Source organism: Natator depressus, chromosome 1 (genome assembly GCF_965152275.1).
Source record: "Natator depressus isolate rNatDep1 chromosome 1, rNatDep2.hap1, whole genome shotgun sequence".
Lineage (NCBI taxonomy): Eukaryota > Metazoa > Chordata > Testudines > Cheloniidae > Natator > Natator depressus.
In genome coordinates, this window is record NC_134234.1 from 51,874,647 (window position 1) to 51,996,542 (window position 121,896).

The window sequence follows — 121,896 nt, forward strand, 5'->3', positions numbered from 1 at the left end:
TGTAAGCTGAAGAAATGGCAAATTGTTAGGTTTGTGACTTAGTCAAATATGAATTAACAAAGTAAGTGAAATGAACTAATAAGCCTCATCTGTATAATGCAATGTCAAATCTTGTTAGACAGCCTAATCATAAGTGAAAACACGCATCTAAAAATAGAAAACATAATGTAGCAAGATACATGTTTTGTTCAAGATGGTTTCTCACCTATATTCAATTTCCAAAGACTTAGACCCCTTTCCTTGGTTGAAGGACCCACCTTTCTCAGCTTGCAAGAGCTCTGTTCCTTTTTGTCTGTCTAGTGATGGATGCCAACAAGGGCTTCTGTCTTTGCTTATATCTTCCAAAGTTCTATGACTCTGTTTCAAGAGGCAGGATGAACCTTATGCTGTTCTTCCCTTCCTGTGGGCTTCCCATCCCCCTGTATGTAAATGGAGCTTTCATTGTTTTGATTCCACCATGCTTAATTTATACAGGAGACAGGTGAATAGCTGCCCTCTCTCCTGCCTGTGGGGGAACCTGTTTCTCCCTGTTTGGCCACAGACTTTGAAATATAATACGATTAAGCATCCATATTCCCTCATATAGTGTTAATACATTCATTTCACAATGATATTAATCACCAGTGTAGCTTTAGCTTCCAGAAAAGACCTGAATCTATGCTCTTGTATAATACCGCAATATTGTATACAATCAGTTGATGCAATTGCTTATCACTTGAGGTTCAGCCCCCTTGGCTTTATAGACCATTAAACCTTTGAAATAGATGCTTTGAAAAGTAAAAGCAGACCAATCTTCTCTCTTGCTGGGAGTAGACGCCATGCTGCCTGCTCCCCCACTTGTTTTTGTGAGATTTGTTTCCACCCCTTGTTAGCCTGATGGGTCTGTTTATGAGATAGGTAAATACATGCTCACTGTCTCTCAAAGTACTCTGGAAGTAACTCCCTGGTGGGGAAAACAAGTTCCTTTCTCTAGTGCAGGCCTATTTATCAACTCTCCCTGGCAATCCTGGTTTGCACTCACGTCATTCAGAATTCCAGCATATATTCATAACACTTAATACCCACCAAGTGCACACATTGTGCAAGAATACTAATGATCAGCAAGTTATTGGTTTTCAAATGATACCTCACAAGGCATATTTTGTACAAAGATTTTTACAATAGTGTCTAGGTTGTGGGTACAAGGGTGCTCAGGGTCACAGAGAGCTAGCACAAGCAAGCCTGGAATCACAGTCCTAACTCCAAGTGTAGATGTAGCTTTAGCGAGAAGCAGGCTAGTGTGAGGTAGTTTATATCCAAGCTTGCTGCAAACTGTGTTCATTTAGACAAGCCCTAAAATAAGCCATTTTGTCTGAAACCATATATTTTGCTTTCTGTGTATGAAAATAAAACAGCATACATACATCTTGTTTGACTGGATGTCCTCCAAATTCCAACGTGGAATTCATCCATAATGCCTTTGGAGACTGTGGCGGGGGTTCGTTCACTGCTGGGGGACATCTGGGGATTTGCTCCTTTCAGGTCTGATGCCCCTTTCTGATGGTTGCTCACATCACATTCCCCACCCACACTTGCTCTCTAGGGCTCACACTGCTCTTTCTTCATGGCTCAGCCCTCCAGCCAGGTCACCGTATAGTCCTCCCCTTCAGTGTCACTGGGTCAGCTGTCTTCATGCCATTCCAGACAGCATTCCAGACCAGGGCCAGGTCTTGAGCCACTTTCCCAGTGGGTGGTAGGGGAATCCAGGCCTGCCTACTACCCCAGGTTCTAGCCCAGGGACCCTATGTCCAGCAATTACAGTCAGCTCGCTCCCAGACTCTGTCCCTATTTCCTTGGACTACTTCCTACTTTCCTTTTCTCCCTTCTGGGTTTATTGGCCCAAACTCCCTCCTCCCAGAGAGTAAATATAGGCTACTTCCCTGCTCTGACTTCTTGCCAGACTCCATAGCCCCAAACAAACCTCCCTTCTTCCAGGGAGTGACTGCAGACTGCTTCTCCTGCAGCCCCCTTTCTGTTCTCAGCTTCATCCCTTTATTCAGACTGAACTTGCTCCTTCCCAGCTGAACTTCATCTTCCATTAGGCTTTATTGAACCCTGGCTCTCCTCCAGGTGCACCACATAAGGGTGCTGTAAACGACCTAATTTACCCTACTCTGCCCTGTCCTGTCGGGTTCCGGGAAGTAGGCAGGATACTCTGCCTTGTCCTGTTGGGTAGATACCACATCCCAGAGACACAAATTAATGTTCTGTCTTTCAGCCATCTGAGTTTTGTTCAGAGTTGGACATTTTGGAGATTACGTGGACAGTGGAGTAAATATTAAGTTGACTCACTAGGAATCAAAAGCACATGTATAAATCTTTGCAGGATTAAGACCTTAATCTTGCTGGCCATATTGACCTCTCCCAAGAAAGAAATGTCCTTGTATAAGACCAGGTCTACACCGCAGACTATCTGGGTATAACTACATCACTCAAGTGTATGAAAAAGCCACACCTCTGAATGACATAGTTATACTGACCTAACTCCCCGTGCAGACAACACTATGTCAACAGGAGATCTTATCCCATCGACACATATCCCCGAGAGGCAGCAGCTGTGTCATAGATATGCTCTCCTGTCAGCATAGTAGCATCTTCACTAAAGCCCTCCGGTGTTGCAGCTGCATCACTGTACGTGAAGACAAACCCTTAAAATTTGCAAATCAGAATAACAGCAAACAAGACTCCTAAGCATTGTAGAGACATTTCATTGATGAAATATTTTCTGTCACTTTGGCATACAAAAATGAATTCTCAAAAGCAAACTTCTATCAACAGAGTTGTCAGACACAGCGGTGGTGAAACAAGAAAATCAGTTAATCATTGTCAGGCAATGTAGAAGAAAAAAATAAACCGCCCTTATTTTTATTATTACACAAATCTTCCAACTAAGCACATAAGAAAAATTTAACAAGATCATAATAAACCCCCCTGAATAATACTGTTATCATTAGTCATTCTAAATTTTGCTGGGAGCAGAAATGAGATGCAGCAGCCTAATGATAAAAAGTTTACAAAAAGTGCCAATAGCTTATTATTACATGCGTTATTGACTTCACTAATATCTGGGCAAATCAAGCGTCTTCTCTTTTTGTAACAGTGTACTACATTTCACTCTCCAGGCATTAGCTGAGGTCATCAATAACATTTCCAGTCGAAAGTGTGGAACCTGGCACAAAAGCATTTAGTTAAAAGGCCAGTAGGGGAAAAAAATGTGTCCATTGTTGATAGAAATTTGTCAACACCTCCCTTAGGGATGGACTATTGCCAGTGTCTAGTAAGGAAGCTGCTATAATACTGCCTCTCAAAATGCCATCCCTATTTATTCTTCAGTGTCTTTCTAATTTTGGTTAAGATTATTGAGGAGGCTGGGACAAGAAATCTCTTAGATTATTTGATTGCCTCAAATCTTGACCCTTGTTAATCTGGGTATGGGTATCAGGGGCCAGATACAAAGCTGGTGTAAATCAGGATACTCCATTAAAGTCAATGGAATTACCTCAATTGACACCAGCTGAGAATCTGGCCCTGGGTACCCAGGCTGATGCTGTTCAATCTAACAGCTGCCTTGGATTTTCAGGGCACAAATACATGACTCATATTTTTATCCAGACATTTGGGGAGAAGGAAGCACACTAAAGGTGTGTCTACACTGCAATTAATCTCCCACAGCTGGCCCATGTCAGCTGACTCAGACTTGCAGGGTTTGGGCTGTAGGGTGGTTTAATTGCCGTATAGATGATTGGGCTCAGGCTGGAGCCCTCCCCCTTTCCAGGGTCCCAGCAAGCGGACTTCACTGCATCATCATCTACACTGCAATTAAACAGCCCTGTAGTCCCGGCCCCCAAGCCCAAGTCAGCTGACAGAGCCGTGGGCATTTAACTGCAGTATTGACATATCCTAGGGGCTGGTATAGTAGGCAGGATGGTTTACTATTGGGATACGGTTAATGTGATATATGTGGTTTTAGGGTAGATGGGCCTTAGTGGTCCTTAAATCCTTGTCCTCTTAAAAAGCCTTGTTAATCAGTACCAGTGTCTAAGTGAGGAGGTAATGTTGGATTTATCAGAATGTCAATCTGAGGTACTGTACTGAAGATTCTAAGGGATTGGAATGGTTCCTTTGTCAGATAGGCTTTTAAAGTTTCTCTTATACAATTTTCACTTTATTTTAATTTTTCTTTGTACAAAAGGCCTTGATTAGAAGAAAAGTCACATATTGTATATTTTTAAATTCTTTGAGCCAAATTATCTGCCCCTTGCAGATTTCCTGTCATCTCTCAGGGGATGGGAAAGTGTGGAAACAACCTGAGGAAGAATAAAATGTCCTTTGGTGCTAAAATGGGTAATAGGCTGACAATTCCTTTTCCAAGAAACTGATTTTCAGAGAAGGAGAGCTCTATAATTAAAGTTACATTTAAAAGGACTGCTCAAAACAGGCATTTAAGAATTTGCACATCTTTCAGATTGCACAGCAGGCTATCAAACTCTTTGTTTGCCATCCGAATATCCTTAGGATTGTATCAACCAAACTGAAGTCCAAAACCACTTTATTTTCTTGTATCAGAATAAATTAGTATTGTAAACAATTAGTAATTTACACAGGTGATTGCAAGGACATACTGATCAAAGCAACACAGCATATTCAGCCATGGGAATTCACTTACTGAAAGTATCTCTGTTTTTGTTCATTATTAACTTCTTTTTAAAGAATTTTGTTAATTCCCATTTACAGAAGCAACTTCAGAAGCTCTTACTCAGTGTTTACTCAATCATAGAAACTATGAGATTTTTTCCCTGAGTAAAAAAAAAATTAACAAGTGAATAAGGACTTCAAGATTTGGCCTATAAAGTGTATGTGAACAGATACATACCAAAATGCGTTGAGGAATACATACAAATAGGTGACAGGAAAAGGTCTGTATGCATGTATATATGTAGTTCAATGCAGTCAACACGACAGAAACATTACTTAAAACACACCTTGTACTGAAAAAATTAACTCTCACACTAAAAGACAACAGGATACATTATATTTTAAATAGATATCCAAACACAGATGAAAGCCAATTATATACTGTTTATTCCAAAAATGGCTGGGTTGTAAACACAAGGATTCCAACGGTAATCCATGTTCTGAGAATGGAAATACTTAATGACCCTTGTCCCACTCCCCTCAAATCAAAATGCTCTTACTCACAAAAAGAATCCTCTTGAAATGAACTGTATTTCATAATGCAGGCAAAATACACATGTATATTGATTTGAGGGGAGCATTTTTATTTGAGGGGAATGTGACAAGAATCATTAAGCATTTCCATTCTCAGAATGGAGGAGGTCCATCTGGGACCAGTTTTCCATAGGCAGCAATACTTTGATCCTACTCACATGAAGTCAAGTTTTGCCATTGATTTTAAGGGGAGCAGGAGCAGGTAGTAAAAGGCTGCAAATAGTCACATGCCCTTAAACTAGACAAAACACCTGCTACAAGGAAAATGCATTCATAGATTTTAATATTAAATATTACTTTTAATCAATCAACATATAACTAGATGACTCCTATCCTACATTGGGCACATTATGAAAAATACTTCATCTTAAAGATTCACTTATGTCTTATGGCAAACTATCAGTTCTGAAATGTTTAAATGATGGGACATTTTTAGTACAATTTCAATAACACTTTTAGTGTAAGCCTTTCGCACAGCTGAGCTAGCCAAGTGAGTGAGCCTTTCTTGGCACATCCAGAGTCCCCAAAGTGGGGTCCTCCCATACGGGAAGTAACTGTGAGTGGGAATCAGGTATGTGTCTATTTTCCTGCCTCTCTTTCATTAAATGTAACAGCATCACTAGCAGCAGGAAGTGTGATATCAGTGTAAACTCTTCCAGCAATAAATGCATGTGGCTCCTCTGTTTAATTAAATTGTGCCTGCTGTCTTTTTTCCAGTGCTGGTTTATGCAAGCCCATCAATGAACTGATTACAAGGTCACATCACAGTATGCCAGATGTATTGTTAGTCTAAAAGTATAAGCAGGTGACGAGATACTGTCAGTGGTTTGCTTGCAGTCATATGGTTCATTAGGGAGTCATGATTCTGTTAACACTGTCTGCTGGAGTAACTGAAGAATAGTTCTGGTATTAAAGTGACAGCGTCATGTTTATTTCAGCCTCAAAATTGAAGCTTTGTAAAGACAAGGTTTCCAAAAATCTAAGATCAATAGAAATTTTCTCATAATGTCTTTAAAATTCCAGTGGAAACTGTTTTTTAATTGGATTTAAACATCCCCTGCTGTGTTTACCGTGTGCCAGGTGCTAATCACAGTGCTTAATCTATTGTTGAAACCATGAAGGTTTTAGTATCAGGACTTGAATAGAATAAAACCTACATATTCCAGTATGAAAGCCAAAGCCTGAAACTGACTAGTAACAAACATGACACTGACTAGCTAATTTACATTGTCCCGCCCAATGCAGTGCACAGAGAATAGGGGTAGCATTAATCTTAAAAAGGACCTTAGATTTTAAAGCCTTTTGGGTTGACTCTAACTAAAACCCATTTTTGTCAATCTCAGCAGAAAAACTAAGAACTGAGTGAGCATGGAGACTGAACCCTCTTATTATAGCTGGTAATGGTCCTTCCAATTTATAGAAGGGGCATATTGGCAGGATAGCTTAGCTAAGTTTGTCCCGTCCATCCAATAGCTGATTTGTAGGTAGAGTTCCTTGCTCTCCAGTAGAACCAGTCAGGAATTTTTTGATGAAATTTGCGGGAAAGGGGGTGTAAGAAAATGCTGTTACATTTCTGCTAAAAGTTTCAATGAATCAGTTTCTGTATAACATGGGAGAGCCAGGGTTTCAAATCATTGCTCTGAATCAAGGAGCACAGGGACTTGAACCTGAGTTTCCCACATCCCAGATGAGTGCCCTAGCCTATGGGCTATTCTAAGCTGCGTCTTGAGTGTGTTTTTTAATGTGAAAATTTTTGAAAGATCTAGTTTTTCTTTCGTAGTGGAACAAAAAATGTCAAAACCTCAATTTTTCACAAAATGGAATTCTTTTTTTCCATCCAGCCCTATTCTTCAGTGCTTTCAATCTGGCATTAGAACTTGCATTATTAAAACAAAGCTAAATCTTTCCCTTACACAGGGCTAGACTGCATTAGGACCCATGTGAAGCCTCGCTGTCCCAGGTGGAGAACTGGAAGGGACTGTGCCTAGTAGTCATTACTCCTGTGGGTGCAGGGTGTCTGCAACTTGCCTTCTCTGCTAGGCTGCTGCAGGCTATCTACTTTGTAGGCCAATGTGGAGAGTAGGGTAGAGTCATAGCCCCCCTCCTTTCCATCCCACCTGGGGTGGTGTGTGCTTCTAGGGTTGTGACACTACCCAAGGTACAATCTGTACTGTTGAACAGTTGAGTACCCTCAGTTGTCTAACCTGGGGTGCCTTTTACACTGCTTTGCTCCAAGAACAACCGCTCCTGGTCTGTTCACACAGCCTCCAGCAGGTAATTCACTCCCACCTATGTTGAATGAATGCTATGGCTAGCCATTCATGAATTATATTGCAGAGTGAAACCAGCAAATTTGCAGTCCCAGACTTGTCCCCAGAAATGTGCATCTTGTATTGCCCAGCTCTTTCCTTCTGGACAATACAAGCTCATAGAAAGTCCCTAATTTCATTAATAGAAAATGATATGCACAAGACTTGCTATCTCAAATGGAAGTTCCCAAATACACTGGTTTAGATAAAATAATAAAACAAGATTATTAACTACACAAAGAAAGATTTTTAAGTAATTACAAGTAATGAGGCATAAAAGTTAGAATTTGATTCCAAGAAAATAAAAAGTAAAAACGCAACTAATATATAACTTAGCAAGCTAAATGAACTCAAAGCAAAGTTTTTTTCTCATCACATGCTTTTGCAGTCTACTGGCTGGATGCCTTTCAGTCAGGAACCCTTCCCCAGTTCCATGTCTTTTCAGGTGCTGCTTGTACCGAGAGCAGAGAGAAAGGGAGGAGGAGGAGGAGTGACGTGTGTCCACTGTTCTCACCTCTTATAGCCATTCTCCTCCTTGAAGATCATCTCCAACTAGGTTTCAGGAAACAGAAGGTCTCGGGGATGGGAACCCCCATCTGTTTCTTTGAAAATATGTAAAATTCTTGCTCAGACCCTTCTTCCAGCCAAAGAATGGCCAGTTAACCAGGTGAAAGTCCATTTGATTATATTGATACCTGGCTGAGGTGTCAGTTTGCCTTTTGTTTCTGAGGAACTGGTTTGTGCCTGCTTTTTTAAACTTAGTAATGCCATACAGTAGAATCTTATAGCTTTACATACAATGTTGCCACACATATTTTACCAAGACAATAATGTTCAGCAAATTATGATTTTTCAAATGATAGCTCAAAAGTCATACCTTGTACAAAATTTATCTCTTAAATTTAGTCTCTTAAAAAGGGTGACCATAATAGTACAGACTGTCACAAGGATACACTGAGGGACTGAAATCATGTCTAGTCTTTGTGCAGGTCACTCAACAGAGAGAAGAGAGACACCTGGCAACTTCCTCCCTCCATGTGCCTGCACAAGTGTCCCATAATACACAGCTTTATTTCTCAGACAGCTAATTGCCTGGGTTCACACTGAACTAGTGAATAAGTATCACATATGTCACCTTGATAACATTTTAGGTTCTGCTTTAGTTAACTGAACTTTACAATGGTAAAAACAAGAAGGTCTAATTATGTATTCATAAATTCAAAGTATCCTCATTTTTAGGCCATTTTTTATTCCCCACTTTGTTTAATGAAGGAGAAAACTGTCTTTATCAGAAATCTCTCCTACATCAGGAAACTAAGATAGTGATAATCAGCAAAGAATGACATCATGCTGTCTGCAGCATTTGACGGGGTAAAGCCCTTGTAAGCAGAGTGGAGGTGGGCTATGGCCTCCTCCCTGGACATCTTTTATACGTCAGGATGCAATTTGTTCCTCTCAGGGACAGTTCTCTGGTACCCAAATAGTGGGGTGAACAGTATTTGAGGCAGGGGATCCCCGCCCCTTTGCTCTCAGTGAAGATGCAGTAAGCTTTGTTGTTTCTCTTGCTGCATTTGGTCAGACTAGCGCCTTAGCATTATAAGTAAGGATGGATGACCCCAGACAAACAGGGGGTCAGGTCTCCATAGCAGGAGAGGTAAAAGAGCAGCAGCAGCTCTCTCCAGTCTGCTCCTCTGGGCACCATGCAGGTTTCCTAACTAAAATCTGCTTAGGAAGTAATGTTGTTCACAGCAGCATTAACTCCTCCCCTGTCTTGGCTAGCCTCAGGAGGAAACAGCCAATAGCAGTGAGACTTCTTTAGATGCCATGATGCCAGGGGTCTCGAAAGGTTAAGGGTAAATCATAGGGGGGGATGGCTAACTGTATAAATGACCCTGGGTCATCTGAAAAATTTTGTTCATCCCAGTTACCTGGACATATGGTCTTTTCAGTCGACACAGATATCCTTCCAACCCTCTTAAATGAGGGATCCTTTCTTCCAGGAAAAATGCTGTGAGAAAAACTAGGAAGGAATGAGATGTACAGAGAATTGCAAAGTAGTGGGGAAATAAATATCATCGTGTGATTTTCCCCTACCTCCCCCCCTTCTTTCTGATGAGTGTAATATGGAATTAAAAACTTTAGTTTTAGAAATGATTAATGCCGGGTAAGTGAAATGAACCACCATCTCAAGCTGTCTCGATGCTATGTAAATAAAGATCCAGAATGAAACCCATTTGTCATAATGAAACGTGGTTTGGTGACTCACTGTGGAGATTAGAAACAGAAGAGAAGCATCCAGTTTAGGTTCTGAATGAACTTTCTCGCTGATTAATAACTGTTAAATTGTTGTCTGAGGTATTTGTACTGTGCCTTGAATGAAAATAAGATTAGGCTATTGCAGGGTGTGTGCGTGTGTGTGTGTGCGCACAAGCACTGCAACACACTCACAACCTCATTATTTTATTAATGCCTTAACATAAGGCTATGGACATCCAGAGTGAGTCAGACAGCTCGATTCTCCACTGAATGTAGACCAAATGTGACAGATAATTTTGTTGGATCAAACAGCAAGAGCTACATGAATGTCTGATCTTCAGTATCTGACCTTTTCTACCAATTTATAATGTGTGCACTGCTTTCCACACAGAAAATCGCTCAGGAAAAAATACTTGGTATACTTCTGTCTCTCGCAAATACTACAGCATGTGCCCCTGATTTGGAGCTCATCTCAAATTGCTGTGCCGTGTGAACAAACTACCTCAGTGCACAGGGTCTGAAATGTCCACAGTGACAGATGTACAGCAAAACTTTTAAAACATGCTGACTTTTTAAGGCTGTGCATAAAGGGAACTGGAAGGTTTAGGGGACTGGTTATGGGTCATGTTCCTCTGCTGCCTTGTTTAGTTATTGATACTTGTGCAAAGTGGGTGTAGGCCCAGTTCTCATTTCCACTAAGGCCACTTTACATCCCTCTGGCAAGGTAAAGTGGCTTTAGAACATAGGAATGGCCATACTGGGTCAGACCAATGGTCCATCTAGCCCAGTATCCTGTCTTCCGACAGTAGCCAATGCCAGGTGCGTCAGAGGGAATAAACAGAACATGCAATCATCAAGTGATCCATCCCCTGTTGTACACTCCCAACTTCTGGCAGTCAGAGACTAGGCACACCCAAAGCATGGGGTTGCATCCATCACTATCTTGGCTAAAAGCCATTGATGGACCTATTCTCCAGCAATTTACCTAATTCTGTTTTGAACCCAGTTATACTTTTGGCCTTCACAATATCCCCTGGCAACAAGTTCTATAGGTTGACTGTGTGTTGTGTGCAGAAGTACTTCCTTTTGTTTGTTTTAAACCTGCTGCCTATTAATTTCATTGGGTGACCCCTGGTTCTTATGTTATGGGAAGGGGGAAAATAACACTTCCTTATTCACTTTCTCCACACCATTCATGGTTATGTAGGCATCTATCATATCTTCTCTTTCCAAGCTGAAAAGTCCCAGTCTTATTAATCTCTCCTCATGGAAGCTGTTCCATATTCTTAATCATTTTTGTGGCCCTTCCCTGTAGCTTTTCCAACTCTAATGTATCTTTTTTGAGATGTAGTGAACAGAACTACATATAGTATTCAAGGTGTGGGTGTATCACAGATTTAGATAGTGGCATTATGATAGTTTCTGTTTTATTATCTATCCCTTTCCTAATGGTTGCTAACATTCTGTTTGCTTTTTTTGACTGCTGCTGCACATTGAGCTGATGTTTTCAGAGAAGTATCCACAATAACGCTAAGATCTTTTTCTTGAGAGGTAACAGCTAATTTGACCCCATCGTTTTATATGTATAGCTGGGATTATGTTTTCCAACGTACATTACGTTGCATTTATAAACATTGAATTTCATCTGCCATTTTGTTGACCAGTCACCAGTTTTGTTCGATCCCTTTGTAACTCTTCGCGGTCTGCTTTGGACTTAACTATCTTGACAAATTTTGTAATCTGCAAATTTTGTCACCTCTCTGCTTACCCCTTTTTCCAAGATCATTTATGAATATGTTGAACAGCACTGGACCCAGAACAGATACCTGAGGGACACCACTATTTACCCCTCTCTATTCTGAAAACTGACCATTTATTCCTATCCTTTGTTTCCTGTCTTTTAACCAGTTACTGCTCCATGAGAGGACCTTCCCTCCTTTCCCATGACTAAGGCTACGATTTAATCACATTTTTAGTAAAAGTCATGGGCAGGTCAAGGGCAAGAAACAAAAAATCATGGCCCATGTCCTGCCCATGACTTATATCATAAATAGCCCTGATTGAATCCTGGGGGGGTGTTGCAGGGGTAGGAGCTCTGGGGGGCCTGCGGTACCAGCTGCTGGGGATGGGGAGAGTCCCGGGGGCCCGCTGCCAGGAGGTAGCCCCAGGGGACCTGCTGCTGCGGGGGGAAAGCCCTGGGGGGCCAGCAGCTACTCCGGCTGCCACCATGGGAGGAGCCTTGCGGGGGCCAGAGGTGGCTCCAGCCACCCAGGGACCACTGCCGGGAGCCACCAAACTGCAGCAGCTCCTGCTGCCACTGGACCGCTGCTCGGGTGGTCCCCAGGGCCAGCCACAGCGGCCGCTGCTCGGGCAGTCCCCGGGGCCAGCCGCAGCAGCTGCTGCTCAGGCGGTCCCCAAGCCAGCTGCCCGGGGCCACCAGAGGAGCGGCTGCTGTGGCTGGTCCTGGATCCAAGGCCGCTCCAGCAGCAGCTGGTGTGGCTGGCTGCGGGGCCGCTCCAGCAGTGGCTGGTGTGGCTATCACCAGAGCCAGCTGGTCAGGTGGCCCTGGGGTCAGCCACACCGGCAGCTGCAGAAGTCACGGAGGTCACAGAAGTCATGCAATCCGGGACTTCCACACTCTCCGTGACAAACATGGAGCCCTACCCATGACTGCTTACTTTGCTTTACAGTTCCAATAAGTGGATTTATAAATCCTGGGACAAAGTCAAGTTGGTGATGCCTGCATCTGAGACCCAGCTAACTTCAAGGTTCAGATGAAGACATGCAGCATAGCAACACACCAGCCAGCTCTCTTACTTTTCATTTTCTGTAGCTAATACTGTAAATATATTGTCTAGTTTTCGCTTGTCTACTTTTGAATATGAAATAGCCTTATTTAGAGCAAATCTCTGACAGGAGTTCTTTCATTACTAAGCTGATTAGAAATCCAGGAGCAACACAGCTGAGCTCTATTATAAGCTATCAGTAACAACCACTACTGGGAATTACTGTATACTCCTGAAAGAGCAAACCCCATTTGAAGTCAGAATGAGAGATGTGGGAGAGTCAAAGAAGCTAGGGAGATGACTGTGTAACGTTATCGGTTAATAGATTTTAAAAACATCGATTTCTCAAAGCTGTACTTACTAATGTACTGTAAAACCAGGCCCTCTGGAACTCTCCATCTCTTCAGGGCCAACCTGGGTAGCAAAGGAAGAAAATTATGATGTAAATCGGTTCCAGTTCGTGTCCTGATTGACTTGACTTTTTGAAATTCCATAACCATCAAATATACCTGAACTTTTCAGAGCACTTAATCACACAACAGACATCCCCAAAAAGAGTTCTTGTAAGACGGCATGGACGTGCATTAGAGTTCATCATGAAAAACTGCTGAACTACAAAACCCTCAACGTGAATGAAAGCCTCAGAGGCTGCATTCAGTTGACAAAGATGTCACTGAAGTTGAAGGATAGCTTGCTCTCTCTTCCCACTAATGTCTGACATCACCATTGCAATTCATGTCCGATGCAGGCTAATTATGCACCACTGCATCAGCATGCAAGCTAACAGCATGCATGCTACTGTCACACACCGCAGTGTAGGCAGTGTGGCCTAGTGGTTGGAGCAGAATCAGCGAGCAGAGCCTGAGGTATGGTCAGGAGGTAAGCCAGTGGTTGGAGCCAGGACCCAGAATAGAGCCAAAGGGCAGAGCAGGAGTCATGGTTAGGAGACAAGCCAGTGGGCAGAGCCAGGAATCAGGGGGGTTCAAAGGAAGCCAGGGACTAGGGCTGGAGCAGAGCAGGGGCTGGACAGGAAGTAGGTTTGGCATAGCTGCAGGCATAAAACACATTGAGCAGACTCTGTGCTGCTCTTGCTATCAGGTTTAAACAGGGATCTGTTGGCCCTTCTGTCCAATCAGGGAGCAAAGTCACTTAGTGAGGGTTTATTGGGCCCAGCCAAGCTTATTGGGTTGCTAGGCGACCGTGCCCAGAGCCATCTTTGAGTTCCTGACAGCTGCCAGTCTCAGTACAGAAGAAATCACAAGAGTCTTGGCTGATTTCTGTCTTTTCCGGATATGACATGGTTATGCACAACAGTACACCAGAACACTGTGACGCAATGGCCCATGTGATGATGTAAGCCTTACACAGCGTTTGCAGTGATTTCACAACACAGTCATATTGATGTATAGAAGACTACGCAGAAATAACAAAAATACCAATCTGTAATAGCCTCTGCGGGTAAACAGGGTGGGTTTGAGCAGGATAAGGATATTCCTTGTATATAAGAACAGCAATAAGGGAATGCAATGCTCCTGAAAGCAGGCAGCAGAATGACTGGCCTGCAATGACACAAGCAGAGGCAGTGCAAGCTTGTCCAAGTTCCCCCTCTGATGTACTTCACCATGAACTTGGAGAGGTCACTTATATTAGCAGGTCTATATCCACAGTCAGTTCTCAGTATTTCTGTTGACATGGCCAATAAGCTTGACAATTAGAATAGAGCAGCGTTTCTTCAACACGGACCCCTGGGGGTCCACGAGGATACTCCAGGGGGTCCACAAGTCATATCTGGGGCCGCCGGCCCCACTGATCAACTCCTCCCCCTCCCTCCCAGTGCCTCCTGTATGCCACAGAACAGCTGTTCAGTGGCATGCAGGAGGCTCTGGGAGGGAGGAGGAGGAGTGGGGATGGGACATGCTTAGGGGAGGGGCAGAAAGAGGCTGGGAAGAAGAGGGGAAGGGGTGGAGTGGGGTGAGGGTGGGGCCTTGGATGGAGTGGGGGCGGGCCCTGGGGCTGAGCGGGGAATTTGGGGTCCACGAAAAATTTTAAATCAAAATGGGGGTCCTTGGGTTGCTAAAGTTTGAGAACCGCTGGAATAGAGGGTATTGCGCTCAGAATATTTATATAGTAGGAACAGGGCTGAGACAATTCACTCATTTCACATAGACCATCAAAGAGCCTTCACACTGTAACAACTTTTAGTTACTCACAACCTGGGCTAGATTTAACCTGGTGACCAAGTGTGTGATTTTCAAAAGTATCTAAGTGACTTAGGAACAACAATCCCATTGGCTAACACTAGGTCAGCTATATAGGAAAGTACTCGCATACACAGCCCTCTGGCTGCATGGTGTGGATGAGATCTGCTCACCTGAACCAGTGTGGGCAATGGTAGAAAATCTTTCGAAAATGTCCCTTACAGTAGATGATTCATGTCAGATTCTGCATAAAACTTCCCAGCCTTAAATTACCCCACCCTCAACTTGTGGCTTTTTTGTTGTTATTATTCCAAATATTGAGTATGCTTTGGTCTGTTAAATTGGATTGTCCACCTTTTTTTTGACTGCACTGAGAGTCATAAAAACCTCCCTTTCAAACGGTGTTTACACTAGGGATAGTTAGAAAGAAATTTGTACCAGTGTTACTACTTGTGCAGTTGAACCACTGTTAAGAGTGGGGGGATGTCTTCCCTCCCCTCCCCGCAAAAAAGTCCCTAATGGAGACATGGCATTCAACATAAGGGTACAAATGTTGGCTGCTAACTGCCCACCTTCTACTGTTCTTATTTAAGGCCTTTCAAGCACTGGAGTGTTAACCTGTCAGTGAGCTAATGTATCTGCAGTGGCTCTTTGCAAAAAGAGACAGGCAAAGTATGAGAGTGTTGAAATGCAGTGAGTATGTATCCAGTGCAACTGTATGACCTTTATCAGCTAGTGGTTACCAATCAGTCTTCTGTGCATTAATATACTAGCCCCCACAACTAGATATTTATTACATGGACAAAACAATAGCAAGGGAGACAAAAGGATGACCCAACAGACTACACAAATACAGTACTGTTATTTGCATTCATCTCATGTTGGTTTTCACTAAACCATTCCGACTCAATCCTTCAGAGAGAGGACCAAATTCTCTGATTTCTGTGGAGTTATGCCAGCAGCAAATTTGGCCCAGAGATTTATTTTCGTGTTGTCAGTCGTCAGCCTTATATTTGGAACCAAAAGGAGCAGATGGAAGCAATTCTAGTAACAACTGGGTCCTTGTAGTGTGCTTCAATGGAACAAAAAATTACAAATAAGTCTTTTCCATCTGTAATTGTATGTCAGCTATGATCTTCAGAAGAGCAGTAGTGCTGGTTGGCAATAAGCCAGTTGATTTTTAATTCTCATTCATTTAGGGCTCTGGAAGCAACCGCAATACAATTTTACAGTACCAGTTTCAGGATGATTAGAGCATAAACTATTTATTCCTCCAGCTTCTGAGGTGTAGATATGTAGCCTCAGATATCCCATGATTTTTGGTGGCAACTTCAATGAAATATTGCTATTATAACTGTTAGGACCAATAATTATTTTAATATTTATGCAGAATCATTGGTGTGATTGAGATATTTGCCTCAGAGACCTCACCTGCACTACGAAAATTACCTCCTGCTGACATTGGGTCTCCCTGAACTAGTGCTGGAAGAGTTTAACCACAAGTGAGAATGGAACATGATCATTTTCAGTGCTGTTACAGGTACTGTTCTTGAGACTTAGTTGGGGCAGCTCAAAGGGACATATGCTGACAACAACTGTCAGCAATGGGTCAATTTCCTAATATTGATGAAGTCTCTGAGGCAAAGCAAGTCTTATGACATTAATATCAGTAAAGAGCCAGTCACACCAATGGTGCTATATAAATAACAACATAATCATTAGCAGTAATAATTAATGCTAATATTTCACTGAAATAACAAGAAGAGATCATGGACTATCCCATGGCACCAGTTGTGCATGAACAGAAGTGTATTCTACTCAATCTTCATACACAGCACAGTAGCAACAAAGCAGTTAAATGTGTAAGGATAAGGCAGTCACCCACTGCACTTTTATAGTTCAGATTGCAAGAACCATGGAAAGGTAATTTCCTCCTAGTAAACTCTAAGGAATTGGGTTTTTAAACAAAAGTGATCATGCTTTTATTAACCTTGGTTTTTTTTCTTCTTATATGTAGGCAGTGCTCAGTGCTCTGAAAAAGCTTTGCAACATTTCAAAGGTCATGATTTGAAGGGCATTTCATAATTTACTGAGCCAGAAGGAGAGCAAGATCCAGACTTTATGGTTCTCAGCTTGGGACAGCTTTCTAAGGCGCTTTAATTACCTGGCACAAAAGCTGGGCCATGTGTTGGGACCACATTCTGCCATTGTTAGTCAGAGGAATGCTCCTCCAGCAATTACAATTTTTCATCTGTGAGAAAGTACTTTGATGAATCAGTCAGGTGGTAGTTTAATTACAGAGATCAAGCATGATCTTATTTTGATTCAGGAAAAGGCTTTTGAATACTAAAATCATTCCATTAGCTCAATGTTTTCCATATGGATTTGGTGGGAGTCAATAAAGACACATGGTACTATTAGGCAGGATGAGAGGCAATGAGAAGGGAGACTTTTTTTGTGAGATTCCTCAGATTGGGTGTGTGATTAGGCTTTGTGTTTTGAGTCCTGACCAGCAGAATTTTAATCAGGAAAAACAAGAGAATGCAAGTGTCTTAGGAAAATCACAGGGAAATATATTAATATCAAATGAATCAGATGGCAAAAATAGGACTGCACTATTAGTGTTCTACACTTATTTGAGGGGACATAGGCGGCGACTCTGTGGGTGCTCCGGGGCTGGAGCTATCAATATACATAGCTCATGGAGCTCATCACCTTAGTAGATGGCTTCATGCTGTACTGGTGGATGATCCTCAGTGGGTAGACAATCACAGGGAACTACTCTGGGGTCTTGTACATCACCACAGACTAGTGAGGCAAAGTTGTACTCATGACATGGAATAAGCAGCAATAGCTGCAAAACTTTAGAATGGGGAAGCAGACTTTCCTGAGTGTCGTGGGGTGAGCCAGCCCCAACATTAAAGTACCAGACCACAAGGATGAGAACTCCCTTCCTCATGAGACAGAGTGGTGTGAACACCCCGTGGATAATCACTGGTCAGTTGGCACCAGTTTGGAGGTGGGAGCTGGGGTGCTGGAACAATTTTTATAGTGAGGGTTCTGAGAGCCATTGAACCAAACTGTAAATCCAGTATATAATGGAACCACTTCAAGCCAAGGAGTGCAGCAGCACCCTGAACAGCCCTAGTTCCAGCACCTATGGTGGGTGGTGTATGATGGGGGAGGCTTCTGTGGGGGAGGTTTTCAGGGCAATCCATAGTGTGCTGCAGGGGAGGAGATCTAGGTGGCCAACATTCCAGAGATGACTGAGAGAATTAAGAAGTTGGGGTACTTGAACTGTGCAGATTTCACTGAGATAACCCATGTGCCACAAAATCCCAGGAGTACAGTAACAGAAAGACGCACTGTCAACAGTGATTCAGGCTTTGAGGTTCATTGTGGAAGATTCATGGATGTGTCAATAGGATGCCAGGCAGACTGCAATTTTCACAAATCTAGACTTTTGAAGATTGGACAAAGAGGAACTCTACACCTGCTGAACAACACTGACATTAATGGTGTTTCTGTCCCAACTGTGATTCTGGGTGACCTGCTTACTCACTTTCACCATAGCTCATTTCCTGACTCCACAAACTCTGCAGGAGCAGGATAGAATCATAGAATCATAGAATATCAGGGTTGGAAGGGACCCCAGAAGGTCATCTAGTCCAACCCCCTGCTCGAAGCAGGACCAATTCCCAGTTAAATCATCCCAGCCAGGGCTTTGTCAAGCCTGACCTTAAAAACCTCTAAGGAAGGAGATTCTACCACCTCCCTAGGTAACGCATTCCAGTGTTTCATCACCCTCTTAGTGAAAAAGTTTTTCCTAATATCCAATCTAAACCTCCCCCATTGCAACTTGAGACCATTACTCCTCGTTCTGTCATCTGCTACCATTGAGAACAGTCTAGAGCCATCCTCTTTGGAACCCCCTTTCAGGTAGTTGAAAGCAGCTATCAAATCCCCCCTCATTCTTCTCTTCTGCAGACTAAACAATCCCAGTTCCCTCAGCCTCTCTTCATAAGTCATGTGCTCTAGACCCCTAATCATTTTTGTTGCCCTTCGCTGGACTCTCTCCAATTTATCCACATCCTTCTTGTAGTGTGGGGCCCAAAACTGGACACAGTACTCCAGATGAGGCCTCACCAGTGTCGAATAGAGGGGAACGATCACATCCCTCGATCTGCTCGCTATGCCTCTACTTATACATCCCAAAATGCCATTGGCCTTCTTGGCAACAAGGGCACACTGTTGACTCATATCCAGCTTCTCGTCCACTGTCACCCCTAGGTCCTTTTCCGCAGAACTGCTGCCTAGCCATTCGGTCCCTAGTCTGTAGCGGTGCATTGGATTCTTCCATCCTAAGTGCAGGACCCTGCACTTATCCTTCTTGAACCTCATCAGATTTCTTTTGGCCCAATCCTCCAATTTGTCTAGGTCCTTCTGTATCCTATCCCTCCCCTCCAGCGTATCTACCACTCCTCCCAGTTTAGTATCATCTGCAAATTTGCTGAGAGTGCAATCCACACCATCCTCCAGATCATTTATGAAGATATTGAACAAAACCAGCCCCAGGACCGACCCCTGGGGCACTCCACTTGACACCGGCTGCCAACTAGACATGGAGCCATTGATCACTACCCGTTGAGCCCGACAATCTAGCCAGCTTTCTACCCACCTTATAGTGCATTCATCTAGCCCATACTTCCTTAACTTGCTGACAAGAATACTGTGGGAGACCGTGTCAAAAGCTTTGCTAAAGTCAAGAAACAATACATCCACTGCTTTCCCTTCATCCACAGAACCAGTAATCTCATCATAAAAGGCGATTAGATTAGTCAGGCATGACCTTCCCTTGGTGAATCCATGCTGACTGTTCCTGATCACTTTCCTCTCATGTAAGTGCTTCAGGATTGATTCTCTGAGTACCTGCTCCATGATTTTTCCAGGGACTGAGGTGAGGCTGACTGGCCTGTAGTTCCCAGGATCCTCCTTCTTCCCTTTTTTAAAGATTGGCACTACATTAGCCTTTTTCCAGTCATCCGGGACTTCCCCCGTTCGCCACGAGTTTTCAAAGATAATGGCCAAGGGCTCTGCAATCACAGCTGCCAATTCCTTCAGCACTCTCGGATGTAACTCGTCCGGCCCCATGGACTTGTGCACGTCCAGCTTTTCTAAATAGTCCCTAACCACCTCTATCTCCACAGAGGGCTGGCCATCTCTTCCCCATTCTGTGATGCCCAGCGCAGCAGTCTGGGAGCTGACCTTGTTAGTGAAAACAGAGGCAAAAAAAGCATTGAGTACATTAGCTTTTTCCACATCCTCTGTCACTAGGTTGCCTCCCTCATTCAGTAAGGGGCCCACACTTTCCTTGGCTTTCTTCTTGTTGCCAACATACCTGAAGAAACCCTTCTTGTTACTCTTGACATCTCTTGCTAGCTGCAGCTCCAGGTGCGATTTGGCCCTCCTGATATCTTTCCTACATGCCCGAGCAATATTTTTATACTCTTCCCTGGTCATATGTCCAACCTTCCACTTCTTGTAAGCTTCTTTTTTATGTTTAAGATCCGCTAGGATTTCACCATTAAGCCAAGCTGGTCGCTTGCCATGTTTACTATTCTTTCGACTCATCGGGATGGTTTGTCCCTGTAACCTCAACAGGGATTCCTTGAAATACAGCCAGCTCTCCTGGACTCCCTTCCCCTTCATGTTAGTCCCCCAGGGGATCCTGGCCATCTGTTCCCTGAGGGAGTCGAATATGTCATGGTCCCTTCATATTCTCCATTTTATTTTTTAGTGATTCTTTTATTCTGTCTTCTCCAATGTTGGTCTTCCCTCAGAAGCATTTAAAGAAACATTTCGTAACACCTTTAAAATATTTTGGCTTATTTTTCTTATCATGATGGCACCTAGGAATGCCAGTCCAAGATCAGGGCCTCTTTTTTGCAAGGTGCTATGCAGACAAATAACAAAGAAAACAGACCCTGCACCAGAGGGATTACAGTCTAGGTGTCAAATAGGATGCTACAGGTGGACAAAACACACAGAAGGTATATGGGAAGACCAGGCAGCAAAGATAACAGAGTTTAGCAAAAACCCTAAAACCTTTTCTCAAGATATTTTTTTCTAATTTTTTTCCTTTCTCCTCTTCTCTGTCTAACTTCAGGGTATTTTCTTTTCTTCCACTCTCTTCTCCCATTCTCTCCCTCCATTCTTTCCCCATAACTACTCTATCCACTCTTGGTCCTCTCACTCTGTTACTCTCTCCTCACTCTTCTCCTTGAGCCTCTTATTATGGAGGGTATAGAGTATGTCTTGCTCATATTTCAGATATGGCTGGATAAGCATTTTGAGGATGAGTGGGCAAGAGGAATTTGCAGGCATTTCCCTCAAGCAGCCTTATCCAGAGATTCCCAATTGACATCAGTGGACTTTGGATCAGGCCCCAAATATAGGTGAGTTGATAGGTTTGCTCTGCAGTCTCCTGTCCAGTCTTCCTCAGCTAGAATATTGGGGGCTGCAACACAGGGCATCAAGAGTAAAAGTGAAGTGCAAAATAAAGAAAAATGGGGAAGGTTTAGAGTTCTGATGGGGACGTGGAAAAACTCTCCAGAAACAAACACAGTGAACATTAGGCCAAGTGATTCAAGGCCTAAACGATTTTACAGTGGTATTGCTCTTTATTAAGCCCTAACATTGTTACAGGAAAAAGCCTATAGCCTTCCAGGCTGCACTTAGGTTTAATCGCCAGTATAGCACATTAGCTGGAATTACATTTACTCCATGTGCTAGCTAGACTCAAAGTTAAATTAACCCTTGGGAAATATATAAAACCATTTGAAGGGTGGTTGGCAAGGTAGGAGTTTTTATTGCTATTCTAGAGGCTGGATTATGCAGTGACACTCCCATGCTGCTTCAATAAATATATATTAAATTGAAAAATGCCCCTTTAAAAATTCTCTTTTGGAAATTTGAAGGCTAGCTGTATAATATGTTCTGAACTTCTGCAAAAGGACACATTACATTCCTCTTGTAGTAGATAAGAGCTTTGGCCCAAGGAGAGGCTAATTCCTAAAGACTCTTTTTTTGATGCTGTCACATATGACATTCTCAAAAGTGAACTTGGGAAATACAGTCTGATGAAATTACGAGTGACCAACTAGTTGAAAAAACCATTCTGAAAGAGCAATTATCAATGGTTCACTGTCAAACTGGAAGGATGTATGTAGTGTGAGGTGGGGTCTGTCCTGGGGTCAGGTGCTATTTAATATTTTAATTAATGACTTGGATAATGCAGTGGAGAGTGTGCTTATAAAATTTGTAGATGACACCAAACTGGGAAGGTTTGCAAGCACTTTGGAGGATAAGTTTAGAATTCAAAACAACCTTGACAAATTGGAGAACTGGTCTGAAATCAACAAGATGAAATTTATTAAAGACAAGTACAAATATTATATTTAGGAAGGAAAAATCAAATGCAGAACTACAAAATGGGGGATAACTGGCTAGGTGGTAGTACCACTGAAAAGCATCGGGAGGTTAGAATGGATCACAAATTGAATATGAGCCAACAATGTGATGCAGTTTCAAAAAAAGCGAATGTCATTCTGGGATATATTAACAGGTATATTATGTAAGACACGGGAGGTAACTGTCCTGTTCTATTGGTACTAATAAGACCTCAGTTGAAATACTATGTCCAGCTTTGGGTACCACACTTTAAGAAAGATGTGGACAAATTGGAGAGAATCCATAAGAGAGCAACAAAAATGATAAAAGGTTTAGAAAATCTGACCTATGAGAAAAGGTTAAAAAAAACCCTGAGCATGTTTAGTCTTGAGAAAAGGGAGGACCTGATAACAGTCTTCAAACATGTTAAGGGCTGCAGACATTATTTTATCATCCAACTTCAACCCAGAAGACACCTGGCAGATGCAATGGGCAGGCTCTGATGTAAACAACAAGCACCTCATAGATGATTCCCACCATCTGGTCTCTTGCTCTGCTGAAGACAGTGGCCGACCATCAACGATATTAGGATGTTGCACACACCTGATGCACAAATGGGGGATCAAGGATTTGCCACAGTGTTAATGTGGAGATCTCCAAACCATCAAACACATTGTGAACAAGTGCTCCTATCTTTTCATTTCCAGGAGGTATACCAAAGGTGCACTTGGCATCTCCTGAAGCCTCAAATGGATTACAACCTTTCTGTTAACTGTAAATGTTGCTATTTCCATACAAAAGAAGAGCTGTGATAAAGAGGACAGTGATCAATTGTTCTCCATGTCCACTGAAGGTAAGGCAAGAAGTAATCTGTAGGTTAGATATTTGGAAACACGTTCTAACTATAAAGATAGCTAAGCACTGGAATAGGTTATCTAGGGAGGCTGTGGAATTCCCATCATTGTAGGTTTTTAAGAACAGGTTAGACAAACACTTGTCAGGGATAGTCTCGATATACTTGGTCCTGCCTCAGTGGAGGGATGGACTAGATGACCTCTTGGGGTCCCTTCCAGCCCTACGTTTATTTGATTCTATGATTCTGTATAATCTGCTGGTGACACAAACTACAGCATTTGAAAGTAGCCTCAGCTGGTTTTATTTTAATAGGTGAGAGCTCTTGGAAGACTACTCTATGACAAATTATGAGGAATTTACAAATAAAGATGTATGAGCAAGTCAAATCAGTGGGAATTTTTAAAATGATGATGATGATTGCATAGCACCAAGAATGTACATGGAGCCATACAGTGGAAAATCTGTGTCAAACAGGTCGCTACTCCCTTAGCCCAGAACGACTTTGATCTAATGGCCCCAGCAAAGACAAACCTTGCAAACAAGACAGAAAGAGTGGGATTACAAGCAGACTTTAAACTGAGAGGTGCAGCGCCTAACTTTTAAGCACCCTGCCACCAAGTGCAATTCACAGCCCCAAGTTGGGTGGCTAGGCTCCCTGTACAATTCCTGGTACTAGACACATTCTTGGTTTTCATCTAAAGACTCAATGGATTTAAACATGACTGTTGAAACACAAATTAACAGTATGCTTTATCACTGCAGAATTAAAACATACACCCTCAGAAAGAGCTAGTCTCTTTAGCTGGGAGCTATGCACTAGAAAATTAAGAGCAAGAGGTAAAAGGGATGGAGCAAAGAGAGAACTGGGAGTTATAAAGCAAAACGTACATATTTTCTTATAGCATGGAATACTGACATTACAAGTGAGATTAATGCATGCAGCAGCTTACGAGCATTTCACAGAGTCTAAACACTAAATACATTCTTATCAGACTAACAGCTATTTTGAGCAAAACTAACATACAGATGAATTGGTCTGGACTCCTTTAGTAAGTCTTTTGATACTGCCTCACATGACCGTCTCATAAACAAACTAGGGAACTACAGCCTAGATGGAGCTACTATAAGGTGGGTGCAAAACTGTTTGGAAAATCATTCCCAGAGAGTAGTTATCAGTGGTTCAGAGTCATGCTGGAAGGGCATAATGAGTGGGGTCCAGCAGGGATCGATTCTGGGTCTGGTTCTGTTCAATATCTTCATCAATGATTTAGATAATGGCATACAGAGTACACTTATAAAGTTTGCGGATGATACCAAGCTGGGAGGGGTTGCAAGTGCTTTGGAGGATAGGATTAAAATTCAAAATGATCTGGACAAACTGGAGAAATGATCTGAAGTAAATAGGATGAAATTCAATAAAGACAAATGCAAAGTACTCCACTTAGGAAGGAACAGTCAGTTGCACACATACAAAATGGGAAATGACTAGGAAATGTCTAGGAAGGAGTACTGCGGAAAGGGATCTGGAGGTCATAGTGGATCATAAGCTAAATATGAGTCAACAGTGTAACGCTGTTGCAAAAAATGCAAACATCATTCTGGGATGTATTAGTAGGAGTACTGTAAGCAAACATGAGAAGTAATTCTTCTGCTCTACTCCGCACTGATTAGGCCTCAACTGGAGTATTGTGTCCAGTTCTGGGTGCCACATTTCAGGAAAGATGTGGACAAATTGGAGAAAGTCCAGAGAAAAGCAACAAAAATGATTAAAGATCTAGAAAACATGACCTATAAAGGAAGATAGAAAAAATTTGTTTGTTTAGTCTGGAGAAGAGAAGACTGAGAGGGGACATGATAACAGTTTTCAAGTACATAAAAGGTTGTTACAAGGAGGAGGGAGAAAAATTGTTCTTCTTAACCCCTGAGGATAGGACAAGAAGCAATGGACTTAAATTGCAGCAAGGGTGGTTTAGGTTGGACATTAGGAAAAACTTCCTAACTGTCAGGGTGGTTAAGCACTGCAATAAATTGCCTAGGGAGGCTGTGGAATCTCCATCACTGGGGATTTTTAAGAGCAGGTTGGACAAACACCTGTCAGGGATGGTCTAGGTAATACTTAGTCCTGCCTTGAGTGCAGGGGACTGGACTAGATGACCTTCTGAGGTCCCCTCCAGTTCTATGATTCTATGATTTACGAACAAGGAAAAGAGCATAGGGTTTAGATAGCAATAAGAGCAAGGAGCCTGGGGGGGTCAGGGAGCAAGGGGGCTCCTGGATATGGACAGCCAAGTAGGGAACGTGAGGTTCAGATTATCTTTGTCTCTTCTGTGGGAGCACAGCTGCCTTTTCCACAAGCATCTGACACATTCACAGCCAGAACTGTAGCAGTCATCACTCTAGAAATTTATACAGCTAATTTTTAATTTCTTAGATTAATTTATCATATGAAACCTTATCAGTGGGACAAATGCAATACTGGTGACAGAGTAGACTAGAAAGGAATTTGCATTTATATAACACCTTTAATAGACAAGTTAACACAAAGTGTTTTTTGAAGTGATGACTCCAATCCTTCTGTTGCCTTCCGTTGGCACAGAGGGGAGGAGAAAGATCTCAAAGTCATAGAAGATTGCCGTCAGGGACTGAGAAATGTGTTGTGCTCCTCTCACATTACTTAGCTGGTGGCAGTCCTTCTGTGAACTACCCAGAACCCTTTTTGGGTTAGGACCCCTACAGTTACAATACCGTGAAATTTCAGATTTAACTAGCTGAAATCATGAAATTTACAATTTTTTAAATCCTATGACCATGAAATTTACCAAAATGGATGCGAATTTGGTAGGGCCCTAATTATAAACCTTCATGGATATGAAAGGGGTAAAAAGTAGCTTAGCCTTTCTGCTGCTGGGCTTTTTCCAAAAGCAAGATGGATCAGCCAGTTACTGTAGGGATAACTAAAGGTATCATGATCTTCTTGATGTAAGGGCTTGATTTATAAAATGAAACATTGCCCCTTTCCCCCAATTCATCAAGTAAATGATGCTTAGTGTCAAATTCTGCCCTGACATAATGTAATTGTACAGGATGTAAGTCAGGGCAGAATTTGTCCCTTAGCATTTTTATATATATATGTATATAATAGAAAACAGGCATATTTGTACATAATATCACTATCTGAGATATTTATATACATTGTTTTCAAAAGTGAAAACAGAAAACAGCACAGGAAAACTTTGTAACAACACACAAGCAGATTAATATGGCTTAAGACTGGCATTTATGAAAATAATGTCTGCCCACAGTAGATGAGGTAGCTGATCGGAACTCCTAGGTACTTTCCTCCAAAAGACCTTTTGTGACAAAAGCTGAAGCATACTGAGCTAAACTTCATCCTGTCATTATTTTTACTTTCCAGAGCTCAGCCTTTGCACTACTCCTTCCCCACCAATAGAATCACAAATCCACACCATCTCCGCTTCCTACATTCACCCAGTTCAGATCCCATTGACCAGCGCACCAGCAGTGGCTTTATCCTCTGAGCACTGCACTGTTGTTTTCAACCCTTAACTATGCGTACACTAAATGTCTTTTACCAAATGTTTACAGCCAGATGCTACCTCCCTTACAGAGGAAGTTATTACACAGAGTGAGTAATGGCAGCAGAATTTGGCCCACAATAAGTGACAGTGACAGAAGAAGCAAAAGACTAACATTGCTTGAATCATGTGCTTTCAGATTTTTAGAAAATACCCCGCTACCTTATAATAACTGCAGAAAAGCAGAATGAGATTAAAGCTTATGATCTGACTATTAATTAGATCTTTAGTCAAATTTGTAATATTACTTAGTGTACAATATGCTTGGTTTCAGCTCATGTAACAGAAATGACTTATAAATGGGAAAAGAATCAATGCTGCAGTAACTAAGTTCTTTTTTGTACAGTTGTACAATTGTAATGTGACAAGGCACTTTGAAGCTGGTGATGCCTTCAAGGGGAGAGGAAGTATGCTACCATCCCCACCTTACTGTCATTTCTGTGAGGAGAAAAGCAGACTTTTTGATGTTCTGAGCATTTCCAAGATGCGTTTTTAAAGTATTCCCAACTCCATGATTTTAGTGTGTAACAATTTAGAGCCAAATGCTTCCCTCTATTGGGCACTTGCAGAAAACTGGTTTGAAAATTGAGGTTGGAGGGGAAAGCAGCCTAAGCAGTGTGTTTTCCCCTCCCTCCCAGTTGCCTCTCTACACAAACACAGCACATTTGAAGATCAACAGGGTCTGATGAGATATGATTGCCAAGATAGAAGGCACAGTCAGAGAGCAGCTGCAGGGGCATAACACATACATATATTAGTCTGTTTCTCCTTCCATCAGCCATTTCTGCATGTTTTGACAGAAAACTCATCGTGTAGCATCAACCAGAGACAAAACCAGGGGAGAAGCACACAGCTGCTTCAGCACTGATGTGTTACATTCTCAGGATCATTCAGTGATTCAGTCCTTTGAATAGTGTGAACCTTTCTCTCCCCTGGGGGAGCTCTTTCCTTCTGAGATGCTCTGAATCTGATCACACTGAAGTCAATAGAAGCTTTTGCTATTCATGACAGCAGGCTCTTGACCAGCTAATGCAAAGAGAGTTAAAGCCCTGAGAGCAGCTGGCAGGCAAACACATTAATGAAGAACTTATAAATCTTAATTAGTGAGAGGAATATGGTCTTAATCAGTGACTGCATAAGCCAACAACTCTCAATCTTTTCCATACCAGGACCACCCTTCCTCCCTATACCCCCTTTCATCTACTTGGTGTCTAGCTGAGACAATCTCCATCCCGACTAGCAGTCTGTGATCCCCTGATACCCATCATGACAATCAATTTAATAATAATAAAAAAGCAGTTTCCTAAGGACAAACAAGTAACTGAAACATCTGTACCTGCAGATAAGAATTTGCAGAATTGTTATTTCACAGCTTGAATGAGGCAGTAGGAAGAGGTGAAGAAATATAATTGCAGTCCAAGAAAAGAACTTTCTGTACATAACATGAAACAATTCTCACTCATGGAGGTGACTCATGAGTGCTACCAAAAAAAAATCATGAAAATCAGAAAAATTGGATGATTTTTAAAACACCTATATGTGAGAAATTCTTTGCATAAGACCAGGAAGACAAAATAAAATATAGATGCTGAGCTAAATATGCAAGCAGAAAGAAGTTTTAAAACTTTGCAAGAAGTAGTTGCATGGTTGACCTGACACAGAATGTCCATGTATGTACTGTGCAAGTCTCACAGACAACATCTTGCTGGTTGACTAAAGTGAAGGTGATAGGTCTATGTAGGGCGAAACTTGTTTGTAGCTGGCTTGAGACTCTGATGAAATATGAATGGCTCCATAATCAGTGCATGAAGGAAGTTAAGTAGTAGAGCCAAAAAAGGTGACTCCCTGGCCCAACCATTATTATGAGTTAGAGAACGTAAACAACTGAAATTCCCCAAGGCCATAGATGTTAGAAGTGGAAAGACTTGCTGGACTTCATAGATCATCTGGTCCATCTCCCTGATAACACAGGATTGCTTCTTTGCTAACACTTTCTAGTGCTTTGTTCAGTCTAGTTTTAAATGTCCAAAGCAACTGGGCTTTTATCACTTCTACTGGAAGAATGTTTTACAGCCTAATGGACCTCACCGATTTTCCTGATATTCAACCTCATTTTTTTTCATTTCTTCATTTCATTGCATTACTTAGCCTTACCACTTCATCAAGCACAGTAGTTATGCCTACTTTTACTATACACGATTATTTTTCTCTCTATTTGGTGCTCACACGCTTTGGGCTGCAAACATTGAAATCTTCTGCATTGTCAGTGTAAAGTGGAAATGGATTAAATCTTTTAGAAAAATAACAGTCAACCAATGTAACAATAGTCATTAGAATCAGGGATATTGACCCTTGCCAAAGTAACCGCTATGTTATCTACATCAAAGTCATATGCTATACCCGCTCTAAAGGAACAGAAGACATCTAATCACAATCAAGAAGGACACTGGCTCTGCATTTGTTGAGGACATCCAAAATGCTACTGATAGTGTACCTGTGCTAAAAGAAGTAACATATGCCCACCCAGTCACAGACAATGAAAAACGCAATAGCAGCAAACATGGGATCCAGATGTCAAATCCACTCCAGCTGCTGAAAAGGCTATCACAGAAGGCTTTGTGTTGAGAACATGAAGTGGCCAGCTAACCAAAAAGCAGCTGAGGTTCAGCGATAGTAGTTCAGGACAGGTGTCTGCTAAGAGGCGAAATAATCCCCTTTTCTCTCCAGGAGATTGAGATCATCTTCCCTGACCTCCCGTCTGCACATATCTATTTATGTTTTTTTAATTAATTTTAATCAGATATCATTTTATTTTCATTTAATATAAAATAAATAAATGAAGGGGAGGAGGCAGATATAACAGTAACCACTAGAATCAGTGGATGTGCCCTGCCATGGGACAGAAATACCCCTGAGAAATGTCATGTGCCTGAGACCAAGAAATAAAAACTAGCCTTTTACCAGCACTCTGACATGTCATGCCTTTAGTACAACCTGAACCTTTTTCCACAACTCAGACCAAACTGATCCCAAACTTTTTTCTGAGTTTGACATACCAGGGCACAATCTAGACTAGTCCTGTAACCTGGGGTGCCCTTTACACTGCTTTGCTGATGTAGCCTCCAGTCTGGACTGGTCATAAACCGCCTCCAAGTTACTCCCAGCTATGTCTGTGCATGTGCTGCAGCCAGCCAGCCATCCACACCTTGGCTTTTACCAGTCTGGGTTATGCTGTAGGGTGACACCAACACACCCCCAGTCCCAGATTTTCCCACAGAAATGTATGTCCTGTACTGCCTGGCCCGCTCCTGGACAGTTTAACATATTAAATTTGTTATTCCTTTAGGGGAATAATATGCCAGCTTATTATCTTAAATAGTTATCCAGACAATTCAATTTAAACACATTGGATTAGATAAAATAGTAAAACAAGTTTATTAACTACAAAGAGAGAGATTTTAAGTAAGTGCAAGTAATGAGGCATACAAGTCATAAAAATAAAGATATAACATTTACTAGTGCCTAACTTAACAAACTATATTAGATTCAAGCAAAATTTCTCACCACATGCTTTCAGCAAGGTTACTGACCAAACTCTTCAGGTGAGGATCCCTCCCACAAAGTCCAGTGGCAGTTCCTTTTGTCTTCTGAGGTGCAGAAAATGTGCTGGGCAGGGAGAGAAAGGGAAGGGTGTCTTGGGGTATCTGTCACTTTTTTAATAGTCTCTTCCCCGCTTTCAGAAGCATTTCCAGCTGGGAGCAAGGCAACAGGCAATCTAGTGAAGAAAGAAAACTCCATGCTGTTTCTTTGCTAAAATGTAGATTTTTGTCCCTGCCCAGTTCCTTGCCAAAGAATGGCCACTTAGCAGGTAATGGTCCATCAGCCTTGGTAATACCCGGCTGAGGCACCAGAGCTTGCCTTTGTCTCTGAGAAACTGCTTTAGCCACACCCCAGACTTATCTAGGAAACATAGTTCAGTCATGATTTCAACTTATGTTCATAACTTTACATATAATGTTGCTCTGTGCATTTTGTCATGATATTCTTGATGAGCAAGTTATTTAAATAATACCTCACAAGGCAGACCTTGTACAAACATTATTACAGTAGTGTGTAGGGTGAACACAGGTGTATACTCCGTCACACTGAGGTTTGCAAAAATGTAGTCAATTTTTATTTTTGAAAGGCTATGTCCTTCTGCATGTTGTCTGGAAAACCGAAACACTTCAGTACTGTGAGAAAGGCTGTTTATAGTATATGATAATATAAGCATCAAAACTTTGGTTATCAAAACCAAACCTTAAGAAGTTCACCACTGGCAGTCTAATGCAGTTTGCATTGCCATTAATGATGAGGGTTCAACATTCATTGCTTTCAAGGAATTAATATTCGAAAGGCACATTTCACCATTTTGTTTGTTTTGTCTTTTTTGATTGTATCAGGTTTTCCTATTACCAGGCTTTAGAATCTCCTCATGGTTTTCTCACTAGGTTTTATGACTCAATATGGATGGTGTTAAGCAGTAAAATGAGCAATAGAACTATAGGACAAGAAGCCATTTTTTCTGCTATCAACTTTTGAATCCTTTTCAAAAAGAAATGTCTTTGTTAAGAGATGGGCTTTAAATTAGATTAATTCTCAGTTTAGGATTGGCAACCCTCCAGGATTGTCCGGAAGTCTCCAGGAGTTAAAGATTAATCTTTAATTAAAGATTATGTTATATGTGATGAAATCTTCAGGAATACTTCCAACCAAAAGTGGCAACCCTATCACAGCTTTACTCAGAAGGCTCTATTTCCTTGTATTATTCATGTATCTTTGAAAGCTGTGTTTTAAAATCTCAGGCACTCTCCTTAGCTTGATGTTTTCATTTTATAATGGTATAATAAGGTTACAAGATAATTTGCATTTATTTTATGGTTTCTCTGTAGGGCTACCTTAACATTGGATATATGAATTTCATCATCTCACTTTCCACTGAACTTCTTAATATTTCATGAGATACACACATTAAAAGATAACAGCAAAAGCACTTTGTGTGCAAAACACTCTTAAACAACAATAAGCAAACAGACTTCATACCCTCTGTCCTCATAAAAGGGAAAATTTTGCTGCAGCTGCAAATATACACATCAGTGCCATCTTATGCCAGAACTAGGGCAGCTCAAGTGGCCTAATCACTTCATATGGATAGTGAAAGACAGGTTGATGTGCTAATACTTAGTTCTCACCCTATATTAATATTTGGAATAAACATCACTGCCTGTCAATATATTCTTAGTGTACTCCAATCGATAATGGCTTCCCCAGTTCCTCAATTATGACCTAATAACTCTAATTTATCACCAGTCTATACATATGTACAAAATGAAAAGTGGCGGTAGTAATGCTAACAATATACTTTGGGAATTTTACCTCTGCTGGGAAATTATAGTATATGAAGCCATGGAGGATACAAGCCCCTCAAATCTTACATAAAAGAGAAAAAGATTCTCCAGAAACTTTGAAAAATGTGTTATTTGTCAAGAAAATCAAAACAATGCAAAACTGTCAAAAGCCACCAGTAGTGGGTGGTATTCTGTGCTGCTGGCAGCAGAAGCCAGGAGAGATTAATTGTATTGGTGGCTACTGGATGAGTTTACTAGTTTAGATGATGTGCCACCAATACTCTCACCATCATCAATATTCTCACAATCTTCTTGAATTCTGTCCCCAGTGACTGCTTTTCTAATGAGTACTTCTCACCAGGATAGTTACTGAGGACTAGGTACTAAAAAATTGGCACAGAAGCTCTGGCACATCAAAATGAACCACTTTATGAGCACTAATGTAGACCAGAAATGTACAGACTCTATTCAAACCACGAGTAGGCAGCCTGCACACAGATGAATATCTATGATTTAAGCATGCAGTTTTTGGCATCCGATGCTAGACAAACCTGGGAAGGCCAAAGACTGTGTATCTGTTCCCAGCTGGGCAGCTGGGACATGGAGATTAAGGACCAAATCGTCAAAACATGGCCTTAATTCCCCAAAATCAAGGCTGGTACAAATGGTATATGGCATATAGCATTTGTTTTTTGCATTTGAACATTTCTTTCTCAACATTTTCTACAGTCTCTCCTAGGCACATCAGGAACAAAACAATATTTCATTGCAATTTTTAACCCATAATATTGCATGAGTTCAAAGTTAGGCTAAATTGATTAGCTATCCATTCCTTTTCCATTTCTGTTTCTTCTTACGCACAAACGTTCCAAATCATTCAAAAAGCAACCTTCTGGTTAACACAAAGTAGAAACATCATAATATTATAATATTTTGCTTTGCATTCTAAAGTGCCTTTCATCAAAGGATATCAAAGTATTTTGCAAACTAATTAAGCCTTACAACATCCCTGTGAGATCCATCAATGGCTATTAGCCAAGATAGTTAGGGACACAATCCCATGCTCTGGGTATCCCTAAATCTCCAACTGCCAGAAGTTGGGACTGGATCACAAGGGATTGATCACTGAAAAATTGCCCTGTTCTGTTCATCACCTCATAAACATCCGGCACCGGCCACTGTCAGAAGAAACGATACTGGGTTAGATGGACCATTGGTCTGACCCATGGCAAGCCTACACTCAAAACACTACATGGGTGCAGCTGCATAACTGTCGCACTTTAATGAAGATGCTCTAAACTGATGGGAAAGAGCTCTCCTGTCGGTGTTGTTAATCCACCTTCCCAAGAGCTATGTAGCTATGTCAGTGGGAGAAGGTCTCCTCCTGATATCCCGCTGTCTACACGGTGGGTTAGGTCGGTATGACTATGTTACTCAGAGGTGTGAATTTTTCACACCCCTGAGCAACGCAGGCATACCAATATAGATCTATAGTGTAGACCAAACCTCAATATGCCCATTCTTGTTATCTTCATTTTTTCAGGTGTAGAAATTGAGGAACAATTATACTAACTAAGGGCCAAATTGTGCCTTTAAAGCACAGCCCTCCAGTAAGAACTCCAGTGCTGCAACTGAGATCAGAGAAAGTGCCTGAGATACCATCTCCTCAGGTGAAAAGAGAGGGAGCTGCCAACAGGGTGGTCTTTGCAAAGACCTCTCAATTTTGGACATAATCCTCCACTTTGGTCTGAAATAGCCCATGCCTGTTGGCTTTCCTGGCATGTTGCAAAACCCATCTGTCAGACAGGACCCTTAGGGAGGGCTGGGGTGTTTTGTAAGGAGTTTTGCCTTTGCTTGTTGGGCATGTGAAGGGGTCTGATGTATAAAACATGTTCCAACTGATTATTATATGGTTTTGTGGAGAAGGGGGGAGAAATGTGGTAGTATTCAGGTTTTGTCATTATTTTTGTACTGTGTTTTTAATTAATCAGAAGGACATCTAGAGTTTCAGACAGGCATTCTGTCTAGTTGCATTTAAATCAAAACAAATAAAATTAATTGACTTCAGCAGAACTACTCAAGTTCACCATTGAGTAAAAGAGTTCTGAGAATAGCCCTAATTGTCTGAGGTGTATATTATTAATCTCATTACTATTGCTACATATTTGCAGTAGTGCCCTCTATGTGCTAGGCACTTTCCAAACACCTATGAACAATCCCTGCACCACAAAGATCACAATCGAAAGACAGAGATCAGGGATGGGGAAAAAATAATATGCAACTTCTATACAATTCATCAACACGATTCACTCTAGGTACCAGTTCAGAGCTGGTTCTTTCAGAGGGCTACAAATTTGGCGAGATTCTTGTTGCATGCATGCAAGAAGGCACATCAGTGCTTTTCAAAAATGGAAGGTGTTGGTGCTGTTGATACGTGTTGTAGTTCTTTCCACTGCATCCTAGATAGAGCTGGGTAACAATGGGGCAGGGAGCAGGCAAGACTCTGCCCAGCCCTAGGTGCGGGGCTACTCACAGGCTGATTCGTGGGGCAGATGAGCAGGACAGTTCCCTGGATCACCATGTGGCTTGGTTTTTTTGCTGGGCTGCGTGGGAGAGTGGGAGCCTAGAGGGGCTGTCCGTAAGTTACATAGCACATTTCTGGGTCATTTTCACCCCCTCCTCCTTGTCACTCTTTGCAACAGTGTAACAAACACGCAGTATTAAGGGCCTGTGCCAGACTGTACTCCTTTAGTCACCCCTTGCATACTAATTGTAATAATCTTTGTACAAAGTAAACCTCATGAGGTATCATTTGAAAATTCATAATTTCACTTGTCCTGGTAACATATGTGGCAACAATGTATGTAAAACTATAACATTCCACTGTATGGTGTTACTAAAACAGGTTTCAAGCCTGGGGAGTGACCAAACCAGTTCCTCAAAGATATAGGGCAAGCTGACATCTCAGCCAGGTGTAAACAAGGTCATTGGGTCATTACCTGCTAACTGGCTATTCACTGGCAAGAAAAAGGGCATGGGCAGAAATAATAATTTTATTAAGATGATGTTGAAGTAAAAAGAAAACAGTACAGAGTTTAAGCATAGAAGTTTCTTGTTATCAGGGAATAAGGTACAGATTATCAAGGGGTGCGAAATTCGGTTTAGGAGCGGGTGGCGTAAGGAATACATAATCTGCAATCTCCCCAATTGGGGGTAAAAGTTTAACGGGTCAAAGTACAGACATTGAGATATGGGGGTATATCTACATTTTAGCAAAGAAACAGAATGGGGTTCCTGTCCACAGAGTCTGCCTGTCACCATACTCCCAGCTGGAAATGCTTCTCAAATGGAAGTCAGGACTATAAAAAGAAAGGGAAAACACCCCAAGGCACCCCTTTTCCTTGCTCTCTCTCTGTTGATTCACTGCACCAGAAGGAACAAAGGAAGCAGCCATTAAAACAGAAGGAGGGGTCCTGCCCTAAAAAGTTTGGCCAGGAAGTTTGTGGAGAGCAAGTGGTGAGAAAACTTTGAGTTTAACACAGTTTAAGTTAGGCACTAGTTGCATTTTATCTTTATTTTTATTGTAAGCATTTCTGATTTTTATGTCTCATTACTTGTAGTCACTTAAAATCTTCCTTTCTGTAGTTAATACCCTTGTTTTATTGTTTGATCTAATCCAATGTATTTGAATTTAAGTGCTTGGGAAACTCCATTTGCAACAACACAATCTGTGCATCTAATTTATATTAATAAAATGAGGGCCTTCATATAAACTTGCATTGCCCAGGAGTGGGCTGGGCAGTACACTGTGCACACTTGTGCATGGGGGAAATGCAGGACTGGCGGGGGAGGGGCTGCTCTGGGGGTCACCCCACAGTAAGAGGGAGGCTGGAGAGAGCCAGAGTGTAAGCTAAGTGTGGCTGGCAGGTGGCAGCTGCACAGACACTCAAGGGGTGGCCTGCATGCTGGGAGCTCCTTTAGCAGGGCATTGCCAGGCACCCGAGGTTGCAGGGCAGGTGTGACATACTCATCAGTGTGGGTCGTACCCAAAGTCCGGGTAGCCCCAGCAGGGCCTTGCGCCCTGTGCCACAGCTCTCCGGCACAACAACGCATGTGGGAGTGGGGCTGCCCCGCCCAGCACACGCACAGACCTCCGCAGACAAGGCTTCTGCATTGTCACGTGACCACCCCAGCTACCCTGGGTGCTTAAGGGCGCCGCAGGCCCCCCACTCCTCATCTCGGGGGGCGGGGGGGATACCTCAGTAGTTTGAGCATTGGCCTGCTAAACCCAGGGTTGTGAGTTCAATCCTTGAGGGGGCCATTTAGGGATCTGGGGCAAAAATTGGAGATTGGTCCTGCTTTGAGCAGGAGGTTGGAGTAGGTGACCTCCTGTGGTCCCTTCCAACCCCGATATTCTATGATTCACGCCTCGCCTCTTCGCCCATATGAGGTTTGCGCACGCGCAGTAAATTGCGTCTTGGGGTCGCGACAGAACGACCGCCGCGCACGCTGACTTCACGCCCTGGTGTGGCTCTTCCCGAGGTGCCAAGTTAGTTTTCCATACTACGCATGCGTGCTCACTCCACACTCCCTTCAACAGTCGCCGCCGTTAAGCGGGCCCAGTCACACGCCTGCCGCTGCCCCCTAGGCGCATGCGTTCCCTGGCCCGTACGCATGCGCAGTAGGCACCCAGGAGGTGGCTGGTGTACCCGCGCACGCGCACTAGGTCTCAGTGCTGGCACGCAGCGTGTTCGCTTGGTCGCGGGTCAGGGCCGCCGCGCCTGCGCAGTCACTGCTCTGTGGCTGCCGGTCCAGAGCCGCCTGGGGCGCTGGCTGGGTGGGAGAGCGGGACGGAGGGTCTGGGCGGCAGCAGCAGGGCCCTGCGGGCCGGTCCCGCCGCCGCTTCCTCCTCGCCCCCGCAGCTGACGCTGCTGGTGATGCAGCCGTGCAGCGGCGACGAGGAGGCGGCGGGGGGCATCGTGCGGCACCAAGGCCCCGCCCAGGCCCCGGGGACCTCCGGCGGCCTCGTGTTCCTGTGCGAGCTGGGCCCCAGCGAGGGCGAAGGGGACGCGGCCGAGGAGGGCGAGCCGGCGGGCGGCGAGAGCACGGCCAGCCCGGAGGAGCTGGAGGACGAGGAGGCGGCGGCGGCCTCGGGCGGGGAGGCCCCCCCGGGGGGCTGCAAGAGCTGCACGTACCAGGGCTGCAGCGAGACCACCACGCAGGTGGCCAAGCAGCGCAAGCCCTGGATGTGCAAGCGCCACCGCAACAAGATGTACAAGGACAAGTACAAGCGCAAGAAGAGCGACCAGGCCCTGGGCGGCGGCGGGGCTGGGGCGCCCCCGGCGCAGGGCGGGGCTGCCACCCCGGGGGCCAGCGCGCGGGCCGAGGTGAGGGGTTTGCGCCCGGCTCGCCGCTGTGCCACGCTGCCGCGGTATTAGGGCAGAGATGTGCGGAAGTGGGGGGCAGCCGAGGCTACACATCAGCACCCCCCCACAAACCCCCACCGCTGTGTGCAAGGGTGGCTTGCTGTGCAGCGACCAGTTAGCAACACACCGAATCACTTGAGCGAAGGGAGAGTTGCAGGTAATCAAGTTTTCGGCGGGCTCCCCCATTGGAGGGGGGAAACCTAGCCTGCCACTATGTGCTGCTGTTACAGGTGTCTGGAAACGGCACCTCCCCCCCTGGAGAGCCACATAACTCTCCTAGTTCTCTTCTCCACTAAGGTACAGATTCAGTGCAGAATGGCACTAGTTATTTACATCACCTGCCTAGCTTTTTGGCTGCCCCTACTCCCCACACAAAGTGAGTTCTTTCTAACGAGCCTGTCAGCCTGGTATGATTTCCTGTCCTGTCGAGTTCCAATTATCTAAGCATGTTTGTGGTGGCCCAAGTAGTTCCAATAATAGTAATTCTCCTGTACCAGAAGGAAATCCACACCCGTCTTATAGACTGAGGCCACTGTGCCAGGGAAAGCCCTGCAGAGAATAACTTTTTGGCCATCCGCTTTCCTGCTCCCCCCTCCCTGCCCCTTGTCTGTTACACTTATGAAACCCTGTAAGCATGCTTAGTCCTTGTATAATACTTTAAACATTCAGAGCTATATGGAGTCTCACAACATCTTCATAAACTGAAAAACAGAGGCACAGGGATCACACACTAAATCAGTGGTGGAACTGGTATTAGCACTCAGCAGTTTTGGCTCTCAATCCCAAACTCTATACAGTGTGGTCTCTGATAGTTGCCATAATTTTTATAAAGAGTTTTCAAGCAGATTTTGCGTTTTGTGCATGTATTGTATCTTGGAATAGTATTTGGAAGGGGGAAACCACATTTCTTCTACTGAGTTTAAAAAAATGGTGATGGAGGCGGTTTGTACTGAGGGGATGGTTTTGGAAGGGGCCGGATTTTCCTTTTCCACAACTATGTAGTGTCTACACTAGGCTTTGAAGATTAGTGAGACTCAAGATCGAATATCCATATATGCATCTAATAAAGGCTGAGTCTTTTGACATTTAAAAATAGATTATATGCTTTCAAGCACTGTAGACAATCTTGTTCATCTCCTAATAGGTCTCTTTCATTTTTTTTCTTTTTCTTCAACAGTGTTGAAGTAGCAGATGCTAGGATAGGTATTTGCCTGACCCCTTTCAGTTGGAAGAATAGTTAACAAACTTTACAGGGTGGGATGCCTCAGGCCAGAGAGAAACCAGTGTGAGGAATCTGTAGGATATTGTGAAGTTAGCACCTTATCTGTGCTAAAATGTGGATAGAACTGCTGCAGCTGCGAGTATAGCCTGACCTGGCCTCCAACCTCAGATTCTCTAGACACACATTATTTTCACGGAAATATGGTTAAAAAGTGTGGAGGGAACAATTGGACTGTTTCAAATTACTTAATTTTTGATCAAATAGATTAAAATTTTATTAGCTAGCTATGGTAACTTGGTTAGGAGTCTAATTTAGAAGTCTAATTCACCAGTTTTTGGAGTCGTGCTCACTGTGGCGAGTGGAGACTAGAAGCTTTATGGAGGGAAAGGAGAAAAACAGAACATTGTGTAGATTCTTTTCCTCTCTGGCACACCTTATTTCCTTCCACAGGTTAGGAAGGGGAAGCAGGCCCTTTTATTCTGAAATCTTTCCCCTGTAGAAATGAAAATGCGTTGTAATGACTGAACGTATAACATATGTCTTTCCTCTTGTATTTTGTGTTTCATGTCCAGGATTGCGTTGAAGGTTCAGTTTCTGTTACAAAACAAAGAACAGGATCTATTGGAGATCGCCCAGCAAGACCTACTCTTTTAGAACAAGTATTGAATCAGAAAAGGCTGGTAAGTACCATGGCTTCACAAGGCTGAAGATAATAGGGTTGCATTTTGAGAACCAATTTTTGAAAAATTCTGTTGCTCACTCCTTTTCATATAGAATATGTATTGAAAGTTATTGGTGCCCCTCTGGAAACTTGGAAGTCAGTAGATTGCTGTTGTGCATTACATAGTTATACAAACACGTTTTAAAAACTGAAATATCAGAGTAGACATGAAAGATGCACATTTCGACATCTGCTCAGAACACAAATATGAATAATCATGAGTATATGAATCACAATTACATTAGCTGCACGTGGACATTTCTGTACTATTAGAGAAATGTGCAGTTCTTTCTTTGGGCAGATATCATTCGTAATGTATATAGGATGTTTTAATCTGTTAACCTAACTTTGCTGTAAAGTCTCCAGTAAAACAGTAAGATGTGTACTTTAAATGGTTCCAGTGCAAGCTTCAGTCATGGCAGTGTAAGAAATAAAGTTAGTAGAATTCTTAGACTCACTACCTCACTTATTATGATATTGTATACACCAGTGGTTCTCAACCTGGGGCCCAGTCAGCACTGAGCTGCAGCCCATGTGACATCCTCAGGGCCATACAGGTAATATTAGATGTGGCCCACAGTGGTAAGTAGTTTGAGAACCACTAACACTAACATCTGTTTTACATTCTAGTCAACACAAGATCATTTTTGTGGCTCCTTTAACTCCCTTCCCTGAAGGTCACTTACATGGAGGAGAGAACGTAATATATTTGGTGGTTTTGGCTTTTATTGTGACTGTTTCTACTGTACCTTCACCATTGCTTTTAATCTCCTTCCATCAAAAGAGAATCAAATTGCTCATCTACTACCTCCATTAACAATGAAAAGCAGCATAACCTGCCCTGATTATTGTGCTGGAGGTCTCTTTAGCCACCTACGTGCATGATTAAAATGGAGGACTCCAGGTCCCAGATATTGTGAAGATGAAAGTCTTTAAAGAAAAGACCTCAGAACCCTAGGTTTACAGCAAAATAACCTTATTTTTGTCTCTCCTCTCCCAGTGATATACAATATATAGAAGAAGCACCTATTTAAAGTCTAGAAATAAACTTTGGAATAGTGTTCATGAAGAGGAAGTTATTTTCTCTAATTCTTTCAAGTAGCCTGCAGAAAAATTGGAGTCACAAAGCAACCCTTTGGCTGCTCTCTGAGTCTTGCTATTGTATTGCAGTTCTTTGGCTCCCTTGCCTGACTGACAGTACCTTCACAGCTCTTAGCTGCACTTGACAAGGTCCTTTTAGTAATGGAAACTGAAAACACTTTTATGATTTCCCTAGAAATATAGCAACCAGATGATCTTGGGAAAAGTAAATATTTCTTTGAAAGGCCTTTGCGCAAGATTGAAGCTCTTTCATTCATGGTTCTGCCCACCAAACAGGAAAAGCAAGGCACAGGTCCTCCTTGAACTGTGTTGCTGTCTTCTTCAGTGCTTTGCCCCTTTTTCTCATTCAGCAATATTTCTTTAGGAAAGATCCCTTTGTTTTTAATATAGCCCACCTGAGGCAAAGTGTGTGGGAAGGAGGAGGACATGATCTCATAAACCATAAGGGTATTTTTAAATGGAATGTTATTGTATACATCGTGAAGTTTTCCAGAAAGCCAGTTCTTTTTCCAAGTGGCACAAGGATGAAAACATTTCCTAATACAGTAGATAATGTTTAGCACTTTTATGGCACCTTTTATTCAAAGATCTCAAATATTTTGGTGTCAATTTAAAGTATCCTCTTTTCTTTCTTTAAGTCATTATTAAGAAGTCCGGAGGTGGTACAGTTTCTGCAGAAACAGCAGCAACTGCTAAGTCAACAGGCTTTGGAACAAAGGCAGCAACAGTTTCCAGGAGCACCCGTGTAATGGGGACAAAGATCTGCAGCAGAATCTCTTGCTGAAGTGGTGGAGGGATATGTATCTGACATAAATGAAAAAAGGCGTGTTAAATATTAAGATGGAAGACTAAAATTGTTGCTGCTGCATTATACCTGTATTGTTTTGTGGTTGCACTTTTGGGGTTCTGAGCTGCGTGGATGTCCACAAATTTGTGAGCAAATCAGGAGGAATCTGGTTCCCCATTCTGTTTCAGAAATGTAACTTATTCATAATTTTTTATATAAACGTCATTGTATCAGTAATCCTTACGTAACCCCCTACCCCTAGCAAAGTCTTCCATTATAAACGAAACACTTTGCTATGTGAAAGATTTCATAGCTTCAGTGTAGTCACTCTTTGATGATAATCATTGAAGAAATAGAGGCAATTACTTTCTGTGGAAGTTGTGAAATAAAAAAAGTACTGACTTTGAGCCAGCCCAGTAAGATGACATAGTGGCATATTGCTCAGGGATCTAAGAGGCTTGGAGGCATTAGATTCTGTTGCACTAACAGTTATAGACAAAATAATGCCATGCAGTAGCTGCACTAATGGCTAAGAGTGTAAGTCATTGGTTCATCCTGTTGGTCTGTGTCCATAGTTCACAAGTCTAGCTGGATTGGAGTGTTTAGCTGTTCTCTCTAAAAGAAGTGCTACAGGGCTGTAACCAGCGTAATGGGTAGTTTGAAGGAATTGATGTGGAAAATAGTCCCAGAATGAATAGAAAGGAGAAATTGCCATTTAAAGGAAGAACTAAAGTGCAAAAAAGAAAATAACCTAAGGTTTTTCCATTGTTTAAATGACCTTCCACTATCCAGTGCTCATGAACTTTACAAAAAGTAATATTCAAAGAATTGGCAGTCAGTAGTGGTGGACCGTAGCTTGCTGAGTGATAAAGTGACCTCATGGATGATCCTGTTTAAGAATTATATTAATTATTATTTATTTGTCTTGGATTTGAAAACCATGAGTGACTTTCATTCCTCTCTGTAAGTGAATAAAATGAAATATTTAGAGTTAAAGTTGTTGAATTTAGTTATAACATCTGTGTGCAAAGAGTAAAACTAAATCCATATCACTTGTTCCTTATCCGTAATCTTCCTCCTACAAAAACAAACCTTTTAAAAGAGCTAATACAAAAGAAATATAAAATAATCCACTCAGGTTTCTAGTTAATTAAAATTGTTCATTGTAACACCTGGTTTACCTGTTCAAGAATTGAAACATTATATCACAAAATAATGAATCCTGAGTTTTTCTTAGTATTAAAACTAATTTTCTAGTAGAGGGTTTTTAAGTAATAGTATAGGTACTTATTAAGCTGTGACTTTGGTACAAACTCTTAAGGTCCACTAATAAGTATCAATTCAATAATATTTCTGTTACTCTTGTATGGGTGTTGTGTAAGATGTATTTATTTACAGAAATTGTTCAGATAGGAATCTATTAAACAGCAATTGTGTGTCTGGAATTGTGCAGGTGGTTCTCATTTCAAACATGTTTTAAGAAATTTTGTATAAAAAATTTTGGACCAATAAGTGTTCTTTGAGCAACTTTTTTGTAAAAACTCGTGCTCCTTTTACTTCTTATTTGAACGTATTGTACATTCATTTTTATATTCTGTCTCTGTATTCAAATGGCTAGCTCTGGTTAGGTAGCCTTACACTGTGCTGCATTTCCAAACTGCTTGTTTTCAGAGAGAGACCACACATTTAAAAAGATAAAATCAGATAAAGTGTTTTCAGGGTGTAAATGGTTGTTATATGAAAAGAAAAAATAAATACTAATTTTATAGATTTTTGTTCTGATATTTATATATAGAAGAAAGTAGTGCGGGTTTTTTGGTCTAATTTGGCTAAGTTTTTTTTGGGGGGGGGGGGGTTGCAATTCAGTTAATGTAAAAAAAGTTACAGTAGTCTTTGCTACTATAGGTTTCAGAGTAGCAGCCGTGTTAGTTTGTATCCGCAAAAAGAACAGGAGTACTTGTGGCACCTTAGAGACTAAGAGATTTATTTGAGCATGAGCTTTTGTGGGCTACAGCCCACTTCATCATATGCAGAGAATGGAACATATAGTAAGAGGATATATATACATAAGAAAATATGAAAAGGTGGAAGTTGCCAAACTAACTCTAAGAGGCTAATTAATTAAGATGAGCTATTATCAGCAGGAGAAAAAAACTTTAGGTACTATACTTGCCCCAGAGCTCCCATGCCAATTATTATGGGGTTTTCTGTTTTTTTTTTTTTTTTTTTTTTACAATCTCATTTTCTTATTTTTAAAGTTTTCTGGCCTGTTAACAATTTGCTGAGCCTATACATAAGAACATCTATACTGCGTCAGACCAGTGGTCCATCCAGCCCAGTATCCTGTCTTCTGACAGTGGCCAATGCCAGAAGCTTCAGAAGGGATGAACAGAACCCGACAATTATCAAGTGCTCTATCTCCTGTTGTGCACTCCCAGTTTCTTGTAGTGAGAGGGTTAGGACGCCCAGAACATGGGGTTGCATCACTGGTCATCTTGGCTAATTGTCATTGATGAACTTATCTGAATCTTTTTGAACCATTAGTTTTGGTCTTCACAACATCCCCTGGCAATGAGTTGCACAAGTTGACTGCATTGTGTGAAGTGCTTTTTTTTGTTTTAAACCTGCTTCCTGTTAATTTCATTGGGTGACCCCTGGTTCTTGTGTGATATGAAGGGGTAAAGAATGCTTTTTCTCCACACCATTCATGATTTTATAGGCCTCTATTATATCCCTCCCCACCCCCATAGTCTGTTTTTCAAGCTGAAAAGTCCCAATCTTTTAAATCTCTCCTCACATGGAAGCTGTTCCATACCCCTAATCATTTTTGTTGCCCTTCTCTGTACCTTTTCCAATTCTAGTATCTTTTTTTGAGATAGGGCAACCAGAAGAAACTGGTCTACAAAGAGTAAATCTGGAAATGGACTATACAAAGTGCTGTCAAATGCAAAAGTAAATTAGAAATTTTTCTTTTAATCTTTTAGTAATAGTTAACATGACTGCTAATTGTTACAATCAGAATTTGATTTGTTAATGGTGGGTCTTTCTGAAATGTCACTCAAAATACTCATTCTATCTAAATTATATTTGTGAGTGTTTAAATTGAAGGTCTGATTCAGCAAATCCTCCATTTACGCAGCTACTAGTAACTTTCAGCATTTGGATATTGTGAAGCAGGAATATATCACACTTGTCTAATGATTTCAATTTATTAAAAACAATCTGACATTAATTTACTAAGGTGAAGTGATAACTCAGGAAGTAGTTTGCTGTTTGTGATTTACTGAGCTTGTAAAGCATGTTAGGAGCCGTACAATTTAAAGATGTGACATAAAATGACTTCAGTTAGAAGAACTATGCTTCAAGAACTAGGCTGATCTCACTCAGAACGTAAAGAATAAAATGTATGGGATGAAAATAAAATATAATAAAAGGAAAGCAGAATCAAGTCATGTTGGGACTAGCAACTTTTGTGAGGCTTATCATCCTTATATTGATAACTTGTTATTCTGTTGTCTGTCCTAGTACATAGACATAACAGCTGGTGATTAGATTTCACTCTGATTGCCCTTGACAGTCTAACAAGGAAGCTAAATTTTTCACATGCCTTCCTTAAACTGTGAGATATTGGCATCTGAAAATTAGAATTTTGCATACAGTGGTTGAACAGGCTACTTCCTTGCATGATAACTTATACATACAAGTCCATTTTACAAGCACATCATATAACTCAAATATCTATTATTTACCGTATTGCAAGCCGACTGAACTCAGAAATACGTGATCTGTGCTATTTTAGTATCTGTTAGCTTAATTTTCTCAAGTATGATATCTATTTGGGGCAGGGTGTCTTGAGTGTTTCATAAATCCTTCTCAGAGTTTAACATTTAATAAGTATATTTGATAGATCTAGCTTACCTAAAGGCACAAATTTTTGACAGTGAGGGTGATGAATCATTGGAACAAGCTACAAAAGGACATGGTGTATTCTCCATCTCTTGAAGTCTTCAAACCAGACTGGATGCCTTGCTGGAAGATTTGGTCAAACAAGTTAGTGGGCTTTTATTCCTAGTAACTGAGTGGTTAGAACACTCACCTGGGATGTTGGAGACAGAGATTCAAATCCCTATTTTGCCTGATTTGGAACAGAAACTTCAAGTCTGGTCTCCCATCTATATGCCCTAGCCACTGGGCTATGGGATATTCTGTTGTGGTTTTATCTCAGTATCTTCTGCTGAAGCTCTTTCATTTTGAATAAAATAATTAAATAGTCGTTGGAACCCAGGTCTCCAGTGTTTGTGCCAACCATGGGGCTAGAGTCATTCTCTCTCAATATTTGTTTTTTTTTTTTTTAATATACAAAGCTTCTACAATAGAGATTGAGAGGGCCCCACCCCAGAATATGATTTAGCTCAGTAGCCAGGGCTCTTGTCAGAGAGGGAAGATCTGGGTTCAAGTGCATGCCCCAAAACAGGCAGAGTGGGGATTAGAACCCTAGTGTTCTACATTCTGGCTGACTTCTCTGACCATGAGATGATATACAGAATGGGGGGGGAATGTGACATGCCAAGCATTCAAATGTATACACCACTTGCCCAATGTATGCAGGAGTCTTCACTACCCTCCAAGTCAGGGACCAGATTGGGAAAAACTGGCACTCCTGCTCCACCAACAATTTACTCATGCTGTTAAAATGAAAACAGATTCATAACAGGTCATGTTGATCTATGTCCAATTCCCACTTCTTTTCTACAATGTTTGCATGCTGTGACACTGGCTGATCATCATCCACACAGAAGCCATTATTTGATGCAATTTCGTAGATGAAATGTTCTGCCAGATAGCCTATCAAGGCTCACAAACATCTGTTCAGGCTTTATGGTTATTGAGTGAAGGGAGTGACCTGGATACAGAGTATTGTTTATGGTACTGAAGCTGTCACATTCATCCATGAGAGAAGATGATCAGGTTACTATTGCAGTTTTCAGTCTTCTCAGGCCAGGCACTATGCTGCCTCCATAGTCCTTGAAAGGGGATGAGCTCTTGTAGTGATCTATTCAATTTATGTTAAACTTTCTACAGAGGCTTCCTATTTCTCTATCACTTTAGTTTGTTTGTCCACATTAGCAGGCCAGGTATTTGCCTGGTCATAGCAGTAGTAAATGCAGGCAGTGATCTAAGAAGAAATTCTTTGAGCAGACACCAGATGACCTTTTATTCTGTTGGCCAGTGCGACGAACAGCTGCATAGATTTGCAGAATGGCTTGGGCCATTCAATGTAGAAGGTTAGCGCTCTTCTGACATCTAGGAAATGCAGCTGATGCTCCTCCGACTTATGGGGCTTTGGAAAAAAGATGGGCAGCTAAATCTCCTGGCCCCTATGAAACTGGGCAGGAAGGCTGGGTGTGGACACAGTTGGACCTTGTCCTTGTAAAAGACTGTATAGGGCTGTTGTGTGACAAGTGCCCTAATTTTAGAGACACTGCAGGCCAAAGTTATTGCAACCAAGAATGTGACCTTCCAAGAAAGGAGGAGAGACTAGGAAGCCAGTGGCTCAAAGGATGTGTGTGTGCCATGAGCCGGGATAACACGAGATTTAGGTCCCACGGAGGGACTGGGTCCATGACATGTTGATAGAGGTGCTCAAGGCCATTGAGGAACCTGGCAGTCATGCTGTGGGCAAAAACTGACTTGCCCTCTAGTGGCGGATGGAAAGCCGAAATAGCAGCCAGATGGACCTTAATGGATGACAAGGCCTTGGAGCCTGAGGTGCAGAAGTATTAGGATTAACTAGGATTAACTGCAGCAAAGCCTGCTCGGGCCAAATGCCTTTATTGGAGAACCAGTACATAAAACATCTCCACTTGGCTGTGTAGGTTGCTCTAATGGAGGGCTTTCGGTTGTCCAGCAAGATTTGCTGCACTCTGGTTGAGCACTCCTGCTCCTCTGCATTTAGCCATGCAGCAGCCAAGCCGTTAGGTGCAATGCTGCAAGGTTCGGGTGCAGGAGGGCATCGTGGCTTTGTGAGAGAAAATCCGGCCAGAGCGATAGCTGAAATGGAGCCACCATCAAGAGGTCCAGCAGCGTGCCGAACCAGTGCTGGTGTGGCCAAGCTGGCACTATGAGGATCACTTTTATTTTGTCCAGCTTAATCTTCATGGGGACTCTGTGGATCAGTGGAACTGGAGGAAAGGTGTACATTAGAGCCTCTAACCACGGGAGCAGAAAAGTATCCGATAGAGAGCCTCTGTCGGACCCTCGAAAGGAGCAGAAGACGTAGCATTTCCTGCTGTGTCTGGACGCAAACAGTTTCACTCAGGGAGTACACCACCTATGGAAGATGCTGCTGACCATCTCCAGATGGAGAGACCGCTCATGGTGAGACGAGAAAGTTTGGCGGATTGCTTCAGCAAGAGAGTTTCTGGTACTGAGGAGGTGCGTGGCTACGAGATGGAAGTCGTATTGCACACAGAAGTCCCATAGCCTGAGAGCTTCCTGGCAAAGGGCAGATGACCTGGCTCCGCCTTGCTTGTTGATATAGAACACAGTCACTGTATTGTCTATCAGGACCTGAACCATCCAGTTTTTCAGGTGAGGTAGGAAGGTAAGGCAGACCAAGTGGACCACTTTGAGCTTCCTGATATTGATTTGTAGTGAACAATCAAGGCGGGACCAAATTGGGTCAAGCACCCAATGGTCCGAGGTCAGCCACAACCAGGCTGAATGGAAGGGGGGTAGACGGTCGAGGAAAAAGCAGGGGGGTGGATCCTGGGAAGTGGCTGGGGCGCCATTCTTGGGTGCATCCTCAAAATGCCTGCTTCTGGCTGCCCTGATCTCGAGAGGGGCCAAGCTGGGCAAAGGAGCGGGAAGACAAAGGTTGCTGTCGCTTAAACCCCTTGTCTTTCTCCTTTTGTGTAGGAGTTGGACCGGCACACACCCCACAACCTTGATGGAGGCGGGAGAGGCGGCGGCTGGAATGGCTTTCTAGCCTGTTGTGGGGTGTGCAGGCCCAAGGACTGGAGGGTGGCATAGGAGTCTTTAAGGCCGTGGAGCCATATATTGGTCATCTCCGAGAAGAGCCCTGCTCCCTCAAATGGGAGATCTTGGAGGGTAGTTTGTATCTCCTGGGACAGCTTGGAGGACTGTAGCCAGGAGCTGTGCCTCATGACCACTGCAGAGGCAACCACCCTGGCTACCGAGTCTGTAGTGTCCCAGGCCATCTGGAGGGCGCCTCTTGCCACTGCTTTGCCCTCAGCCACTAAGGTGGAAAACTCCTGGGCTTGGTCCTGTGGAAGGCCCTCCTTGAATGTGCTGATGGAGTCCCACAAGTTGAAATTGTACCTGCCTAGGAGGGCCTGATGGTTAGGCACCTGAAATTGTGGGAGTCAGAGATGGATCCCTGGCTGGGCTAAGGGGTCTGATCACAGCAGTACCCCTGTGTAGCTCTGGGGGAGGCACATGTGATAACACAGGTCCTTTGCCCGAAACCCCCTTGTCTTGCAGTGCCGATGGGCCCTTGGGCTTCAGCCGCCTCTTGGGGAACGGTGCCGGGCGGGTTTTGGTGCCAGTGGTGCGCTGCACACCGGCGCCGAAGTACTAGGCATGCCGTTTGACTGGGAGGGCTCTGAGGCAAGACCAAGCACAGGCTCCATGAGGAGGGCCCTCAGCTATCCTGCTCCTTCTGGGTTTTAGGGCGAAAGTTCTTGCAGATCCTGCACTTGTCTTTTCAATGTGATTCCCCCAGACACCTCAAACAACTGTTGTGGGGATCACTAATGGCCACTTGCCGAGTACATGATGAACATGGCTTAAAGCCTGGGGGCATGCTGCACTCCGCAGCAAAGTCCCAGCTGGGACTCTTAACTACTAAGACTAAGTAGCTAATAACTAACTACAAAGGAGACAGAACAATGGGCTGAAAGAACTGCTAACGTTATTGCAATGCAAGACAAGGCACGCCAACTAACCGTCACGGACGGTAAGAAGGAACTGAGAGGGCGTAGGGCCGGTGGTGCCTGATATACCAATGCATGAGCACAGCACTCAAGGGGACGGAAGAATCCCATGCACCGCTACAGACTAGGGAGCGAATGGCTATGCAGCAGTTCTGCAGAAAAGGACCTAGGGGTTACAGTGGACGAGAAGCTGGATATGAGTTAACAGTGTGCCCTTGTTGCCAAGAAGGCCAATGGCATTTTGGGATGTATTAAGTAGGGGCATTGCCGGCAGATCGAGGGATGTGATCGTTCCCCTCTATTCGACATTGGTGAGGCCTCATCTGGAGTACTGTGTCCAGTTTTGGGCCCCACACTTCAAGAAGGATGTGGAAAAATTGGAAAGAGTCCAGCGGAGGGCAACAAAAATGATTAGGGGACTGGAACACATGACTTATGAGGAGAGGCTGAGGGAACTGGGATTGTTTAGTCTGCGGAAGAGAAGAATGAGGGGGGATTTGATAGCTGCTTTCAACTACCTGAAAGGGGGTTCCGAAGAGGATGGATCTAGACTGTTCTCAGTGGTAGCTGATGACAGAACGAGGAGTAATGGTCTCAAGTTGCAGTGGGGGAGGTTTAGGTTGGATATTAGGAAAAACTTTTTCACTAGGAGGGTGGTGAAGCATTGGAATGCGTTACCTAGGGAGGTGGTGGAATCTCCTTCCTTAGAAGTTTTTAAGGTCAGGCTTGACAAAGCCCTGGCTGAGATGATTTAGTTGGGGATTGGTCCTGCTTTGAGCAGGGGGTTGGACTAGATGACCTCCTGAGGTCCCTTCCAACCCTGATATTCTATGATTCTATAACATCGCAGCCAACCCTACAGATACTGCTATGGCAGAAGTCGCCATCGACACTGCACATGGGCATGCACATACCTAGAATGGAATCGACTTGAGCAAGCACTTGAAGAACCAGATTCCAGTGGTTCTTCATTTGTGTAGTTTACTCATCTGATTGTTTTCTAAGGGGCGTGCTCCTGCGCCTGTAGTGAATGGGAGCAGGACCGGGCCCTAGACCCTTATCAAGGTTTAATTTGTAAATCTCAGCCACACAGAAAAATGCAAGCCGAAAAACTGCTCTCAGTTTGGAAGTAACTTTATTAACAGTAAGCACAAGACATGTATGATCACTATTACACTAGGATAATTTTAGCCAAAAGAAATGAAAGTTTGATTTAAGAAGTGTGTTATTCAAACATCAGACTAAGTACATTGTTTTCAGGCAGCCCCAGTGCTGCTATGGGTTTATATTTGCATTGTAGATGTACGCTAAATCCCTTTTTTCTGGACGATGAAGTTTTGCTCAGGCTGTGACAGTGGGAGGAAGAAATGGCAGAAATCAACCAGAGAAAGAACTCATGTAGTTTACTCTTGTGTATTTAGGCTGGGCAGAATTTGTTGTTTGAAATAATTTTGACAGATAGTGTTTAATTTTAAGCGTTTTTTTCAATTTTTATTTATTTAAACTTTCACAATTGCACAAAATTATGGGTTTTAAGCATTTTTTTATTTCTATCCATTTAAATTTTCACAGTTGAAGGAAATTATGGGGTGAGGTGTCAGACAATAATTATTTAATGACAGCAGACATTGAGATCCAAAAAATTAAAGCTTTCTAACCATTAGAACACACATTTTCAGCATCACATATGAAAATATACAAAGTAAATATTCTCTCATAGGTTCTCAAGCTGCATTTTTCTTACTTCACCTATTTGTAAATTATTACAGATAGATACTTTCCCTACTGGTTTGTGTGTACAGTGAAATTGATGTTTACTAACATTCAACAGTAAAAATCTAATCCTTCCAAGCCTTTGTATATTTATATATTCCATTTGTACTGGGTTTTTCCCTCAAGTAGAGTGTGATAACTAATACATACCAATAAACAGCAGAGAACCTCTCAAATCCATAGTTTGGCCCCTCACATGCATACATTTTTGGAGGATTAGAGCCTTCATTACTATACACACTTTATAATCCACACACAAAGGGGTTAATCTTCCCATTTATCAGCAAAATTTAAATAGCAGAGGCAGTGCTGTAATGAGATCTTGAATTACTAATGAGTTATCTTTACAAAATATGCTGTGGTAAATTTATTTGTATTTTAGAAAGAATTATAAATAATTAAAACAGAACTGAAAGTGTCAAAATAAATGAAGAAAATGTAGCGATGAGTTATCCCTGCTCTTTGTTAAATTTGCTCCCGTGTTCGCTAATCTGCAGTGTCTCGCAGGCATGAGTGTGAATTAATGAGATTCTACCACACATTGTAATATCAGAAACATTTTGATACAGATGACATGATAAGATATTTGAAAGTGCAAGAGGTTAGGATTAACCAAAGGAGAGATTCCTTCCAAGGATTTCAATTTATGATGAATTATGTATTTGAAATTAACTGGTTGGTCTAGTTTTCCTGTGCTATTATTATGCACGACCATTTTAGGATTAACTCAGAATACAAAATAGCAGTATACATGTGTAACAAAAAGACTGCACATCAGAAAACAGTTCACAATTTGCCAGTGTGAATATATCCAGCTATGATGGAAGTGCAACTGACTCCAAAGGACACAGTGTGTAATTTAAAACAGAATTAAACAAGCCAAACCCAAAATGGTTATTAACCAAGACGGCAACCCCATGCTCTGGCTGTTGCCAGAAGCTGGGACTGGATGGCAGGGCATGGATCACTCAATAATTGCCCTCTTCTGTTCATTCCCCCTGAAGCACCTGGCATTGACCACTGTCGGAAGACAGGATACTGGGTTAGATGGACCATTAGTCTGATCCAGTATGGCTGTTCTTATGTTCTAACCCAGGGAATCAATTTAAGGAGGAAGTATGTGATCTACTTTGCACAGGCAGTTGATTGTAAAATAAAAGCTGTATGTTGTCTTGTCTTGTGCAGGTGCTCTGGGGCAAAGTGGGTGTTTGACAGGAGTATTAGCTGACCCCCTTCTAAACCAAGGTTTAACTACCACTCAGCCTCTCTTCACCTGGCAGAGGTGCTCAAAGGAAAGGGCTCTGAGAGTGGTTGTTCTGGGAGGAGGATGCCATTAAGAAGGTAGCGCTCGCTCTACACCAGGAGTCATGGCATTATGCTGAAGCCCCCAAGCTGCGGAGATTTTTTGTTCATGTGAACTTATTTTGATTTCTTGTTATAAAGGTTATTCCTTAAGAAATAGGCCTTGCTGACTGTGACTCTCCTTTTTTTCCCTGTCGAGTCATTCCAGCAGTTTACTGGGTGAAAGAGGGTACAGGGATTCTCTCCTCTATCCAGGAGCCAGGCAGAACACTGCCTGACAACTCCCTAACAGTGTGGGGGCAGCTAGCCCCAGTCCATAGTTCCCGATATGTAGTGCCCAGCCAGACTGGGACTATGGCTAGGCACTTTTGCCCCATGCACAGACTCAGATGGGAGGATAGGGAGGCATGCATAGCTGCACATTTCTGCTGCACACATAAGTACACTGTCCAGCATGCTCCCTACCATCACACCTTTCCTTGGGGCATTCTGCTCATGAGCTCATCTCCACTCTCCCTGGTCCCTCAGTGACACAGAATTTAGTCCTAAAAACTTTAGAAAGCTGCAGCCCTGCATGGACCCTTCTCAGCTCTTTCACTAAAGCTCCCCATTGTACCTGCAGACTATTCTGACTAGCTACCTGTCCCAACTCAAAAGCAGGAGACACCCAGGATAAAACCAGCATTCCTGGCAATGGCATAATCTGCATTATGAGCAACATGTCTCAGCTTTGAAAATGACACTTTAATGAGTGTTCTATTCTGAGTTTACTCCATTGTTCCCCAACCTTTATTTACCGCATCTGCTTCTAGTTTTCCTGGAATCAATAATGAAAGAGAGAGATTAATAGGAAGATGGATGAAATGCTTGTCTATGGTTTTGACTTCCATCACAAAATGCCCTGCACTGCTAGGGATGATATCACACATTACATTTCAAATGGTCTATAGATCTCCCCCCAGATTTATCAGATAGAATTTAAGTATTCTTAAAGTTGCACATGAAAGAAAAAGTCCCTAATGAGCCAAGAACACTGGCTTTCCCTTTGAGATCCATTCCAAGAACAAGTAAATTCAGCCGCGCTTCTTTATTATTCTATTCAACCGAAAGAAACAGATGCAGTTTCTCCCATAGTAGTCACTATAAATCTAAGGGACTATACAGCTCTCTAAGCAGCAAGTGGTGAGTGATGCTTCCTGATTCTCATAGCTTTGCAAGCAGATAATAAATGCTCTCAGCCATGAAAGAGCAGGGTCAAATCAGACAAAGCTAGACACAGTTGCCTCTCCCTCAATCCTGAAGCTGAGGGGGCCCACTGATGTTCATGCTTCAGTGCCACAAGGTGTGGAATACAAGTTGCCTCTCCTTAGCAGAGCTCTCCTGTGATAATGTTGCAACCACCGTCTTGGTCACTACCAGGAATGAACCTGCAGAGCTAATGTGTGGGCCACTTCACTACAGTTTGACTTAGACTATAATCCTGACTGAACACCCATTGGACTCACTGGAAAGACTTACTGATTTCTGTGGGTGTTGGATTGGGCTCTAGATTCCCTAGCTGGCAGCTGTGTCACAATAATATCCTCTGTGGAGCAGGGACAACAGGACCTTGGGCCCTAAGGGGAATGAGGATGTCTTCCCCTTTATTGCAGTCATAACTATTGCACTGCAAGGCCTTCTGTGCTCCTGTTTAACAGGAAACCTCTTAACTCTCTCCACAAACACATGCACTCACCGGGTCTGGACACTCTATATACCTGCCCATCTGGTGTGGGGTAAATGGGGGATTAAGGGTGGGAAAAAGAAGAAGGGGCCAACTGATGGCTTCATGGGGGATGCCAAGTTTGCTTGAACGGGCTCTGAAAAAAGGTGATATATTAATACTGCTATTTCTGAAATACTGGCAGAAATTAAACTACCATCAACCCACAACAATTTTCTCGCACAGATTTCTTAATAGGAAAATAAGCAGTCTGAGCACCATGATGAATGTTCTTTGTGCCACCAGCAGCTCAAACCTCATACCTCTCTTGATACATTGGCCTTCTCTGTAAGAACCTTAAACATGGTTTGAATTGTTGATACCCGGAAGCTTTAAAAAAAAAAAAAAAAAAACATTAAAAAACCTGTCTTTGCTAAGTAGTTTTCCTCTAAGTGGCTTCTAAATCTCTCTGGCAGCCTCTCTAAAAAGCTGGAGTATTTACGAGTTCATTTAAAGGTTTTTAATTGAATACTAGTTGACAGCTTCATGAAGACCTTTGAGCAGAAAATATCACTGTTTACAATGGGGAAACATTGCAGTGAAATACAGAATTACCTTGCCATAAGTTATGGGAAATTTATGCCCAGTTTCAGACAACGTGGACCTGTCATTCAGAAGAGGCTGAGCACCCAGCTAAAATCAATCAGGGCTGCAGACACTGAGGCCCTTTGAAACTCAGGCCCAAGGGCCCAGATTCTCAAAGATGTTTAGTCCCTTAGTTCCCATCAATGGCAGTAAGCACCTAAGTATCTTTAAGGATCTGGTGTAAGGTGGCTGAAGCTGGGCACTGCAAATCAGTGGCTGCTTTTGTAAAATTTGGACTGAGTGTAATTTAGGGTTTTGCCACGTCTGCTGTGAGTGCTTTAAAACCTGATGACATACCTTAACAAGGCAAGTAGGGTTTACACACTAGGAACTTGGTACTGCAGCCCTTACTCAGGGGTGTAGTCCTACTTAAGTTAATGGGGCTATTTTTATAAGGATTGCTCCCAGGACGGTGGAATGCAGGAGGGAAAAAGCCAACCTGAGGTGATTGGTGTTTTAATCACACACAAATCACATGGGTTATTACTGTGCAAATGCCATTGCTTTCCAGCGGTGAAACCCCCTATGAACCGCAAATATTTTAGAAAAGAGACTGGTGCAGCTGGTTCTGCTGCACTATCAGCAGGAGACAACTGGATTCTAAAGCTGACAAAGACCAGGTGCACCTTGGAAGGGACATGTTCACTCTCCGAGTAGAAGAGGAAGGTGCTGAGAATGTCTATATTCAAGTCCATTCTATACAGGCACTAACAGGGGATTGAGGAAGAGGAGGAGGTTGCAACTTTTGCCCTCTGGGCTGGAGGGAGTCAATTGTCTTTTACTGAAAAGGGCAGCGCAGAAGGGAAGGACGAACCTAGGATACAGAATGGGGGAAAGTAACTAGCTGCTGGAATGGAGCAAGTGGGTTTTCTCCATTCTCAGTTGCTAAAAATGGAGGGGAGCTGCAGTCAGAAAAGCACAGAAAAATTGATGGAGAAACTGAGCAATGAGTATTTTGAAAACCACAGTTCAAAGACCCCAGTAGGATGACATTGCTGATGCAGAGGATGCTGTGTAGAGAAGATTAGAGAGCTGATGAAAAAGTCTTTTCCAACTAATTTTTGTCAACTCTGCTAATGCCTAGAGTTGCTCTGTACCGATATTACTTGATTTCATTGCTGTGGGAGATTATAAAGCAAGCTTCTCCTGTCAGATAATGATGCTGCTGATATCAAGTGGTGACAGAATGGGGCTTTTCACCAATATACATTTCCCATGAAAACTTGCTATCTTGCACAGAATTTAATGATAATTTATTATTCTGTGCAATAACACTGTTGGAAATGCTTGAAGCTGTATTCAAAGAAAGTAACCCTGTTGGTTTATTAAAAATTCTTGTGCTACATTCATAATTATCACCTTATAATAGATATTCCACAACTTCTAGAAGTTGTGAGAAATCTTTTCAACAGATGTTGTTTGACTTTTATACAACATATTCCTAAAGGTTTCAGAAATCCTCTTCTTACAATTGGACAGTGCAATGCTTAGTTCTAGATATTGTGCAAGGAGAAAAGAAAAATCATTCTGTTCAATAAAAGTTTCAGGGTAACTCTTCTGTTTAGTAAAAAGCGGGATCTATGAAGTTACTGGAGTTTCTGTCCCTTACAGCAACCTGGTTCCTGGCAGCTAGCTAAGCTGGCCTGCCTAAGCATAATCAAATATTCACCCACCCCTTTCACATGTTGTTGGTGATCATGAAAAAGGATTGGTGCCCTTCAGAAAAGATTACGTGCCCTGGGCGAGTGGAGTTTTGCCAGTCTGGTTCCATGCACCAGAGTGTAGGCAACAGCTTGTCCAACTTGCAGAGGGAACGTGGACTGGAAGCTTGTAAAACACTTTTGCCCACTGCTTTGCTCTGGACTTCCTGTTCCCCCTGTAGTCCTGGCCATTCCCTGCAACATGGCCAAAACCACTGTGCAAATGCCACGGCCTATGGCTAAGATGGTAAACAGCCTATTCCAGCAACTGTAGGGATGGGTACTGTATGCTTTGCCCCCTGAGACTGGCTGAGAGCATCACCTGCTGAGTCCCTGAATAATCAGGGGCCCAGAGTCAGTCCCCAAACCAAGGCTCCCTGAATAATCAGGGGCCCAGAGTCAGTCCCCAAAGCAAGGCACCATCAATACAGTAAACGTATCCGACTCAATCCCACTCCCACCTCCCACTCTTGTATGTTTGCTGCTCCCAACTCTGCCATGTACCCAGTACACAGGCTCTCCCACAGGGAATAAGCTAGTTATGTAATTTCACAATTTACACTTTACTTCCCTTTTGTGACTCAGATTCCAAGTCCCTTTCAGACGTACCATGGATAGCACCACAATTGTCTAACTACAGATAGTTCTAATTTAAAAAATACATCAATACTGCTCAGTGGAGAGGATGAAGTTTACATGCCAGATAAGTATTTAATTTATTTATTTATCTATCTATCTTGCAAAAAGCAGTAGAAGTTAACTCATTTTTTTATTTTATATATATATATATATATATATATATATATATATATATATATATGCATAGATTTTGGTTTTGTTTAAATGAAATTGTTCTTGTTTTTCAGTGCAACAGTACCATACACTACTGTGTCAACAGTATCTGACTACTGCGGTTAGGCCAGGATGCTCTGACAAGGAAGAGCTGAACACCTCCTGTGAGCCAGCAGCTCCCACTGAAATCAACGGTACATGTGGAAAACTAAGCTTCTCATAGGACCTGGCCCGTAATGCTTTGCCATAGTGTGACAGACTGTACTTTACGAAACTATGATAAATCTTGTACAAAGTATGCCTTGTGAGAGATATTGTTTGAAAACTCATAACTCGCTGATCATTATTATCCTGGCATAATATGTCTGGCAACATCGTATGTAAAGTTAGTAACATCATAGAATCTTATAAGGCATATTCCAATTCTGGGGAAGCAGCCCAAACCAGTTCCTCAGAGACAAAAGGAAAATGGATGCCTCTGCCAGGTGTCAACAAAATCAATTGGACAATCGCCTGAGTAAGCGGCCATTCTTTGGCAGGAAGAAGGGTGTGAGTGATAAATTTGCATCTTGGCAGACAGACTTACTGTCACCTGAACCCCAGTTGGAGATGATTCTCTAAGAGGAGGAAAAGATATAAAAATGAGGAACAGAGGACCCAAATCACCTCTCTCCTCCTTTTCCAGCTGCTCACGGCGTTAACGACCCCTGAAGAAACACCGAACTGGGGTAGGGGGCCTGCCTGAAGGAGTTCAGCCAGTAAAAGCATGTGGTGAGAAAAACCTTTGCTTTGAATTCACTTCGTTTGATAAGTTATTACTTTGCATTTTACCATTTATTTCTTTGTAACCAATTCTGACTTTTATACCTCATTACTTGTAATCACTTAAAATCTATCTTTCTGTAGTTAATAAACTTGTTTTATCTAAACCAGTGTGTTTGGACTGAAGTGTTTGGGAACCTCCATTTGAGATAACAAGGCTTGTGTATATCATTTTCTATTAATGAAGTGACGGACTTTCTATGAACTTGTATTGTCCAGGAAGGTGCTGGGCAGTACAAGACGCATATTTCTGGGGACAAGTTTGAGACTGAGAATTTGCTGGTGTCACTCTGTAATATAATTCAGGAGAGACTGGCTAGAACACTCAGATCTTTCAGCTGGGAGTGATTTTGCATGCTAGAGGCTGTGTTTGAACAGGCCAGGAGTGGTTATTCTCACAACAAAGCAATGTAAAAGGCAACCCCAGGTTGCGAAAAGAAGGGACACAGCTGTTCAACAGTCCATATTGTACCCTGCAGAATGTCACAAATAGGGAGACAGACTGGAACTGCTGTTTATTCCTTTAACTCACCAGCTGAAATTCACCCTATGCACAAATCCTGCGGGCCACTTTGGTTCTGCTTAAGTCCTCAGAATTTAAAATGGATGTATGTGGTGCACAGCTGTGGTGTTGGTTCTCTACAGCCAGGGGTTCTTAATCCATATGGCATGCTGAGAATTCTCACCTCTCAAAGACTTGGGTGGGAAGTGAAGATGCTCACAGGAAATGTTTAGCTCTTTGCAGGGATCTGGTTTATTTCATATAAAAGAACAGATGTGCTAACCCTGAATTTATCACCTTGTCATACTAGCATCATGTTAACTAGAAACAACAAAACATATCATGAAAAAAATAGGGATAGTAGACTATGTATATATATTTACATCTACATATAGAAACTTCTTTTAATTGGAGATTCTATAAGCCACTGCCTGCAATAGCATCCATCTATAGGTAATACTAGAGATGATTCTTAAGAGACTGAGGAGATGGGGTTATGAGGTGAGCCCATCTGTGTGAGCACCTTATCCAGCCATTGCAATGGTCCATGCAGATGAATCTCAATCCAGCAGGGAGTGCTTGTCACGTCCTGGCGATGATACTCTGCTCCCCAGCCCTACAGAAATACCAAAGGATCAAAAGGTGAGGTTTTTTCATTGTAATTCCACCACTAAAGGCCCAGCTTCGTTGCAGCCAGTGGGAAAGTGGCCAGCGACGTCAACTAGGTTGCCAGCATTTTATACATTTTCCTAGGGCCAACTTCTCCAGCAAGTGGGGAGTCTCAAGGGCCAGAGCTGTCTATACATTTCAGTGAATTTAAGATTGTTGGTGACATGATTATCTAAAAGTCTGTGGTTCACACAGATGTTTGAATACTAAAGACTCCTACAAGGCCCCATGAGCCTCTTCTAATTTACACTTAGTTTATTTATAGGCTTTTCCATCCTCCATCAACCCCCTTCCTCTTCTGGGGATTCTGACCTGCAACTGTCCCTTGTGGGGAGGCTTCATAGCTTTCTCATTCTGGGTTCTTGAGTGCATGGGTTTCTCTCCCCCTGCCTTTCTTCTAATGGAGGGGGAGGGGGTTCCTCCTCTCTTGGATTCTCCTCTAGGGTGGGGAACATTTTGGGCTTCACCCATTTGTGTATGTTCCCATTCCCTATCTCATCATTCCCTCATCTCCTGCTCTGCCATTCTCACTTTGGGTCTCCAATCTTCCCATGTCCCTCATTTCCTATTTCCCTCTGTCTCCTCCAACAACTACACCCTCACCATAAGATAAGGTAAATGGGGCATACACACACTTGCTCTCTGTTCCTCTCTGTGCCTGGCTCTCACAGACCCCACCACTGGGAGACGGGATATACAAGAAGCCTTCGGCTTCTCAACAGTTCTCTACAGTGGATCCTGTAGCAGGAGGCCACTCTGCCAGCTGCCCAGGTCTCTTACTGGGGTTTGAGAGACCCCAGGAGAGTATGATGGGGTTAATAATGCATTGGAGTCCTGGAGCACCAGGACAACCAACAAGTCCGTTTCAATGGGTGCAGAACTGAATTCTTATTGTGCAGCTAACTGCATAAAATAAACCACAACATTCAGTATGAAACCTAGTGGAGCGACTATGCCCAATTTCAGCTCAAACACAGAAGGCCCAATTCTACCACACCTAGTGCGGCTATGTAGTACCTTACCGTGCTGATTTCACTGAGTTAAGTGGCTTAAGAGATTACAAGACTAGCTCAAAATCACACTTCTGGGCAATGTCAGAGCCAGGAACAGAACTCCGACATCAATAGGACTAAGCACAAACTAAGATACTAGTCAGCATGAGTAGAGTTGGCAGGAGCAGGCAGTTTTAGTGAGTCACTAAGCAAAGATGCTGAGGTTTATCTGTGTTGCTCCTGATCTGGAGGGCTAATAGGTTTGTCATCACCAAAGAGACATTTACTTTAATACGGTGTAATTTTTACAGGGAGAAGAGTAAGCTTTGGGACGTGTCGAACAGGCTCCTTTTAATCAATTAATGTCATTCTGGGCTGCAGTGAAGTCAGTTTACATTAAAGTTCTGGAAAAGTTTTCATAAAAACTCTTTTCTTTACATTGGCCCCAGTTTATGTACCAGACCTCCTGGATCTGTAATACTGGTGTGTTCTGTACCCTTTTTTCATCAGAAAGTGCATAGACAGTAGGACAAATGTCAGAAGTGCCTAAGCCCCTCACTTTATTGGCGGTACTGCCAATCTGAGGGGAAAAAAATCAAAGTTTGTGCACACCTGACTTGTTTGGTGCATGGAACAATGACTTACATTGCAGCAAGCCAAATGTCCAATCCATCTTGTTTAGGTGGCTGGACAGCTCCCTCTTGTGGCCGCTTGAACACGTTCTCATGCTCTTTAATGCTCAAATAAATTTGTTAGTCTCCAAGGTGCCACAAGTACTCCTTTTCTTTTTGCGAATACAGACTAACACGGCTGCTACTCTGAAACATGTCTTTAATGGGTTTGTTACTCTTCATGCTGCACACTCAAACCCACCGTGACTAAAATGGCAAGGAACTGTGACTTCTGCTTGTGTCTCTATCAAAGAAAGTTACTCCAACTCCTGCTGCTTATGAACAGCCTGCCCTGAGCTGCAGCTGGAATTCTTGGCTCCCAGTACTAAAATGAAGCTGGAAGCTTAAGCAGATGGAGGAGCTCTCTGAAGTGATTAGAAAGGGAGTGCAATCAAAACTACGGGCAAAATCCTAACCTTGTTGTCTTGTGCCATATGATTGCAATGGGGATGGCAGTGACTAAGTGGAGGGTCCAAGAGCCTGCTTGCCAGCATAGAGCAAATGGCTCAGAGGTTTGGAGGCAATGAACTCAGCAGTAGTCCACACTGGCGGTTCCAAGTAGGAGAAGCACAGGCCCCTCCTGGCAGGTTCTGTCAACAGTAGCCGATATGCAGGGAGCCTGGGGCTTGGCCATGCCCTAGATGAACAAGCTATGCAGTCCCTTCAAGCTGTGGAGCACCACAGTAAGTGTTTTCCAGGTCCTCTCCTTAGCACTACGGCCTCAGGCAGTGTAGTCCAAGAGGAAGTGAACCAAACTGGGAGTCAGAAGACCTGGGTTCTGTTCCTGATACTGACAAGCTGTGTGATTGTGGAGGTCTCATTTAACCTCTCTGTGCCTCAGTTTCCCCATCTGCAACAGGGAAAATGATACCCACCTTTGTAAAGAGCATCACAATCTATAGATGAAAAGCATTCTATATGTTCTTAGTATTATTACAGTTAACAGCACTCAAGGATGCACAACGTTGTAATCCTAACCAGCTGCTGCATGGGTGCACTGGGGGAAGAAGGGACAGAAAGCAGCTGCTTGCACCCTCCGTCCCCAGTGGAGGAGAGGATAAGGTTTTGCGACAAAAATGACCATACGAGGACTCCCAAAGCAGTTTTCCAAGGAACAAATAAAAAGGAGCAATGAAGTTTGAAAAGATTAGAAATGGACCTCTCACACATTGAGGATAGGGAGCCAAAAGGGTGATAATAAAGGGTGATAAGGGTTTACAATTGTTTCAACAAAGCAAGATGATAACATGGGAGCAGTCTGGTTCAGCATGAAAACACAACAGCATTCCCTGCCACTCGGGTTTGATTCCAGATAACACATCAAAGAGAGCGCCAGTGAGTTACTGAGATAATGAAGGTGTTGCATGCACTTCCTGAACAAACATGCCCAGTCATGTCTTCCAACAAAGAGCACTGTTTTCGCTACTAATGCTTGAGTTGTACAAGACTTCAATTCCTTCCGAAACTGGAACACAGCATAACAGTGCAGATCATGGCTTGGGAGACTTTGGCTTGCACGCTTAGGAAAAAAGTGCCAGGGGATTTTTAATGTCCACAAAATGCAGATAGGACTTTGGTCCTTAAGGTTTTATAGGAAAGGTCTGCACTTAGGAAGCTGTTTAGACACTTTTCGGGGGGGGGGGGGGGGTTGACCCTGCTGATATTCATTCTAGGCAGATCAGTCCTGATTCTTGGCCCAAAAGCCCTGTCCCCTCTGGCATAAATACACTCAGCTTGTATAAAGCTGCAAAGACCTGTCAGTTATTACAAACAAGATCAACTAGACTGAGGGAGTCTTCCAGAGCTGAAGAAGTGAAGAGAAAAAACTTCCAGTCCTCTGTGGTTAGCTTTCTCCCGGAACTGCAATCATAAGCTCTAGAGGCACTGGGAGAGGTTTGTTCAACCACCTGAAAGTTACCAGGCTCCTCTTACACTATGTCTACACTAGCAATTAAAAGACAAAACTTTTGTGGTTCAGCAATGTTAAACTTTAACAGAGATGTTAAAGTATTTTGTTGGCAAAAGAGCCGACAAACAGCAGCTACACTGCCCAACTTTTAGAGACACAACTGCATCAACATAGCCATGTTGCTAAATCCTGCGAAATGTAGACATGTCCTTCGTCAGGACAAACTAATGGGAGATGGACGGGCCTGTGAGGTTATAAACTGTAATTGTAAATGAGAGGACAAGCTGCCGGCAGAGCTCAAAAGGTTCTGTATTCTATCCCTTGCTCCTATGCTTTTTCATTTTTCACTTAGGTCGATATTTCCAAACCTGGGTGCCTAAAGTCAGACTTCGAACTCTGCACCTAAACAGCAATGGGCTGGCTTTCAGAGGTGCTGAGCAACCCTAACTTCAAATGATATTGAATGGGAATGACGGGCACTCTGAAAATCATCCCACCTTTATCTAGGCGCCTAAATACGGATTATGGAGTCTGACTTTGGGGACCTAGATGTAAAAATCTGGCCTTAGTCTCCTCTTGCTGGGAAAGGGCATTGAGAAGATAGTAGAAAAAAAGTCAACTAGCAGAATCTGATACATTCCAAGTTTCTGGAGAGCAGTTAGTCTGGCTTTAGACCAGGCCATGGCCCAAAAAAGCAATAGTTTCAGTGGTCAACAGTCTCCTCAAGTCAGTGGGCAATGGGCAGTTGTCTTCAATACTATTGATCATAAGGAGATACTAACTCACTAGCTGAACACGGCTGGGATTGATGAACAGCTTTGAAGAGATTCTCTTCATTCCTTGCAGCGAGAGATCAGAAATGTGTGGACCACCATCAATTCCTATCAAGTTCAATGAAAACTGAAGGTGTTCAGCACCTCACAGCTAGGCCCCATCACTTTCATTCTACAGCAACTACAGACTGTGAATTGTTTAGGAGCATTAATACATTTTTTTATGTTAGTGGCTAGACAAAAAACTCTATTGTAAAAGATCAACACAGTTAACTGATCCCAGGGATTTCCCTTTTCTTTCCAGAAAGGCAACAGAAGAAAAGGAATCCTTACTTTAACAAAGCTCATTCGGATAGTGCACATCTTGGTCAGCTCATACACCACCTCAAAGCCATGGTTGACTGACTGGGCGAGCAACTGGGCAAAGAGCTGGTTGTTGAAAATCTTGAGGCTGCAGCCGCTGGGAATCTTGCAGACAGTGGCTGGGTGGAAGCCATGCTGATAGTTACAGTTGCGGCTCTGTACAAAAATGCTGCTGTCACTCACGCATTCTGCATACACCTCGCCACCAACATAATACAGATGGACACCTTGAAAGAACAAAACCCACGAGTTATTTCTCTGTAATCCTTGACATATATTATATCAGGGCTTTACACTTTGGCTACTTTACTTCTGTACAGTGTAGCCAGGGGGCGTGGTCTCCCTCAGAGACTGATTAGAAGGAACCCCCGTCCACACCTTGGTGGGTGGAGCCAGGACACCCACGCCCACCCTGCCAAAAGCAGAGGGGTGGGACAGGAAGTATAAAGGGCAGGCCAGGAAGTATGAAGCTCAGTTCGGCTAGAGCCACCAAAGGAGACAGATGCCTCCCACCTGCTGCTAGAATGGGAGCCTGAAGAGGACCTCAACCGCGCTAACTCGGCAGGATTGCCAGAGCTGCCAGCCAACCAGGACGCCGAGGAGCTGCTGCTGGTGACATATTCTGGGGGTACGGAGGACAACCCCAAGACACAGGTACACAGCAAAGGGAGCATAGGAAGTAGCCCAGGGACAGCTGACTACAGTCCAGTTGTGTTGTTACCTGAACCCAGGTCAGCGTATTTCGGCTGGATCACCGCTGACCCATTGGCGGAACCATCTGCCAATGTTAAGGCCCTGGGCTGGAACCCAGTGGAGTAGGGTGGGCCTGGGTCCCCCCTACTGCTAACCCCACCATAGGGCGGCAGCCTCCCCACTTTAGGCCAAGAGGCCTGCATTTGTCTGCCATTTGCCAGAGCTAGGATGTCAGACTCTTTGGTGCTCCACCCTGCCTGAAGGCCTGAGCCCCTAGACTGGTGCTCTGTCCTGTTTGCAGGCCTGAGCCCTAGACTGCTAGCTACTCTGCCCTGTCTGAGGGCCGAGCTTGTTAGACCACTCATTTCTCTGCCCTGCCTGAGGCCAGAGCCCTGGACTTCTTGCTGCCTAGCCCTACTTAGAGGTCCAGGGCCTCAGAGACTGCTAATCCCCCAGTAACCCTTGTCTTGCCAGGGGCCTGGGAGTAAAGGGGCATGGCCTCCCTTGGAGACTGATGGGGAGGGACAGACATGCAGTCCTACATACAGGAACCAGCCCATTATTATTCCATCCATGTAATTCCTGTATCTCACCCTAATGATAGTTACTGTAAAGTCACAGATTTCCTATACAAAATAATAAAATATTGCTACTGATACATATAAACACCTACATACATACACATTAAATGTAACATATCATGCACAGAACAAACCTTTCAGTGAATTATGTCACAATTCTATTCCATACCAAAAAACTACACCAAAAGACCATTATTAAGGTTGCAAAATCAAGCACACTACAAAGTTAGGAAATGACAGAATTAAGGTTGCCTGCGCAGTCTTAATTCCCTCCCCTGCACACTGGATATACCTCATTCAGTACACAGAGCGGAGGGCACTCTCTTACCGAGCAGCCATTCAACCATTCGTTTTATCCTCACTGTTCAATGGGTGGTCCCTGCCTTATTTACACTACTCAAACCTTGCTACAAGGACAACAGTACTAATTTCCTCCTGTGTTTTTCCTGCAGCATCTGAGTGTTTAAAAATATTAAATTAATTAATTTTCCAAACACTCAGAGGAGGGGGTAGAATTTCCACCTTACAGATGGGGAACCGAGGGACAGACAGATTAACACCAAATGTATTCACTAATTTTGAGTGCCCCACTTGAGACATTAGCACCTGATTTTTCAGAGTACTTAGTATTAGGGCTGTCGATCAATTGCCGTTAACTCACGCGATTAATTAAAAAAAAATTAATTGCGGTTAATCTCCCTTTTATACGCACTATTAAACAATAGAATACCAACTGATTAAATACATTTGGATGTTTTTCTACATTTTCAAATATATTGATTTTCAATTACAGCACAGAATACAAAGTGTACAGTGCTCACTTTAAATTATTTTTGATCATTTTTACAGTGCAAATATTTGTAATCAAGAGTATTTCAATTTACCTCATACAAGTACTGTAGTAAAATCTCTTTATCGTGAAAGTGCAACTTACAAATGAAGACTTTTTTGTTACGTAACTGCACTCAAAAACAAAACAATGCAAAACTTTAGAGCCTACAAGTCCACTCAGTCCTACTTCTTGTTCAGCCAATCGCTCAAACAAGTTTGTTTACATTTACAAGAGATAATGCTGCCCGCTTATTAGTTACAATGTCACCTGAAAGTGAGAACAGGTGTTCTCATGGGACTTTTGTAGCCGGCACTGCAAGGCATTTACGTGCCAGATATGCTAAACATTCGTATGCCCCTTCGTGCTTCGGCCACCATTCCAGAGAACATGCTTCCATGCTGACGATGCTTGTTTTTTTTTTTTTTTTTAAAAAAAGTGTTAATTAAATTTGTGACTGAACTCCTTGGGGAAGAATTGCATGTCTCCTGCTCTGTTTTACCCACATTCTTCCATATATTTCATATTATAGCAGTCTCGGATGATGACCCAGCACATGTTGCTTGTTTTAAGAACACTTTCACTGAAGATTTGACAAAACGCAAAGAAGGTACCAATGTGAGATTTCTAAAGATAGCTACAGCACTCGACCCCAAGGTTTAAGAATCTGAAGTGCCTTCCAAAATCTGAGAGGGACGAGGTGTGGAGCATCCTTTAAGAGTTAAAAGAGCAACTCTCCAATGCAGAAACTTCAGAACCCGAACCACCAAAAAAGAAAATCAACTTTCTACTGGTGGCATCTGATTCAGATAATGAAAATGAATGTGCGTTGGTCCACACCGCTTTGGATTGTTATCAAGCAGAACCCCTCACCGGCATGGACACGTGTCCCCTGGAATGGTGGTTGAAGCATGAAGGGACATATGGATTTTTAATGCATCTGGCACATAAATATCTTGTGACGCTGGCTACCACAGTGCCATGCGAACGCCTGTCCTTACTTTCAGGTGGCACTGTAAACAAGAAGAGGGCAGCATTATCTCCTGCAAATGTAAACAAACTTGTTTGAGCGATTGGCTAAACAAGAAGTAGGACTGAGTGGACTTGTAGGCCCTAAAGTTTTACACTGTTTTATTTTTAAGTGCAGTTATTTTTTGTACATAATTCTAAATTTGTAAGTTGCATTTTCATGAGAGATTTTACTACAGTACTTGTATTAGGTGAATTGAAAAATACTATTTCTTTTGTTTTTTTACAGTACAAATATTTGTAATAAAAATAATATAAAGTGAGCACTGTACACTTTGTATTATGTGTTGTAATTGAAATCAATATGTTTGAAAATGTAGAAAGTATCCAAAAATATTTAAATAAATATTCTATTTTTTTAATCACGCAATCAATCATGATTAAAAAAAATTGTTTGACAGCCCTACTAAGTATTATATAGTACTTTCTTCTCCTGTAGTCCCCTGCCTCATTCACCACACACTTTCCAACTTTAGCAATAAATGAAGCAGGAGTCATACAAACGGTTGCCTTCACTACACAGCCCTGATTCATTTCCAGAGCAGGTCCACCCTGGGCATTGAATGAGATGGGTTCTGTGGAAAACACACTATATGATCACGTAATTAAAGACTGTATCATAATGCACATGCACAAGGAAGCCAAATTAATGTTGCACACGCACTAGCTAAAGTTAATCTCTAGCTCACAGTGTTGCTGCTCTCACTCAAGCTAAGCTAGCTCAAGTGTAGTAACAGTGGAACTATCTGTTGCAATGAAGACAAGCCTCTCTGCCTCTTTTTTTGGTCGATCTGTAAAGTGGGAACAAAGGGATGTTGTGTGGATAAACACATGTACTGACAGCGAGCTGCTCAGACACTACAGTGATGGGGCAATAGAAGTATGTGATATAGGCAGACACAGTGAGAACACTGCCACTGACTAGCCTCAGGGCAGGAAGAGAAAACCAGAAATAAAAATATTCACTGTGGCTTAAATTTTCAGCAGATACTAGTAATTTTGGGTGCCCAACTTGAGACAACTTAAAGGACCTGATTTCAGAAAATGCAGAGCACCCACCCTCTGAAAATCAAATCCCTTTAAAAGGTATCTCAAACTGAACATCCAAAATGAAAGACAACCAAACTCGTAAGTCACTTCTGAAAATTTAGGTGACACTATTTTATTTTTGTGGATTTTAAAAAAAAATATGCATATGATGAAACTAAAATGCCAAAGGTATTTCCATTTCTCCAGTGTGCATTCACTGGAGACAAGCACCTTCAATGACAACCAGTCAGCTGCACTCACTTCCAGAATCCCCAAATGAGGAGTTCCCATGCTTTTATGGGATTTCGTTCATCTCTTCAGATCCCCGAGATCCAGCACCCTAGAATCCTCCAGATCTTTTCGGTACTACAAAGTAAATAGATCAGAAGCCTCATGTCTGTCTTTGAAGTTTGACTGATGAAATTGGACCAATTTCTAGCAGATAATTGCACTATGCTCTGGATTATTACTTGCTTTGATGTGGTATTTCCAGGAAACAGTTTCAGGCTGGTACACTGGATGACAATTCTATTACATACACTTATCCTAATGATCTAATCTTGTTTACTCACTGTTTTTTCTGTTAACAGAAGAGATAGTTGTATCCATTTCAACAGCTTTCATCTGTCTATCTGACATGCTTTAGGAACTATCAATCGTTAGTCCTGTCCTACAGTCCTGTGCTTAGGGCATTTCCACTCCTTCTGGGCATTTTCCTTTCAAGTTGGATGAATAGGGAAATGCAGAGAAATAAAGAGAGTCTCAGCTGGACCAGGATCCTCCATGGACAATTAGGAATCTACTCAAAGGAAGAAAGCTAATGTAAGGTTCTAGGATTTTTAATCAACACAGACAGATCTTCAGATCTGAACAGATGAGAACCACTAGTGTTTACCACATTTCTTCTTACTCTGGAGATCATTCCCGTTCTTCCCCTTTGGGCGGAAACTCATAGGAATTAGCTGCCTCAAATGAGAATTTTAACCGTGAGAGGCCTAGCAATTGCTGTTTATGGATCTACAACACACTACTATACTAGAGTATGTTTATATACAATCTTTGTCTTAATTTTCGAATAAACTGGAACTGGATGACTATCTCATTTCCACTGTTCAAAAAGAAATAACTATTTGGGGTTTCATGAAGCAACACAACATCTTAACTGTTCCAAAGGACAATACGTAGAAAGGCGGGAGGCCAAGGAATGGCATCCCTGCATTTGGCCTTCAGATATGCTGTTTTTTGTACCAAGCATATCAGATTTGTTACTTGGTTTAGGCCTTCACCATTTCAATCAGTTTAAGACTGAACTAGAGATAATTAAAATATTGTTTTGAGACTGGGAACTGGTTAGGGCCACTGAGAGTTGTATTCTGTTGGACCCTCATTTAAAAAAAAAAAAAAAAAAAACGTAGTTTAGCTGATCATTGCTTAATGAAAGCTTCAGACCAACACTTACTACTGCAACTAAATAAATTACAACCTCAAAAATCTTGAGTGTATCTTCAGCAGGGAATAGTCCAGTTCAATTTGGCTGTTTTATGTCCTCCAGCAGAAGCCATTCCAATGGAAGGGGGAAATCCATAACTGAACACTTCAGAGTTTGTTTATTTCTTCAAATGCACACTGCAATAGAGGCAGTTGGGATTATACCAACAGGGGCATGTACATTTATTGATTATTCTGGATCCCAATCAGGAAAGGAGACACTATTTAAAAGGCTAGAATTCTCCTGGAAACACTTATAGTAGAGGTTGGGTTGCTTATTTTTCTGTGGCAGAGCCAAGTTTCCTGTTTCTTCCCTGTTTCTGCCGTTGGCCTGCCAATGCATCAGTGACCTATATCAAAACTTTTATAAGACTAAATGTCAACATCATTGCTCATACTTTGTTTTAGATCTTCTAAGTGCCAATCAGACTCTAAATACAGACGCTCCCCGGGTTACGCAAGACCCAACTTACGCAAATCCGCACTTATGGAAAAAGTTCCGTAAGCTAGAAATAGGAGGGGGTTTTTTTTGCGCGTAATGGTCAGGTGTACGTTTCCAACTTATGCAAAATTCAAGTTACGCATGGTGTTCCAGAATGGAACAACTGCGTAAGTCGGGGGGCATCTGGACTTAATCCTCAGACAACTAATGTCAGTTAGATAAGTGTTATTATTTCAGCTTTACGGAGGGGAAACCCAGACACAGAGTTTCAGCAACTCATCCAAGTGACTTTGTGGCAAAGACAGAAACAGAATTGTGCTGATTCACGGTTCTGTGAACAAGGAAGAGGACCAGTCACAGAACAGAAGATCATTAGGCTCAAATCCACAAAGGCATTTAGGCTTCTAACTTTTGTTGATTTCAGTAGATGCTAGGAGCCTGTTTTAACTGAGCCTTAGGCCATGTCTCCACTAGCAAGCTTAAACCAGCACAGCTGTATTGATTCAGCTGCGACGCTGTAAGACCACTTGTGTAGCTGCTCTATGCCTGTGGGAGAGAGCTCTCCCATCAACATAATAAAACCACCTCCACGAGTGGCAGTAGCTATGTCAAAAGTGGTAGTGTAGATGTAGCCTTGGTGCCTACGGGACAAGATCAGAGCTGGCATTAGGCATTAAAATGTCCCAATTACTCAGATCCCCTCAGAGAGAGAAGTAACAAAAAAGAAAGCAGTGGTCTATGAAGAGGGAGAAGGAAATCCAAAACTCCATGCTTTGTTTTATTTTGAGAAGGTTAAAACTGCTGATCCATTTGCTGGTCACAGAAGTAGCAGGAAGATATTATGAGCTGGGGGAAACCTTATTGTGGGTTGAGTTAAACCCCCTTTGAGACTGATAGGTGTGAACTCACCCTTCAATTAACATGCCTATGAGCATAAACCCTCACCTAAAATACAAGGAGTGTGTGAACCCACCCAAAAGCTTTTGGCAGAGTATTGTTTTGGGTAGGTGTGTTTGGGGGAGGGAAGGGAATAGCAGAAGTGATATACGACTGAAAAAGACAAGAACAGAGAGAGCGAGAGAGAGAGAGGCAAAAAAGCAAGGCGGCCAAGCAGTAGTCCAGGGGTGGCCAACCTGAGCCTGAGAAGGAGCCAGAATTTACCAATGTACATTGCCAAAGAGCCACAGTAATAAGTCAGCAGCCCCCATCCGCTCCCCAGCCCCCAGTGCCTCTCACCTGCTGACAGCCCACACCAATCAGTGCCTACTCCCCACTCCCCCCACCCACCGCAATCAGCTATTTCACATGTGCAGGAGGCTATGGGGGGCAGGGGGAAGGAGTGAGGGCATGGCAGGCTCAGGGAAAGGGGCAGTAGCCTTCGGAGAAGGGGTGGAGTGGGGGCAGGGCTTGGGGCAGAGCAGGGGGTTGAGCAGTGAGCACCCTCCAGCACACGAAGTTAGCATCTGGAGCTTCAGCCCCAGAATCAGTGCCTAGGTAAGGAGCCACATATTAACCTCTGAAGAGCCGCATGCGACTCCGGAGCCACAGGTTGGCCACCCCTGCAGTAGCCTATGAACACCATGTGACCCTGGAAAAAGCTAGAGAGAGATTTTTTTGGGCTGTAGGCTGAAGAGGCTTGGAGCTGTAAACTAAGAAACTGCTCCTTTTGTTCTGGGATCCTCCTGCATTCGGAGAAGGGGGGCTTTGTACATTCCTAATAAATAAACAAGACTGCATCAAAGAGAATATCAGAATCCATCAACTTCTACTTCCAGCTGGAACATCCCCAGGGCCCCATAATGTGACTAGCCACTCAGGCTGAAAAGGGGCCACACTGATGCCAAGTGCGGGATCCAGTTTCCAAGGAGAGAGAGACTGTGAGCTGGACTTCTGTTGAACCAAGACGGAACAAATAAAGGAGGTACTTGCTCAATCAAAAATGTCCAGTGGGATTTTAAACAAGACCTACAACCAGAGCTGGAGGTTTCACAAAGGAATTTAAAACAAGACCTGGAAACTTCACAAAACGAATTACAGCAGCATCTGGAGGATTCCCAGAAAGGGCTGAGAGCTGTCAAATCTCCGTTGGAGCAACAACTGCAAAAACTCCAGGCAAACTGGGATGTCCAGATGCCAAGCTCCCAGGGAGAAAAGGCAAGACAGATCAAAGAGGTGACCAGCAACCTGGCTGCCACAGACCAGAGGTTTCCACTAAATACTGGCGACTGGACAACTTTTACCCAATTTGGAACTTGCTAACAGAGATGAGCTGCAGCAAGTAGCAGCCTTCTGTGTCTTCTTGGAGAAGGGGAGGGCAGATTGAGAATCTGATGGGGATGTGCCAATCTCCAGTAGGAGGGTGGTAAAGCACTGGAATAGGTTACCTAGGGAGGTGGTGGAATCTCCATTTTTAAGGCCCGGCTTGACAAAGCCTTGGCTGGGATGATTTAGTTGCGGATTGGTCCTGCTTTGAGTAGGGGGTTGGACTAGATGACCTCCTGAGGTCTCTTCCAAACCTAATATTCTATGATTCCAAGGCAAAAAGACATCTAAAATGCTCATCATTGAGCAGAATAGTTGCATCACAGGAGGGGCAAGTTTTGAACTCCAGGGATTTTGTTTCAGCTACAGCAGCTAAATCTTGGTACCAGAGAAGCCTCTAAGGACACTAAAAAAAAAAAAAATAATAATAAAAAAAAGGTGATTGTTTTAAAACTAGCAGGTGTAAGAGAAAAATAACAACTATACTAATGACATTATCTACAATGAATTTATATACACGAGTAGAAAAAGTCACACAATGTACAGTGAAGTGGACACTGCAGAGGTTCTGTCTTACTGCCACAGGCGATTGCAAGGAACTGAAGGACGGCTGGACCTGCTCTGCTCTTTCCGGCCTCAGGTGGGGGAGACGAGGGCATACAGAGTCCAGACATGGACCCAATGGATGCTGCTGGCCAAAAGAATTCAGTTTTGTGTGTATGGAGCACATGTGCACTTCACCAGAAGTGGAATACATGTGGGCAACTACGTGAAAAAGAACCTTAGATTTCTCTTAGATTTAATTAGTAAAAGTTCCCAGAAACACAGAATCAGACCGGACTGGTTTCCTTAACCTGCCAGAGAAAAAAAGCAACAGAGGAAACTTTAGCAGTGCTATCTAAATTTATGGCTCAGCTAGTTAGTGTGTTGTCTGTCTCCACCTGCTTTTTGGTGATAGAAAAACCAGCAGCAAGGCACCAATAATTGTTTTCTTAGTGACATTTCAATGGCAATATTCTCAGTTGCCAGAAGTTCTGATAAATACAAATGAAAACACATACTTCCAAGTTAGAGCAAAGTTTTGTTTTTAACTATGGGTTTCATATAGGCCAAGTAAATAACCTGTGTAAAAAGCTACCCTCTTCCCAGTAAAGAATCAGTGCCTCATCTACTGCTTCAGAAAGAAGCCAAGCAGGTGGCTTTACATTCATGTTGGTTAGGTAGACAGATACAATGGACAGACAGACAGACTTTTCTAGTTCTAGACAATGGACGTTCTTCCAAGCTCTATTCCTCACCAATAAGAGGGAATTTGCTCTTACCTTTTCCTATGTGTCGCCTGGTGTTTTCTATAGTTGAATTCCTGTTGACATTAGAGAGCAGTCCAAGACAGAATCGGTTCCTGTTATTTGAAGGATCCGTGAATCCATCTATAAGAATACTCCGAGAGGAAGCCTGGAAAGTCTCCCCTACTCGGTTGTTGAGTTCATAGTAGGCAACTGAGCACCAGTGCTGGGGTTCCTCATAGCAAACAGGTCGAAAGTCTGTAGGAAATAAAATAAATCAGGTGCCTAGGTTACAGTAATGCTTGTTTTTCTATCCAAACACTCTCAGACCATGATCTCCATCTAATCAGTCACTTTTTGTCAGGGGCAGTCTCAACAGCAGGTTCCATTTCTTCTTAGTTTGCTGACTAGCGCTTCCAAAGGGAGACCATTAGAGAACTTGAGCATGTGCTTAACTGGAAGCATCTGAGTAGTCCCACTGACACTCCAGTTGGACAACTCGTATGCTTAAAATAGAGCATGTGCTTAAATTCTTTACTGCACTGTGCCCAATCACCCCCTTGGAAGCTTTCCAGGTTGAGTTAGATTTGCAGTGCCCGGGCAGTTATGTGCACTGTATCTCTGACAAACAGGAGCCAGGAGTGAGCAAACTGGTTCAGTTTCACAATAAAAAGTGAGCTGAGCCTTCATGCAATGTGCGATTAAACCTAACGCCAAGCAAGGAGGTTTTGCATGTATCATCCCTTTGTTTCATTTCTTATTTTTAATTTTTACACACCTCAGGATGGCCTGCCAAAATGCCACACAAAAGGCCGTTCTTGCTGGAACCCCAAGTTTTGCAGACTCAAAGTCTGGATAAGGATCCATCTCGGTGCTTATTAGAACTGAATCTTATTTGTCCCATGAGCATTAATTAACCTGTCCCCCTGCCATGGGCATTTGAGACCCAAAAAGCAGTGAAACCCATTCCTGCTGTGAAATGTACAATATGTTTCTAACTGAGAGTAGCTAGGCAGGTGGCCAGCAGGGATCAGTGATGTCCTTAATGTTTCTGGGAGTATTTATTTGTGGTGGGGGAGGGGAGAGGAAAGATGACTGGAAACGTGGTGGCTGCCACATGGGTGTGATATGTACCCACACGTTCCTAGCTTGGTTACCCTCATCCTCCCTCCCCTCCAGTTGTCAGCTACATGCACTTGTGATTTCCTGTCTTAATTGAGATTGTAAGCTTTTGAGGGTAGGGACTGTACTTTAATATGTGTTGCACAGTGCTCAGCACAGCGAAGCCCTGAACCTGGCATCTGTGCAGTACTTCAGTACAAGGAGCAATCATAACAACTGCACTCAGAGCAGGCCCATAGGAAACCAGAGCAGAGGAACTTCTCGTACCACAGATTCCATGGGGCACTGCTCCTCGGTGGTTGTCTCTGAGACGGGTGAAGGGGTGGGCTAAGGGAGGAGCAAGTCAGTAGGTCTGCAAGCTGAGGTCTGTAGTCACTACTGTAGCCCAGAGGCCGTAGAGGGAGGAAGTTACTCACCTTCTGCAGTAATGATGGTTCTTCAAGATGTGTCCCCCTAAGGGTGCTCCACTGCGACTCTAATTGGAGATTTTAGGCCTGTTCAGCCCGCACATGCGCTCTCCTCCCTCATGGTCTGCCTCAAGGCTTTCTAGCGCAGCGTAGGTGAACCCTCCTCCCTCAGTTCCTTCTCTACCACACAGCCCCGTATTGAGAACTCTGAAGTAGAGGGGAGAAGGGCAGGTTGTGGATCACCCATACGTGCACAAGGTGAGTAACTTTTTATTGTTTGAATAGCGTCCCTATGGGTGCTCCACTGTAGGTGACTTCACAGCAGTATCCCCCATGGTGGGCTGGGGCTTCGGAGTGGAGTTTGTTACTACAGAGAGTACTGAGGAGCCGAAGATGACATCGGAGGCCCAATCTCCAGTGATCACATAAATGTTCTGTGAAAGTGTGGTCAGAGGCTTAAGTTGCTGCTCTGCAGATTTCCAAGATAGGGACATCTTTAAAGAGTGCAACCGAGGTAGAAATTGACCTTGTGGAGTGCGTACAGACTCCAGATAGAGGCAACAAGTTGAGTCCTTGATAACAGAGATTGCAGAGATGCAACTGAAGACCCTTTTGGATAGACACGGAGCCAATATCACAGAGCCTGTGTGTCTTTCTGTGAATAAAAGAAAGTCCTTAATCCTGTCCAAGTAGAATGCTAGTGCTCTTCTAACATCTATCATATGCAGAGCAGCTTTCCTGTTGTCACAATGTGGTTTTTTGGGGGAAAAAACCAGGGGAATGGATCTGTTGATTCATATGGAAGGAGCAGGCAACGTTAGGGAGAAACTTGGGATGCAGCCTCAGGGTTACTTTATCTTTAAAAAAGACCATGAATAGGGGGTGTACTATCAGGGCCGCAATTTCTCCTATGCACCTACGTGAGGAGATGGCAATTAGAAATGCTGTCTTCATGGACAGGTGAAAGAGAGAGCAAGTTGCCATGGGCTCAAAGGGAGGTTTAAGTCTAGGTTAAGATCCCAGGTCAGAGAGGGTGGTCTCATACACGGGAAGAGATTAGCAATGCCTTAAGGAATCTATACATCAGCAGGTGAGTGAACACCAAGTATCCGTCTACTTGATGGTGGAAGGCCGTTACGGCTGCAAGATGTACCTGAAGGGAGTGGAGCAAGAGTTTTGACCTCTTGAGGTCTAAAACAAGAGGGAGAGAGGACAAAGCCTGGTCTATGTGCTTAGAATGACACCAAATTTAGAATTGTTTCCATTTTTGTAGGTATGTACATGGAGTGGTCAACTTTTGGCTGTGTAGCAACACATATTTCGCCTTGTCAGAGCACTCTACCTCTAAGTCTTGGAACCACGAAGGAGCCAAACACTGAGATGGAGGATCCGCAGATTGAGGTGAAGGATCATCCTGTTGTTTTGAGAGAGCAAGTGAGGAATGGGCCAAAGAGCAACCAGAGGGCATACTGTCATGTGTGTCCAGTAAGGGAACCAGACTTGTCTTGTGCAGAAGGGGACAATCAGAATAACTCACACTTTGTCCCGTCGGATTTTCAAGAGGACTTTGGATATGAGAGGGAATGGAGGAAAGGCATATAAAGGTCCCTGTCCCATAGAAGGATGAGTACAGCTCCCAGTGAATGTGTCCCCAGGCCAGCCCTGGAGCAGTAGCGAGGACGTTTCCTGTTTCAGTAAATAGTGAAAAGATCTGTAGTCAGGGTTCCCCAAAGGGTGAATATGTTGTGAAGCACCTGAGTTCAGTTCCTATTTGTGGCTGTGAGTTCCGACAGACTGTCAGCTGTTGCAGTCTGCAGATACATAGCTGAGATGAGCACACTGTGATGGATGCACCAATTTCAACGTTTGAGTGCTTCCATGCAGAGGGAGGGAGATCTGGTGACCCCTTGGTGATTTATGTAAAACATACAGGTCATATTGTCCATCATGACCTTTGTGTGGGTATTTTTGATGAATGGCAGAAAGTGTGCACAGATGTTCCTGACTGCTATTACCTCCAAAGAATCAATATGGAGGGCCACTCTTGTGGAAGACCACTTGCCTTGAACCTTTCGGTCACATAGGTTGGCTCCAAAGCCTATTAGGGAAGCGTCTGTTGTTAGAGTCAGCGTCGGTGGTGGCTGCACAAATGGAACACCTGCTTGAAACCTATCCAGAAAGTACTTTAACCAAACTGCTATCAGTGCCATGCATAGTCGTCTGTCCCTGTTCGGGGAATTGACTTAACTGAGCCACATCTGAAGACACCTCATGAACATCTGGGTGTTTGAAGTGACAAAGGTTCACGCTGCTATATGACCTAGCAGCTGCAGAAAGCTCCTGGCCGATGTTTGGGGGATGGCCTGGACTGTCCCTATGAGACTCGTGAGGGTGGAGATGTGGAAGTCAGTATCTTGTAGGCTGAGGGCTGCAACCCAATCTCCTTGCTCCAGAGCTGGAATAATGGCTGCTAGGGTGATCATCTGGAACTTCTGTGCCTTTACGTATTTGTTTAGTGCCCTTACATCTAGAATGGGCCTCTACCCTCCCTTCGCCTTGGGGAATCAGGAAATAACTGAAGTATAACTCCTTGCCTCTGAGTTGCATCGTGATTGGTTCTATGGCCCCTAAGTGTAATACGTCTATTTTCGTGGTGAAGTAGGTTCTCATGAAAAGGGTCCCTGAAGAGGGAAAGGGAATTAAATGGCATAACCCTTCGAAATAATCTCCAAGACCCATCTGTCAGAGGTGATATTGTCCCAACTGCTGTGAAAGAGGACTAGGCAACTTCCAACAGGACATGACAGGTAGAAGGCAGCTGATGTTGCAAGAAATAGCTATTTGGACTCTCAACCAACCCATTAAAAGTGTTCAGCGGAGGCGGTAAGAGAGGATGCGGATTGGGGTGCTGACTGCTTCCGCTTTTGTACTGTGGGCTTTTTGCGCTGCGGTTTGTAATCATGCTGTGACGATGGGTACTGAGGAGGTCATGACCTCTGCTGTGGTTGAGAGCTGTATCTTCTCTTTTGTCCTGTAGTGTAGATTCCCAGAGAGCGTAATGTGGCCCGGGAATCCTTCAGGGTGTAGAGAGAAGAGTACGTCTTATTCACAAAGAGCTTGGGCCCTTCAACGCGAGATCTTCCACTGGCGTCTACAGTTCTTTGGGCAACACTGAAAAGGTGTAACAAGGAAGCCCGCCTCATTACCACTGCCATGGACACCGAGCGGATCGCTGTGTCCAGTGCCATCTGTGGCACAGTTCTAGCTACTAACTGGCCCTCTCTGACAATGGCCTGAAATTGCGCCTTCTGCACCTCTGGTAAATGTTCCACAAATGCACTGAGTTTCATATAATTAATCAAATCACATTTGACCATGACAGCTTGGAGGTTCGCGACGCTAAACTGCAATGTTGCCGATGAATATGCCTTCCTCCAAAAAGAGATCTAGTCTCTTCCAGTGTCGATTGTATGGGGTCGACTTTACATGATGTTGTCTGCCACGTGCATTAATCACATCTGCTACAATTGAGTCAGGTTGCAGATTTAAAACAAAAAGTCTGCCTCTTTGGGAGGGATGTAGTACTTCTTGTCAGCTTTCTTGCAGGTTGGTGCAATGGAGGCTGGTGTCTGCCGGATGACTTTGGCAGGATCTAGAATCACCTCGTTAACTGGGAGGGCAATTCTGGATGATGAGGCAGTGTGCAGAATATTCACCAGTTTGCAATGTGTCTGTCACCTCCTGCAGGTGACTTTGCAGCTCATCTGCCACCCTCTTGGTCTTAAAATCATCACCAAGTGATGGGGGGGGGGGCATTACAGCCTTGTCTGGTGAAGATGAGGAGAAGATTTCAGGAGGGGTAGCTTCTCCTTCAAGTCCTTCTTCCTGTTCTTCCAAAGCTTCCTCCTCCACTGGCTCAGGGGCTCTGGACAGAGAGGTCGGAGGGGACCATTTGGTGTATTCTCTCTGAGAGACAATGGACACCCTTGACGTGTGGGATGTGTACGTCGCCCAAGGATCCCAATACAGCCATAGGCGAGGGAAAGGCATGGATGGCGGAGACGCCCAAGGGGCCCATAGCACGATAGTTGGCTCGATGGAATTGAGGACCCTTGTATTGTAACAGTGGGCCATGGTGAGAAGCCAGGGAAATGACATCCTTCTGGTCACTGTCAGACTCATCACTGGGTAAGGGTGGCATTGACCAAGATGTTGGTGGCATACAGCCTGGTGCTGAGGATGATTCCGGGCACCGGGATGCACTCGGTACCGGGGCTCCGATACTGAGTAATGGCGATTATGTTTCTTCACCAACCGTCAGGTCGCTAGGATACCAGAACTCTTGCGGTATCATCGGCTCACTCGGTACCACAGAGAGGGTCTGTGATACGTTGCTGGTACCAATGGTTGTGAAGGTGCAGAGCGCTCCCTAAATGGGAGTTTTGTCAAATTTGGTAACAAAGGTTTACTCGGTGCCACTCCTTTAGAGGCAATACGGTATTTGTCTTTCTCCTCAGGGGGCAGTACCACTGCCTCGGAGCCTGAGCCACCGCTTCTCTAGGCAGTGCTGCTGAGCTCACAGCGGAGGAACCCTGATGCTTCTGGGTACCGCATTTCGGAGCTGCCAGTACTGAGGTGGCCGATCACACTGGGGAAGCCCTTTGACAGGCCAACGGTGCTTGGAGCCCTTTCTCCTTGAGCCTTTATGGGGGGAATCTGCTGTTTTTTCTGCGTCTCTACCCCCTTTGAAGTTGAAAGCTCCGGGGAGGATCCGGGGTTGGCACCGGAGTCCCCTGGCAGCTGAAGTGCCTTCTCCATAAGGAGGACTTTTAACTTCAGCTCCCAGGTCTCGCGAGACCTCAGCTTTAGCTGGTGGCAGAGAGAGCACTTCTGAGGGATATGGGACTCTCCCAGGTACTGGACACTGTGAGAGTGTCTGGCTATTACAGGAATCGACTTCTTGCAGGAGAGGCACCTCTTGAAGCTAGGAGAGCCAGACATGCCCAGGGAGGTAGGAGCTGTCTCTCTCTAGCACTGAGGAATGCAGAAAAAAAGACGTTCTGTCCTCCTCTTCTCTCTCTCTCACTCTTTCTTTTTTAAACCAAGAGAAGTTAGAATAACCTCTCAAGACCCCTGGGGTGGGGGGAGGGACAAGGGGGATCCTCCCACAAGGGAAGGAAAGGTAAACTGAAGTTCTTTTTCTTCTTTTAGCCCAGCAGGGTAAACAGAAACATTAACTATTAAGAAGACCAAAAGAACCAAAAACAACAACTACTTAAGCTAAAGATGTAGAGAGAGAAAAAAAAAAAAAAAAGTCCTCGCTCAGCTGGAGGCCAAAGGTGGTCGATAAGGAACTGAGGGGGGGTTCACTCACGCAGCGCTAGATAGCCTTGAGGCAGACCACTGGAAAGGGTGACCTAGGGAAGTGGTGGAATCTCCTTCCTTAGAGGTTTTTAAGGTCAGGCTTGACAAAGCCCTGGTTGGGATGCTTTAGTTGGGGATTGGTCCTGCTTGGAGCAGGGGGTTGGCCTAGATGACCTCCTGAGGTCCCTTCCGACCCTGATATTCTATGATTCTATGACATGACTACCTAAAATCTCTGATTAGAGGCGCAGGGACGCAGATACACCTACAGTGGAGAACCCACAGGGACACTACTCGAAGAAGAATAGTTGCAAAGTGGCTCTAAAGCTGTTCCATGCCCTAGCCTTTAGCATAGGGATGGGGGCTTCCAACCCTCCCAGCTTTCACTAGGTCTCCCACACAGAGCGTGGGGATGAAGAGCTGACCTTCTCTACAGCTCTTTCTGTGCACCAGTAACACTACTTATTATTCAGAAAATATAAGTATGTATTACAGCAATGTGACATTAAAAAAAAAAAAAAGATGGAAATACTAAAGCCTCTGAACAGAGTGCTTTACGATGGATAAGTAACTCACCCCAAATTGAGTCGATAAATCAGTCCTGATTTTGACTTAGATCTTGCTGCGTTACACATTCCTCCCTCCCTTCATTCCTTATTTGATCTTCGTCACTACAACCTGGATAATGGTGTTTGTTTTCATTAATACTTCTAACTTTTGTGACCCCACAGATGCAAATAAAATCAGAATCTTTTGTCCTGGTACCTGAGTCACTGAATTCTTAAATCCCTCTCTTGCTACTGAATGACAAGCCTGGGCTGCCTCCTTAACCTCAGATCTGGCAAAGCCCACTGTTACAGATGTGCCTTGTCCTCCAATCTGGGAGTCGTCAGCAGAGGTTCCGTAGGCAACTTCTCACCTCACCTGGACAGGCTCAGGGAGGAAGGGCGTTTCTTGTGGACAGTCCTCGGCGGGGATCTGTCCTTGTGCCCATGAGGAGTGCCCTCTACTCTCATGGGCAGCCCTACAAGAAGAGTCCTTGGACTTAGATGTTGAAGGCTCCACTCCAAAGCATGTGCTTGGAGAGGCACAGATGAGAGCCACCTAGCCTTCTCCCTCACGTGCTTTCGTAGGCGAAGCTCACAGGCTTCTCAAGTTCTGGGTGGGAAGAAGCGACAGATCCTGCACTTTGCAGAGATATGTGCCTCACCCAGACAATAAAGGCACCGCTGATGTTCCATCTGATGGAAAAGGAGCAAGGGCAGGAGATGCAATTCTTGAATCCTGGGAATCTGAGCACAGTCCCAGAGCAGAGGAGCAGGTTCCCCAACCAGGGAAAAGAAATATTCTATGCTAACTATAAATTTAACTACTAATTACTAAGCTAAAATATATAACTATTTACAAATATTTTCTTTCTTTGCAGGTTATACAACTGAGCGACGGAGGACATGAGTCGGACTCAGACCATATGGCAGTAAGAAGGAACTGGAGAGGCGTCAACCCTCACTCCCTCTTATACCCTAGGCCAGGAGCACAAGGAGATCTACTGCGCATGTGCGGGCCAATGGACACTGCTTTGAAGAATTTCCAGATTCGGGTGCACGGTGCAAATGCATACCCACATGTGGAATACACATAGGGACAAGCACTCGAAAAAGAACAATAGGCCTTCCTGCTCTGAAGAATATATAATAATTCTTTGGCTAAGAATTTTTCCCTGGGGAGCAGTACAAATACTTGTATATTTTCAGTTTCTCCAGCAGCAGATTTACCTCCATTGGGCAATGATAGCACTAACTGATTGTCAGCTGTTGCATCCACTGATCGTCCATTTTGGTTTCCTGGTGTTTCTCTTGCATTGTAAGGTGGGGGCGTTTCAACTAAAAAACAGAAAGACACTGAGATCAGCAAGTTGGTAAATTCTACCCAGGTCTGCCTGGTAACTATTCAACACTACTTCAGCATAGTTTAACTGGAGAAGGGTCCAAAACAGAACCTGAGTCTGAACCCCTGCCCTCCTCAAACTCCAGGTCAAGACTGTTTCAGATTCAAATCCCTGGAGATGAATCTGTCCCTATGGTTTAGGCTCTGTGTCAGGTCCAAAGGCAGAAGGGTCCTAATTTCCAAATACAGTTTGGATGTGGTCCAAGATGACAGAAATTTCAGCTTTGATTTTGGCACTGGTTAGTCTGCACCCAGTCCCAGTTTGGCCTCAAACCCAAACTCCATAGAAAAAGTGGAGTTCCATAAATGGGCTCCCTGAACCCAGCCCGCTTCACATGGAATCCTGGTGAGGTTGGAGAGCAAAGACACACTAGCTGATCTCAACTGCCTTGATGGGGGAGAGAGAGCCGCACACAGGCCTAGACTAATACACAGTCAGCAAGACCTGAAAATGAATCAGATGGATTATAGGCAGAATGTGGAAGGTAGGCATTGCTAACTATCTTGCCCCATGCCATGAAGCAAATGATAGCCACTGCATTCTGCAGCCATTGCAGCCTCTGGATCAGATTCAAGCAAAGACCAATCAGGACTGAATTACAATAGTGGTGAGGAACGTGGGTATAACTGTAATGAGTTCTGCATTAGACAGAACCGGGCACTTTCCAGGTCGAGTGATAGCCACTGTGAAGTAGTGTTGTACTAGGAGTTTCCACTCTGGAAAGCAATTCAGAATGACCCCTATTCTCCTGACCTGCCTAGCAAGTGGTGGCCTTGCCCTGGGAATAACAGAGGTGCAAAAAGCATCCACAACCACTTCAAAACAAGAGGTGCCAGAAACATTACGTAAGCTTTATCTGGATTGAGTTTCAGCCAGCTGTCCCCCATCCAAACAAATCTGTCTGTAAGACAACCAAGAGATAGTTACAGCAGGACAACAGGAAAGGAGGCACACAGTTAGAAGTCACTAGTATCACTCTGTATCCCAGTCCGTATCCCTATCTCCCATCCGGCTCATACACGTTCAACAAGATAAGGAATAGAACAGAGCAAGCAGGGAAACTGGACAATGATGAGCACCCCTATCTTTTGGGAACTCCCTTCTACAAGGCAGCTCAGTCACAGAAGAGTCATGGCAACACCCACACCTACCACGGACCACAGCTAGGCTACCAACACCTGGTGATAGGTCTAACATAATTAGCAGGGAGAAGACATCCTTGTCCCTTACCGGCAGATCTTCCACCATGTTAATCAGAACTCTCTGGGTCATGAAATGGTCTGGACCTAGATGTGCAAAGATGTACTTAAACAAAAATGATCTAATCCAGGTGGGATTAACCCAATCCCCACTATCTCAAGAACCGCTCTCACAAATGGAGGAGCAGAGGCTGGCCAGTAATTTGCAGAACAAATATTTTAGAACAGAGGCTGCAGTTCCACACATGTATGTGCAGAGGGAGACTGGCCTCTCAAACATTTGATCATTTCCACTAGCACCTTCCCTCTAGCCTTAACCAGCCAAGATAATCTATGGCACTGGCTGCTGGCTACCAACGACAGCCTGCCTCTCAGAAAGAGACACAAGATGACGCTCACGCAGGACAGAGCGGGCATTCATCCCCTCACACTTTGGGGAGGGCCAACTCTCTTTTAATCTGACCGATCTTTTTGTCAAAGAACCAAATGCACTAATGAAAAATAAACAAATGAACTACAAAAACAGAGCTCCTAATTCCTGATTTTTTTCATTTACAGAACAGCAGCCTAGGAACAGGAAAACACATCCTCCATTCTAATATATGCCAAGAAGGAACAGAGTGCTTTAGAAAGCGGAAATAAAGACCTTGTTTTCATATTTGAAAAAACAGATGTAGACCTCGATCCCGCAAACATTTAAGCATGGGAGTCAATTTACTCTTGGGAGTAGCAATTTAATGGGACTACAAACAAACAGAGTTGCACTGGTGTTTACATGTTTGCAGGACAAATAAGAGTATCTAGGTTGATATTCACCCGTGTGCAGAGAGACAGCAAAAGACATCTGTGTTGACCTGGCTTGACGTGAGTAATTGGACATGGGTGAGAGATAGGATTAGAGAGGTAAATGGATCAGCAGGCTGGAAACAGCAAGTCTGCACCGGCTAAGATAAGGGGGAAAACACCCAGGGAACCATTTACAATGGACAAGTTAAGTCCGAAACATAAAGATGGGGTAAAGAATAAGTTGTGCATGGACAGAGCATGCTGTACAGGGGTTGGTTCCTACAAAATGACCAAGCCAATCCCAAAACATGGGATGCAATGTATAGTAAATGCAATGTAATTTGTAAATGTACATAAAGGAAAGTTTGCAATGTAATTTTGGACATGTTGTATGCCCTATACCAGGGGTCGGCAACCTTCGGCATGTGGCCCACCAAGGTAATCTGCTGGCAGGCTGCAAGATATATTGTTTACATTGACCATCCGCAGGCACGGCCCCCGGCAAATGCTGAAGGTTTCCGACCCCTGCCCTATGCCAACCCCTTACACTTGAATCTGATCAATTCAGCATAACTTTGCTACATGACTAAAAAAAGAACCCAAGAGACAAGAGTTGGAGTTCTAGGGGAACCCCAACACTGTGCACCACTTAAACCCTATTTTGAGAGCTTAAGTGGGAATTAAGTGGTATATAGGCATTGGGTGGCCCTCCACGTATAGCGGATAAATACACACTAACTTGTAAAATGACCACGGAACCAGCAAAAAGGCAAGAACTGCAGTATCCAGATTGATGTTATTATTACGTATATTTCAGCAGTGCCCAGGACCAGGGCTCCAATGTGCTAAGTCAGGGTTTCCCAAATGGTGAGCCCCAACTCACTGTGGGTAGCAGAAGGGTCAAGGTAGGTGGGTCATGCATACCCCAGAAGCGCTCCCCCGCACACACTGACTTCCCCTGGGCAGCAGGCAATGGCATGGGAAGTGGGATCCAGGCATTAGAGCGGAGGAAGCACCTACGGGATACATCTGGGATGGGTACAGGATGCTGACTGTCTGCTTGCTGGCTCTGGTTGTTTTTCCTGTGCTGTTGCCTGGATCCCGCTCCCATGTCGCTTGGGCAATAGCATGGAGAGAGGATGTGGGCAGCAGCAGTGTTGAGGAAAGGTCTGGAGCCAGCAAGTGGACAGTCAGCACACTGGTGGCAATCACAAACCAGCCACAAGGAAAGAGGGACTATCTGGGGCTGCAGGAGGGGAGGCCAGGATAATGGTGGGTCCTGTGACAGGGTTGGGGGAAACCCCATCCTGTGCGAGGCGACTGTGCCTGCCTCTCTTAGGAAATGGCGGGGGGGCGGGACATATGTATCTTACGCCTACATCCATCTCAGCCTGAGTCCATACACTCGCCATTATCAGCAGGGCGGTGCAGCCTAGTGGCCAGAGTCCATAAATTCGCCCTTGCAACTGGGTAGTAAGGCCTAGGGCCCAATGTCAGTCAATCCGCCCCTTTTCGCAGGGCAATAAGGCCTAGTGGCCAGAGTCGGGAAATCCGATCCTTCTCACAGGGCAGTAAGGTCTAATGGCCCAAATCTCTACATTCGCCCCTGTCCACAGGGCCATAAGGCTTAGTGGCCAGAGTCAATAAATTCGCCATTGTCAGCATGGCAGTAAGGCCTAGTGACCACTGCCAGAAACAGAGGGAGGGGTTGCACCTCCAGCAGGGGGGTCCAGGCCCTCCCTCTCCACCAGATCCCAGCCCAAGGCTCTGGCAGTGGCCGTAGCACAGGCCACTGAGTCAGCGGAGCAAGGCTCCGACTCAAGGCTTTGGCTCATTCACCAGTCCACCGTTTGATTCCCCTGGGCTGCTTCCTGCCGTCGTCCCTGCTGCTATGGTCAGGTGTCCGTTACCTCTAGGTTCTCCAGTCTGCCCTTTCTCCAGCGCCTTCAAACCCTGCAAGGCCTCCGGGGTTGCCTTGGCATCTGCCTGGGCTGCGGCATCCCCTGGCTCCTAGAGTCCCGGGCTTCCTTGGCTGGGGTGGGCGGCACACATCCTTCCTCCATGGCAGTCAGCCCCAACTGAGCCGAGCTGCTCCCTTTTATATCAGTGCACCTGGATCATGCCTAGTAGAGTGAAGTGGGTGTGCCTTCCTCAACCCACAATGTAGGGCTAACCCTTCCCCGTCCAGTGCGAGGTTCACAGTCCACAAAAGAGATGAATGTGCTAAGCACTGTACAAACACATCAATAAGCTAGCCCGTCTTGAGTAACTTACAATCTAATTTGTGGGAAGATGTAACAAGTGAGAGTGACAAAGAAAAGGAAGGAAGGGGGAAGGGAAGATGAAGGTTATGAAAAAAGAGTCATGCGGTTACCCAGATAGCTATTGCACATCTTGAAGGTTCCTGAAATTACCACAGCCTTTTTAAAATTAAATAAACTCAGCTGTCCCTGACTGAATCGCAATCAAATAATTTTGTCTCCAATTCAGAATCACGTATGCTCCGATTTGCTAAAACGCAGATTAAGCCACTTACATTTTCAAGTGGTTTTACAAGCTTTCAGGATCAGCTGAATTCGCAAGACATCCATACTGTGTAATTTACAATGGGCCTCATCTTCCAAGGACACAAGTATAAATCAGGAGCAGCTCCACTGAAGTCAACAGTTACCCAGGTGTAGAACCACAGTGAGTGAAAAGAGAGGCCCTACTTATACCCTGTCATTCTGGGAGTACATCAGTGAGGTTGCAGAATATGAGCTAAAATGATTAAAGATGCAAAAAAGGAACGATAGAACAGGTAGGAAAACAAAATCTTCCTATGTCCATAGTGTCGGATTATAAATAAATAAAGGACAAATGAGAACATTAAGGACAGGAATTTAGATGCTCAAAAGTCAAGCTGCAAGATTCAGCTCTGAATTACATCCATGTAAATTCAAAATTGAAACTAATAGATTTACACTGGAGTAACAGGAGCAGAATCTGAGCCAAGATTTCTGTAGTAATGTTAATTTGGAGTTGTTTCACATGGCATATGTTGAACACCACGAGTATCAATATATTCCTTGAAACTTTAAAAAGTAAGAGGTTCACAATGTGTGCAACATGAATGAGTGAACTTTACAAAGAAGGGAACCTTGGACCTGACTTAGCATCCTCTGAAGTCCATGGGAGTCCCTCCATCATCTGCAGTGGGCGCTAAATCAGTTACCTTTTTCATTTCCTGAATTAAGTCTTTCTGTTCATGAACGTCAAGTGACATCAACAAATGTCTTCGTATTTTACTTTCCCTGTCCCCGTTCCCAGGAAAAGTCCAAACCTATTGAACTTGGGGAGTTCACAAGCTCCACTGACTTTCCCGCTGGAGTTTCTAAGCTCCTTGAGAGCTATTGGGTTTGCCCAGAGCTCACAGGCTGTATTAAAGGAGAGTCTCATTCAATTTCTTTTCATCTATTTAGCCTCCTAACAGAGCATGTCCATCTTTTGCTTCAGCCTCAAAACACCATGCAAGATCTCCTCCTGCATTCACATTCACTGACACAGGTGGACATCTGGAGACCATAGTTACTGCTTACCTGTTAGCTGATATGGACTTACTGGTCCAGAAGAACTTCCTGGAGAGTTAGGGTAGCTGATGCTGCTGGGTGACTGAGAGAACATGTTACTGGGTGATGATGGAAAAGGGGTGCAGGGAGTGTGCTGGAAAGAATCAGGATAGGTGGCATTATGTGGCATCAGAGGCTCACTGTGGAGGGAAGCACTCCGGAACTTGGCAAGGAGGCTGAGATGCGGGTTAAATTCACTGTGTCTTGGAACCAGCACTGGAGGCAACACTGAAAAACAAACAAACCAACAGAGTACAAGTTTTAGTCAACCACTCACTCTAGCATGCTGTATCTCTTTCTGCATCTGAGCGACCCACCACACTACCAAAACGTCACCTCAGACAAACTATCCTCTGAATGCTGCTATAAATGTGTTACAAACATATTTTAAATACCCTTTACCAGCATCCTCGTGGTTTGTTGTTGTTACAACCCAGTTCATCCAGCACCCCTCACTGAGATTAGAGCAGTGGTTCTCAAAGCCGGTCCACCGCTTGTTCAGGGAAAGCCCCTGGTGCGCTGAACTGGTTTGTTTACCTGCCGCGTCCGCAGGTTCACCGTTCTAGGCCAATGGGGGCTGCGGGAAGCAGTGCGGGCCAAGGGACGTGCTGACTGCCCTTCCCGCAGCCCCCACTGGCCTGGAGCAGCGAATCGCGGCCAGTGGGAGCCGCGATCGGCCAAACCTGCGGACGTGGCAGGTAAACAAACTGGTCCAGCGCACCAGGGGCTTTCCCTGAACAAGCGGTGGACCGGCTTTGAGAACCACTGAACTAGTGGATAATAAATCTGCTCAGCAACTGAGCTTTCTTCTTTCTTCAGTGGCAACAGGGTACCATTCCTTACACAGTATGACTAACGCTTTCAGATAGCCAGCCCAGTTCTGCAGCTGCTACATGAACAAAACTCCAGCTGTCTTCAACAAGGAGAGAGAGAGTATGCATGCACCCCCCCCACCCCACCACATATACAAAGCATGTGTATAAAAGATCTTCTACACTTTCCACAGTATGCATCCGATGAAGTGAGCTGTAGCTCACGAAAGCTTATGCTCAAATAAATTGGTTAGTCTCTAAGGTGCCACAAGTACTCCTTTTCTTTTTGCGAATACAGACTAACACAGCTGTTACTCTGAAACCTGTCATTATTCGGGGTTAGGTTGAATTTAGCAGTGTTAGGTCAATTTTAAAATGAAAGCGTCCACACAACCAGCCATGTTCCGTAGACTTAAAGGGCTCTTAAAATCGACGTCTGTACTCCTCCCTGGTGAGGGGAGTAGTGCTAAAATCGACCTTGCTGGGTTGAATTTGGGGTAGTGCAGACGCAAATAAATGGTATTGGCCTCTGGGAGCTATCCCAGAGTGCTCCATTGTGACCGATCTGGACAGCACTTTGAACTCCGAGGCACTAGCCAGGTACACAGGAAAAGCCCCGGGAACTTTTGAATTTCATTTCCTGTTTGGTCAGCGTGGCGAGCTCAGCAGCACAGGTGACCATGAAGTCCCCCCAGAATCGCAAATGAGCTCCAGCATGGAGCGAACGGGAGACACTGGATCTGATTGCTGTATGGGGAGAAGCATCTGTGTAGGCAGAACACCGATCAAAAAGAAGAAATGCAAATATATTTGCCAAAAATCTCAGAGCATGTTGGAAAGAGGCTATAACAGGGACACACAGCAATACTGCGTGAAAGTTAAGGAACTCAGGCAAGCCTACCAAAAGACAAAGGAGGCAAACGGTCACTCTGGGTCAGAGCCCCATACATGCCGCTTCTATGATCAGTTGCATGGCATTCTAGGGGGTGACCCTACCAGTACCCCACCACTGTCCGTGGACACCTGCAAGGGGGGAGTCTCATGCAACAGGGAGGAGGATTTTGTGGATGAGGAAAAGGAGGAGGAGGAGAATGCGCAGCAGGCAAGCGGCGAATCTGTTCTCCCTGGCAGCCAGGACCTTTTCATCACCCTGGAGCCAATACCCTCCGAAGGCAGGATCCCTGACCCTGAAGCTGGAGAAGGCACCTTTGGTGAGTGCACATTTGTAACTACAGTACAGGGTTTAAAAGCAATAGTGTTTAAGGTTTGATTTGCCCTGAAGAATTGGGATACATTCTCGGCCAGTACAGCTACTGGAAAAGTCTGTTCACATGTCTGGGGATGGAGCGGGAATCCTCCAGGGACATCTCCATGAAACTCTCCTGGAGGTACTCTGAAAGTATTCTGGAATCATTGCAGCACAAAGCATGGCAGCGAATGGTCCTGGGTTTTGGTCACATTCAAGCAACATTCGGTCTGTATCTTTCTGTGTCAGCCTCAGGAGAGTGATATCATTCATGGTCACCTGGTTGAAATAGGGGAATTTTTGTAAGGGAACAGTAAAAGGACCCCGTTCCTGCTGGGCTGTTTGCGCTTGGCTAAAAGCGATCATCCCGGAGAATAGCCATGGGGTGGGGTGGGGAGAGGTGTGTGCTGTACATCCACCCACAAACCACAGCCCCTCCTTTTAAATGTGAAACCCAACCCATTGCTTGCTCTGGGAAAGGAGGGTGCTGCAGTTTGAAAATATTCCCACATGTTATGCATAAGAAGCCAACCCTATGTACCCTTTACCTTACCATGGCTGCATGGAAACCGAATTCTGCTGCCCAGCCATGTGTGACGTGTCACCATACTGGCAGGCACTCAATATAAAAGGCAAAATGCGACCTTGTACCTAAAGCACATGTGCTGTCTGCTGTGAATTGCTTGATTCACTGTAGAGTCTCCCTTTTGTCCTCAGAAATGTATCGTCTTAAATTTTACTCTCCCTTTTTATCTCCCCCCAGGTGCAAATGTTTCCATGCTCCCCCTATCATCTATGCCCCTGAGGTTATCACAGATTAGAAGGCAAAAAAAAAAAAAAAAGCACTCACGATGACATGTTTTCCGAGCTCATGCAGTCCTCCCGCACTGATAGGGCACAGCTAAATGCATGGAGGCATTCAGTGTTAGAGGCTAGGAAAGCATTAAGTGAGCATGAAGAGCAGAGGCAGGAGGGCGAAGAGCGGAGGCGATGCTCAGGCTAATGCAGGAGCAAACAGACATGACGAAGCATCAGGTGCAGGAAAGCCAACAAGAGCACAGAATCCCGCTGCATCCATTGTACAACTGCCTAACCTCCTCCCCAAGTTCCATATCCTCCTCACCCAGACGCCCAAGAACACGGGGCGGGAGGCTCCGGGCACCCAGCCACTCCACTCCAGAGGATGGCCCAAGCAACAGAAGGCTGTCATTAAAACAGTTTGATTTGTAGTGTGGCTACAATAAGCAATGTGGCCTTGTCCTTCCCTCCTCCCCCATCCCACCCTACCCAGGCTACCTTGTCAGTTATCTCCCCTTTTTTTTTTTTTTAATTAAGAAAGAAAGAATGCATGGTTTCAAAACAATAGTTACTTTATTTCGAAGGGGGGAGTGTGGCTGGCTTACAGGGAATTAAACTCAACAAAGGGGGCAGGTTTGCAGCAAGGAGAAATACACACAACTGTCACACCAAAGCCTGGCCAGTCATGAAACTGGTTTTCAAAGCCTCTCTGATGTGCAGCACGCCTTGCTGTGCTCTTCTAATCGCCCTGGTGTCTGGCTGCTCAAAATTGGACACCAGGTGATTTGCCTCAACCTCCCACCCCGCCATAAATGTCTCTCCCTTACTCTCACAGATATTATGGAGCACACAGCAAGTAGCAATACAATGGGACTGTTGGCTGCGCTGAGGTCTAACCTAGTCAGCAAACAGCGCCAGCGAGCTTTTAAATGTCCAAAGGCACATTCTACCACCATTCTGCACTTGCTCAGCCTATAGTAGAACTGCTCCTTACTACTGTCCAGGCTGCCTGTGTACAGCTTCATGAGCCATGGGAGCAAGGGGTAGGCTGGGTTCCTAAGGATAACCATTGGCATTTCAACATCCCCAAGGGTAATTTTCTGGTCTGGTAAGTAAGTCCCTTCTTGCAGCTGCTTGAACAGCCTGGAGTTCCTAAAGATGCGAGCATCATGCACCTTTCCCGGCCATCCCATGTTGATGTTGGTGAAACGTCCCTTGTGATCCACCAGTGCTTGCAGCACCATTGAGAAGTACCCCTTGCGGTTTATATACTGGTTGGCAAAGTGGTCCGGTGCCTAGATAGGGATATGCGTTCCGTCTATCGCCCCACCACTGTTAGGGAAACCCATTGCAGCAAAGCCATCCACTATGTCCTGCACATTTACCAGAGTCACTACCCTTGATAACAGAATGTCAATGATTGCACTGGCTACTTGGATCACAGCAGCCCCCACAGTAGATTTGTTCACTCCAAATTGATTCCCGACTGACCGGTAGCAGTCAGGCGTAACAAGCTTCCACATGGCTATTGCCACTCGCTTCTCAACTGTCAGGGCAGCTCTCATCTTGGTATTCCTGCACTTCAGGGCAGGGGAAAGTTCAAGAGTTCACAGAGTTCAAGGAAAGTGGCCTTACACATGCAAAAGTTTCGCAGCCACTGTGAATCATCCCCTACCTGTAACACTATGCGGTCCCACCAGTCTGTGCTTGTTTGCTGGGCCCAGAATCGGCGTTCCACTGTATCAACCAGCCCCACTGCCTCCGTGATATCCCAACTGTCACAGCCCATGTTTTCAGGAACATCTGTGTCCATGTCCTCATCAAAATCGTCCTCGTGCTAGCGTCTCTTAGCCCAGTTCTGCACATACTCCAGGATAACATGCGAGGTGTTTACAATGTTCACAACAGCAGCGATGAGCTGAGCGGGCTCCATGCTTGCCGTGGTATGGCGTCTGCAGGAGAGCAGAGTTGCAGTGGAAGCGATGGATGACAACAGATGCCACAAGAATAGATATTTATACAGAATGACGAGAGGACCTGCGAGGTGGATTCATGGCACCAGGAGAGCAGAGTTGCAGCGGAAGTGGTGGATGATGATGGTTAGCAGTCGTATTGCATAATCTGCTGACAGCAGCACCCAGGACACAACAGCAGCAGTGACGGTGAGCTGAGCGGGCTCCATGCTTGCCGTGGTATGGCGTCTACACGGAAAAAAAGGCGCAAAACGATGGTCTACCATTGCTTTCCCGGAGGAAGGGGTGACTGACAACATGTACCCAAAACCACCTGCGACAATGTTTTTGCCCCATCAGACACTGGGAGCTTAATCCAGAATTCCAGTGGGCGGCCACTACCCACAGTGCACTCCGTAAGTTGATGCTAGTCACAGTAGTGAGGACGCACTCCGCTGACTTAACGAGCTTAGTGTGGACATACGCAGTCAACTGTATAAAACTGATTTCTAAAAATCGACTTCTATAGAAATCGACCTAATTTTGTAGTGTAGACATACCCTTGGATAGATATGGTTGCTAACTGCATAGCAAAGTCAGTGAATGCACCTTAAATGCCTGGAATAACGTTTTGTGCCCTCTAGTCCAAGGACTAACCCTACTAGCAAGGGTGAAAATTAACTTGTACTGCTATGTTGCTCCAAAGGTCATGCCCCCAGCAATGGAAAGGGATAGAGCTGTGTGTTGTATTTAATCATAGCATATTGTCAATTAATTTTCCATTTAATAAATTTTTATGAACGAAACTTATGGTCACCTTTTTTGTTAGACTTCCTTTCACTTCCTGGTTTCATTTCATTCTCTCTCTTTTCTGTGAAAAATGGGGGTGCAACTTTTCCTGTCTGTAGCATCTGTTGTTTTTAAGTTTTCCTTCTCTATCCTTTCATATTGTGTTCTCTTTTTCTTGCCCAACATTGTCTTCACTAGATCCCCCCCGAGTTATTCTGTTTCTCCTGTCTTCCCCATTTGCCACCTCTCCAATCTCTTTCAATATCATATTGCTCTTTCATAACTTATCCCATCAACCTTTTCCTATCTCCTGCCTCCCCCAACACTCCCACCCGCCCTCTGGCACATAACACCTAATAGCCTGAGGACTGAGTATTAAAAACCAGTACAAATGGTTGGGATGGAGTGGGGAGGGGATTCACTGTCCAAAGGCAATGCCCAAGAGAAAAGCCATCACCTCAACTACTGGGAAACTGGGAAGGCACTGGGATTCCTACCAGGGTGCTGTCCATGGGTCCTACTCTAGGACTCCATCTGTCTAATCTGCCTCTTGCCTGAATGTGTCCGATAAATTGGAACCCTCCAACCTGACACCAATCCCTTCTGGCTGCCGGAAAGAAGGAATATTTTTTCCTGTTCCTCTCTCCTGGTTGCGATGAGTTCAGGTTGGTGGTCCCCCACCTCCCACCAATCTCCTGACTGTGATGCGTCTTTGCTGCTCAACCTCTCCCTTAGCTGCTGGGGTTTAAAAAAGTCTTCTCTCTCCGTGAGCAGCTCCAGTGCTTGATGCTCCTGCTCTTCAGAATTTCCCCAAGCAGCAGCATGAAACTGACCAGACTTTTGTCAGTTTCCTGGTGGCCCACAGGGTTTACAGCAGCCACAAAGGGGATGGCCATGGTCAGTTTCACTCTACTGTAGTTTGTGGAAGCCCTGAGCAGCATTCACACTACAGTAGCCTGTCTATAGACTTAGGAAGCTAGCACTGCATCACTTGTGCTCTCTTTGTATTTGGAAAGTTTTCTTTGCCACCGTGAGGACTAGAAACAATTTTTTTCCTAAATGAACCCTGACAGTCTGCAGGTGCTGATGGGCACTTGCCAGGGAAGGCTTCCTACTTGCCCAGCATAAGTGAGCAAGGGGAGTTTCCAAGCCTTGCAGCTTCATAAGCTCAATAAACTGTTATATCCAGCTCTGACTGGCACACTTCTCCAGTGCACTGCTTCTGTCACATCACTCCATCTTTCCGCTGCCTGCGCCATACTGTGCCCAGAGGGGTGAAGCTACTGGGGTGGCAAGGAGAGTGGCAGTTTTTTTTCGTTTGTGGCTAGTAAATCTCCAGAGGTTCCTTATTCTCCCTTCTCCTTTGCCCACAGATGCCGTTCTCTGAATTGTAAGAGGTTGCCATGCTGGAGACAGGATAACCACAGGTATGACACTGAAACCCTGTATGACCCCCTCACACCCAGTCTGCACGAATGATTTACCTAGTTCACCTCTACTCACCGCTTTGCCCCACCTTTTGTCTAATATCTGTAGCTGGCCCTGTGGGGGTACATTATTCCTCCTGCTCATTACAGGAGTATGACAATGTGCCCCTAGCACAGCTGGCGACCAATGAGCTGATCCCCTGAGTCCTGCCATTGCTGCTCCTGGACTAGGTTCTTTATTGGCTATTGCCTTCCACCCTCATCTATTGCAGTAGCTCTTGCTGAAAACCTGGCCAGGCACCAGATGAAGACAGTTGTCTGGCACTCAGAGCTTACACGTGCACCTGCCTGTTGTGCCTGTGGCTGCAGTTGCTAATAAACACAACAAAATTTTCACACATTTTTATCCCCCATACAGTTGTTTAATGAAGGGTACAATCAGTGGTGGTTTAACAACTGTGCCAACAGGGCCCATGCCCATGGGCCCTGCCACACTGGGGCACACCCCAGCACTCCTGCCAGAGAACAGGGGAAGCCCCTGTCCTCCAACCCCACTCCCCAGCAGCTGTGCCGGACGGGCAGGGCATGGCAAGCCCCCACGCCCTGCCAGGAGCTGCAGGCGGGGGAAGCCCCCACGCCCCAGCCCCATTTCCCCGGCCGGAGCACCAGGAGGGGGGTGAGGGGGACTGCAGGTGGAAGGGGTGGGGAGGGGCCCCCACTTGCTCTAGCCCAGGGCACCACAAACCCCTAATCCGCTTCTGGGTACAACTGCACATTTTCAGGGTCTGACCCTTGTGCACGGCCGCAGAGTTCTGCGCTTTTGAGAAAGCAGTCCTAGATGAGATTCCCCCCTTCCCTGAACTTTCCCTGTGTTCTTGATCATGGGCAACCCTACAGTAACAACAACGACATGTAGCATGTGAAGGGGGAAAATGGTCAGTTTTAAGCTTCACAAGGATTCAAATAGTTTCCCAGGGTCCTTTTCACTCTTGGACCACAGCCACTTTTCCATGCTAACAACCATACAAATATTGTAGAGTAGATTTTTAGGCAGCCCACTGGCTGGGGAGTTACCACATCTTCCTTTCTGGACAATGAAACACATTTATAGCAAGTCAAAAGTTCACCTGTGCTTCTGCTGTCTGCAGCAGCACTGCATATTAGAAGCTCCATTGTCTGTCACCCAGTACACAGAGCGATCTCATTTAAAAATAACAGAGCAGGCAGTTTTCACATTATTTTAAAATTGCACTTTTGGTTGGCAGTAATCCATTTGTAACTCAGACTTCTGACCTGGAGAATGGGGAAATGACTCTAGCCATCCAATCCACCTCCTCTGAATTGGAAGGATTATTCTCTTTCTTCAACCCTCAGTCCTGCGAATAAAGGGGATGTTTCAAAACCAGGGAAGTGACAGTGGTGCTTTCTAACAGCACCTACTGTTCACTGGGCCAAAGTCACTGCCTGGATTCCACCAGCAGTTGTGGGCTTGGGGAAGTTTCACTGGAGGGAGGCTGGCAGTGGCAGAAGCCACACGCAACCTACGTTCTGTTGTTCAGCATCTGTCACAAAGCCGACGAGGTGGCCTGAGGAGAGAGGGAGGGGTCAGTGCATCTCGAGTTCCAGGCTAGAGCTTAGAGTTGGTCTCCCTGGTGGATATCTTCTGCCCCTTCTTTCCCCTTCTGCCCTCTTCCATGGTGAGTCCCGTCCGTCTTTGGGATAGGAGGAACTCACTGAATAAATCAAAACCATTGGTTTTGAATTTAAGTTATGGACCTGACTACAGAATGGGTCATTCAGGAGAAGGGACAATAGAATGGGAACAATGGAATTTATGGAAAGAGTGAGTTGAAGAAAAAAAAAAAGGACATTTGTGGAGATCGATACAGCATAGCAGTTCTGAGACTATCACTGGGTTTATTATTGAACAATTCAAGATTCAGTTTCTTTAGCTCCTGAGGCTAAGACACAAAGAAACTCACACAAGCCTACAGGAACCACAGTTAGATATGAAGAGTGTTGTATTTTTCTGTAGCTAACCAGAATTGTTATTTAAATGGATTGCAGCCTAGACAATTGGGAGCTGTCACATTTTGTTCAAAGGAGAGGAATGCCCGGCACCAGGACCAAATACTGACAGAGCCTGACCCTTAACCCTCTGGGCTTAAGGGCAAAGACAACAAACTTCAGAGCTCCTGCAGCAGCATCCAAAACTGTCGCAGAACAACAGCTGTTAGCAGACATTGACTAGATCATAAGATCTGTGCTGTTTGTGGTTAATATACTGATATAAATGGAATTACTCCTGATTTACACCAGTGTAAGAGGACAATAAAGCCAACATCCTTTCAAAGGCAAAGACACACAAAATGGATATTATCTTAGTGTCTTTTTGGAAATAATTTGAATAGCTTATTTTAGTAAATCATTAAATCAACCATTTCCACCCAAATTAGACAACTATCAATTCACCTGTAAGATTTTAGACAAAACAATGTTTTTAGCAGTTCAGATCCATTTTGGAGTGAGCTCAGTTTTAAAGTAAGGAACACCAGGAAGGGGTGCAGCCATTGTTGCATATATGTTAACAAATGCCTTTTTCTCTCTTAAATTATATGAAATAGTAATAAAAGAAAAATCCCACAGTTCACTTTATCTGATCTTAATGTCACTTCAAAGTTTATGACTGACAGAGGATCATCAATGGCAGTATCTGCTTTAGTTACTAACTACAAATCCTATTCACTAGTAAATTGCCACAAGACCAGTACTGGACTCAACAATTTTACAATCATTGTTCAGCAGTTTCTTTGCCACACAAACCCAATGGATTGATCCTGTGATAAGGGCAGGGATTTACAATCCTGGTTGAAGTCTACCCTGAAGATGACCCTCAAGGGAAAAATTTAAAGTTGCATGAGGACTTAGGGGGGTGAAAGGGGGAAGGTATAAATGTCCACCCAGCTCTGAAAAACTCACAACGGCAGGACAGCAGGTATTTTAAGAGGAACTGATCTAAGGTCTAGGATCTCTGGTGTACCTTCATGACAATTAATCCATTGCTGTAGATCCACTCTAATCTTTAAAACAGCCATTTACTGTGGATTAGCAAGTCAGCTTTTGTCCTTTTAGAGTCGGGCAAAGATCCAATCAGGATGGAGAGACTAGTTTGTGCCTACATTTCATGCTAATGGGCACAACAGTGCCAGCACATTATCTAGTGAGGTTCTCGGAGCAGCTAGCACCCAATACATCAAAGGAAAAAAGCTTTCAGCACCCTGGACAAGTTCCTGATGTCCTTCTCCTCTCACAGGTCAATGGGATTTCCTTCTATCTTACCAGAGGAGAGGCGAGCCCCTAGTAAATCACAATTATGGGCAAAAGCTAGATCTGGGATCCCTTTCTGCAGAAAAGACAGCCGTTCTTTCCAGCTGAACAGAACCTTCTTTGTTATGATTTCACAATAAGATTAGTTATGATGCAGCAAGTACAGACATTTCACCCAAAGAGCTGATATATATTTATATCATTTTCAGCTGATATATTACCTGGGGTCTCCACGCGCCGGTAATGGTAGGGGTTGATGCAAACTTCTTTCTGCTTCGAGCCAAATGGAAACTCGCAACATTCCAGTGGTTTCAATTCATGGTGAGACTGTAAATCGGGCCAACGCCACACTCGGCAATAGATGACATGGGGCAGCCCCTTGCGATGAGACACCTGCAGCCTCCCATCCAAGGAGCGTGGGATTGTGACGCACTTACTAGGCTGACCAGGACAGCTCAGAGCCCTCTCAAGTTCTTCCATAGCGCCTTTCTTCTTCTTCAGTTTCTTCACCAGGGAATCTACAGCCTTCTCTGCCCACTTCTCCTCTTCATCTCCTTGCTTCCAGCCCAGCAGTCTCTTCACTGCTGGGCTGGTGAAGGAGAACAATGAGCTAATAGGGGTGCTGGAGTGCATAAGAAGCAAAGATGGTGTGTAAGTGTAAACAGAAGCACAAATCTCTCTGCTGCTTACAAAGCCTGGGTGAAGTCTTCACAATATTCAGATGGGCAGGTGCCTTCACAGAAAGTCTCTTCCCCACATAACAGTCTTCCTAATCTTAGACACAGTTTGAGAACATTCCAGCTGGGTGGGACTCAGACCTCTCCCCAATACCAAGAAAATGTTGATCAAGCCTGAAACAAACACACAATCCATAGTTAGGTTTAATACATTTCCTGACTTATGTTTTTAATAAAATTAGATAAAAAGAGAAATAAGTTCAAAAGTGTGTTTACTTTTCATTCTGTTTGCTATTTTGGGCCCAATGCTATCCCTGGAAGCTGGACCCTTGGTTTTTATATTTCTTGGACGTCAGACTGAGCAAAGAGTCTAGTCACTTTAACTAGTGTTTACAGTCAGCTTCTAGTGAATTCACTTCCTGTTCTCCTGTGGTGGTCAGCTTCTTGAGGGCCTTCCTTAAAGCATGGGAGGTGGAGGACCTCAAGAAGCTGACCACCACAATGCCTGTGCCCAAGAGAGTCTGTACACCCGGCACCTCACAGGGCTCTGTACCTGAGTGCTTTCCTCTGTCGACAAGGAAGAAAGGACATTTGTCATGCAGCCCCAAATCAGAGTGGTCTTTGTTGTTGCCCATATGACCCTATTTGCCCAGCAGATGTACATGACAAGCACTGGGAGAAAAGACTTATCATGAAAACATGAACAGCATGAGTGAATTGAAAACAGGGAGGAAGAAACACATTTGTGTGTACAAAATACACACACACTTATTTCAATGCCATAGTGCCAGTCTCTGTGCTACGTTATAAATGAATTCAACAAGCCAGAATGATTTATCAAAAGAAAATCAAGTAGCTGATAAAGCAGTGAATTGTAGTTGGTCTAGGTCAGCAATTCCCAAACTTGTGTAACAACTGGATCAGTTTACCAAACAAATGGCCTGGTCCTTCCAGGAAGTGTTGAGTGCCCTCAACTCCAACTGACTGATGCTCTGCACCTCCTAGAAGCAGGCCCTAAGGCCTGTCTAAAATCAGCTAGGCAAGGCTACAAGCTTCTTAATGAGGCTTTGATCCTTAATCTGTTTAGGATCCATTAACCAGGGGATGGGGCTACTTCGGGAAAACTGGGGTTTAAAAAGCCAGTGCCTAAGGGACCAGAGGAGCAAGCGAACAGGAGCAGTAAACAGGGGAGTTCTGAGAGGGAGCCAGAGAGCCAGATCCACCAAACATTCTCTAAACTTAGGCCAATAAACCACTCCCCACCCAAACCACCACAATCCACACACACACACACACACACACACACACACACACACACACACACAAAGAAGCTGCAGGAATAAAAACAATGCAGGAAAAAGTCCAGCAGCAGAATGGGAGCTATCCAGTTTATTGCACTGAATGTAGCAAGTATTATTACCTGCTTTGTGGGCAGACACCATATGTGTGCATTCGATACAACGTGCTCATGGCCCTCAGAAACCGTGTATGGGCTCTTGAGACCAAAGTGGTTGAACTAGAGAAGCTAAGGGAGACAGAGAGGCACAACACAGAAGAGAGTTTCCGGGACACAACACAGTAGTCCTACCCCCAGTCTGACAGCCTCTGTGCTGCTGAGAATGAAAATCTCGGGGAAGGAGAACATCAAAGTGGAGTGGAGGGAAACGATTCCATAGTTGGGACCTTCCTTCCAGATAATATCGTGGTATCCTCTTGTGCTCAGGATACCTCTCCGGGGATGGAATACCAGTTATTGGGAAGAGATTGATATTAGTAATGGGGAATTTGATCTTTAGAAATATAGATAGCTGGGTTTGTGGTGACCAAGACAAATGCATGGGGACTTGCCTGCGGGGTACAAAGATTGTGGATCTCGAGACACCTAGACAGGCTTATATGCAGTGCTGGGAAGGAGCCAGTGGTCGTGGTACGTGTATGCACTAATGACATAGAGAAGGATAGGAGATAGGTCCTGGAGGCCAAATTAAGGCTGCTAGGTAAGATATGGAAGTCCAGAACCTCCAAGATAACATTCTTTGAAATGCTTCCAGTTCCATGTGTAGGGCCAGTTAGACAAGCAAAACTGCAAGAGAAGATGATGGTGTAGGAAGGGTTATAGGTTTATTAGGAAACTGTGGAACATTTGGGAAAGGAGGAGCCTATACAGGAAGGATGGGCTCCACCTAAACCAAAATGGCACCAGATTGCTGGCATGTAAAATTAAAAAGGTCAGAGAAATTTTTAAACTACAGGTTAGGGTAAAGCTGAGAGGTGCAGAGGAGCACACAGTTTGGACAGAGACATACTATAGGGGAGGCTGTATTAACGAGGATTCGCTATATCCTAGTAAAGAGGATAGAATTTGATAAGTAAAGCTAGGAAATGCAGAGAAAAAACAGTCATATGACAAAATGTCCCATTCAATTACATCACATGAAAGCAGACAACTAAAAAGTGACAAACTATAAAAGTGCTTGTATACAAATGCTGAAGTCTAAATACTTCTAAATAGATGGGTAAACCTAGTATTAAGTGAGGATATTGATAGAATAGGCATCACAGAAACTTGGTGGAATGACAACGATCAATGGGACACGGTAAAACCAGGGGACAAAAATACGTAGGAATTACAGAGTAGGTTATGCTGGTGGGGGAGTGGCACTGTATGTGAAAGCAGAGAGTCAAATACACCAAAAAGCTTAAATGAATCAAACTGTACCATAGAATTTCTATGGATAGAAATTGAAAAGTACAGAAGTAGGAATATACTACCGATGACCTGACCAGGCTGGCGATGGGGAGTGTGAAATGTCTGGGGAGGCTAGAGAGGATATAAGAATAGAGAACTCAATAATAATGTGGGATTTCAACTATCTCCATATTGACTGGGAACATGTCACCTCAGGAAGGGATGCAGAGAGAACGTTTCTAGACACCTTAAATGGCTGCTTCTTGGAGCAGCTAGTCCTGGAACCCACAATGGGAGAGGCAATTCTTGATTTAGTCTTAAGTGGAGCACAGGATCTGACCCAAGAGGGTGAATATAGCTGAACCACTCGGTAATAGCAACTGTCATATAATTAAATTTAACATCCTTGGGGGGAAAGAAATACCAAAGGAGGCCAGCACAGTAATGTTTAACTTCAGAAAGGGAGACTACCCAAAAATAAGGAAGCTAGTTGAAACAGAAATTAAAAGGTACAGTCACAAGAGTGAAATGCCTGCAAGCTGCATGGATTTTTTTTTTTTTTTTAAAAACACCATAATATAGGTTCAAACTAAATATACCCCCCAAATTAAAAAAAAACAGTACGAAAGACCCAAAAGAAAATGCCACCATAGCTAAAAAAAAAAAAAAGAGTAAAAGTGGCAGTTAAAGGCAACAAACCTCCTTTAAAAACTGGAAGTCAAATATTACTGGAGGAAAACAGAAAGGAGCATAAACTCTGTCAAGTGTAAAAGTATAATTAGGCAGGCCAAATAAGAATTTGAAGAAGAATTAGAAAAAAGACACAAAAACTAATAGTAAATTTTTTAAGTACACCAGAAGTAGGAAGCCTGCCAAACAATCAGTGGGGCCGCTGGACGATTGAGGTGCTAAAGGAGCACTCAAGAAAGACAAGGCCATTGCAGAGAAACTAAATGAAAACTTTGCATCAGTCTTCACTGCAGAGGATGAGAGGGAGATTCCCACACCTGAGCCATTTGTTTTAGGTGACAAATCTGAGGAACTGTCCCAGATTGAGGTGTCAATAAAAGAGGTTTTGGAACAAATTGGTAAATTAAACACTAATAAGTCTCCAGGACCAGATGGTATTCACCCAAGAGTTCTGAAGGAACTCAAGCATAAAATTGCAGAACTACTTAGTGTGGTATGTAACCTATCACTTAAATCAGCTTCGTGTGATGCTGATGCTTTAAAAAAGGCTCTAGGGGAGATACTGGCAATTACAGCCCAGTTAGCCTGAAATCAGTACCAGGCAAATTGGTTGAAACGATAATGAAGCACAGAATTATCCAAAACATAGATGAATATTATTTATTGGAGAAGAGTCAAGACAGCTTTTGTAAAGAGAAATCATGCCTTACCAATCTATTAGAATTCTCTGAGGGGAGTCAACAAACATAGGAACTAGAGTGATCCAGTGGTGATAGTGTATTTGGACTTTCAGAAAGCTTTTGACAAAGTCCCTCATGAAAGGCTCTTAAACAAACAACGCAGTCATGAAATAAGAGGGAATGTCCACTCATGGATCAGTAACTGGTGAAAGATAGGAAACAAAGGGTGAGATAGGAATACAGTCAGTTTTCAGAATGGAGAGAGGAACCAGCAGTATCCCCCAAGGATCTATACTGGGACCGGTGCTGTTCAACATATTCATAAATGATTTGGAAAAAGGGGTAAGCAGTGAGGTGGCAAAGTTTGCAGATAATACAAAATTAGTCAAGATAGTTAAGTCCAAAGTAGTCTGTGAAGAGTTACAAAGGAATCTCACAAAAGTGGGCAACAAATTGGCAGATAAAATTCAGTGCTGATAAGTGCAAAGTAATGCATATTGGAAAACACAATCTCAACTATACATACAAAATGATGCAGTCTAAATTAGCTGTTTCCACAGTAACTCCAAGATCTCTTTCTTGAGTGGTTAGTTCCTGAAAACATCCATTCAATGTGCAGCAGCAGTCAAAAAAAGCGAACAATGTTAGGAACCATTAGTTGTATGCAGTGTTGTAGCGGTGTCAGTCCTAGGATATTAGAGAGAAAAGATGAGTGAGTTAATATCAGAAGAGTTCTGTGTAGCGCAAAAGCTTGTCTCTCTCACCAACAGAGGTTGGTCCAATAAAAGATATTAACTCAACCACCTTGTCTCTCTAGGAACCATTAGGAAAGGGATAGATAAGTCAGTAATCATAATGCTACTGTATAAATCAGTGGTACCTCCACATCTTGAATACTGCATGCAGTTCTGGTCACCCCACATAGGTGCTGGAACTAGGAGTGCTGGGGATGCAGCAGCTTGAAGTGGTTCCCATCATAAACAGGGTTTACAGTTTGGTTCAATGGCTCTCAGCAGCCCCACTATACAAATTGTTCCAGCACCCTGTCACCCTATCTCAAAAAAGCTAATATTAGAAATGGAAAAGGTACAGAGAAAGGCAACAAAAATTATTATGGGTACGGAAGAGTTTCCGTATGAGGAGAGATTAAAAAGTGTTTAACTGTTCAGCGTGGAAAAGAGACAACTACAGGGGGGGAAATAATAGAGGTCTATAAAATCATGAATGATGTGGAGAAAAAAAAGTGTTATTTACCTCTTCGCATAACACAAGAACTAGAGGTCACCCAAAGAAATGAAGAGGCAGCAGGTTTAAAACAAACAAAAAGTATTTCTTCACACAATGCACAGTCAACCTGTTGCCAGGGAATGTTGTGAAGGCCAAAACTATAACTGAATTAGATAAGTTCTTGGAGGATAGGTCTATCGGTGGGTATTAGTCAAGATGGTCAGGGATGCAACCCCATGCTCTGGATATCCCTAAGCCTTTGACTGCCAGATGCTGGGTCTTCTAGACAACAGGGGATGGATTACTTGATAATTGCCCTGTTCTGTTCATTCCCTTTGAAGCATCTGGCGTTGTCTACTGTCAGAAGACAGGATACTGGGCTAGACAGACCTTTGGTCTGACCCAGCAGTCAGATATCCAAACTCTACTCTGTACACAGCTATTGAGTTTGGGCTGCTCGAAATTCCAGCCTCACGAGAGAAAGCAAAAACCTGAACAAGGAGTAATGGTCTCAAGTTGCAGTGTGGGAGGTTAAGGTTGGATATTAGGAAAAACGTTTTCACTAGGAGGGTGGTGAAGCACTGGAATGCGTTACCTAGGGAGGAATCTCCTTCCTTCGAGGTTTTTAAGGTGAGGCTTGACAAAGCCCTGGCTGGGATGATTTAGTTGGGGATTGGTCCTGCTTGGAGCAGGGGGTTGGACTAGATGACCTCCTGAGGTCCCTTCCAACCCTGATATTCTATGATTCTATGAATGGGAAGGAGCACTGATGATGACTAGTGGATCAGGGCCTACGGCAGGAATGGGGAACCTAGAGAGCCAATGACTAAATCCTGCTGTATCAGTACAGTTGTAAGTACCTGCTATAGGCTGATGGGGAAAATGGGGCACATTTCTTATCTGAGGGGTGTCCCCAGGCATTAATGTATGTAAACAACTGTTCTTGATAAGGTAATGTAATTTTACAATTAGCAGATCTGAAGCATACGTGGAATACAAACTCACATACGTAAGAATATTGTTCTGAGATTTTTTTCCATTTTGAACAAGGTTTTAAATAAACACATTAATCTCTTCCAGTCAAATTAAATAATTCAACAGTGACCTCAGCATGAGTCTGAACACTATTGTTGTTAGTGGGAGAGAAGCCAAGGGTACATGTATAAAAGCAAAAGCAGTGCTCTGCAAACCATGTGATGAAGTCTAAGATAAGGCTATATTGTACGATTTCCTTTCGTGCTCCTTCCTTTCTCTCTTAAAACAAGAATAAAAAAAAATCTAAATGATCATGCAAAGCATAAATGGTATTAAATGCTGCTTTTAGATATACATACCCCATACTGCTATTGACTAATATTATCATCAGAGCATCCTACCTCAGTGCTATTAGATTACAGAATACTGCAGGCTGCTCGGCAGACTAAACCATTTGTTCCTGTGCCTGGATGTTCCATTAGGAAATACTTAGGCAGCCTCTCTGCTATAGTGCTGTAAAGACAGAAATATGGTAATTCACAACTTAATTTAATTTAGACAATCTTTTAGGACCACATTTGTTTCAGACCTAAGCATCTTGTATCGAGCAACTTATACTGGCAGTGGGTGCCTGCAGCACTGCCAGGTTAAAGTTCTAACATGCTTTAAGCAATGCTTGAGTCTGACATGTTTCCAGCCTTGATAGTCTGACATGTTTTCCTATGCGGATGACCTGAGTCCATGGGAAAAGTGTGTCTCAACTCTGATCAAACTCTACAGTTTTACAAAGTCATGAGCTTTGCCATTTGAGATCCAGTGTTGCCACCAGTTCTGGTCTTACTATCTTTGAATTTCAAGCTTTGTGGTGATAGCACATGCAACACTTGTGTGAATACCTTGCATCATTCAGTCAATAGTTACTTCTCTGGCATACCTCACTTTCCATAGAGCTCAGGGTGGAAGGGTAAGACAGCATGAAGCCATATTACTTTTCCACAGACGCCTTCTGTGATAGGAAGACCCTTTAAGAAGGACCCAAAGGCTGTTGCAGGCTACAGAATACCCTGGCAATGTGGCTCTATTGAAGCCATGCTGCTAGGGAGCCTGACACTAAGAGGAGAGGACTGCAAAGGACACAGAGCCATCACACACTTGCTGTTTTGTGACCTGATCCAACTCCCAATGAAGTCAGTGAAAAGGCATCTAGTAATGTAATGAAAGCTGCATCAGTTTGTCCAGCAGCAGCACACAGCCCTGGCATGGTAAAGCCCTGTAGTCAGGAATGAATCTTGGGAGCCTCAGACTCTGGGACAATTCAAGTAGAGCCCACCGAAGAAATGGTGCAGCCAGTGGCACTTACTCCTGCACAGAGGACTAGCACAAGACTTATGCATCACTTATGACCCATTTAAATCCAATTTTGAGGAGTTTAGTGGTGCATAGCCCTTGTGCTGATCTTCTACACAGCGGTGGATTTCACCCAGCAGGTATCATCTGCTCTTGTTGAGGTCAATGGGAAAAGTTCCACTGGCCTTATCGGAAACAGGACATGGCTACAAGCTACTGTGTAGAGAGCAAATCCAGTTTTGCCTAACGCTGTGTACATACATATCTACAGTAAGAACTGCGCCCGACTGCCCATCCATCCAGGACACAGCGTACAATGCTCTTGCTCTCACTGTACACCCAACCGACTGACTCACAAGCAGCACGGGTACCCGTCTAGAAAAAGACTGCTGTCATCAGCCTCGGTGTCACTGAAATCGCTAAATATGTGCCCGGAGAAGATATTCTCAGAGGGCTGTCTAGACATACACTGTGCAGTGCTTTGGGATCACATATTCCTAGACACTGGGAAACAGTGAATCTATAAGACAGCAACTAAACCTCCACAAGCATCAAAGGGAAAAGAAACCATCTGCAGAGAAAATGTCTCCAATAGAAAGGACTGTGTGTTTAAAGCGATACGATCTGTACATTTCCTACATACTACTGTTACAGCTAACACCTCAGATTACTGTAACTAAAAGAGATCATAGGCAAAGAGCGTTTTTTCCCCCCAGGGTTTTTCTAAATGTGTGCATTTGACACCACTTTGTGTATATTCTGTTTCAGTGCAGTCAGTTCCCCCTGTTCTCTGTGCAGGTCTTTCACACAGCAGCAAAGGACAAAAAACCAATTTTTAAAATATGAAAATGTGGTAAAGTCACATACATTTGGGTCTAAAATTAGTACAATGCTTTATCATAATTAGCTTTTCTATAGTGTTTTTCACCAGTAGATCTCACAGAAAGCAGGAAATCAGTATCATTAGCTCCATTGTACAGATGGAAAATTGAGGCAGAGAGGTGAACTGAGATCAGTGGGAGAACTGGGAACAGAATCCAGGTCCCAGAGTGTGAGTCCAGAGATGTATCCACTAGGCTACACTAACTCCCATAACAAGGTACAGTTGAGAGGCATGGAAATAAAGCTGAGGGGGTGAGTAAGACAGAAAAAACATTTTGAAAGGGAAGAAAGGGAAACTAGGAAAGCAGACAAGACAGGAGGAAAAAAGCTGAAGGGAAGGAAAAAATACGAGGTAAGATGGAAGAATCTTATTGCAGCTTCAGACTAAACATAAAGATGAAAGGAGGCCTGCAGCTGAAGGGAATTCAGTGACCCACACATTAAGTTTATTTTTAAGTGGCCTGTATTTTGAAGCCTGTGAATTTCAGTTTCAGACTATCTACACAGTTGAACACTAGGCCCCACCCTCCTTTGTCATTTACAATTTCTAAACCCTGCCTAACATGTCTGAACATGGATACCCTTTAATCTAGCTTTAGTTGTTTATACTAACTATGACTTGAGAGAAGGATTTTTGATAATAGTAATTCTAAACCTTGTCTTTTTGTCACATGTACATGCAAACACTAGCAAAGCAGCTGGGGTGAAATCCTCACCCTATTGAAAGCAATGCGGGTTCTGCTACTGAGTTCAATACAGTGAGGATTTCACCCCAGAAATTTTATCCTTAAAGAATTCTCTCACTCACTCACCTTTGAATGACACGTAGTGTGATGAGAGAGATCTTCACTCCTTTCTCCCTGAGCACTGTAATCAGTCCTGGATCTCTACCCATGACTCTCAAACTACTTCAGCTGTATGGTACTGCTAGTGACTCCGCATGCCTGATGGAAAGGAAGTCAGCCGCTTCTACAGCACCAGACCTCTTAGCTTGGACCCTGCAGGGCCTTCTTAGGGTACATCTATACTGCAATAAAAGACTCGCGGCGTGGCTATGGCTGGCCCAAGTCAGCTGACTCGGGCTCACGGGGTTTGGGCCCTGCGGTTAAAAACTGCAATGGAGATGTTTGGGCTTGGGCTGGAGCGCAAGCTCTGAAAATGCATGAAGGGGGTGGGTCTCAGAACCTGGCTCCAACCTGAGCCTGAACAATAGAGTCGTGGGGTTTTTATTGCAACATAAACATACCTTTTAGGGGCTGGTGTCTGGGACTGAGGAGGGGACAGGTTCTCCCAATCTAGCAAAGAATCCAGATAATAAGGCTAACTTAACTTTCTTACACAGCTCCTTTCACCATGGAAACTTAAAGGGGGTGAGAGTCTCAGGGCAGCTTCAGGCTGGAGCAGCAGTGAGCTCTTGAGCCAGTATGGAGGCACTCGGCATTCATGAAGACATCTCTGTGCCTCCATTGACATCTGTGTAGGAGTCACACCACCCATAGGAGCTTCCGGACTCAACCCTCTGTTATGTCCACTGGGGTCAAATCTCCTCTCTCTGCACGAAGACTCTGGAGGAATTCTGGGCCTTTCAGATTTCTTTACATGGCATTCTGCCGAACCCTGTCATTATTTAAAGTCTTTCCATCCACTAACTGCTGATTCACACAAACAGGGCCCAATCCTGCAGCCCTTCCAAACCCCACTGTAATCAATTGTAGCGTCAGATACAGAGCTTGCAGGATCAGGCCCAAAGTAAATATCAGTTGTCTTCATCAGAGCAATATCCATCTCAGATCTTACAGTTTACTGCTGTGATGGGAGGAGCAAAGCAAGAGAATCATAATGGACCCATACTGAGGCAGAGTGGCCCCCCTTCACTACAGAGGGGGTTAACTCCCCATGGTGGGAGTAGTAAATACCGCCCCGCCCCCCCTTGCAGGAACTGCACATGCAGGACAGGAAGTATAAGAGTAGGGCTCTGCAGCTCAGTTGGGGCCAGACCAGGGAAGGAGGCAGACGATCCCTCCCAGAGAGCCAAGCCCTCAGCAGAATCTAGGACCAGCCGTCAGGAAGAAAGTCTACCCACTGCCCCAGGAGACAAAAGACGCTGAGAAGACACCAGAGTAAGGGTCGCCTGACTGTAAATCCGAGCGCCAGAGCCCAGTGGCGACGGAGCAGTGACGGAGCAGCGCCAGCCAGAACCAGTAGGAAGTAGCCCTGAGAAACAAGAGGTTGGCCCAGTTGCGCTGCCGCAATGTGAGGCAGCAACCACACGTTTCCCTGTGGCGGGATTAGCCTGACCAGATAGCAAGTGTGAAAAATCAGGACGGGGTGAGGGGGTAACAGGAGCCTATATAAGAAAAAGCCCCAAATATCGGGACTGTCCCTATAAAATCCCGCCTACAGTGACAGTCACCCTAGGCGGGATTGCCCACTCCTGCCCGGGCCCTGGGCTGGGACCTGGTAGAGCAGGTCCCCTTTGCCTCTGACCCCAGTCCTGTATGCGGGGCTGGACGCACACTAACCTTTAGGCTAGAAGGCTGAAGTAGACTGTTGCTGTTTGCCCCCATCAGGGGGCTAAGGGCCATAGACTGTTTAAGTGCATAGCCCACGCCTAGAAGACACGGCCCATAGACTTCTGTTCACTCTGGCCAGGAGAACAGGACTACTGGCTCATCGGGGTGTGCTGAACCCTCCTTCTGGAGACCTGAACTTCTATTCAGCCAACTTGCATGGTCGCAGGTCAGACCCGGTAGGCATGCTTACTTCCTGATGCCATCAGAAGAAGTGCCCCTGACCCCAAGAGGGAAGAACGCTACAAGGTGGTGGAGAACTCAGGCATCATCCCACCCCTGAGTCAAGGGGATGAGCCAAGGGCTAACCAGAGACCAACCCACAGAAGGGGACAGAAAGAGATCCCACCGTGGTGGATATAGAGAAGCTGATAAAGTGACTTGCGGAAAGCCAGCAGCAGCTCCTTCAACAGCTGGGCAGTCAGCAGCAACAAGAGAGTTGGGGGCCCAGCACCAGGACCAGCAGCAAATGCCTGCAGCAGCTTGCTACCCTACTACCAACACCAGTTGCCCCTAACCCTGGTGGAAAAGCAACTCAGACCGGCCCTGCCGTGCCTGGATGCTTGGCTAAGATGGGCCCCAACAACAATCCGGAGGCCTTTCTTGTCATGTTTGAGTGGGCCACCTCAGGAGCCAACTGGCCCCCTGAGCAGTGGGCCACCCTTTTGGCTCCATACCTAATGGGCCCAGCCCAAGCTGTGTACCACGGACTCCTGGTGGTTGACGCCACCAAGACTATGGGTGCCTGAAAAGTGATGCCCTCGACATCACGCCAAGACATATCAGTGACAACTGTGCGGAAAGCCATACCCAGGGCCAGGCTGGGGATGGTTGCACAACACCTCAAGGATGCATGCTGGTGGTGGTTACAATCTGAGGGTTTGTCTACACTTACCGGATGATCGATGCATAAGCTATTGCATCGCTTAATTCGACTTTTCCCTTTGGTGTAAACAAGGCGTGACTGGCATACTAGGGCCAAGGTCACCGAACAGGTGGTGCTGGAACAATTTATGCACATCCCCCCGGCACAAGGAAGCATACGGATACTTCGCCACTGGCCAGCGACGCTGAATGTGGCAGTCACGCTCATGGAGAATTTTTTGGCCATGAGATCCCCATCAACCCCAGAGTTCATGCTTCCACCCTGATGACTTCGCTACCAAGAGAAGAGAGGACCCGAAGCCAGTGAACAGCCCCAGGCCCGGCCCAAAATGCCACGACAGACAGGACTTCACCAACCCCCAATGATCACCCAGAATATCTAGGGCAGGGGTCTCAAACTCAAATGACCATGAGAGCCACATGAGGACTAGTACATTGGCCCGAGGGCCGCATCACTGACACCCCGCCCCCGGCTGCCCCCAGCCTCGCCCCCACTCCACCCCTTCCATGAGGCCCCACCCCTGCCCCACCTCTTCCCACCCCTTCCCTGCCCCCATTCCAACCCCTTCCCCGAAATCCCCACCCCAACTCTGCCGCCTCCCTGCCCCCAGTGCAGGAGGGTTGCGGGGTGTGGCGGGGGCTCAGGGCAGGGAGTTGAGGTGCAGAAGGTGTGCAGGGTGTGTCAGGGGGCTCAGGGCAGGGAGTTAGGGTGTGGGGTGCAGGATGTGGCAGGGGGCTCAGGGCAGGGGGTTGGGGTGCAGGAAGGGTGCAGGGTGTGGCAGGAGGCTCAGGCAGGGGGTTCAGTGGGCGGGTGCGCAGGGCAGCTCCCTGCCTGCCTGCCCTGCCCCCGTGCCACTCCGGGAAGCGGCCGGAACCTGGGGGAGGGGGGCTGAGGGCTCTGTGTGTTGCCCTGGCCGCTCCTCCAGGTACCTCCCCCGAAGCTCCCATTGGCCGCGGTTCCCCATTCCTGAGCGCTGGGCCGGAGCTTCTCTAGATAAACGCTGGCGGGGGGGGGGGGGGGGAGCAGCTGGCGGGCCGCAGAAAATAACCCTGCAGGTCGCATGCAGCCCGCGTGTTTGAGACCCCTGATCTAGGGGAACCATCATGCTCCCGGACATCGTGGGGAAATCCCAAAATCTGGGCGAGTAGATCTGCTCAGCAAAACCCAAGGACAGGCCCAGGTGCCCTGAAATCAGCCCATGTTTCACCTGTGGCCATTTCAGCCACCTCTGCCGGGAACGTCCAATGATGGGCTGTAACTTTTAACAGGGCTGTAACTTCCCCCAAGTCCATAAACAACCCTCCGACAAGTTGACGATCCTGGTGGAGGTTAGCAGGGTGCAGGTCTCTGCACTCAGACTTGGGGTCTGGGCAGACCCTCATCTGCCAAGACCTCATTAGGACCCTCAGGCCCACGAGAAGGGATCATCTGCCTCCAGTGCATTCACGGGGATGTGAAGCCCTAGCCCACTGCTCGAGTCACCAGGATGGTAAACAGTGAAACTAGGACCATGACAGGCTCTGGCCTTGAAGCTGGCATATCCAGTCATCCTCGGCTGCGACTGGGGGTGATTCATGGAGGTCCCATGTACTGCAAATCCCAAATCCAATCATCCACAGTTGGCGTTTGAGGGAGACCTCCTTGAAGGGATGAGGGAGATGCCCAGTGACCCAACCCAAGTGTCCGGGAATGTCAAGATAGCGAGCTCGACACTGCTGACAAGGGGGAAAACCCCGTGCAACCCTGTGATGAAGAGTTGCCGAATTTGGGGCAGGTTTCAGCCAAGATCAACAGGAAGACCCTCATGCTTAGTTGAGCGTATGAGCAGTTAGCACAGATTCATAGATATTAAGGTCAGAAGGGACCATTATGATCATCTAGTCTGACCTCCTGCACAATGCAGCCCACAGAATTTCACCCACCCACTCCTGCGATAAACCTCTCACCGATGTCTGAGCTACTGAAGTCCTCAAATCATGGTTTAAAGACTTCAAGGAGCAGAGAATCCTCCAGCAAGTGACCCGTGCCCCATGCTACAGAGGAAGGCGAAAAACCCCCAGGACCTCTGCCAATCTGACCTGGAGGAAAATTCCTTCCCGACCCCAAATATGGCGATCAGCTGAACCCTGAGCATATGGGCAAGATTCACCAGCCAGACACCCAGGAAAGAATTCTCTGTAGTAACTCAGATTCCACCCCATCTAAAATCCCATCACAGGCTATTGGGCCTATTTACCATGAATATTTAAAGATTAATTAATTGCCAAAATCCTATTATCTCATCATACCATCTCCTCAATAAACTTATCGAGTTTAATCTTAAAGCCAGATACGAGAATCACGGAACCCTGCCGGGCAGCACTCCAATTCGAGTTAACAGGCGATGCCTATACCACATTGACCGCAACCCCCAGACGCAAGAAACCTGGAATCAGTTGGTAGTGCCCCAGTGCCACCAACAAGCCGTTCTGCAACTTGACCATAACGTCCACACCATGCAATGCTTGGCCACGAGTGGGGCACTACCAAATTCATTGCTGTGAAAAACGCATCACAGACCGTGAAATCTGGTCTTTTGTGTACTTTTACCTATACTATAGGGTGAAAGTATATAAAAGTACACAGTGTTTCTCAAACTGGGGATCCTAACCCAAAAGGGACTGCAAAGCTATTGTAGGGGGGTTGCAGTATTGTCACCCTTAACTCTGCACTGCCTTCAGAGCTGGGCGTCCTGACAGCTGCTCTCTGGCCACCCAGCTCTGAAGGCAGCGCAGAAGCAAGGGTGACAATACTGCGACACCCTCTTGGGTCGGGACTTGTAGTTTGAGAAATGCTCACTTAAGAGCTATATTTTGCTGTTTTTAAATATATATTCATCGTTTGTTACAACACAATGAAAATTAAGATTTAAATATTTGAAACCACTACATTCAAGATTTTTAGAATTCTAGGACCGTGAAATTTACAAGAACAGACCACGAATTTGGTAGGGCCGTAGGTATGCTGCCGAAGTTTCCCCCAAAAGTCCTCCAATATTGGGACCAATTCATCCCACCCCTACTACTGGCCATCTGGAAGGTCCCACAATCATCAATGCAGGTCCCCCCCTTTGAATTGTTGTATGCCTGGGAGCCACAGATGTGGGAGAGCTGGGAACAGGAACTGTCCCCATCACAGGGCCTCCTGCAACGTCTTGCAGCCACAAGAGCAGCTGGTGAGAGTAGTGGGTCTTAGCAAGAGAAATATCTCCCCAGCACGCAGAAGGCTCAAGAGCAGACCTACAACAAGGGAGCCCGGGAGAGAACCTTCCAGCCCGGTGAGAGGGTCATCCTCCTGCTCCCCTCAGATGAATCAAAACTGCTAACCTCACAGGGTCCTTGCCACCAGGCTATCTGCCGGCTGGGGCTGGTCACCTATGAGATCTGGCAACCAGACAAGAAAGAGAAACAGTAAGTCTACGATATAAATCTTCTAAAGCCATGGCAGAATCGAGAGGGGCTGCTGGATTGCCCCGTATGTCCCAAAGTCAGACTTAGGACCCCTGGCGCCCATCCTGACTGACACCGGAGAGCCACAGATTGGGGACAACCTGACCCAAGAACAACAAAGGCAGGTCAGGAGTCTACTAAAGGTGTTCATAGCCTGACCAGGATAGACCACCTTCACACAGCATACGATATTGACGATGGCAGGGATGATCGTCCAAGAGACCACTCGGCCCCTGCTACAAGGAACACGGAGATAGTGGAAAAGGAGGTACAGGCAACGTTGAACCTGGGGGCAGTTGAAAGGTCCCAAAGCAAATGGTGCAGCCCCATCGTCCTCGTCCCAAAACCTGACTGGACTCTTAGGCTTTGTATAGATTTTAGGAAGGTAAATGCCATATCCAAGTTTGAGTAAGTCAGCCAAATAGCAGTTCAGGTCTCCAGCAGGAGGGTTTAGTGAACCCCCATGAGCTGGTAGTCCTGGTCGGCGGGAACAACAATAGTCTATGGGCCTGGTTCTCTGGGCAGGGCTAAGCACTTAAACAGTCTACGGCCCTCAGCCTCCTGACTGGGACAAACAGCAAGTCTCTGACTTCAGCCTTCTGGCTTAAAGGTTAGTGCACATCCAGCCCTCAGACGGAGCCAGGGTCAGGGGAACCCAGGCCCACCCTATTCCACCAGGTCCCAGCTTAGTATACATATAAGTAGCACAATTACTCAGAATCATCTCCCTTTGATTGTACTGGCCTTCTGGGTATTAAAGTATTAACTTCTTAGGGAAACTGGTGTCCACGTGTATACATAATGAGCCACGCTTGGCTTCAGCAAGGGCTGATCTATAAGAAAACTTACATTGGCACAGCTATGTCTCTCAGATGTGTGAAAAATCCATGCCTCTGTGAGATATAGCTATGCCAATTTAACGCTCCTGTAAACAGCACGAGGTTGATGGAAAGACTCTCCCATTGACCTAGCTACTGCCTCTCGGGGAGGTGAATTAACTACAGTGACAGGAGAACCTCTCCCATTGGCATAGGTAGTGTCTACACTGAAGTGCTACAGCATCTCAGCTGCGCCACTGTAACACTTCAAAATAGACACTACCTACGCCAACAGAAGGAGTTCGCTGGTTGCTGTAGTTAATCCTCCTCCTCCAGCAGCAGTAGCTTGGTGGATGGAAAAATTCTTCCATTGTCCTAGTGTTGTCTACCTGGGGACTTAGGCCAGCTTAACGACCCGACTGACATAGTTAAACTGATCTAGTTTTCTAGTGTAGACTGGGCCTTTGGTGCATAGCTGGGGCTTAATTCTCCAGCTGAACCTCACATGTTGATTTCAATCGATGATCTAGACCTTTACCAGAATAAAGAACAAGGGCCCAATCATGCAGTCCTTGCTCAGGCAAAACTTCCATTTGAAGCCAATAAGGAGTTTTGTTTGATTAAGGACTGTTGGGAGGGGCTTCCAGAGACAATGAAAGAGGAGGCTTAACAAATTATTGCTATTATTTATTAGTGTTTAGACTCCCCAAATGATAGCAGGACCCCTTGGTGAATGGCACTAATAGATACACAATAAGACAAAGTCTCTTCCCTGAAGAGTTTACAACCTAAATAAACAAGACAAAGACTAGGAGAAAGGAAATATTATCCCCATTTTACAGGCAGGAAGAGTCCCAAATTCCTTGCATACCAAGCATTCCCATCTAAGTTGTAGCAATGTCCAACATTGTTCCTAAAAACGAAACGGTTGGAAAAATTAGAAAAATAGAGTTAATGATTTTTAAAATAAATGCTGGCCCTTCTCACATCCAAATGCCATAATGACAAACACTTACAGGAAGAAGGGGACTGCAGAAGTATTTCAGTGTCAGGGCTGAGCTAGAATGTATTTCCATAGTAATCAGATCCTGTAATCCTTGTGATCAATTACTGGGATTCCTGGAGCTTTTCCCACACAACCATTTTAGGAAAAGGAACAGCTCAGAATTAGATGTTCAATATATTGTAATGGAGATATACGTAAAGAGCTGTTACCTAACCTGTACTTAATGCGGACTTTTCATTTGGAGGATATTTTATGTGGAAAATTTAGTATCTCAGGTCCCTAGAACACAATGTACTATTTGATCTATACTGTGCCATACAAACAAAGGTACTAGATGAAGCAAATATTAGATCTTCATAGGTGTAAAATTTTCCAGCTTATTACAGAAGAGATTTTGGGCCCAATTCGGTGAGGTTCTACTAGGTGCTGAGAGCCTTCAATTTTCCCTGAAATCAGGAGAAACCGAAGATGTTTGGAAATCCTTCAGCATCTGACTATTAATGTTATGTTAACACTGTTGTGATGTGTTTTACAAAGACATAGCTTGGTGTAGTTGAATGCAAAACAAATACAGATGAGGTTTCAAAATAAAAATTCCAGAAGAGAGAACTTTCAGAATTGATTCCAATCCGATTGACAGCAGGTACAAATAAAATAGCTGTAATTCCATCATGCTCCATTTTCTCCTAAGCACACAAAGTTTAAAGTGGGTATAAGGACGCACAGAATTTTTTCTTCTTTATATGGGATTTGAGTATTTCACTATAACATGGCTAAGGACCAACACAGCTGCGTACCCATCCATCCAGGTACATATATAGTCCCCATCCGTGGCACAACTGCACTTCCTTATGACTTCAGCTGGAGTTGTGGGGTGCTCACTCCCTCTAAAAATCAGGGTGTTTTTATAAGAGACAATGTGTGGCATTAGGTGCTTAAATTTAAGCACCTGAAGTGTGGAAGTGTTGGCCAATGTCTTATTTTCTATTTCAGGCAGCTTTACACCATTTTAAGGATTTCACACTTAAGTAAAACAACCTAGAAAATTAAATGCAAAAAAAAACCAAAAACAAAAACAGAATAAAGAACAAAACCAAAAAACATTTCAACTTTGTTGAATGTTGGTCACTGCCTAGCACAATCATTTGCAGTTAAGTATTATTTACACACTACAGTAAAGTTAGCAAACACTCCATTGCAGAAGTGTAAACCAAATCACGTAACAGCTGCATACCTCAAACTGCTTACAGAATAGAAGCATAACCAAGTACAATGCAATAGAGAACAAACAACAGAGTACCAGCTAATGGTGATGGACCTACTCCTATGGCCAGTGAAACCTGGGAAGGAGGGGCGGGGGGGGGGAAGGAGGCCTAACACTGAACAAACATCCTGATTTGTTTTTAAATGGACCACAGCTTTGGAGCTTATGGGAAACTCCCATATGAGATTTGAAAGTACGAAGCTTAAAATTTAATGTGAAATAAAGAAGGAAAGCTGGTGTATAGAGATTCCAGAGGGTGTATTTATATGGAGAAATGACTGAAGCATAGAGGAAAAGGAACAGGATTTTGGCAGTGGTGTTTCTGATGGGGAGCAGAGCTGGAGAGCTTGAGGCTGCAGTATCAAAGATGGAAAGTTGCCACAGTGTGGACTAATGCTGTGGCAGCAGTGAAAGAAAGGAAGGGAGGAATTTGGAAAGTACAGTCAAGAAAAAAAAAAAGAGAGAAGATTTGGCTAAGGATGTGAGGAAACAGAGAGAAGCCAAAGTTGTCACCAAGAGTTCGGATGAGGGGAGGATAGTGAAGTTATTGACAATGACAGAGAAAGTGGGAAGAGATACAGAAATTGCATTCCTGCTCTAAGAACAGTGAGAATACACAAAGGTGTTCCTAATCAATGGGGGGGAGGGGGGGAGTATAGGGTGAATTTTGCAACCCTAACCTTAAAGTCAACCACCAGAATGATGGAGATTAGCTCTGTGAAGAAGTATTGCATATGAAAGTAGGTTTGGAAAGAAAAAGCCATAGAAATTTTCTACATCTGTGCACCATCCCAAAAATATATCTGCCTGGAGGAGTTACATCTTTGCCTTATTTGCTGCAATCCGGATTCTGAACTAAAGAAACAGTCTATATCTTGTTTGTATAAGGTGTTGCAACAATTCTTGCAGAAACCTTTAATGGTCAAAGCCACATCTGTCTAAAGCCACATGCATCTGCAACACAAATCTGGTATCTTATCTTAATTCTAATTCAAATGCATTTACTAGAATGGATTTTAGTAGTCTTGGTTCCAATCCTGAAACCCTTTGGCACTGCTCTCTTGAGTAGAGGCTGCAAGATTTTCAGTTAACTAAAAATAAACAATAGATTTCCCACTGCATTCTCAGGAGCAGTCCCAGATTCTTTATTATAAGCACCTTTTCATAAATATTAATCTTATTATTTGAACATGATGCAAAAAAACTGCCAATGAAAATGAGTTAGGTTATTTTTTTTGAATGGCCATTTTATGAAACTGAATTCTGTTTCTGATTTTTTCTTATGTCAAATGCTCTCAGACAGTACTAAACCAGCATAGAGCTCTCATATTGTTACTTATTCATTATTTTGTGCTGCTAATGTACAAATAAACATAGATATTATTGTTTATACCAACCAGCAGCAGGAAATCAGACAGTAGGGAACAACCACCAATTGCAGACATGGTTTTTTTGGTATTTTGTTTTTACTTAAAATATTTACCATGCTTTCTCCCCCCCCCCCACTTATTTCCAAAGAATATTCGGAGCAAATAGAATCTATAGAAATGCTCATTAGTAACGTTACATTATATTATTTGCAATGGACAAATTACTCAAAAGCACATTTTCTTCTTCTTGGCCAGCTTTAGTCTATTAATTTCATTTAAAACAGAAGGCACAGTCCAGCTGATCCTGGAATTGCAGCTAGCCACTATCATTAGTAATACTCTACTTAGTGCTCTGGTTAGAGGTCACTAATAATTAACAGCTATCAGCCTCTGAATTAAACAAGGGGAAAATAAAACTTTATCAAGATGGATTAGGCTGGCCACTAGAATTACAACAGTTTAGTATTCAAGAGAGAGGATTGTGGGACACACTATCTCCCTGACTGATAACAGCAGATAGTTAAGATGAAGAAAGTTTGTAAAGAAAAGAAGGGGGGTGGTGGGGGAATTAACTATCCAATGTTCTGTGACATCTTTTATTGTGTATCTAGTCTTATTCTAGGGGGTTAGCCCCAGTTATGTTCCCACTGAACTCAATGTGAGTGCTACCACTGATTTCCAATGGGAGCAGCATCCAGACCTTCGTGATATTTGATTCCTCTAAACATATTTCTATCCTCAACATATGTTTTGGGCATATATGTATGTGTCTCTTGGGTTTGGACAAATGTGTTAAAATAAGATACTTACCTACCTCAAAAGCACATTGTGAAAATGAGTGTTGTAAGGTACTGGGGATGTACGCCATTGTATTTTATTTCAGTTTATACATATACAGAAGTGTCTATCCCAGACTCTGGGTGCCTTTAATAATTTTACAACCTTAATTACCACAGTGAGTGGTAATAAAATACACTAGATCCATATTTTAGTCACTTTTGCAAAACTGCTGGTGTTTCTAAATGCCAGGAATAAAGTGAAGAAGAAAACGTTTACCTCTCCCTCTCCTAGAAAAGCCAGACAGAGATGAGAATCTGAAACCACTATAGAGCTCAGTAAATATATAGCTATATATTTCTTAACAAATTTCACTTACCAAAAACTTTGTTGATATATACTTATTTGAACTGGTATAACAAAGGAAATGTAAAAATTACTTCCCAGTTTTAAAAGCGAATAGGAAACAAACACAAACCAGCCAACAAATGTTAGCGCAGATCAGCAATAGCGTTGGTACCTATCAAATCTAAAAGAAGGGAGCTGTCTGGCTGAATAAAAGGATGAAGTTTGAGTGATGACAGTTGTCCAAGCCATTGCTGTGAGGATTCATTGCTCAAAGACGAATTTTACAGTACTTCCTTTAGATTACATCACAGAAGATTAGAAAATAATGTGCTTCTAACTTCTATAAGCACGTTCTTACGTGCATCTCATTTATAAAGTAATGACTGTCTTATCTGCACTGTCCTTCCTGCACAATCCCAAACCTGAACACAGTCCAAGAACTTGTACCTTATTTCCTGCTTCTATGAGTTTAAGAGAAAACTCACATTTAGAGGTTGATTATTTTCTGTCAAGAATTTATTTTTTCCTTATATCTATTTAGAATAAACATTTAACTATACATGTATTCTTCATTTTTATTCACATTAATGAGAATCCTTTAAAGCAAGTACAACTGGTAACAGTTCATATACATTTAGACTGAAAGTACAAATATCTGGAAGTCTCCCCACTATATTATATAACAATTTAGAAACTGAACCAACTATGAATTTCCTCCATTTGCAGCTGTCGAGGCTTGCTTTAAAAAAAATAAATCAGGCGACTTCCCATAGCTGAGAAGATTGTTTTGGAAATCCTGCTCACTGGTAGTAACTGCTTGTCCAAGAGACACTGATCTGGTTCAGATTGGTATGCTAGTTACCCAAATGTGCTAACAAAATCTGACAAATACTGATGTTTCATTGGCAGGTATTTCCAGTAGCAAGATTTCTAGACTACAAAATGAAATATGAAGGGAAAAGTGTTTCAAAACGTGTCATGTGGGTTTTTTTTCCCGCTAAATTAGAAGGAAAGAAATCATAATAGCGGGAAGACGTGTCAGCGTTTAGCCATCCATAAAAGTGTTTTTCCTTGTGCTCCTCCTTTCGATCACAATACTGGCGTCAGTTTGTCTCCTGTATCTGTTTCCCCCCTCCCTCCCTCTTGCAAATATCTGGCATAGGAACCAGCCAGCAAAGCGAGGGGAATCAAGTATTTTAGCACAGGGAAACAATCCGCGTAGCAGCCTGAAAACACTTGAGAAGCAAATTCTTACCTTTGTTTTTAAATGCCTGCAAGGTAAGTACAATACAGAGCAATTAAATGGAAGAGATCCACGCCACCACCCCATGGCAGAAGCCATTTCTTTCATTGCCTCCACTGGACTGTAATTATGAAGCCCTGGACGAAGGCGCGTTTTCGTCTGGGTCAGCACGGGAAAGCGTGCCCCGAGTCCGTGCCCGGCCCGCTAGCGACGCCCGCGCAGAAGCGGCAGCCTCCACCCCAGGCGCCCGCGCCCCGCCGCCGCCGCTCTGTCTCGGGCCGGGCAGAGAGGCGGGGAGCGCGTTCCCGCTTGTGCGCGCGGACAAGGGGACCCTGAGAAAGGTCCGGTCCGGTCCCGTCACCTCCCCCAGCTCTCCGGCCATGCAAACGTGCCGGTCTCGGCACCTTCCTCCCAAGGTGCGGGGCGGGCACGTGCCGCAGGCTCCTGCCGAGCGAGAAGTTTGCAGAGCCGCGGGAGGTTGGCAGGCAGCAGCCTCCGCCACCCCTGGCCGGCCGAGGGGCTCTGCGGGGCAGCTCCACGCCGCGTCTCCGGCTCGCGTGGGGAGGGGAAAGGAGGCTCTTACCTGCCGCCCGCGCGCCTCTCT

General features: G+C 44.3%; 2 protein-coding genes across 4 annotated transcripts; one reads left to right on the top strand and one right to left on the bottom strand.

Moving 5' to 3' along the window:
- Positions 1–36,894: 36,894 nt before the first annotated feature.
- On the top strand, positions 36,895–43,220 carry RFXAP (regulatory factor X associated protein). Its single transcript, XM_074959696.1, has 3 exons — positions 36,895–37,491; positions 39,325–39,432; positions 41,213–43,220. Exons 1-3 carry the CDS (start codon positions 37,042–37,044, stop codon positions 41,321–41,323), a joined length of 669 nt encoding a protein of 222 aa, XP_074815797.1. The 5' UTR covers positions 36,895–37,041; the 3' UTR covers positions 41,324–43,220.
- Positions 43,221–50,518: 7,298 nt separating this feature from the next.
- Positions 50,519–121,527, bottom strand: SMAD9 (SMAD family member 9). Of its 3 annotated transcripts, XM_074959712.1 has the most exons (8): positions 121,305–121,527; positions 98,577–99,206; positions 87,975–88,232; positions 82,239–82,346; positions 73,607–73,828; positions 63,902–64,158; positions 59,078–59,170; positions 50,519–54,483 (listed from the first exon to the last, which is right to left on the bottom strand). In XM_074959712.1, exons 2-8 carry the CDS (start codon positions 98,986–98,988, stop codon positions 54,451–54,453), a joined length of 1,383 nt encoding a protein of 460 aa, XP_074815813.1. In that variant the 5' UTR covers positions 98,989–99,206; positions 121,305–121,527; the 3' UTR covers positions 50,519–54,450. The 3 variants fall into 3 exon arrangements, with proteins under 3 accessions (XP_074815813.1, XP_074815806.1, XP_074815821.1); XM_074959705.1 differs by lacking the exon at positions 50,519–54,483 and having other exon boundaries at positions 57,274–59,170; XM_074959720.1 differs by lacking the exons at positions 50,519–54,483; positions 82,239–82,346 and having other exon boundaries at positions 57,274–59,170.
- Between the last annotated feature and the right edge of the window lie 369 nt (positions 121,528–121,896).

Coding starts and splice junctions, on each gene's coding strand:
- RFXAP (XM_074959696.1), top strand. CDS start 37,042: ATGCAGCCGTGCAGCGGCGACGAGGAGGCGGCGGGGGGCATCGTGCGG. Junction 37,492..39,324: donor GGGCCAGCGCGCGGGCCGAG/GTGAGGGGTTTG, acceptor TTTCATGTCCAG/GATTGCGTTGAAGGTTCAGT. Junction 39,433..41,212: donor TATTGAATCAGAAAAGGCTG/GTAAGTACCATG, acceptor TCTTTCTTTAAG/TCATTATTAAGAAGTCCGGA.
- SMAD9 (XM_074959705.1), bottom strand. CDS start 98,988: ATGCACTCCAGCACCCCTATTAGCTCATTGTTCTCCTTCACCAGCCCA. Junction 88,233..98,576: donor CCGGCGCGTGGAGACCCCAG/GTAATATATCAG, acceptor TTTGTTTTTCAG/TGTTGCCTCCAGTGCTGGTT. Junction 82,347..87,974: donor AAGTCCATATCAGCTAACAG/GTAAGCAGTAAC, acceptor TCTGTTTTTTAG/TTGAAACGCCCCCACCTTAC.